We start from the raw sequence: 121,896 nt of genomic DNA, 5'->3' as shown, positions 1-121,896 counted from the left end.
CTGTTGCTGTCAAAACAGGTCCTGGTGACTGACTGCGCTCTTAAACCCAAAGGCAAGGTCGCAGTGGGAAAGTCTGGCTGCTTCTATTTGCAGCACTCGGCAAGGGGCAGAACGTTAAAGGTTCCGGCCTCAGGTTTTCTCCTGGAGGACCCCAGGAGCCCGCTGTCACTTACTGCCAGCTGGCTGCCACTGCTTTGCTGTCCTGTGCATGGACACCACAAAGGCAGAGTACGTCCCCGGGCTCGGAACTTGGGCCCCAAGCAGCCCCCAGCTGGTGATCTGGGTAAAAGGAAAGCAGAAGTAAGTTGCTCAGTTGTGTCCGACTCTTTGCAACCCCATGGACTGCAGCCCACTAGGCTCCTCTGTCCATGGGATTTCCCAGGCAAGAATACTGGAGTGGGTTGCCATTTCCTTCTCTGGGGGAACTTCCCACTCCAGGGACCCAGCCCGCGTCTCCTGCATTTCAAGCAGATTCTTTACTATCTGAGCCACCAGGGAAGTCCAGGTAAAAGGAGGAAATTCCCAATGAAAGAACCAGTATTTCTTTCCTTGTAGTAAAGCAACCCACCTAAAGCCCTAACTAAAAAAAACAATGACAAACCTTTCTACCATAAGATAAACCAGAGACACGGAGCATAGTCAAATCCATGACTTGGTGGAAAGATCACCCCACGCCTCCCTGTAACCTGGCCTGCATCCCCAGAAAGAACCATCACGTGGTTACGTGCATCTCCAGTTAATACTGTTTGGTCTTGCTTGTTAAGTGAAAATCTCTTTAATTTATGGGATTCCCCCACCTCCATTCCTTTCTTCCCCTCACAATTTATCTGTTGAAGAACCTGAGCCTCTTGACCTGTTTCTCACAGTGCAGTTCAACTGTTGCCCATCTTCCGTACATCCTACAAATCGGCAGCCAGGCCCAGAGCCTGGCTCAGGCTGAAGAACTCACGGGGCTGCAGCTCTCCAGAGGGACAGAGGATGTAGTTGTCTCTCTGTGACCTTAGCAGCTGAGCGCCGAAGAACTGATGCTTTCGAACTATGAGAAGACTATTGGAGACTGTTGGAGAAGACTCTTGAGAGTCCCTTGGACAGCAAGGAGATCCAACCAGTCCATCCTAAAGATCAGTCCTGAATATTCATTGGAAGGACTGATACTGAAGCTGAATCTCCAGTACTTCAGTCACCTGATGCAAAGAACTGACTCACTGGAAGAGACCCTGATGCTGGGAAAGATTGAAGGCAGGAGGAGAAGAGGACCACAGAGGATGAGACGGTTGGATGACATCACTGACTCAATGGACATGAGTTTGAGTAAACTCTGGGAGTTGGTGATGGACAGGGAGGCCTGGTGTGCTGCAGTCCATGGGGACGCAAAGTCAGACACGACTGAGCGACTGAACTGAACTGAGCAGCTGAAGATGCTGAACGCTTGTATCTGTTCACTTATGCAAAATGGCATTCTTCTGTTATTCCTTCAGCATTAATTAGCTTGCTTACATTCATGGGTACTGCTCTCCAGCATCTGTCCATTTAGGAAAGGCAGGAGAGATTCAGCTTGTTTTACTTACAAGCTTTCAAAAGTGTTCATTATCATCCTCCAAAGGGGATCAATTCTATATGAAAATTACTTAGAATTATGAATTCATGGATTTCAACACAGTCAGTGGGTTGGAAGTTGATTGTAATCTAAAGTGTTCCCTTCTATCTATTTGGCTGCACCAGGTCTTGGCTGTGACATGCAGGGCCTTTTTTAGGTGTGGCACAGGAACGCTTAGTTGCAGCACATGGGATCTAACTCTCTGACCAAGGATGGAACCTGGGCCCCTTGTGTTGGGAGCACAGTCTCAGCCAGTGAACCACCAGGGAAGTCCCCCAAGCATTGCCTTCTTGACCAGTGAAAGCCTCGTCAGCTCCTGAGCCCGTGCGCCATGACCCTAGCGTCTTTGATCACTTCTTTCCTCTTTGATGAGACAAGATATCCCTGGCTCATCTTGTCCATTTCCTGTACCAGACCTAGAATCAGCCATGTCTCCCAAGAATGGCTTGTTTCTTTAGTGAGGAAAGGTACTGAAAGACCATAATCCAGGTGATAGGGGTCCTCAATGTTTATGGGTTGCTCATGGTTTCATGCTTATGTATATTTTCCCCACTATCTGAAAGTACAGTGGTCCTATGAAACCCTTTGAAAGTCAAAATGGCATTAAGGGAAGAAGCAATTACCTTAGGGGATGTTTTGGAAACAGATGCACAGAATAAACTGAGATAAAGCACAGACACTCAGAGACACAGTTCACAGCTATGGCAGCTGCGTGGTGAGACGCCAAGTGTGGTTTCTGGGAAGGAGCTTGGTGGGGGGGCCTCTCTCACTCCTCAGGTGCGCTGCCTCTGTGTGCGCTGCCGCAAAACCAGCACTGAACGCTATTTTCACTCTGCCTTTTTTCACAGAAGCAAAAATTCTCTTCGGATTTCTGTTACTGAAAATGGGTGTTAATGTAGGTCTTTCACAAAAGCAAAATGGTGTAAGGTAAATTTTGGAAAACCCGTGCATGTTCAGTCACTTCAGTTGTGTCCAACTCTGTGACCCCATGGGCTGTAGCCCGCCAGCCTCTTCCGTTCATGGAGATTCTCCAGGAAGGAATCCTGGAGTGGGTTGCCACGCCCTCCTCCAGGGGATCTTGCCGACCCAGGGACCGAACCCAGGTCTCCTGCACTGCAGGGATTCTTTACCACTGAGACAAATGGGGAAGCCCCTGGAGTGTGCGTACACATCATATATACACATTATATACTTATTCACACATATATAACATCAACATGGATCAATACATGTTACAACTTGGTGGCCTGATAGAAAAGCCCGCCGCCCACTGTTAGGATGCCCATTTCTCAGAGGCTCTGAGGATAGGGGTGGGCAGGGGACAGGTGCTGCCAGCCTCACCTGCTTTTCATGTTGCTCCGGCCGCCACTGTGAGAAGCTGCCTCTACATTAATGGCTTGTAAAGTGGGCCCAGGAGACAGCAGAGCAGGACTGAATCCATGGCAAAAGTCTTCCCTCCCTTCGGGGACAGGCTGGCTGAGTCAGCATTACTCACTGCAGGTGCTGGTAACTGGAGCCTGTCTTGGATGCCAGGGGCAAGGGAAGGGCAGGCTCACAACCCAGGCCAGGCCACGGGCGTGTGGGCCCCTGCAGGCCTTACCTGCCCCGCCCTGAGGCCTGGTCACTCCCAGCGGGCACTCCCACCAAGAGGGGGGCCCCGGCTCCTGATGGGGGAGGCACTGCTCCTGCACCTGGGCCGCCACCGCCCCCACCCCGCAGCCCAGGTTTCTGAAGGTCCATACTGGCCACCTGATCAAAGGACCCATTTTGTTACTACAGAAATCTCCCAGTTTCTCCCAAGGCCTTTTTAAACTTCATCACAGATGATTAGTGAAAATGCAAAGTATCATACGTGTCTTCTTGCCTGTCAACTACATAAACATTTTTGTACAATGAGAAATACTGATTTGTTTTGACATTCCATGTTAAACTATCATCATGTTCAGTTGCATTATGTGTAATATAGACCTAATCCATCTGACCATGTGTTCTGGGGAGTGTCCTTTAGTCAACAGTTCTAATTTAGTATATATGTAAAAGAGAAACATGGTTATCAAGTGTCCAGCCTGAGTCCTGTTTGACTTCCTGGAGTTTGAGGAAAACCGCAGCCTGTTCTCTGTTGGGGCGGGGGGCGGGGGGCACAGGTGAGCTGTATGAACTGAGCCTCGATCTGCGCCAGCCTCTGGCTCCAGCATCTCCCCTTCCTCTAATCTCTGGTGTCCTAAGAACTTCATACTCTTCGAAGGAGGCTGCCATTCACAATAAGAAAAAGACTTTTTTTTTAAACAGTTCACATTTATTATTGATAATAATAAAAAAATCTTTTAAAGACTATCAGTATTGTATTACCAAGAGTGAGGTAATATGTTTACAAAACATTTACAGAATTGGATACGTAAATAATGAAATTAGGAAAGAAGGTGAATTAAGACACTAGTAACAGAGGGGAAACCAGAAGGACCGTCAGTGCTGGAAAAAGGTGGAATGACAGCAGCATCTGAAAACAGGGAGCAGGGCCCTGAAGTCGGGATGGGACCAACCCCGTGACCCCGGCTCCCGCCCCCGGCCCCCTGAGGACCCTGGAAGGAGTGTGCGGGGATGTGCTCTGACTCTTAAAGATGCAGTCAACTCTGGGGGTAAAACAGTGCCACTTCTGAGTCAACTGAGAAAGAACTGGTCTTCAGTCTGGGGGAGGGGGTGGCTGCAATTCAAACAGTCCTACAAACATCCCTGGGCTGAGGTGGACTGTCGAGTGAAGCGTGTTCTTGGCAGCTGTCAGCAAAATCGCCATCTGAGACACAGAGACAGAGAGAGAGAGAGAGAAAGAGAGAAGGGACCATCTTCAGGCCCTTAGAATCCGGAAACAGGAAGCACTGACAGGAAGCGGCGTGGATCCACTAACTAGCCCTCCTGTGCTTTCTGGAAAGAAGCCTCTAGGTGCCAAGGGGCGGCCCTGGGAGAGGCGGGAGAGCCTCAGCACGCAGCACCCACGGAGCCGAGGACGGCGGAGCCCGGCTCCGCCCCTCCCGGCCCTCCTGACCCCGCCCCTCGGGCACACCCTGGTCCACACCCTCCACCTAGCGCACCCACCTAATGCCTCCAGGGCAGATTCACACAATGCAACTCGGGATTTCTGAGGCCATCTCACGCTGAAGATGGCGCCTGGCTCCTGGCCCAGATTCTTAAAAAGCACAGCCTCTGCCACACACACTACCACGTGACACGCCTTCATTCATCGTGGAGACTGACCCAAAACAACAACTGGACAGACTCTCAGAAAACCTGCTTTTCCCATAAAAAGCTGAGAAAATGATGGGCCAATGAAAAGGTAGACCAGGCTTGGTGATCGGAATCAAAGAGAAAAAATTAAATGCAAACCAACTTCATACTCTGATCTGCTTTGAGGACATCGAATCCTTTGCTACTTGAACTAAGCTTCTACTCACCCCATCCCCCACTGCCACACACCCACCCCCAGACACACATGCTTGCGTGCACACACAACTTCCTTTCACAAAGAAGCTGGGCTCCCCAGGCGGTCCTGACACAGCCACGTGGGGAGAACGCTGGTCAGCTACAGTGAACGTGGGACAGTTTCAAAGTGGCGAGTGGGCCCCACTGTCCCTGAAACACCAGGCTGTGAGCGGCCCAGGGAGGCGAGTGGAGAAGGAGCTCAGAAGTAACCCATGCAGGGAGGAGAACGGCACCCCAGGAGAAGAGGGAGGGGACGCCCTCGGCCCACAATCACGGACAGAGGGTCTGCTCTCAAAGTACCAAAAGGTTTGAAAGGAGGAGAGGGAAAATAATGTTTAATGATGGCGGTGTTCTTCCTGGCATCATGGGGGGTCCCCGAGAGCCCTCAGCACCCACTTTACAACAGCGGGTCTGTTTGGCCCCAGAGCTGGGTCGGGACACCCACAGGCTCCCTCTGAGTCCTTCCGGTCAGGCAGCGACTACTCAGAGGAACAGGAACCTGGAGGCGGTCACTGTCCTCAGAGCGCGGCGCCCACGGCAGGAGGCGGCGGGGGCCAGCTGCGGGCGGGGGACCGGCTGGCAGCTTCTGATCCACGGAGGAAGGCAGGTCACCGCGGACAGGCGGTGGAGGGACTTCATCCGCTGAGGGACAGTGAGGAGGTGGCGGGGATCGGTTTTTTGCATCCGCGATTGAGACAGAGCCAGCCCCTTAACCGGCACACAAACCGCTTTCCTCTGGAGAGAGCCCTTGTGCTGACTGGGTTTCGCGCGCACTGTGTACAGAATCTATGGCTATTCAGTGAGAGTTACAGCTACCTGTCGAGAGAGCTTCGGGGTCAGTGACTACGTTTACCACCTGCAGAGCTATCTGCTACCTAGAGGGCCAGAGTTCACACAGCCTGGCCGCTGGGCGGCGGGCGGGCGGCGGTCCGAGGTGGTGGCCCGGCCCCTCCACGCAGCGGGCACTACCTGGAGATCATGGAGCTGGAGTGGGACTGGCTGGACGAGGTGGTGGCGGCACTGAGCTGCGAGAACCCGCTGTGGCTGGACTCCAGGCTGGTCATGGAGCCTCTGCAAGCAGCAGGGGAGGGGAGGCGTGAGGACCCACGGTGGCCGCCCACTGCCTCCCGGCTGGACCCTGCCCCCTCGCTCCCCGCGGTGCCCCACCCCCTCGAGTGACGTCACGAGCTGCCCCGGCCCCGAACCCGGCCTCCCTGTACCTGAAGTCCTCGGAGCCGATCACCTCGGTGTAGTACATCACTTTGCATTTGTGGGAGGAGACCTGCAGGGAGGCCAGCACGTCATCCACGCGGGGCAGGCTGGTGGCGGCGCAGGCCGGCGTGCTGTGGAATTTCCACTGCAGGATGTAGAAGCCCGGCCACCGAGTCACGTGGGAGCCCTGGAGTGAGTCAGGGGGCACAGCTGAGGACCACCTGCTTCCCGGGAGCCCCCGCAACGGGGACAGATGCCGAGGGGACCACATCTCTGTCCACTCAGATCCAACATCGATTACCAACCCTCTCGATGGGGGAGGGGCCTGCTACCCTGGTTCATGATCCGGGCCAGTCCAACGCTGCCTCCAGGGGTGGGCCTTGCAGCCAGGCCCCTGCCAGGAGCTGGGGGGCACTGGGAGGGACCCCAAGAGGCTGTTGATCCCCAGGTCTTCACCTGCGGAGGAAGCAGGCGCCCCCCCAGGGTGGTCCTCTGCTTACCCTTGAGGGGGTAGGGTCTAAAAAACTTTCCTAGACCAGCCAACACTCTGACGTGCTTCCCGTGACCTTACCAGCATATCGTGGGTTAAAAGGATGTCAGTCTAAAGTAGAATGACAATCTGTGAAAACTGCTTTCTCCCCTAATTTTGGAACTAAAGACTGTATGATTCAACTTCAAATGTTCATTATCTTTAAAACTGAATACTGTCTCTCAGTGCTTCTAAGACCACGAAAACACTGACAGGCTTATCCCTGAAAAGTGTGAAGGCAGCAAAATCACGCGTCTAATACAAAGGCCAGAAGCTCCTGAGAACTACCATTCTGAGCTCAGGCACTCGGAATAACTAGCCAACGTTTTAAATGAACTGATGGAACACTGCAAAGAAATGAGAATGCTCGGTAATGACAGTTAACACTTCTCTCTGTCCTTGTTTATCTCACTTCTATTCGGAGTGATTTTCTTGAAGGAGACCAATGCCGCTGGGTCAAAGGTCATCTTAGCAGCCGCCTGAATCACAGCTCTGCAAGTGCACTGCCTGCCCTGTCCTTCCTTCACTTGCTTCTGTGGAAACACCTCCAGAAATAGTTCATGGCTTTAGACACAAGTCCTGGATTCTGCTGAGCTCTGCGTTCTGAGAGTCACTCGGCTTCCTGAATCACCCTGACTGTAACTGAGAGGACGCACTGAACCACCTGGCCACCGCCCTAAGACTTCCTTCTCCAGACAGAAAAGCCAGACTGTGGGCAGGCGCAGGGCACCCTACCTGCACGCTCTCCCCTTCTTTGCAGATCAGCGGCGACTCCACCATGCTGTAGTCCCGGCCCAGCTGCCAGACTCTGTCTATCAGCTGCACGTTGTTCCCTCCTGGGGAAGTGATGCTGTGCGCCCCCAGGGAGTCCTTCTTGGGGGGCTGCGGCGACCGCTTGGAGTGATAGATGTTAAAGACGATGTCCCCTTTGCACACGTCAAAATCCCACGTGATCACCGAAGAGGCGTCCACGATCTGAATGAGAATCTGGAAGGAGAGGTTGGCTGCATCAGCCCGCCACGGTGAACCTGAGCCTCTGCGCTGACGTCGTGGCAGCACGTCCCCGCCGCCCCCCAGCTCTCTTCTCAGCTGGGGGAGGGGGGTCACAGCCGCGGGCCACCTCAGCCAGACTCTGCACTCAACCAAGCTCCGTGCTCTCTCAGCTCCACCTGCAGCCTGAGCGTCCCCACAGACGAGTTTTAGACGCCATTCTAAGCTACCGGGTCCTGGCTGTAAGAAAGGCCTTAATACAAAACAGAAATAACACTCGACACCACAGAAGTGGTTCCGAGGGTTGCTCTGGCTGAAGGGCACCGGGAACGTCCCAGAGTAAAGAGGTCAGGAGGGACGGGAAGGAAGCACCCTCTCGGGGAGGAGGGAGGCAAGCACAGGCTGAGGGGCCTTTGCCCGCGGCCGCAGAGCTGGGTGCGAAGAGGAAGCCATGTGGCCTGGGTGGGGAAGGCCCTGGGTGTCGAGTGCCAATCTAAAAGCTGAATTTCATGCAGTGCTCATACAGCTTCTCAGCAGGGAATGATCAAAGTTATAGTTTCCAAAGATTACTGTGAGAATTAAAACCAGCTGTAGAAAGTTATGTATTCACTAAAAAATCTCAGCAGAAGCCAGGCCCCGCACCCCACCCACCCTGGAAGCCACTGGCTGAGCGCTGCGGGCCGTGTGTCGGCTTCTCTGCCCGCAGTCCCTGGCCCCGCCGCCGCCACTCCTCACTGCCTTGGCCCTGGAGCTACACAGACTCCCTGAGGGGCAGGTCCCACACGCACACGAGCCCCGTCCCACAGCGGGTTCTGACACCACGGGCTCCACGGGCCGAGATCCTGGGGACGCCAGCCCCTCTGCGGACCGGCCCCTCACGCCTGCGTTCACTGCAGGGACGAGGCACTCAGTCCTCGTTTCACAAGACCCCTGTCCTCGATGTGTGCCCTACTGAACCCCCAAAGCAGAGCCGAAGTTTTCAGTGTTCTGACGGAGAAACCCTCTCACAGATAACCCTGTGACCCACAAGAACACATCGCACACGGAGCTCCCTATCTGGGACGATGAGACCATGACCTAAGGGAAGATGAGAACTCGGCCTCCTTCAGCCTACTGGCCTCCAAGTAAGAAATTAATACAAGTAATCCTTGAGACGCAGCTGTCTCCCCCCAAAGAGGCTGTGAGTAAGGCACCTCAAGCCTGTCTCTGCTCATTCAAACCACAGCATCGTGTCCGCTCACCCCAGGAGGCGCGGGCAGCGGTGAGGGAGACACTCCCACCAGGAGGATGAAGAAGCAGTGCAAGGTCAGCCTGGCCAGCATCAGCCCGGCTGGCAGCTCCATTCCAGGGCTCAATCCCATGACTCTGAGCCACAAACCTCGGCCCAGAGCCCAGGACGGGCTGAGCCCACTCAGGGCACTCAGCCCACTTAGTGCAGAGACGCTCATGACACCAGAGCGCACACGTGTGTAAAAACAGGCACACTCTTGCTCACGCAGCACCACGGGACAGCAGGGAGAGAAAATACACGCGCGCGTTTCTCCTCACTCCACCAGACTACAAAGACAGGCAAACTTCTTAAAAAATAATGAATAATCAAACCCAGCCAAGAAAAAACAGAAAATGCAATTGGTCCTGCTGACTGGAAACATTAAATTGAGGAGTTACAAACCTCCCCCCAGGGCGAGACCTGCGAGGTGCGCCCGTATCAAGGGTCTCGAGTGAAGCGGACGTGGAGACGCCTGCCTACTCTCCTCCTGGGGCCCTGACCAAAGGCAGCCGAGGTCTGCTCTGCAAGAGCCTGCTCACCAACATCGACAGCCGCCTTAACTGCAGACCAAGTGTCAACATGAACCTAAAGACCAAGTCGGGAAAAAGCATCTGATTCTCCTAAACGACCCCCTACTGGGAGACCCACAGAAGAACCCGGTCGGGAGGGGAGACGCGGGCCCCGTGGCTTCGGCCTGGCGCCTACCTCGTGCGGGGCCCCTTTGAAAACGCTGGCGGACTGGTAGATGGTCTCGGTCCAGAGCTTGAGGTCTTCGTTCTCCAGCTCCTCCGCGGTCCTGTACAGGGCCTTGGGCACCAGGCCCCCCTCCGGCACCTCACACTGGAAACGTAAACACGGCCATTGAGAGCAGTGCCCACGGAGGCCGATCCCGAGAGCCACAGGCCGACCCGACATGCACGACTCCGTGGAGCCGCTTAGGAAATGGGAAACACTGGCCGTGTCGTAAAATACCCTGCACTACTTAGGCAAAATAATTGAGAAAAACCACTTAAACACATGTGTCTCGCTTTAAGTAAATGAGAACAAGCTGAAGCTGATTTGCCACAACATTCACAGTAGTACGTGTGTGGGACAGCATCCAGTTACTGAAGCTGGTTTGTTTAAGAATCGCCGGGTATTTATATTGTGCTGCAAAGGAAAAACGTTATGTGAAGAGTTTTATTCTCTACAGCTACAGGCATTATTTCTATCATATGCAAGTATAGGCAAAATATATAATTAAGGGAGAAAGTTTAGTGTCTACCCCAGGTCAAATGATCAGTCCACAACACCAGCCAAAAAACCAATAAAGAGCGGCAACTTTTGAATTTGCTTGAAACAGGCTGAATTAAAATTTGCACATTCATGAATGTCCTAATTGACCTGGATATAATGACTTAACCCTCGAGTTCTTAAAATCCAAGTGCTTCCTGTGTTATCTGCCCTGGGAGGTGACCACACAGGGAATAAGCGTGGCCGGCTCCAGCGGGCAGGGCAGCAGGACATGGGGAGGCTGCTGCAGTGACAGCAAGCCGGACAGAGCAGACAGGGGCGAGCGCTGCCTCTCGACGCCACCCCGACAGTGGCACAGGAGAGCCGAGCCAAAGCCTTGGCCGAAACCTCTCAGCCTGAGCGGGGAGACCTCTGCTCTTAACGGGGGGAGACCTCTGCTCTTAACGGGGGGAGATCTCTGCTCTTAATGGGGGAGACCTCTGCTCTTAACGGGGGGAGATCTCTGCTCTTATGGGGGGAGACCTTTGCTCTTAACAGGGGGAGATCTCTGCTCTTAACGGGGGGAGACCTCTGCTCTTACGGAGGGAGACCTCTGCTCTTAACGGGGGGAGATCTCTGCTCTTAATGGGGGAGACCTCTGCTCTTAACGGGGGGAGATCTCTGCTCTTAATGGGGGAGACCTCTGCTCTTAACGGGGGGAGATCTCTGCTCTTATGGGGGGAGACCTCTGCTCTTAACAAGGGGAGATCTCTGCTCTTACGGGGGGAGATCTCTGCTCTTACGGGGGTAGACCTCTGCTCTTACGGGAGGAGATCTCTACTCAACGGGGGGAGATCTCTGTTCTTACGGGGGGAGATCTCTGCTCTTAACAGGGGGAGACCTCTGCTCTAACGGGGGGAGACCTCTACTCTTATGGGGGGAAATCTCTGCTTTTACTGGGGGAGACCTCTGCTCTTAATGGTGGGAGATCTCTGCTCTTACTGGGGGAGACCTCTGCTCTTAATGGGGGGAGATCTCTGCTCTTACTGGGGGAGACCTCTGCTCTTACGGGGGGGAGACCTCTGCTCTTACAGGGGAGACCTCTGTTCTTACCAGGGGGAGACCTCTGCTCTTAAATGGCACAGGGGAGTGGAGTCTCCGCCCACTCCAGCCCCGCTGCTCTCACCGCAGGTGGAAGGAGCAACCTCACGGAGTCGAGCTCCGATACACTGTGTCTGTGTGTCTCCACACATGTGACCCCAAGCTTTAACGTCAGGGGTGCTGGGTGGGTGGGTGGGGGTCCCCTGGCTCACTAGCTCCCAGAACTGCACTGTGGGTCCATCTGCGATTCCTCGGAGAGGGACTGAAGGCCTGAGAACTGAGTTCAGCTCTAAACTCCTCTAAGAATCCCCCAAGATTGCCCCAAGTTCCCATTAGCAGCTGAACACGTGAGCCTGCCAGGGTGGCTGCACCTCCACTTCGCACAGGCTCATTTACTGTGAAGGGAGTGGACTCCCTGCTGGCGTCATCTGCCGCGTCAGCAAGGCAACTGGACTGCTCCAGGCTTCTGTTTCCGGGGCCACACGGTCTTCAAGGAGCTAAGCTTCTCTGACTCATCACACGCCCCACTCATCACAGTACAGGGGCAGAAGTGGGGCCATCTGCCTGCTAACCCAGCCACGCAGTGTGCTTCAAATCCTGCATTACATAAAAGAGGACGAGCTCCCTTAATTACCCCTTTTGAGATGTGTTCCTGACATTGTCAACGGGGCAACCTCTTTGGAGAATCAATCTGATTTTTTTAACGTTTTAAAGACATGCACAGCTGCTCTAAAACAGTTATAGAATCTAATTCACGCAAAGCTGAGCGCATAAAGGAAGCTGCAATCACACTGATTCTAAAACAAGCTCTCATTAGTATTTAACAATGAAGAATGTGTATGTTGTCAAAAATTACCTAAATGGCTCTGTTTAGTTTAACCCAGGATCAGACAGATGCCAGCGAAAACTCCCAAAGTGAAAGACAAATAATCCACAGAAAAAGTTCTGAAAATCATTTGTGTCAACCACACCCAACTTCCCTGCTCTCATGAGTAGTCAGACATGTTACCTGCCTACGTACATACCATGCACTCTCCACTCAGGAAATCCGGAATGATCTCTTTGTCGATGTAATCCAGCAGGCCTCCAGGCCCCTGGTAGTCATTTCCTGCATAAATGAGGAATTTCCTTCTGGTGTTGTCGTCAATGAATGGACTAACCTATAAATAATTAGAAAAGACCACACAGTTATACTTGCTCTGCTGGCTGCACTTCAAGGGTGAAAATTACACGCCGATATTGGGGGAGTGGGGGGGATTCAAGTTTGATACACTCCTTCTGTAAAGTCTGAAGTGTATGACATGAGGACATGCGAGAAAACTTTCTTCCCTTAAATAATCTGAGACACTCTGATCTCTCCACACTCGTCTTGTTTCTTGTTAACTAGTTACTCGACTTGGAGTCACAGACACACACAGGGACATGAACACAAGTATGCACGCCTTCCGGGCAATGACCCGCTACGGAGACTCACCAGCGTCCAGAGCACGGGGAACACCCGGGGGGCGCGCAGGATCAGCAGGCGGCCCAGCGTCTCGGGGTAGTTGGCCTCCACCACCTCTATGATGCGCAGCAGCGCCTTCACGCCTGGCCTCCACAGGTGCCGCATGTTCAGCCCCTCCAGGTCCACCAGGCAGGTCCAGGAGCTGCAGGCAAGACGAGCTCCGTTCAGCGCGTGCACACTCGGCAAACCACGGCCCAGAGTGACTGGCTTTCCTTTTCTATGTTCTATACGGTTACTAGTGTCCATTTCCAAAAATACACTGGGTTTTAAAAATTACAGGGTAATGAACTCTACTGCTATCTGCCTGTATTAAGACATGGGCTGTGTGCAGTAGGGCCAATCCCCAAAATACCAAAGCCACCAAGGGCTAAGGGACCCGGATCAAAGGTGCGGCCGTCCATCAAGGGAGGCCACCTGCTGCCCTGGGCCTTCTGGGCCCCCTCTGCTGACCCAGCGGGGCGTGTGTACGGCGTTTAAATACACGTGTGACTGGATGGCAGCACCGTGGTCTTTGACAAACGTCAGTGAGTCAGGCATTGCGGCAGGGGCCAGGAACACAGGAGTGAACGAAGCCCTCAGAGGCCCCGCCCTCCTGGGACTTACGTGCTGGTCAACCATCCAGACCCTTCCCAGGGCCCACCTCTGAACCACTGCACATCTTAAAACAGTCCACCATAACTGCAAGTTTGGTTTAAGAGCAGAGAATCATTTTTTTCTGTCCCACCTCCTCAGCATCCCCCCCCAAAAAGAGCAAAAACCAAGCACTTGCGACCCCAGACTCCCAAGGACCATAAAACCACCACAAGCCAATGCAGGCAGACGGGAAGGATAGCAAGGCCTGCGGTAGGAACACCAAAGCCCAGCAGCCGCCCCTCGCAGCTGACTACAGCACCCGCCCCACCTCCTAGGGCATCATGGAAAACAGTAACTACTTAGACTTGGTCCTAAAAACCAAAGCCGATTCTGGCTTTTTAAAAATCAACTAGAAATACGCGACTCCTATTCTCAACAAGCTGGAGGGGGAACGGGCTCACACAGCTACCTGATAGGCCGGCCAAAGACCTTTGTGTTCTCTTCACACCGTCGCAGCCCTTCTTCATTGATGGAAAGAACCTGTGTACAAGAGCCAGAGACGTTCCCCATCAGTCTAAGGGGCAGACGCGGCTGCATCCGGCTGCGTGGGCGATGGCAGCACCGTCTGCCTCAGGGAGGCGTGCAGGCCAAACGCCGTCTACGGCCTGACACAGCTGTATGCACAAAACGTGTCACGGAAGCAGCAGCTTGCTCTAAGGCATGAGTGCTGTCCTCTGAGGTCCAGGGGACAGCTCCCCGAGATGACAGGGGTGACCCGGCAGGCGGGGAGGGCGCAACCTGCTGACCCACATCCAGAGCGAGCACGTCTGGAAGAGTCAGAGGTGAGTGTTGGCTGAGTGGCTACACTGTGAGGCCTCACGCACCAGCTAAGAGAAAGGGCAGTGTGACAACCGACCTCAAGTCTAGCTCAAGGGACCCCTTCGAGCTGGAGTAACAAGCCCTTCCCCAACAGACGCAGTCTGCCCAGAGACCTGTGTGCACGCGTGTGGAAGCGCCCACGGAAGCACACGCACAGTGGTGGGCACCACAGATGAGGCAACAAGATGCCCACAGTGGGTAATTCAGGATGGTGCTTCTCCGTGTGCCTTTTAAGCCTTCTGCTCGCTTGTTTCTACTTTAAGGTTAATGTTCTTCTCTTCGTGACTGCCCACGCTGTGCAGACTGCCCGGGATGGGTGGGGAGGCAGGGAAGGAGGCACTTACAGCCCTGACAAAGGGCGCTCAGACCCAGGACCACGCTGCGCTGGTGCAGAGAGCACCGCCGAGAGGTCTGACCTGAGGGGGCCCCGGAGCAGAGCAAGGGTGGGGTGGCGGGACCCGAATCGGCCTGGGGTGGGGGACGGCGCCCAGCCCGCGCCCCCGCGGCACCTTGCGCAGCTGTGCCCGTGCTTCCCCACCATGGAAAACATTTTCTTAACTTTGGGGCTCTCTTCTGAAGTTTGTCAAATTTATGAATAGATCCTCCTTGCTAATTATGAAAGCGATACATGCTGCAGCGACAGGAACGCGGTCCTCTCCCACCCCCGCCGACAGAGAAGGAAGTGAAGCCAGCGGGCAACACTCACATATCTCAGTAGGGCCTCCTCGCCGAGGGCTCTCACCAGACCTTTGGTGTCCATCTGCCCCAGCCGGAGCACGTAGAGGGGCCGGCCATCTGCAGGGGAAGGACAGGCGCCATCAGCCCTGCTCCTGACCCGAACTGGGGGACGGGCGCCCTGCATGCCAATGGGGCCCCAGGCACTCTCCTGCTCTGGGAAGCAGCAGCTGGCTTTGGCGGTGCCTACAGGAGGCCCACCCGGTCTTCTCCCACCAGAATTGTAAAAGGAGAAAAGAAACGCCAACGGATGGAGCAGATCACTAGCAGGACCCCAGAGATGCCCCGCCCAGGGCGAGGGGAGCCCTGCAGAGCTCGGCCTCTGGCTCTGCCCCCGTGCATGGACCACCTCCACTGCAGGGCTCGGGGCAGTAACCACCCCGCCTGCCACCAGAGCTGAGCCAGGAAGCCTGTCCTGCCAGGTGTCGTGTGCAGAGCCGTCTCATCGATGGCCCCACACCGGATCATTCATTCAGGGATGCTGCTATCGGTTTATATTTTGTTCACTCCCCAGGGAGAGCTGAAAATTCTCCTGTTGTGATGCACAAAATCTGGCTACACGTTGTTACAGATACTGGGTTACGTCACTGCAAAGTACCTTTACTAGCACTCTGCTCCTGAAAAAACTTTGCCTTCAAAGTTTTTTAAAATAAGTCAAATAAACTCCACCTGATTAAGGAACGAAGGGGAGCAAGCTGCCGGGCGGAGGGAGCGAGTGGCCAGGAAGCAGTGGCCTCGGACCCTCCCTCTCTACTCGGAGGGGTACCCCCAAGGCTGCGGCGATAAAACAGGCGCCCACTCGTTCCGGCGGGGAGGGGGAGGGACAGCACACCCAAGGGCCCTGCTGGTCTCAGCGCGGGCCCCGGTGCCGGGCCCCTGGCTACCTTTGTCGTGGTGGTGCCAACCGCCCGCGTAGTAGTCCTGCAGGACCTGGGGCGGGTGCCAGGTGTCGAGGATGTAGTCCACCTGGTGCTGCTTGCGCCAGGTCAGAGACTGACACATGGTCTCTCTGGCCTTGTCAATGTTGAAGTCCCGGGCGCGTAAGAACCGAAGAATGTGCTCATCTTTCGGGATCTGTTGAGAGAAGGAGATGTTTCTAAGCAATGTGAAAAGCTGCTAAGGGGAAAAAGCAAGTTACCAAGGGAATAAGACTCCAAAAAGTCTCACTTCTTACTGACAGCGAGTTGCATTATTACACTATTTAAAATTAGTCACTACCAGAAACACCTTCCTTAATGCTTATCTGCATTATTAGTCTGAATAATCTTTACACTATCCCCATTTTAGTTTCAGCAAAGGAGAGTGAAGGCATAAGTAATTTCTTAAACACCAGCTGCTTTGGATTCACTGAGCTAAGCTACCAGCTTCTATGATCTGTGCACTTTCCAATATATGTATTACACGCAAACAGAAATGCAAACTACAGAGCAGAATTGTTGGTTCCGATAGTGGTGCTCGTGTCCTGACATACCGGAACCTTCTCCAGGTTCCACTCCTGGCAGCTGACAAGTTTGACAGGATTCCCTGAGTCAAACAGAAGGCCAAGACCGTGTCTGGGTCTCCCGTGCACCGGCTGTCCTCGTCCCCGGCCACGTGGCCATGCTGCTGGTGCACAGATGGGGGGGCGTGCAATTGGCACCCCTGACTGCCCCCTCCTGGGAAAATAAGGCACTGAGATGGCACGGTCTCCTCTCAGAAAGGACTACCATTACCTGGGAGTGGCTGGGAACGTCAAAGCCCGACCCCGGCAGTCACCAGACGCTAAGGTACCCAGCAAGTTACCGAACTTGTGTGTGTGCGCAACAGGGGTGATAAAAGTAGCGCCAGCTCATAGGGCTGCTGGGAGGAGTTAGTAAAGATCTCAAGCCAGAGCCTAAGGCATGGTCAGTGCTCAACAGTGGCAGCTCTGACCACAGGGGGCGTGCTCTTGTGAACAGATACAACGGTCCTTGGATATTGGACGCTGATGACCAAGACCGACAGAATGAGAGAGAGGCCAGTGCAGGAAGCCAGGAACCACCCAGACACACGGATGTGCCTCTGTCCCACACTGGTCCCCCGTGAGGCCACAAAAAATTTAATTCCTTATGAGGCTACTTACACCAAAAACTTCGAAATCAAAACCCAGGTAATTTTAAAGGTTTTTTTTTTTTTTTTTGATGTGGACCTTTTTTTTTAAGTATTGAATTTGTAACAATACTGTTTCTGTTTTATATTTTGGTTTTTTGGCCACAAGGCACCTGAGATCTCAGCTCCATGACCAGTGATGAACCTGCACCAGAAGGTGAAGTCTTAAACTGGACTACCAGGGAAGTCCCAAACCCCAAACAGTTCTAATCTCTGAATAACACTGTGAACTACTTCCAAACCTCCTGAAAAGTAAAATGAATGAATATTTGGAATACAACACTGCTTTGTAACTTGATACGTAATTGTTTTTCAGACCATTCTCTGTAACATCTATAAATACACAGCTAATTATACACAGCAGGGCATCCTAACTTGCTACAAAGGACTCAGATGCCACACATGGAGTCACAGATCCAGTGACTTTTTGACTGGAGGGATATTCCCACCTACGGCCATCAGGCACATTGACTGTGAGTCACTCGGAACAGGACCAGGCATCCGAGGTTGAACAGCGAGCGGCGCCCCTGCACATGTGCGTGGATGCACGCGTGCACAGATGCACACTCGGGCAGATGCTCACTTTGCCCTTGTGGGTCTCCTGAAGCCACTGGCGAAGCCGGATCAGGCAGCTCTCCTGCAGTGGGGTCAGGTCGCCCAGGTATCTCTTGATGTAGTCTGCGTCTAATTTGTCTGCAATATAAATCATGGGACATTCTTAACAGTAAGAACACTGGGGCGTGAAGGCTTCCACACTGCCCCACTCGGGGACGCTCCCATGTGCTCCTGGAGTCTGAGAGATAAATGAGCCACGGGGGACGGTGGACTCTAACCAGCCACCCAAGGGACCCCCAACGACTGTCTTTAAACCCAGTCACTGCAGAGTCACACGGAAACGTGCGCATTCCATGACACACCCAACTGCCACCAGGTCACCTCTATTTGCCAAGTATCAACTCTATTCATGGTATCACGGCTGTTATCAATATTTAATAATATTTAATTCAGAGGGCAAAGCTGAGCCACAGAGAAGGCAGGAAAAAAAAAATGCCAATGATTCAACAGAACTTCTGAGGGAAGAATTTTCTTGTACTGTCTTACTTTAAAATGAGCATGACACTGAGCAATTAAAAAGGGGGTGTGTGTGTGTGCGCGTGTGTGTAAGACACACAAGAAAGGCGTGGAGCCTGTCACCTACAGCTGTGTCTCTCTGTGAAAGTCACTTGGTTCCTCTGAGCCTTAGTTATTAACTCAGTTATAAAACAAAGACAAAAGCATTTCTTACCTAAAAGGGACTATTATTAAATGAGCAAACACTCACAAAATGCTCAGAACAGTGCCTGGCATCTACGAAGCCAAAAATGGGTATGCTGACGATATAACTGTGTTAACCCCTTCCTGCCCATTTAAAAAAAAACTCTGTTTCTTCATTCTAAGAAAAAAATAAAATGAATGTGTTACGGAAGCCAGAGGCAAGGGGACAATAACAAGATCCATTTTCTGTTCGTGTCACAGCTACGTGTCCCAGGAGGCAAGGGTTCCAGCTCAGCCTGCAGTCTTGCCCTCAGAACGAGGCCCCTCACAGCCTCACCGTCCGGGGTCCCTGCAGTGGGCTCGGGTGCCCCGCTCGGGGCGCTGAGGGGCTCGCTGCTCAGCCCCTCCTTGAGCGCGGGGTCGGGCACGACGGCGGTCAGTGACGCTGCTGGTTTCTTGCAGGACAAGGACGTCTCCAAAGAGGGGGCGGCGGCAGGTGGGGTCCAGCGGGGCACAAACGTGATGCCTTCTTCCTCTAACTGACGGAGGTAGTACTCAATGATTTCCTTGCCCTTGGGAGCAGAGCCAGTTTTAGGGTTAGTACTGTCACACTGAGCTGTGAAGTCACTCACTCCTCATGGGTTTGAAAACCATGATGAAAACTGAGTGACGACAGAACAAACAGGGAAAAGAAAGGCCAAATGCTCTTGTGGGTTTTTCCCCATAATTTTACTTCCTCTTCTCTAGAGGTCTAGGAGATCATGTCTCAGATGGCATTTTTTATGTGACCAGTTACACGCACTGCCTGACCTCCTTGTACACAGGAAGTGCTCTGTGTCTCAGTCCAGATGCCTCCAGCAGCACTGAGAACAGTCTTGGGAAGCACCCCCTAAGCCCATATGATACATCTGACACCAAAATGCCACGCTGATGAGAAGCAGCAGGAAAACAAGAAGGAAGCCTCTTCCATGGAACATGTACCTCACATCCCAAAGCCTGGGACCCAAGAGGCCTCCCCCAACGTGCCTCTTCAGGACAGCAGGGCCTCCCTCGGTGGGCCGGACCCCGGTCCCCACCCGTCCCCACAGTTCCCAGCAGGGAGCGCCACGGCCGGCGGCTGCACGCTTACCCCTAACCTCCACCAGCGGCCAGTGTGGTCTGTGGCCCCGACCCTCCCCTTTCACTCGCCAGGACCCCTGACTAACCCACCCCCAGGCTCCTGAAGGGACCTCCAGCTTGGACCATCTCAAGAGACTCCTGCCCACCCCTCTCCATAAAACCCCAAGGAACACTCACTTTTTTAATGTTGCTGGTATATTGTTTCATTGCAATTTTTTCTACTGTACTTTCAAAACCAAAGAAAGATTTAATATCTAAACTTGCTGACTGTTCAAAACAGGTCCAGTCTTCATTTTCAGGGTGAACCTGCAGGTAAAAGAGAAAGTATTTTCATTAATTATACTGACAACTGAGAATATTATTTGCTCCTCAGTTCACTGGTACCAAGGGAGAAAAAACACCTATTTTACTAACAATGTTATTATCACGAAAACAGCAGACGGAAAATTTAGAGAGGTTCAGAATTATGAAAAGGCTCAAATAATATTTCTAAAATATTCTAAAAATGACTATTAAAAGGAAAGCTTTCTTTTCATGCTTGGTAGTGTCATTCATTTATTCATTCATCCACCATATTTATCGAGTAGTGTTCTCTATCACGAACAAAACCAATACCCCTGCCCTGCGAAGGTTACAGTCTAACAGAAGAAGACCGACAGTTGGCCATAAACATAATAGGTAAGAAGTTATGTCAATGCTGGAAGATAAGCGCCATGGAGAAAAGCAAAGTTGGTAGCAAGGTTAAAAGGACTGGAGGGCAGTTTACAGAATTAAATAGGATGCTCAGGGCTGGCTTCATGGAGAAGAGGAGATCTGAACGAAGCCCACAGGAGGTATGGATGGGCGTCGAGCAGAGGTCTGGGGGCAGAGGGAGCAGAGACCAGAGGCCCTTTGGGAAGCACGCCGACGTGATCAGAGACCATGAGGTGGCGGGCAGACCCACACACGAGGCAGGGCAGACACAGAGGAGAAGAGCAAGAGAAAACGCAGGGCCTTGTGAGTCACTGTGAGGCTAATGGGCTTTTCCTCTGAGTGAACTGCAGACACTGCAGAGCTCTGGGCCCTGAGAAAGTGTGACGCGATCTGACACACTTTAAACGGATCACTCTGGATTCCGTGTCAAGGATACATTATAGGAAGGTGAGGGGGGAAGCGAGAGACCTACTGAGTTATTCCAATACTCTGGTCAGAGAAGTTCCTGCCCTGGGTGGTGAGCAGGGAAGATGGGAGGGAGATAAACGCACTCAGATCCAATCTCAGAGGGACACACATTTCAAAAGTGTTAGCATGGGCCAGAAACGACATGGTGTACTCATATTAAAGAGCAAACCAGGGCATCGCTTGGCCACCTTAACTGCCACAACAACGCAGTCCATTCCGTAGGACACACCAGCTGCCACCCTGCTGATCCCACGCATCAGAAACCAGTGGCTTTGTGTGACACAGAACTGCCCTCACAAAGACACGCACTGCCTAAGCGAGGGCCGATGGCTCTCAGAAGGCCGCACCCCCACCTCCTCCTCCTCCCGGGCGCAGCTACTCACGCTGTAGCAGCAGTGCTCGTTAATGATGACCCGATTAGAAAACGTTTCGTTATGGGCCTCAATGTGCAAAGTACGTTCCCGAGAGTTCAGTGAGTTTTTCTGGATAAAATAAACATAATCAACTCCTGCAATCTTCAAAATAGAAACAGAAAGAAAAAAGGGTTAATGAATAATAACACCCAAGTGCAACAGAAGCAATAAGCACAAATTCATTTTGGCTTTGGGGGGATTGCCTTTTAAGGTGTTCTTTCCAGTTACCTTTTTCAGCAGTCGAGGAGCATCTATATCCAGTTTGCAGCGCCTTTCTATAACGTGAATAGCCCCATCTTCACTCCTGAATTCATTCACAGTGTCACTGTCCACAAACATTGGAATCAAAGGACAGGTAGGGAATCTCCTTTCATAGGCCTGTGAACACAAGTTAGAAAAAAAAGAAACTGAACAAAGATACAGCCTGGCAGTCTGGCATTGATGGTCTCCCTGGAATAAAGGCATCTCTTCATACACACCAACAGTTATATCACAGCTACTTTCATCTTTACACCTTAAACTTTCATTATTTGAAAAAAGAAAAAGACATTCTGTGTGCACAGATTGGAAGACTGAACATAGTAAAGATGTCAGTTCTCCCCATATGGATATAGAGGTTTAACATAATTCCTTTAAAATCTCAGCAAGATTTTCTTTCACAGCTTATGGACAAGAGTACTTTAAAACTTAACACGGAACGGCGAAAAAACGAAAATAGCTAAAGCATTTCTGAAAAAGAAGACGATGCTGGGAAGCACCCTACCCCTCTCCGTATGAACACTCACGCTGCGCTCACAGGAATTCAGACTGTACGCAGGGGTGGCAGGAAAGACACAGAGCTCGGTGGGCAGAGCGGGGAGCCACAGACTGACCCCCACAGAGGTGCCCCCACTGGTGTTCCCCTGACAGAGCTGCTAAAGCAATTCAACGGAAGAAGGATGGCCTTTTCACAAATACTACTGGAGAAATTACACATCCATAGGGGAAAAAAAAGGAACCTGATGAACCCCATGCTTTTAAAAACTATCTCAAAATGGATTATGAACTTAAATATGTTTGTAAGGTATTTTTAAAAATTTATTTTTTGACTGCACCATGCAGCTTGTAGGATCTGAGTTCCAGGACTGGGGATCAAACGTGAAACGTGGGCCCTCGGTAGGGAAAGCACAGAGTCCTAACCACTGGACCACCAGGGAAGTCCCTGTAACATTCCTGAAACGGCAAAATGATAGAAATGGAGAACAGATTAGTGGTTGCCAGCGGGCGAGAGGGGAGTAGGTATGACTCTAATAGGGTAACAGGAGGGGAATCCTTGGAAGATGCTCTGTCTCTTGACTGTGTTGTGTTGATATCCTGGATGTGATGCTGACATATTTGATGTGACAGTCTCTTTGGATGTAACTACTGGCAGGGTGGGGGGGGGAGGGGGGCGGAATGGGTAAAGAGCATGTGGAATTGCTCCATAATATTTCTTGGGAATAATATGCTATTAATATCCTATAAGTCTATCATTATTTCAAAATACAAAAAAAAGAAAGAAGATCTGCTATATAATTTGTCCAAACTTTTAGAAAATGCACATAGGCACCAGATTTAGTTTGCTCCGTAGCCCTCTGTGAAGACTACTGATCTAAAGATACTGTTGAATTCACACTAGAACTGAAGCTGTCCAATGGCTCACAGGCGTGTATGGGCAGGAAACCACAGGACGGGGGATGACAAGTTTCTGTCTGTGAGAAGAAACCTGAAAAATGAAGCCCAGGGCTCGCCTCTCAGTTCTGCTCCCCATAAGTTAGGAAAGGCACTGTCAGGGGACTGACAGATGCCACTCGCCTCTCAGGCTGCAGGAGAAACAACAAGGGGAACTGAGACATCCCATCTTAAAACTAATGACAACCAGGCACAGATCTGAGGAAGAAATTTATGGTGCTGAAAAGATTAATCTAAGTGTGGAAGTGGCACACGCTGCTCTGACTCTACCTCTAAAACGGTGGGAGCAGTTTCAGAGCATTATCATGCTAAAAAGTCAGTCTTCCTGGAGAAGTTCCACAAGCAGTCAAAAGAGACCCCATGAAACACCAGAGCGACGGAGAAGCCCCTTCACTCAGGATGCTCATGACCATCTCATTCCAAGTGACTCGGTTTTCTGCATGTATCTCATCTTCTCTCCATCACATTATAAAGTTTCCCCAGCCTGAAACACATATGCCGCACTCCTGCTGTCCGCGTTATTTACAAGGCACCAAGCCAGGCAACATGCGAGGGAGGGGAAGAGGAAGCAGACAGTTCAGGAAATGGAGTCAGGGAAACACACAAGTGTCCTATGAATAGGCAAGTGCTCTAAGGGCTCAAGGAGAAAAGAATAAACAGCTTGGAGGGATGGAGGCCTCGGAAGGCTCCAAGGGAGAAGAGGCATGAACGCTGGGCCTCAGCGTGGAAAGGTCTGTGCACAGTCAACGATGAGCGGAGAGCATTTTCAGGAAAGAGAACCCAGGAGTGCGACTCTGAGGAAGCCTTGGGGTGAGCAGGGGCCCACGGCCAGCACGGGAGGGAATTGGTGACCTGCGACACTGTGACCTGCTCGGCACCGACCACGTGGCCAGGCCCCCAGGGTGGGTGCACGTGTGTGTGCGCGATGGCGGACCAGGACCAACAGAAGGGCCTGCCTTCCTGGAGCTGCCCTCCTCGAGGGAAAGGAGGGGATGCCACCATGTGACCGGATGGTCTGGAAGGGAGGCAGGACTCATGTGGTGACCAACTGTAGTTGCTTTTTAAATGTTTTTACTTTGGGACTTGAAAATACATTCTTCATACTTAGCTACTCCCCTTCATTCGAATATATTCTGAAACCCGTAACTTCATGCCTTTTATAATAAACAACATTTAAGAAGTTTATTCAACTGCTGAGATCATACCTCAGATAATTCAGGCCTCAATGAGGCCCTAAAATTTGTTAGTACTAGGTACTGCACACACAAACAATTCTAGAAAAAAAAATTGCTGAGTATCCTTTGTTCTACACACTGACACTGTCTAAATTTTCCTACATTAAAAACAAAATGGCTTTGTACATTCCAGCACTATGACATGTCAAGAAACTGAGACTACAAGGGCTTCAAAAACAAACAATTCTTAAGTTACATAAAGGGTAGAGTAAGTCCTTAGCAAGAAACAACCTATACTTGGCTCTCTACCACTTAAGTACCTATTATATCATTTGCAAAATACCCACAACATCCTTTAAATTCCTGAAATAGAGTGGTCAGCATAATGCATTACCCACACAGGCTAGCCCTGAATTTAAAACAGAAAAAACTTTCCATTCCCTGTAAATCTATCCCTCCACATAGACTCGTATTTGCAGAGACATTCATTTTCACCTCAGTATGCCCCAACCAGATGGTATCTGAGGTACCCAGGCTAAAGAGCCACTAACACAGGAGTTGACGTGTTCCCCCTCCAAAGCTCTGTCCGTGTGGAAAGTGCTTAGTAAGCATCTAGCCTCCTCCCTCCACTGGGCTACAGGGCAGAGACCAAGTCCTACTCCTCTTTGATTATCAAGAAGAAGGACCTTACTCAATGTCTGACACAGAGTCACTGTTCAATAAACATTTTTTGAAATACGGAAGAAGAGCTTCCTAAATAAATCAATGAGCCCAGCTTTTTGTTTCTGTGCTCACTTACCCTGGCTTATCTTTAGGAGATATGTGAAGCTACTGAATTTTGTGTACTGTTAGCACAGAAAACTCTAACTTTCTAGAAGATTAAGGGAAAGGAAGACTGAAAGAAGTTGACAAAACTTTATAATCTCTGAAATTGCTTATGATATCAGCAGTATTCTTGCCTGGGAAATCCCATGGTCAGAGCAGCCTAGCAGACTATGGTCCATGGGGTCGCAAAGAGTAGGACACTACTTAGTGATTAAACCACCACCACCACCACCCTACTTTTCAGCACAAACTATAACCTATAAAGTTTCTGAAGCCTCTGAAAATTAGAAGCATTCTAATTCTATTAAAATATTTTATTAAAAGCATTTACATTCTAGCTGTATCTGGAAGGGCCTAGAAGATATGACACCTCAGCTGCAATAAGCAAACTTAGCATCCAGTTCCTATTTTCCAAATACCACTACTCCCTACTAAAAAGGAAGCTGTGCTCCTTGGAGAAAAGGCTGATTACCAGACTGGAGCAAATAAAGGTCAAGGTGAGTCTGAAGCATTTCTTACCAGAAATCAAGAAAGTGCTCAATGACTGATGGGAAACCAGCCTGAATGAGTTCCCCTCGTCAATCCCTCGATAACTGGGGCACCAGAAAGAAAAAAGGTGATAAAGAATTATAAACCATACAGAAATATTCAAGAAAAATGGGCTGGGAAGGAAATTTAACAGAAAAAGATCATCTAATAATCACAGAAGGAATGACAGAATTAGAAAAACCAAATTCTGCAACCATCAGTTTATAACAACTGATTCAAGCAAGGATCATCAAGGGATGCTACAGAAAGCGGGTTGCTGGAAGACACCACAGCCTCAAATTATGATCCTGCTGGTTATGAGTGACAAAGGCACAAAAGAACCGCTATCATGGAAAGATCTAGTAGACATCACCTTCACCAAATGACTGTCTGGGAACAACTTGACAATCTGATGGATGCAATGGAAGCACACACAAGCATGAGTCCTCATGATGCAAATGGCGAACTACAGCTAATCAAGAGGAACAACTAGACAAACCCAACTTACGGAATATTCTGCAAAACAACCAGCCCAGACCTTTAAAAAAGAAACTCTGTCAGATTTCCCTGGTGGGTCAGAGGTTAAGACTCCGCCTTCCAATGTAGGGGGCGTGGATTCAATCTCTGGTCAGGGAACCAACATCCCATACGCCATGGGAGTGGCCAAAAATTAAAAAAAGAGAAACTGTCAATGTCTTGAACAAAGAAAGCAGGGAAGTGTCTAGAATTAAGGCAACTGAAGAGACAGGGTTATGGAAGGCAGTGCTGCCCTGGCTCCTGGACTGGAATAAACACAGCTCCAGAGAAGAGTTAGGACACGTGGCCGTGCATTACACATCAGGTAGTGTTCTACCAGCGTCAGACTGCTCAGCTGGGATCATGACAGTTACACGGGAGAACATCTACTCTCCTATTAGGGTACTTAGGGCGAAAGTGTTGATATACACAGCTTACTTTCAAGTGGTTCTACGGAAAAGAAAATGGTATATGTGTGCGAAAAAAACCAACAGGTTAGGTTAGGTGAAATGTGTACAGGTGCTCACTACACTTTATCAACTTTTTTAATAGAAATTTTTCAAAATAGAAAGTTGGGAAAAATATTAACAGGGAAAATTCACATGAAAACCTACAGTGCCTCTGCACATAACTGATTAAATACAACACTGTCACAGTTCACACGTGAAACTGTATACGAGGTTAGGTGTGCCCGCAGCCCCAGTCCAAGGCAGAGGTCAGGAGTACAGTCCGGGGGGCCCTCCTCATGGGGCCTCCTCCCCCGGCGGTTTGCTGTCGCTCAGAGGTGAGACACAGGCCCAGGGAACTCAAGCTTCTGGTTTTTAAATCCCGATTTTACGAAGTGACCCTATTTTTAAAACCCTGTTTGGGCCAAAGAGCCCACACTTGCAGGCCTTCAATTTTATTTCTGCAGGAGGAAATCTCCAGAAGTGAGGAAGAACCCCACGTTTCAACCATCACCAGGTTCCAATCACTGTATCAGAAAGAAAAGCCAAGGGAACGTTCAAATGCCTTTTTTTGGGGCCTACTATCTGCAGTATTATCAAGTCATTTCCTAATCACACTCAATATTTATCTAATACAAAAACCAAGAAAGGTTGAAGGAAAGTAACTCTTCCAGAAGTAATTGCTTCAGAGGGAGAGGCATGCTCTTTGATGTTTCCTCTTAAAAGGAAAAATTACTTTTGGAAGAAAAATAACCACTGTAGTCATTTGCTGGCTCTCTCTAACACAGCGGTCATTTGGACGGTAAAAGCAGCCCTACAGCCTTTTCCACTCGCCTCTGAGAGGAGGGCTGCTTCTCAGTGACAGCTCCCTCCTACCTTCCGACACTCACCCCTCCTCTTTCAAAAGGGATTTCTGAGCCTGCAATTTGGGAGCTTGGCAACAGTACTTTCAGTTTTTAACCAACCTTTGAATGCAATTATGACATACTAAAAGCTATTACTGTGTTAAAGAAAACCATATTTCAGTGAAGACATTTCAACCTGTGAATTAATAAGCTTAACATTGTGTTCTGCCAGGAAAACTCATCTGAAAGAAATTCCATTTAAAGAACCCACCTTTAAATTGAACTCTGTTCATACCCAATTTAGCCAAAAAACTAAGCCAGCTGCTTTCCATGGAGAAAGCTGGCTATCCTACGGCACCAGACATGACCTTCATAAAGAGGTCGGGTTTACACTGGAAGAATCAGTGAGTGAAAAAGCGAACTGTCGCTTTAGACTCTCTTAGAAACTGAAGTCATGAAGTGACCCGTTAGTTGCTCAGCTGTGTCCGACTCGAGGCAGCCCTGTGGACTGCAGCACTCCAGGCTCCTCTGTCCCTGGGATTTTCTGAGTGAGAATACCAGAAGTGGGCTGCCATTTCCTTCTCCAGGGGACATTCTCGACCCAGGGATCGAACCCAGGTTGCTGGTGCTCAAAAAAATATACAACCCATCAAGAAAATGGAGCCAAGTCCCTCAGAGTTATATTTCTATTAATTCTGCCTCTGAAATTACACATATGTAGAGAGGGCCTGTATATGCAGCCTACGCCAAGGTTCTAGAGAACACACAAGTGGGAGACATGGGAACATGCAACTGTCACAAGGCGGCAGGGGGCCCCCCAGGAGAGGCGAGCAACAGGGAGTGGGCTGAAGGACAACGCCCTGCCTGGCTGGCTCCAGAGGCTTCTCAGGGGCAGTATGTCTGCAGGGGGTCTTGAAGGGAGGGCAGCTTTAGAGAAGTAACCAACAGAGAAAGGAACATTCCGGGTTGGGGGGAACAGGAGTAGAACCAAAAGTCAGCCAAGCTGGATGAGTCAGTGGCTGCAACTCAAACGCAAGATGACCATCTAAGCCAACTGCAGATATGAAAAGTGACGATGGCCCAGGGAACCCAGGGGCCCTGTGCAGTCACAATTCAGCCCTGGTGGGCCCTCGCGTCCACCTCGGAACGGAGGTTCCATATCAGATGCTATTTGTGAATGACTGCTCATACTTAACAAGACAGTAACGAAACCAAAATCTGTGGATATCTGTGCCCTTTGAAGGAAAAGTTATAATTCAGTTAGTCATAACATATACTTCATTCATCCAATTACTTACTGACAACCCAATCAGATTAGCTATCTTCAAAGCAGTACAAGATTAGCAAATGAACCATGGTAAAATGGCACACACAACTATATTAGGTAAATTCTGTATTCATCCCAAAGTCACTTCCCTCAATTCCCAGTCTTCAGATGGACCAATATATCAAGTCATAACAAGAGGATTGAAAACTGCTAGTAAGACAAACAAGAAAATATAATGAATATACTAAAACTAAAAACATACATATAAAAATTTAATGTGCCCCAAGCCATTTCCCTCTAAGATAAAACATATCTGAAGCTTAAATTAAGAATTTCATCTTATACAATCTCAGATTCCACGATCCCAATAACACACTTTTTACAGAGGTAGTATTTAGTCTGAAAGACTTCAGGTCAACTCGTGGTGCCATAGGTCTAAGGAAAGGGCATTTAAGTGACATATGCAACCCAACAAAGGAGGTTGATTTCTTTGCTAGAGCCTTCTCACTGAAATGCGATTGTGTGACGACTGCGGAAGGCACAATTATGGCTGAAAGAACAGATGGTGACAGCACAGCTCACACACAGAATGCACCAAAACGCTCGCAACTACAAATATTTTAGACAATTTTTTTTTTAAACCAGGAACACATCCTTTTCTCCCAACACCTACCCTCACAGTTAGCACACAATGATTTAACCAGCTCTGTTTACTTTTGATAAAGTGGCCATTTCATCGTGTATTACTCTACACAACAGAGGGGGACGGGCAGGCCCTGGAAGAAATGCTGAGGGATTTTGCATCAACACATCACAGTTCCTTTTACTCACATCTACTCCTTTGCTCCAAGAGTTCTAAACATGAAATGTTTTTGTTAAAGGATAAGAACTTTTGTTAACAGACAGAACTACTGATTTTCAAATAAAACTCAAAGGACAATCAGGATGCTTGACTAGCTGCATCCTGTGCATGTTAATTTAGATCAGAAAGCTATGGCCCATACTTGTGCAAACTGCTTCCTGTTTCTGAAAGATCTCAAGACTGACCTTTCAGACAACAGCCTGGGGCTTCCATACTTCCAGTGGATTTATTATCTTGAAGACAATCATGCGTGACATTTCTGACTGGTCATCTGGAGTCATCTGTCCTTAAAGCACTATTACTTGGTGCAGAATGCCAGAGGTTCCCAAATTTTGGTTCATGGCACCGTTGGAATCTCAACAACTTTTTCACGGTGCCCCAAGGCTAAAGGAAATATCACTTACTAGATTATGGGGTCCAAACAATTTAAAAAGCATTTGGGTCTTAATAACTATTTGAAAAATAGTCACTTGTTAAGTTGAAGGAGAAAATGTTTTTGTTTCAGTCCTAAATAGCCAGAATGATCTGAGGACGTGTGTGTGATCCTCTTAGACTCATGCTGCCGCTGCTCTGAGTTCGGGCGGCACACTGACTTCTAGCACAGTAACCACCACGAAACCCCAGCCACATAAAGATGCAACACCATCGAGGAAATGCAGTGTGGTCCCGAAACTGCGAACTACCCTGAACTAAGAGTTTGCAGTGTTTATGAAATGTGGACTATCACAGTGCTTCCTCAAAAACTGAAACTGTCCTATAGGCCACGGGTGCTCTGGGGTGCCTCTGAACACACTTTGGGAACTGTGGCTCCAAGGGCTCTAAACTTTATTCATTCATTCACAAATTCCTCTGCCTATAAATACATTATTCAAAATACAAACCGGGGCTTCCCTGGTGGTCCAGTGGTTAAAAAAAAATCACCTTGCAATGCAAGGGGACAAGGGTTCGCTCCCTGATCAGGAAACTAAGATCCCATATGTGGCAGAGCAACTAAGCCCACGCGCCACGACTACCGCGCCTGTGCATCACAATGAGCGCCTGAACACCACGACTACCGCGCCTGTGCGCCACAACGAGCGCCTGAACACCACGACTACCGCGCCTGTGCATCACAATGAGCGCCTGAACGCCACGACTACCGCGCCTGAACGCCACGACTACCGCGCCTGTGCGCCACAATGAGCGCCCAGGTGCACAGCTAAGACCCAAGGTAGCAAATCAATCAGTAATTATATTTTTAAAATGAAAACAAATGAGCTTCAATCCAACTGATTATCCTCTACCATCAAACTTTCTATCAAATATAAAAGGTCCAATGTTCAGGTTAAGTTTCCAACTTCTGTAAAGGCCTTGAAAAATCTAAGAGGGGTGAGCAAACTTTTCGCATAAGTGAAGGGCCAAACAGTAAATATTTTCAGCTTCTGGGCCAGACAGGTCTCTGTGACAAACATTCAACTCTGCCTTTTGAGGACAGAAGCAGCCACAGACAACATGTGAACAAACTGAATAGAGCTAGGTTCCAATAAAACTGTATTTATAGAGACGGAAATTTCATACACTTTTCACATGCCATGAAATAGTCTTGAATTTTTCCCAACTGCTAAAAAACATAAAGACCTATTTTAGCTGGTGTACAAAAACAGACACTGGGAAAACTGATTCTGGGAAAGACTGAAGGTGGGAGGAGAAGAGGACGACAGAGAATGAGATGGTTGGATGACATCACTGACTTGATGGACATGACTTTGAGTCAGCTCCGGGAGTTGGTGATGGACAGGGAAGCCTGGCGTGCTGCAGTCCATGGGGTCGCAAAGAATTGGACAGGACTGAGCAACTGAACTGAACAAAAACAGACAGCAGGCTGTCGTGTGCCTACTCCTGATCTAAGTGATTAACTGTAACGGGTTCCATTTAATTATTTTGCCCCAAAACTCAGGAGTTATTTTAAATGCCAACCAGTCAAAACCATGAAGGATAAAAATTTGAAATAGAACAAAGGATCATAAGGCCAATGGACTATCACTTGTACTTAACTGCTCTCTGTTACACAACAGGGTCTCAACTTCTAAGTTATGCACTTCTAACTTATGCACACAAATCTGACTACATACTCAACTCAAGAAACTCAAGAAAGAAGTGGGAAGGAGAGGAGAACATGAATGTGAATAAGGAGGGTAACTCTCACCATTCCACTCAATGAACAGATGGCTCTAGAGCCACCTCTTCACCTCTTCTATAATCTACAGACACCAACCACATGTGGCTATTTAAATTTAATTAAAAATTAAACATTAAAATTCAGCCCCTCAGTCTCACTAGCCACATTTGAAGTTCAAGAAATTGCTCTGATCTTGGCTGACTCACAATGCTAACTTAACTATGGTGATGGTCTCACAGGTTTCACACATGTCAAAACTCATCCAATTATATATCTTTAAAAGATAAAGTTTATTATTTGTCATTTACATCTCAATAAAGTGGGGAAAAGCAATAAAAACATAAATACATATAGTTTTAATTGGCAGGCCAACTCTGGGAAGCATTTCTAATAGTGACCAGTATTTCCTGATAAAGAAGCTTGATTTGCCGTCATCAGCACAGCAGGAAAACTCCAGGTTAAGTGAAAAGGAAAGCAGCACCAAGGCATTATTAATAACTGCCAAAAACAGAAAGCAACCAAGATGTCCTACGAAAGGTGAATGGATAAACAGTCTGTGCGTGGTACATCCACACAATGGAGCCTTATTCAGCAATAAAGAGAAATGAAGTATCGAGCCACAAAAAGAGGTGGGAGAAATTTAAATGATTACAGCTTTGAAAGAAGCTTATGTGAAAAGGCTGCAGACCGAGTGATCCCAACTATCTGATAACTGGAAAAGGCAACACTACCGAGAGAATAAAAAGACCAGGGGCTGCCAAGTGTTGGGGAGAGAAGGTAGGGATGAAGAGTGGGGCACAGAGGAGTTTTAGGGCAGAGAAACCACTCAGAGGACACTGTCCTGATGGACACGGGACAATACACATTTGTCAAAACCCAAAGGCCTGTACAACACACAGTGAATCCTAGCAGAGACGATGGATTTTAGTTAATAACAACATATAAACACTGGCTACCAACGAAAGAAACACACCACACAAGATGTTAGGACAGGGGAAGCTGCAGAGGAGTCTATAGAAATTCCATACTACCTGCTCAATTTTCCGTAATGTAAACCTAAAACTGCTCTAAAAAGTATAACCTATTAAATATGAAAGAAAGGGAGTCATGTAACACCTTGGTCAAAGGTAAAAGCCTATTAACTACCTGAGCTATTGGAAAAATTTTTTAAAGTTCTTCTAAGAAGAACCTAGAGAAATTCATAACATCCTTTATTCGACATTCTCTCCAGCGATAGGCACTGCACAGCAGGCAGCCGGGACGCAGGAGGGAAAGACCAGGGCCGTCCCGCCGAGGGCTCTCATGAAGGGGGCAGAAAGGCAGGAGCAGCCCCCAGCACCACTGCCTAGGGGGAGCCTTCACAGCCGCACGGCAAGTGGGTTCACAAAGGTTAATGCACGTACTAGGCAGACTCTTCCTACGAAGTGAGCTTCTCCCAACTTTAAAATGAGGAAAGAGAGGTTGAGAGAAGTCAAGTTCCGGAATCTGAACCCAGAGCAGCGGCATGTCTCAGGGGACAGGCCCTGGGAGAGAAGACCCAGCTCAAGACCCAGAGAGCGCCTTGGGAAGCTTACTCAGCACTGCTGAGTAATTCATCTTCTTCATCTTCAATTTCATCTTAGTTTCTTCATTTTTGATGTGCAGAATTGTAGAAGATTAAGAAAAAGAAAATGGAAGAGTGTTTGGCAGCCCTGACACAGAGTAAGTACAATACTCAAAAAAAAAAGGAAAAGGTGTCTGATCACTAAGCAAAGACACTGCCACCCACAGTCCAGGAACTGATTTAGCTTGGCACAGAAAGAGGAAGAGAATCTAATGTGAATGGCTCTAAAAAAATCACTCTCAAAATCCTTGCTCACCAGGCTAAAACGACAATTTTACCGTCCATGGCCCTAGAAACACAAGATGTAAATAACATGAGACTTGGCTGGAAACCATTTTAAGTTTATAACTAGCCCACTTTAAAAAAAAAAGGAACCAGGTGTGAATAGTATCACAGAGGTCTCTTTCCTTCTATAAAGAAAAAGAAAGAGTCAACAGAAATAAAGACAGAAACGACACCATTTCAACTTGGGGATTGAGAGTAAAATAGTCCCTCTGTAGTAGGAAGAAAATACAAGAAATATATTGATTTAGCTATATAACTCATTAATTCTACACTTAACTCAGTTGCTAGAAGCAGATATGGCCCAGAAGATTTAACATGACCAAAGCTGGAAAGAGAACTTTCATAAGATAAGTGGGGGGAGAGGGACTGCTGAGGAAACAAGATGTTCCCTGATAGGTTTTGGTTACAGGGAACCCTGAATCAGGCTTAACGATAATGGTAGTAACATGTTCCACAGAATGAAGAAACACAATACATTTGGACGGGAAAGAACCTGCGTCAGGAAACCAATGGCTCAGCTCCCATCTTGGCCTGAATAAATGTAAACATTAGACTATTCCCACAGCCCTGGAGAGTCACCTACTGTCTCAAGGACAAAGCCCTCTCCGGGTAACCTTGTACAACTGTCTACCCAAGTGCACCAGCACGCACAGCCTCAAACCGTTTTAAACTCACGGCTCCTAGCAACTTCCGAGCCACTCCCTCCCCCACCCCCGCCACCCAACTGCCAGGTACTGGACTCAGCCAGCCCGCAGCGTCCTTCCCCTCCTCGCCTCCAGCACCGTCACTTCGGGACACAGACACCAACCAGGGAGCCAGGAGGCAGTCGACGGAGAGCCTGGGCTCATGTATCAGCAGGCCCTGATTTGAATCTCAGTGGTACCACCTACAAGCACCAGCCTTCTGTTACAGAAAAGAGGCAGAATGGCTGCAAGTCACCAAAGATGGAGCCCGAGGGGGAAGCTTGCTGCCTGGCTGGGAACCGGGTCAGCACAGATCAGGCAGGAGGGAGGAGGCGGCTGGGGGAGGAGGACTGGGGAGGAACCTCAAAGCAAAGAAAGCAAACTGGCTCTGTCCAAAATCAGAAAAGCCCAGGGTCCGTGGCTGTCCTGCTGACAAGCGAGATCCGGGTCTGTGTGGAGGCGAGCCAAGCTGCAGGTAGTCTGGGCGTGTGTGCGGCCACGCAGAACCATGGCACCTGCACCACTGACAGCGCGCGAGGCAGTCAGGGCAAACTGCTTGCCAGCTCACTTGGCAAGCACTTTAAATCTCAGTTTCCTCATTTGTACAGTGGGATAAGAGAAGCGCCTACCTCTAAAGTTGTAAGTCCCAGTTGTAAGTCCTGGGGATGTAATATCCAGCAGGGTGATTATACTTAATGACACTGCATTGTACATCTGAAAGTTGCTAAGAGAGCTTAAAAGTTATCATCACAAGGGAAAAAAATGTGTAACTGTGAGGTGATGGATGTCAACTTTTATGGTAATCATTTCACAACGTACAGAAAGTATTATACTGCACACCTTAAACAAACACTAAGGGTTTCCCATGTGGCGCTAGTGGTAAAGAACCCACCTGTCAATGCAAAAGACATAAGAGACACGAGTTCGATCCTTGGGTCGGGAAGATATCCTGGAGAAGGAAATGGCAACCCACTCCAGTATTCATGATTGGGCAATCCCACGGACAGAGGAGCCTGGCGGGCTACAGTCCATAGGATCGCAAAGAGTCAGACATGACCAAAGTGACTTAACACACACAATGTTATATGTCAATGACAGCTCAACAAAGGGGGCAGAGTGGGGAGAAGAGCCTACTGCGCAAAGTAAGGGGGAGCCATGAGTGAGACAGCAGCACACTGCACCCCATACAACCTCATCTTTAATCCTGGATCTCTTAGATGTTCTTTAAGTGTTTCTTAAACGGTGGTTCAGCTCTGGGACCCCCAGGGGGCCTAGAAACCAAATCTCCCCAACGGGCTGTACCCTGGGTTCAGCTGCCCACGGGGTGCCAAAAGCCCCGTGCAGAGGCCTGCTCTACCACTCCCCTCCAGGAGATAAGAAGACCCCTGAAGACAGAACTTGTTTGGAAATCGCTTACTGTCCCTCTATGGCTCCAACCCTACTTTGCCTCTGGTTATACAACTAACAATCTCCAATGAAACAGACTTAAAAGTTTTAAGCTTTAAGTTCAAAACATGATACAGTTGTATTTGAGGACTTCACAATCGAAAATTTCCATCGTGAGAAAGAACCATGACCACGAGAATCACAGACTTTACAGAAGGACACCCCCCCCCCCCCATTCTCCTGCAGGCTGATGAAGCAATGTCAGTTTCCACGGCGCTAGGTCAGACCGGGAAGCTGAGGATACTGCCATCCCAAGTTTCCACTCTTAGCCTCACCAGTCAACACTCAGTGAAAACAACTGTCGAAGAGCCATCACTCAGGACCTACTGTGTGGAAGGGCTGCTCACTACCACTGACAATGGCCGAGCCAACAAGCCACTCAACTGAATGTTTATCCCCCTCTCCAACCTCTGGTTGGTTTCAACCCTGGTTGCGTGTCAAACAAAACCCAATTTAAGGAGCTGATGGATCTGGAATTCATGAAGTATAGCCAAACCTCTAACTCAAAATGGCTTGAGTAATCCCTTTTAAAAGACAGATGTTTCCTTGGACCTTTATTGTTGACCAGTTATTTTTCATTATAATGTTACTTAAATATGTACAAACTAGGCAAAAACTCATACCATTATAAAACTCAAACTAACACAATATACATTTAACGAGAAGGATGACAGTTTGTTGAAGACGGAGTCCTCCTCCAACATGAATACGGGACTGAGCAGAAGGGCACATCTGCTTTCAAGCCCGGCAGGCCCTCACCCAAGGGCGCTGTTTGGGGAGTCACCACTCCTACCACTTCTCTCTATTTAAGTCTTTATTTGTACAGCCCCTGTCTGCAAAGGAACTTAGCTGATACTTGGCTCAAACACATTATTTACATATTAATTCCACCTCTATTCTTTTTGTATTTGCTTTCAACCATTAAAACAGTACTGTTAGGCAAACAACAGTGAAAAAAAAAATGGGCACAAGACCTCAAGAGACCTAATTTTCTTCAAAGACACAGATAGTCGACAGGCACATAAAAAGATGTTCAACATTGCTAATTATTAGAGAAATGCAAATCAGAACCACAACGACATCACCTCACACCAGTCAGAATTGGCCTTCATTAAAAAGTCTACAAATAACAAATGCTGGAGAGGGTATGGAGAAAAGGGAACCTTCCTGCACTGTTGGTAGGAATGTAAGCTGGTGCAAAAACAATGGAAAACAGGATGCAAGTTCCTTAAGAAACAAGAGTTGCCATATGATCCAGCAAGCCCACTCTTGGGCATGTATCTGGAGAAAACTATAATTTGAAAAGATATGTGCACTTCTAATGTTCATGGCAGCAACCTAAATGTCCATTAACAGATGAATGGATGAAGAAGATAATGGTATATCGAAATAAAAAGCACAACATTAACCAATCCCAGTTAGAAAATTAAAGGATACTAGTCAGAAAACACAGAGAAACACACATCTTTAAGTAGATCTTTATACTTAAGATATCTGTCACTGTCAATAAATCTTGAAGGACAAATGTTTCACAGGCCACAATTACTCGAGCCTTAGGCAAACAAGAATGTCTGGAGTGTTAAAAAGGGTTTCTCTTAAGTTATTTTAATTTAAAAGTCAAGTGACTGATCCAAGATCCAACAGAATCCAAAACATGCCAGGATTTTCCAAAACTATTCCTAATCCATAAAACTTTCTAATAGACAGCAAACTGAGTATATGTGACAATAAAAATAGCAGTTTTGCATATTCTTCTTCAAATGAAGCTGGATTTGGCAGAGCGCTGTTTCACTTTTCCAGAGTGTAAAAAATGAGTCCGTGGACTTCAGAAGAGCATTTGGTGTTCCAGGGACTTGCAGCTGTCAGCTTTTATAGATGCCATGTGTTTGCCCACATAAAAGAATGTAATGAGCTATGGAAATATTATCCGGCCTCATGAACCAGAATAAAAGCGCCGTCGTCAGTAGGCTGATAGCAAGAGTCGGTTTAATCCATCAGGAAAATATCTATCAAACACTGTTTATTAAACGCCTGTTATACAAGTTGAGCCTCATGGACCTTGAAGTGCTTATTTCTGTTTTCTCCACCACATCCCTTCCTTTATGGTGGGAGCCCCCCCACAGCGCATCGCCCCAGCGCATCATTCTACACCTGCTCTCAGATGCTGTTCTTTCTTTGTTATGAACTAACGGCAAAGGCAACCGTGAGATGTAAACTAAAGCTGTATCTTGAACAGGTGGAATAAAATACAATGGTTGAATTCAAAGACAAAAAAAAAGTCTAGAGAGATGTGCACTTATTTTTGGTTGATATAATAGTCAACTAGACTTTAAACAGTAAACACAACAGCCAAGAAGTGGAAACAGCTTAACTGTCCACCGATGAAAGAATGGATAAACAAACTGTAGTGTGTATACACACACACACATAAGATTATTCCACTTTAAAAAGGAAAAAAAACTTTGACATGTTACAACATGAACGAGCTGTGAGGACAATATGCTAAGTGAAATAAGCAAGTCACAGAAGGATAAATATTATGTAATTTCTAAGAGGTACCTAGAATAGTCAAATCTATAGAGACAGAAAGTAGAGAAGGGTGGGGATGGGAAGTCAGGTCTAATGGGGACAGAGTCTCCACTTGGGAAGAGGACAGTGTTCTGCAGATGAATGGTGGAGATGGTCACACAACCTGTGAATGTCCGTGAAAGTGAAAGCCACTCAGTCGTGTCCGACTCTTTGTGACCCCGTGAACTACAAAGTCCATGGAATTCTCCAGGCCAGAATACTAGAGTGGGTTGCCTTTCCGTTCTCCAGGGGATCTTCCCAACCCAGGGATCAAACCCAGGTCTCCCGCACTGCAGGCGGATTCTTCACCAGCTGAGTCACAAAGGGAAGCCCAAGAATACTGGAGTGGGTAGCCTATCCCTTCTCCAGTGGATCTTCCTGACACAGGAATCGAAGTGGGGTCTCCTGCATTGCGAGCGGATTCTTTACCAACTGAGCTATCAGGGAAGTCAGATTGTACACTTTGAAATAGTTAAAATGGTAAACCTTTTGTATATTTTACCATGTGAAAAAAAGAGTATAAATCTTTTTTTATACTCCACCTGAAAATTAGCAAATAAAGCCACACAAATAGTTCAGTTAAGACAAGCATATGCTTGTCAACATAGCTTTGGTATCACTAACTAAACGCACAAAGAACATTCTGGAGAAGCACATAAAGCAAACAGCCTCCTTTTAGTACACGCTAAATCCTTCTAAAGAAAGTATAATTTACAAAGAGTCTCTATTATATAACCTGTTAAAAGAATCTATCCTTTTGAAGATTTTCAAGTAAGAAAAAGTTATAACTGAAAGCAATTTTCTTTCTTCCTACTCCATTTGGTACAAATCAAATTAAGGACATCTGAACCAGTGGTCCTCCAACCTGCGCAGGCATCAGAACCAGGGCTTCTGAAACCCGACTGCTGGGCCTGCCCCGGAAATCCTGACGCAGCCAAGAATGAGAATTTCAAACCGTCACAATGTGCATCCCAAACCAACTCTGCGTTAAATGAAATAAAGATAGGATGTGTTTGGGGACGAGCTTTCTAAATATTAATAGCATAAATACTGCAATACAACTGTCTCTTAAATTAATTTACTTCTTAAAATATATACCTTGCAGCTTTTAGTTCTGAACTTGGTTTTTAAGACATATTTAGGCACTAAGCTAGGAAAAGAAACACATTTTATGATTAGAATTACCTAATGTTACAGAGTAACTTATTCATTAAGAAAAAGGGTCATGTAATCATCAACCGCTCAGGTTTAAACCTGTAGAGATGGCAAAAAGAAAATTAGAATACCATTCTATCAGAGTCAAGAATTTTTTAATGAATTTTACGTTCTGTAGGAGAACCACAGAAAGGAAGTTTTTTGATCACAAAGAGTCAGACATGACTTAGTGGCTGAACAAATTCATCACTATGGGAAAAAAGCCACTCAAACTCTAAGTAATACATAAACCAGGACACGTTTTTCAGACAACTATAGTAATTATAAGCTTCAGTTCACTGAACATAAACTCTCTTTTACTCAAAAACCAATCTGCATCAGATTCCTTCAAAACACAGTATAAGTAGTAAATTCAACCAAAAGAGTATGTTCCAATGTGACCTTCTGTTAAAATTTTCACTGCCAAAGGCAGAAATAATGGCAGAAGCGAGAGTGTGCATCTCAGGACTCGCTTATTCTTCAGACAAATCCATTTCTGAGGCTTCTCTGTAGGCTCGGGAGAAAAAGCACAACGTTCTGGTTCCCACCCTGAAGATGCTTGTGTGAAAGGAGAGGTGACAAGCTGCAGGGACCAGCCAGGTGACAGGTGGACAACAGGGCACAGGGCGGGAACTCCTCCGAGAACTGATCTGACCGGTGAGGGAAGGATGGAGAAAGGCCCTCCAGCACGAAGCCAGCAACAGACGCACACTTGGGGAACGGCCAGTGACCCCAGAGATGTGACCGGGGAACACGTGGGGGCCTCACCTGTGGAGACAAGGCTAAGAGGCGGCTTAGAAGCCAGGACGGAGCTAAGGATCTGAATTCATCTTGAAGGTGGGGAGCAGCCACTTGAGAATTTTAAAGCAATGCGGTCAGACATCCAACTGGGAGACTCCGTGGCAGCAACCCTGGAAAAAAGTGAGTGGGGCAGACAGGGCTGGGATGCAGAGCCCAGAGGACGTGAACGAAGCTGTGACAGAGGCCGGGCCCACACCGTCAGAGGCGCCAATTCAGACCCAAGTCAACAGACACCCTCGACGGGCAAGGGTCCGGCCATCACGGGGGCTGGAGGGGTGGGCGCTTTCAGGGGTGCCCGGGCTCCGGGTCTGAGAGTCGGCACATGGCGTGGCACTCCTCAGCAGCAGCAGTGCAGACGAAAGGCAGAGCTTTTCAGAGGAGTTTTCTTGTTTTTAGCGTGTGTGCGTGTGTTCTGCTGGGTGTACTCTCTGTGTGGGCATGAGGAAGGGTAGGTACTGTTCAGACCTACTAAGTCTGCCTTGGAGTGGCCAGGTTGGGCTCTCCAAGCACGGAGCTGGCTAGACGCCTGGAAGCGCCTGTGTGTAGGTTAAAGGTGAGCCCAGAGAGCTTTGGTTTATAAACTGACAGTTGAAGCCACGGGTTTAGATGAGGCTGGCCAGGAAGGGATGTTGGGTGAGAGAGCTGGATTTTCATAATACAGCATTAACCACAAGTTAAAACTGTGATGTTCAGAAAACACAAAACTAGCTGAATACCTAGGAGGGCTTGAAATAGCGAAACAAGTTATCATTAGAGGGAGAGCCCATCTGTACCTAAGGCAGCAAGGAGGTGAGCGGAGTAAGAAAAAAAGCAAGGGTGACCAGAGGGAGGGCCAGAGACCCAGGAGGAAGAGAACCACCGCCAGTCATCGAGTCAAACACGCGAGACATTTAGGAACCAGACGCTTATCAAGCCCTCAGACTCGCACTATGCGTGCACAGTGCACTAGGAATATTCTAGTGCAAATTGTGTAGGAGTGAGCTATGAAATACACATGGCAGATTTCTGAATGGAAAAAGGATTCAGCACACATCATGATATATACAGCAATTATCTTACAGGGTGATAATTACATAAATCTACATACAAAGACTTTTCTTTAAAACAACAAAACAAGGCCAGTACTCTCAAGATCAACTGTACCTTTCAAGGGAATTGTTAATGCAATACATGCCTTCTGTTGCAACATGTTAAATTATCCCACTAGAAGTATATAAAACTGTTTTCACTCATACAGATTAAAAATCAAGAAAGATCAATGATCACACCTGCCTATCAAAAATTCTCTCTTCAGCGAATCTCTCTGGGTGCTTTCCAAACCAGACTGACATCCCCATCCAGGGCTGTAAAGCAAAAACCACGAACAAAGGACAGGCCAGGGTGCCTGGGACCCCTCCTTGCACCTCGGTGGTCCCCAAGTGCTTACCACAGACATTACATAGGGAGCCTCTTAGTCAGATCTGCCAATAAATTAACTCCCTTCAACTGCTCTCTGCAGACAGTAGGATCAATGAAGTGGGTTTGGGAAGACCCAGTTTAATTTGAGAAAAAATGCTTTGCATCCTATTTGCGACTCAAAATTACAAAGGATAATCACTGGCTTCAATATCTATCAGCAGTATCAGCAAATGTTTAGACAAAGCTGCTAAAAAGTAGCTGAACTGACTGACTTGAGGTCTGTGACTCCTCCCGTGCCAACTGGCTGTAATGAACAATTAAATCAGCAAAATGTTAAGGTAATTGAAAAGGACAAATGACCCAGTTTCTGAAACAAAGCGATGACACAAAAGGAAACAGAGGGAGAGGAGGATGTGAGGGAACAGAGGAGGCTGAAGAAACATAATAACTGAACACTAAGGTTCATCTGAAGGAGGATCCAAACAAGGTTAAAAAAAAAACCAACACTGTGTTAGCAGAGAAAGTCTAAACATGGATTTGGCACTGGGTGATGTCAAGGAATTATTAGTACTCTTCTCGGGTGCCACCTTTTGAAAAGAAAAAGGTCCTGGGACTTCCCTGGTGGTCCAGTGTAGGGGACGTGGGTTCAATCCCTGAATGGGGAACCAAGATCCCACAGCGCACCACAACTAGAGAGAAGCCCAAGCGCCACAATGAGAGACTTGATGCAGCTAAATATTATTTTTAGTCTTTACAGTGCAAGCTATGTTTCAGGACGAATTAACAAGATGCCTGAAATCTGCTTTTTATATACACCAGCAGGAGGAAAGCGGAAAGAATAAATGAAACAAACTGGCAAAATGTTGATGCTTTCGGAGCTACGCCATGGGCAAGCAGGTATTTATCAAACCTTCTTTTCTACTTCTGCATACTTGAAGTTTCTATAATACAAGGTTTACCCTTTTCTTTCTTAACAAAAACAGGTAAATCAAGAAGGCAAGGAGCTGAATCAGATCCTGCTTTATTTCTTCTTGAAATATCCCCTACTGAACCACAGCTGTCTTAACCCTAGCACATTAAAAGAAAATCAGGAGGCATAATGTGTTGGGAGAGTGGGTTTAGGAGAAGAGAAAAAGCCTGGTTCTGTACAAAATAGTGTGTGATGGAAGCACACTATGGTTGCTGATTGTCAAAGCTAAGTAAATTTGACCACATTCCAGGTTTTAGTAAATGGAACAGAATTTACACTACGACATTCAAAAACTTGATAAATGAAAGAGTACAATCTCCCTCACTATTAATAAACTGACCAGGACCCTTAATCCATCAACAGAGAAACTGGTCTGTTTCTCCCCACTCCGAGACTGAACAGAATTTTTTAAGCTGGTGACCCCCAAATGCAGACTGCTTATTCCTTCGAGTAAAAGTAAATTCTATTGCATACTAGGCTGACTGAAGATGTAACAATACCTCCATTAATGAAAAAGATGTATTTCAACAACACACCTAATTGTCAGAAACTTGGAAAGCATAAAAAGGCTCAGGGATAAAATCTAGGATGAGAGGCAGAGAATGTGCTTCGAAAAGAAAAACAAAAGATGGAATGAAAGTATTTCATAACTAAAGTAAAGGTACAAACCAAATATGCACGGGACTCAGATCAGTAGAAGAAAACAAAATCAGGAAAGAGGGGATGGGGGCGCCGGGTATCTTTGGGCAAGGAGGAGGGGTGGATGGGCACAAGAAGGGGGCTTCAGGGGGCAGCCACCTGCCTCGGAGCAAGAGGACAAAGCCAGATGGGCTCCAGCAGGAAGAGGAACAGCCTGGAAACGGCTGCACGGGGGTGGGCTCTACCGCTCAGATTTCCGCACACCTTGCCCTCACCCCAGAAAGAGCGGACTGGACTGCATTTGGTGTACAGCCCTCCTTAGACAGCGCTGCGATACACAAGCACTCCCCACGGTCCCCCACGTCTCCCCAAGTGTCCTGATGCATAAACTGAATGGATGCAGTAAAGTTTACATATAAATACAAAGGTCTATTTTAAAGAGACACACACTCATAGTTCACACGTCAACAAACGACTCTGCTGATTCATTTCACCTTGCATTTGGGCGTGGGACAGGGGCTTTCAGAAAGGGAAGGGGGAGGCCATGGATGTTTCCACGCCCTGCCTCTCCCACTGGCAGGTCTCCAGACCTCCCAACAGTCTACACAAGTGACCAGCTAGCCACGAGGTTACAGAGCGAGTCTGTGGCAGAGCCCAACCCTGCAGCCAGCATCACAGCATATCTTCTCCTTTCATCCCCTAGTCTCGGCGGGAAGACATGAAACAGCTGAGGAGAGAGGAAAGGAAGGGACAAACCAGAGAACAAATCAAACCAAAGGAAAGCGAGAGAATGAGAGGAACAGAAGCAAACGCTGCTGTGGGAGCCACTCCATCAGCAAGTGCACGCTCAAAAAGAGGGCTTTTTGGTTACTCAACCTGTAAAAGCATACTGCTTAAACTACCACAAAATTTGTCAAATGGGTTCTGCATAATTTATGAAGGTGTTTAAAAAAAACACAAAAGCCAACTTCATCACAAAAGGGCTTTGCTCTTCCAGGAGGCATTGGTTAACTGAAGGCTCACAGCATGCTACTTCTCTTCCATGGGGAAAACATAGCCCTTGTCTGAAGACAGATCACAGATCTGAACTTCAACCATCAGACCTACCTCCCAAGTCCTCACACGGAAAGCTCAAGTGAACAAACGGACACCAGCCGATCAAACATGTCTGAGTGCCCACGTGCGCCTGGTGCCAACACCCGAGGGAACAAGGGAAAAACCAGAGTCTCTGCCCTTGAGGAACATACACAATAGTTACAGAGCAATACTCGGGCACCTTGGAGAACAAAAGAAACTACCTACCTACCCCTGACTGCACCGTGAAGGAGGAGTGAGAGGAGAGGGAGAGAAACACGAAGGGCTTTTCAGCTGCCATCAGGGAAAGGGGTGGGCCAGTTAAGATCAAGATTAGATGGGGTGAATATCTAAGGCAAGGAAGGAAGTGTTGAAAGGAAGCGGGTGGGGGGCCGGAAAAGACACAGTGGCAAACAGGGACAGCACAGAATAGATGGAAACATTCAGGCTGGGAAGTCACGCTGGTATAATTATGAAATAAGCTTCAACAGGGAAAGTAGGATATGAAGGGCCTTGGAGAAAATGCAAAGCAGTTTAGAACAGATGTGACTGATATAAGAGCAATCACTTCACGAGAGGGCTGACAGGGGGAAACTGTGTCTGGCAAGAGGACGCAGGACGGCCCAAAGAGATGAATGCGTGAGTGAAAAAAGGACAACTCTGGCAGTCCCTCCGAAGGCTGGACCGAAGGCGGTGCTCAGGAGAGGAAGGCACAGAGCTGTGACTCGAGGGCACCATCTAAAAGATGCGTCGGCTAGGGATCCAGATGAGCAATGGGGTCTGGGAGCGCACGACAGGATGGACAGGACAGCGAACTCGAGGAGTGGACGTGAGCAGATCTGTCAGGTGACAGGAAGCCCACGGATAAACAGGGCTTGGGACTTCCCTGGTGGTCCAGTAGCTGAGATTCTGCGCTCCCAACGGAGGAGGCCTGGGGTTTGATCCCTGGTCAAGGAATGGGATCCCACATGCTGCAACTAAGAGTTCACAATGCCACAACTAAAGATCCTGCATGCTGCAAGGAAGACCCAGGGCAGCCAAAGAAAGAAAGAAATAAAACGGGGCTGCACAAGATTAGCAGCGGGCCCTCTGCCACCACGTGCTCCAGCAGTCCAGGGGCAGCTGTCCCGGCGAGAAAAGCATCAGAGACCGGGTCCTTGCCTCCCTGCCGCCGTGACCACAGAGGCATGGCTCCCGGTTCCTCCTCTCCCTCAGTCTTGCCTGCACCCTGACCCCCACTTTACACCCCACACTGAACACTGCTCCAAGGACTCACTCTCCTCTGTATCATTTGTGAAACACCATGAATACCAGAAGGAAGGAAGCTGGACCTGAAAATGTTTACGCTCTGAGATCAGTGTTTTATCTTAGAACTTTACAAATGAAACACTCAAATCCAAACATCTCAGAACCACACCTGCCACCCAAGTCCATTCTCGGCGGTCACCTCACTAGGCCGGGGAGACCACAGATATACCGGAGGGCACAAGCAACTGGAATGCCCTTCACGGATTAAGGTTGGGCAAAGCAGCCCTGAGAAACATTTCTGGTTGAGCCTGGAAAGGTCACTCTTCAAGGACAAGAACCCTCCACAAACATTCCAGGATACACATTCTAATAAAAAGAACACCAAACTCTACCCCAACTACCTGTGCAAGCTCTCTCTTCCCAGAGCCTCAGACTCCTCACCCTCAAAGGGGACTCAGCCAGGGGGCTTCTCAACTCACCAAAGCGTCAACCATTGTTTCTGGGCTTACATCTGACAATAGAATGCCCCTCGGATGCCACAAATGCCTGCTGAAACACTTTCACTTCAGTTTTGTGTTTACCATTAACACTCGAGACGAATTTTTAATTCTACGAAGTATACTGACCCCAAAACAAATGGTAGATTGTCATTAAATCAATCAAAATAACTAACTTACTTGATACCTACCATGTACCTACTACTGGCAAGGCACTTCCCACCTCCTATTCTGGCAATTCTAAATTACAGCAAAACTCTTGGTTAAGACAAACAGAGGCTTTAAGTGGACGGAACGGCATTTCCTTCCACGGTCGTCACAGGACCCTGTAAATCAGGACTTGGATCCACCTGTGAATACCACAAACTGACCACCTGACGAACACTCCTATCACTGTCACTTCTGTGACTACTGAAGCACAGTCACTTTTGGAGGGTCTCAAAAATATTTCTGTTCAAATTATAGTTCTGTTCTTGCATTAACTGAATGCCTCTGCTCACTCTGAATAAACTGAAAAGAATATTTTAGAGTAACTCTTTTGTACTTCTGTTTTTACTCAATAAGAGAAAAATAAAGCAAGGAAAATACTGAGGATTTTATGTCGTACAATTACAGTGAGAAAAGCTTAAGGAACACCACAAAAATCACTAGACTTTACATTCTAGTTTCTACCTAACTCTGGAAGGAAAAGGGTAATATATTTCATTTTCAGGTTAAAAAATAATTTCCTCCAAGTCAAAAAATTTTACTACTGCTTAAAACAGAAGTGAGTGAAAGTCCAGTTAATTTTAAAAGATTGAGGGGTGGCTGAGAAGTTTAATTTCAAATTCTTCTGTAAATCCCTGCATAAATGTGACAAGGCAAACTATAGCATTTTGAAAACCGTAAAGAAAGGAAAATAAGGAAGCTGAACATTAGGCAAGCAAAATACCTCTTTATTATCAAGTGTTTGCCTAAGAGACCAGCTTTTGCCTCATATGATCAGGGTTGCAGCAACATTTAAAAATCGTCCTTAACAAAACAGAAAACATAAGGCACCAGTCCCACACCTGTCCCCTCCACCCTGGGGCATCTCCCAGGCTCACTGTCCTCCACTGCCCCACACTAATCTCCTAGCACCACCAGCCCCTGCCAACCAGGAAGGGACAGGGAACCAAGCCCCACAGGAATCCACAGACCAGCCAGCATCCTGGGACCGGAGTGGGCGGCGGGGAGGACCAGATCAAGTATCTCTAGCATCTGAACTAGGAAATGCGAAAAGAACTGTTCACTTAGAAACTGAAAGAAGGCAACAAGAAATGCCACAAAGTCAAACTGGGGCCAGAGTTCTGACCAGCTGAAAAAGCATGTGAGCTGAAACCACAGGAGAGGGGAAGGTAGGAGAGTGTGAAGCAGCCAGTGGTGAAGGCAGAGTCCCGGGGTGAAGGGTGAAGTTCCGGGGACAACCGCTGCTGGGAACAACCCCCCCTCCTCAAGCCAGGTTCCTGGAGCTCAGCCCGTGCAAGCTCACATTCCTGGATTTCTGCACGATCCCATCACACACAGTGTGTGTTCCAACAATATCACCTCCCCTCAGGCCACAGTGGATCTCTGCTCTTTATGACCAAAGGACCGACCCAGCAAACAGGAAGCAAGCCTTCCCGGTAAGCCATGAACATAAAACAGTGAACAGTCCTAGAACTGAAGGAAAATACAGAAGTAAAAATTACCCCCCCCAACACACAAATCTCACACCTGACAGAGAAGGGGCACCAGGGAACCTTCTGAGGTAAAGGAGGGAATGGTTCTGCATCTTGACAGAGATCCATGTCACTCTCTGTCAACACTGATCAAACTGTAAACCTAACGTGATCATTTCACTGTCTGTAAATTACACCTCAATTTAAGAAACAGGTGCCCTAAATCTAAATTGTTCCCTTGAGAAGGACTTGAGTTTTATTTTCCAAAACTAAATTGATCTGGATAAATCTCACAAATGATGTTGAGCAGCCAGCCAGATGCAAAAACACTTGAGTTTTTGTACACAGAACAGACACAGAAATTCATCTCCAGTCAGAGTCAAAACAGGGGCTGACTACACGGGACCAGGAGGAGCTGAGGGTCTCTCATTGGGCTGAAAGGTTCTGGTTCAGACTGGCACTTTCATCAGGGTGTATTTCATGACCAAGGCATCCTCCAGTCATATATCACACCTTAACGGTAACACAAAAGAGACAGGGAAGGGAAAGGATTTGTTGCTGTTCAGCTGCTAAGTCATGTCTGACTCTTAGCGAAAAGAATTGTTCACTTAGAAACTGAAAGAACGCAGTAAGAAACGCCATAAAGTCAAACTGGATCCAGAGTTCTGACCAGCTGAAAAAGGACATGAGCTGAAGCCAAGGGAAAGAATACCTTACAGTAATCTAAAAGAGATTGGAAAAAGTTTGTCTGGGGTGGTTTTTCTTTGGCCTCTAATGAAATGATTATTTCGAGCCAATCTCTTTAGGTTAAAAACAAAGAAAATTAAGACTTTTAATTACCCCATTTGTAGAATTCTAATATGACTCAAGAATCTAATATTAGCGGAGGAAGCTCATTTCAGCACAGTCCTTAGAATCCTGTAAATTAAGGTCCATCCTTCAGTGCTCAGCTTCATATACTGAATTCACCCTCAATCTAAATGAGCAGCAGAAGAAAAATACCACTCTTCACATCCCTTTTCCACTTAAACAAAAAAAGAGCAAAATCCAGAGGAAGAATTATTTAGTCACAATCCCACTTCTGTATTTTCAAAAGGAGAATTGACTGAAATTCACACATAACCCTGAGATAAATTTTTTTAAAAAAATGCAGATTTTGATTTTCAGAGACTTATAGTTTAAAAACAATTTCACAAACTTGTTAAAGTTCATAAGCATAAAAACAGAATATGTAAAAGCGGAGCAACAGATAGTCAAATTTGGACACCTAAGAAGATAAGAAGCCAGAGTAAACTGAAAAGTACTTACAGCCATAATTAGTTCAAAGGGGTGTTTATACACCCTCACTGGTGACTGGTATTTTTGCACCATGATTGCAATAAAACAGCAATCCTTTCACACCTGCAAAACACAAACATTTGTGATAAATAACCATGATATGGGAAAAATTTGCATTTACACAACATACTACAGTCTAAAGAACCTCAATAGGTCACAATTCCATGCACACACAAGTCAAAAGATGATGCTTAATTATACAAGGGCAAGGGAAGACAGGAAGGCAGGAAGAAAAGGTGAATAAAGTCCAAGTGGAGACAGGGAAGGAGCGCTGGTCTGAGGGCTGGAGGACTCAATTACCTTACCAGGCTCACCGCTTCTCCCGGGGCTGCCCTGGGTCCTTTCCAGCAAGTGAAATGCCATGATTCAATTATTCTAATAACCCATACAATTAGTTCTTGAATCATTTTCTCTTCAACTTCCATGAGAAGCCAAAAAAAAATGGTAACACTTCAAGATATTAAGCCCAGGACACACAAAAATACAAGTGGAAAAAAAAAAAATACTACTGTTTCTTAAATTATGGGATACTCCTCAAAAGCTATTTTCAAAGGAAACTTGTCAATCTCCATTTTCTAACTGCACAGGCTACAACAACTTCAGGGACCAGTCTTCAAATGGCAGACACTCTTAAGCCCTCTGGCTAGAGGCTCCATTGACTTTTTCAGCCTCAAAGAGCTGTAATACCAGGACGCAATCAACTAAGTGTTCAAGCCCACTTCATCCGTCAAGAATCCTTCTGCCAGGGGCACATTCAGAGGCTGGCCTCAGCCTAAACTGGATTTTTCTGAAAAACACACTTTTATTTGGAGCCCTCTATAGGGACTTCACTTCCCTATTTAAAAGGGAGGAAGAAAAATAAATCCAAAGAGCCTACCTGTCCTGCTGAGGATAATCATTAAGAAAGTTATTTTATGCTGAGTACAATGAGAGAATATTCAAAAGTACAAAACGGAATATCCTCAAGGAGCCCAAAGTTTAGCTGTAACAAAAGAAAAAATTACAAAGGTATATTTTATTTCATAAGATTCCTACCCATATTAATTACATTTAAACAGATCTGAAACTTCCTCTGGTATGTTTCGCATACCTCTCAGAAAGACCAGGTTCTGGCAGCAAACAGCTATATCTGGCAGTGTGAAAAACTATGCTAGAGTAACTCGGGGCGACCTCAAGCAAGTCATTTGACTTTGCCGGGACTCAGATCCAACACTGTAAGACTTCCAGCTCTAAAATCAGGAGACTCAGAGTCAAAACTCCTGAATCCACCACAATCAACTGGAATGCCGTCATTAATCTTGATTCTGGGACTGGTAGGTCCTGGTGCGCTGGGATCGAGCTCTGTTTAGTTTTGCCAACCTGATAATGCTGGTGCACAGCAGGAATTCGACAACCTTTTAAATTTTTAACTAGAAAAATTTAATTTTAGGATATCTCCCACAGAAGGAGAGGATACTTACTGGGTATGTAAAGGGGTTGTAGGGATGGGGAGACAATGTTTAAAAAAATAAAAAAGAGGAATGCGCGGTTAAGACTCCGTAACACCTCTTCGGGATTCCACTGCCTGGCAGAACCCGAAGCGACTACGCTCAAGAACCTGGTAATTCCCGAGCTTCTGAACTCCTGCCAGTTCCCAGCTTCGGATGCTCTGGTCCAAACGAACGTCCTACGTGGGAATCTGGAGTTACAACGGCCAAGCGGCACCGTGGACCAGGGCAGCCCTCTATTGCATGACATCGGTGCTTTAAAATTAGCCAATGGCCGGACTCAACGAGTACACCCCAAGCAGGCTGGAGGGGCGGCCCGGCCCTCAGCTCCATCTGGCGGGGCGGGGGGGGGGAGAGGGGGGTCCCGGCGCGGCGGTTTCTCGGGCCCCCAATCCCTGGGAGAGCCAGGGAGATGCACCAGGGGGGCCGGCTGGGAACCCAAACTCCGTTTCCCCCAGGAAAGGGAGGGTCTCCGGGGTGGGAAGATCGGGGGTGATGGGGGCGGGGAGGGGGCGACCCAATACGGTAGGAGCCTCACGTGGCGGGGGGAGACGGGGCAAGAGGAAGGCCCACTCCCGACCCGGGCCGCGGAGCTGAGGCGAGCCGAGCGGAGCCGAGGGGCCGGGGAAGGGTGGGCTAGGCGGAGAGGCGGCCGCGAGAGCCCTGCGCAGCCCGCAGGGGCCGGGCCGGGGGGCGCGCTCGGAGCCCGCCGCGGAGACGCGCGCCTACCTCTCGTCAGAAAAGCCGGGCCGGGGACGCGGGGCGGCCGAGGGCGCTCATGACGGCGGCTCCGTGGCGCCGTCGCCGTTCCACTGCCGGCCGGCAGCAGCTCCGCCGCCGGTTCCGGGGAGTGGGCCGGAGAGGCAGCGGGGGCGGGAGCGGGAGGGGCCCGGCGAGGTTCGAGTGGTTGTTACGGGTGACGGGGAGGGCGGGGCCAGGAGGCCGGAAGGGGAGCGCGTGCGCGAAGGCGGCCGAGGGGGGAGGCGGGCGCGAGGACGGTTGCTAGGGAGGGGGGAAGGGCTGACAACGAGACTCAGCCGAACTGCGCAGGCGCCGACTCCGGGCCGGGCGGACGTGGGCGGAGCTCGGAGCCGGCGTCCGCCCAGAAGAGCTGCGGGCCACAGGCGCCTGGCCCCGCCCAGGGTTGCGTCAGGGGGCGTGTCTCGGGTAGGGGGCGGGGCCCGCGAGTAGCCCAGCGGAGGTGGCCGAGACAAAAAAAAAAAAAAGCCGGCGATGAGCCGGCACCCGGGGGAGTTCCGCTGACTTGAAACTGGGAAGTCTGCGAGGCATCAGAACAGCTGGGGCCTTCCGGCTTTGCCGGCGCCCATGGCCCTGGCTAGGCCTCCTACCCGGAGGCCCTGCCCTTGGTCTGAGCGGCGCTGGAGGCTCTCCGAGCTTCCTCGTTTTTTGTTGACTTCTGCAGCGCCCGGACCACATTCTCGCCGAGTAATGCAGATGAGGCAAACACCGGGGCTGGGGAGGGGCTGGGTTGGACCAGGCAGCATCTTGTCAACATGTCCAGGCTGTGCGATGGAACTAAGCCAAGTGGATCTGGCGTTTCAGCGAGAGCTCCAACTTCGAAGCACAAGTGTGATACACACTGAGACCTCCGGGGGTTCTTAAGAAGAGCTAGTGACTGGAGAGGGCCAGCACGCAAGTCCACCCACACAACAAGGCTGGTTTTAGAGCCAACATACAGTTTCTCCATCAATGTCACTGTTGTTCCCTTCCCATTAGTCACCCTGGGTGGCTGTGCATTTGACGCTTCCAGGGCAGAGCACATTTTTGGAACTGTTTTAGAATTCCCTTCCCTGGGCCAGTTTACCAGTCACACAAGAAAATCATTCATTACTTGATCACACCTTGTTTTTCAACTCAAACCATCATTTTCCAACATGATCACCTACCCTGCTTACTAGACTCATCTAGGAACTGGCTTTTGCCTGTTTGTAAAAATCACATCCACCTTCAAAAGGTGCTGGGAGAAAGAGACAACCCAGTAAACAATAGCACTTATGAAATGGTCTCACCCCAGAATTGACGTCATCTGATAAGGCTCTAGATGCAACCACCAATTTACAGGAAATAGAGAACAGAGCAACATGTTAAATGATACCAAGGGGGAAATTATCAGCCAAGCATTCATCATGGGGAATGCTGCAGGACAAATATATTGTTTATCAAAGTACAATGGAAAAAAATAGGATAAAGGCCACACTATAGATCAAAAGAGACTGAGGAATTTACTAAGCCATACACTTATAATTTGTGTGCTTTGTATGTATGTTATACTTCAATGAAAATTTTTTTCACACATAAAATTACTTTCTTGAAAAATCCAAATTGTAGAAATCCTCACGTGAACTTCCCTGGTGGCCCAGTGGTTAACAATCCACCTGCTAAAGTAGGGGACACAGGTTCAATCCCTGGTCAGGCAAGATCCCACAGGCCTGACCTAGATCACATGCCCGTTCCTGAACCAGTCTTTTGATCCAGAGGGCTCAGTGTCCAGTTCTGGGTCACACAATCCCAACACCAAAACCAGGGATAAGTCTCCAGTGAAACCTTGTGCACATATAGTGACAGAATGCAGTTTAAAAAAAAAAAAGGTATATGAACAGTATCCTTAAGCAGTATTATCAAGATACATGAACAGATTCCCAAGATGAAGAGACTTGGGAAGGGAGTAACACTCCTCTAGATGCATAAGGTATGGTGTGTTTGATTGTTTTAAAATCAGTTCCATTGGGCAGATATCCAAAATCTATAAGAAACAGCACTGAACACCATGCTGCAGAGTTGAGCAGAAAGATCCAGTCCTTTTAACACACGTGCATGGAGTGTGTTCTTATTATGTGTCAGACGCTGGGTGAGGCGTAAAGGTGAGCCCTGGAAAAGTATATCGGGATCAGGTTTGGCTGCCAGTGACCAAAAGTCCAAAGGAAAAGTGCCTTGACAAGATAGAAGTCTGTGTCCCTGGCACATGAATCAAGTCCAGGAAAGTCCAGGGTGGGAATGACACCTCCCTAATCACTGTCAACTGCCGACTCCCCCAAGACCACCTGAATATGGATGCAGGTGGCCTCTGGTCTCATCATCAGGGACATAGGTTCCGTCTGTCTTGCTGCTTTCCCATCGCCATTATGTATCCTCTACCCGAGGTAAGCAGAAGGAGAGGATGAAGACCAAACATTCTTCCTTGAAAGATGCTTCCTTGGAAGTAGGCTGTGTGTATGCAGTAGTGTGTGTGTGCGTGCAGTAGTGTGTGTGTGTATGTGTGTGTGTGTGTGTGTGTGTGTGTGTGTGTGACAAGCAGAACAAAGGACAGGCCTGGCGCAGCAGCAGTGCCCCAGCAAAGACCATTCTGCTGCTCCTGTCTTCCGGTGCACACGGGCTCTCTTCCTCAGACAGACTCTCTAAGGTCATATTATGAGAGTCTCTGAAACACCTTGACTGAGTCCCTGGCTTGAGGAGCGTCTGTGTCCCTCTTACTTGGTGGATGGAAGCCCTGATGGGTCCTTTGTATAGGCCATTTATCAGGTGCCTTTGGAATGGAGACAGAGGATGGCCGAGCTCTGGCATCCACAGCAAGACACTCTGGTTCCTTTGGGTAGCTCAGCTGAGTCCCCACTAGGAGCCTGAGTCTGAAACTCCCATTCCTGGTGGTCACCTCTGGCTGACAACAGGATGTGGCATCCACAACCTGGACACAGACCCTTTGGCCTTTTACATCTTCCCCAAGAGGACTAACCTGAGCTGGGGGCACGGTTACTGGTCCCTCTGACCACATCTTCTCCATCCATCTTAGCACTATATCAAGAGTCATCTCAAGGAAAGATCAGGAAGTTGCTGACACCTAAAAGGATTGGGGGTATGGATTAAAGGAAGGGTCATTGCGGAAAGGACACTGGGAGGCAAGTGATCGTCTTGGCTAACATTTCAGCCTGCGGAGCCCAACCTCTTGCCTGCAACAGTGAGATAAACAGGAGGTGAGTCTGAACGACTCCTTTGAACGTTACTAAATCTCAAGGTCAGCGAGATATTTAGGCTGTGCTGAGAGCACTTAGGCTTCCCTGGTGGTTCAGTGGTAAAGAATCCTCCTGCCAAGGCAGGAGATGCAGGTTTGATCCCTGGGTCGGGAAGGTTCCCTGAAGGAGGACATGGCAACCCACTCAGTATTCTTGCCTGGGAAATCCGTGGACAAAGGAGTCTGGTGGGTTACAGTACATGGGGTCGCAAAAGAGCTGGACACGACTTAGTGACTAAGCCACAACAAGAGCACTGGGTTCTGATTCTCTGGTGGCCCTGCCCACCTTGGCATATGCCCTTTCCACTTTGGCCAGATCCTGGGACATGTCAGGTCTCCCCCACTTCTGGAAGAGATCACTTTCTCATTTGGCAGTAAAAGGGTAAAAAGCAACCTTGCAACGCCTGACAGTTTCTCCTGACGTGGGCCATCTGGCAAAGTTTCCGGCCTGGAAAAGTACAAAAAATATAGGTTACCCTACAGGCATAGTTTCTTCATTGAGCACTGGCAGCCATCCCATGGTTTTGAGCTAATATCATTGCATCATTCCCAACCTGGGAAAACTTCAAGCCAAAAAGACGGATCTGCAAAAGCTATCATCCGGTCTTACATATTTCTAAAATATTTCATTTCAATCTGGAAAGGCAAAGCTCTCCATATCTTAATTGGCTTCTCCCTCCTCCAAGTCTTCCCTCTTCCAAGACACTCTCCATGCTACTGGCAAATTTCTTTTTCAAACACACACACACACACACACACACACACACACAGACTCTCATTTGCTCAAAATCTAACACTGGCAACAGAGATAGATTTCATCTTCAAAGCCTGCCATCTGAAATCTTCTGTAAATCTTTCTTTTGTTCAGAATGATTTTACTTTCATCTCCCCTTTATCTGCTTACTTATTCATTCCTTTAACTCAGCAAACATTTATGCAACCCCGTAATTTATTCAGACACCATATTTAGCACAGGAGTGTGGGAAGATCCTTTCTATAAAAACAGATTTTCCTTCAAGGGGCTCAGCCTACTGCATGGGACTGACAAGTAAACGTGACAAGACAGCCTGTTAAGTAAGCTCTGTTCAGCTCAGTTCAGTCGCTCATTTGTGTCCAACTCTTTTCGACCCCATGCACTGCAGTATGCCAGCCTTCCCTGTCCATCACCAAGCCCTGGAGCTTATGCAAACTCGCAAACTCGTGTCCATCGAGTAAGCCCTGTAACCCCTCCCTAAAGCTTTTCCTTTTGCCTCTTCTCCTCTGTGTCTGAGCACCTGGCACTTTCATTATAAGGCACTGATGGAACTTCCCTGGTGGTCCAGTGGTTAAGACTTTACACTTCCAATTCAGAGGTCTCGGGTTTCATCCTTGGTGGGGGAACAAAGATCCAATATGCTGTGCGTGGCAGCCAGTGCGGGGGGGGGGGGGGGGGGGGGCGCGGGGGGATGGGGAAGGAAAAAGGCGCTTGTGAAAGAACTGGGTCTGCTTCTCCCCTCCACTTATAAGTTGCTTGGTTCTGGGGATCACATCCACTTATGTTCTTCTGCCTCTGCACTTTCCATTTTCCAGAACCCTATTAAATACTGGTTGGGTTGAAGTGATGAGTCTTAAATTAAGCCTTTATTCTGAGAGTGTTAAACATGTCTCTCCAGCCGCTACGCTGAGCTGATGCATCCTTGGGAGCGATGCTCTCAACCCCTCCCCCTGTTGTGCTGTCCCCTGTGTCACCAAGGGAGGACATGGAGCTTAGAGAAGCAGCCTAGCTTAAGAGAATTGCTTAGCTGTGTGCCCTGGAAAACCTAGTGCTCATCCGATGAGATTTAGGACAAGAAAGGATGACCTGAGGCCTTTTAGCTTCCGGCTCAGAGGAATAAAAATAGGCACCCCAATCAGACTTCTTTTGGGTTTGTTTCTTTTAAAAAATATTGTCCTTGCTTCTCCTACCCGGGTGCAGCTGTGTGGTGCTTTCATAGACCAGATGGGGACTTAGATTAGCAAGTCAGCAACTTGCCCCCGGCTTCTCCACTTTGGGTCAGCTGGGGTGGAGTGGGGTCACCTCGCAGAAAGGTGTGCTAACAAGGGACAGACCAAAGGCCACAGAACAAAGTGGGACCCGGTGAGAATACGATGAAGAGCACCCAAATCCGATTAGTAAATCATTTTCCCCAGGGCTAAATAGGGAAGAGAGTATTTCCACCTTCAGTTCTGTGGGTGGAGACTGGACCGCACAGGGAAGAGACAGGCGCTGTCAGGACCCACTGTCAGAACTCCCCACTTCCTCCTTGAGGTGGATGATACACAGGGCCACTTCAGACCCCCAAATCTCCTGTCTCCCGACAGCTTCTTGTCTGTGGTGTGTGCTTGCCTGCTAAGTCGCTTCAGTCATGTCCAACTCTTTTTGACTCTATGGACTGTGGCCCGTCAGGCTCCTCTGTCCATGGGATTCTCCAGCAAGAATACTGGAGTGGATTACCATGCCTTGCTCCAGGGAATCTTTGAGACCCACTAGTGGAACCGGGGCCTCATATGTCTCCTGCATTGGCAGGCAGGTTCTTTACCACTAGCACCACCTGTCTGTGGGGGGAGTGTTTATTCGGCGGTATATCCCACAGCCAGGTATCTTACAGCTTTGCCTCCAGGTTATTCCGTGACCTCCTGCTGAGAATCACCCTTCTGCTCATTTCACACTGGCAGAAAATCCATCTCCCATCACTTCCCACCGTGGCAGATTCTCTGTGCCATCTCAGTAGCCCAAAACAACTTAACTTTTCTTTTCTAAAGGGGAAAAAGAAACACTTTTTTTTTTAATTGGAAGTTGATGCAATTTGGTGTCAGAAAACTACATCTCACAGGGTTGCTAAGCCTGGATAAGAAAATGTTTGTGAAAACATTTTGGAAATGGTTAGGCTGTTTGCAAATGCTGCCCACAGCCAGGCATCCTTCACAGCTCTGCCTCTGGAATATTCTCTAGGCACAGATTATTGTTTTCCTACCTACAACTGTAGTTGCTTACCAGCATCATCCTATATTATTTAGAGAAGTCCCTCCCCAGGCTTCCCTGATGGCTCAGGCAGTAAAGAATCTGCCTGCAATGCAGGAGACCTGGGTTTGACCCTTGGATCAGGAAGATCCCTTGGAGAAGGGAATGGCTACCCACTCCAGTATTCCTACTTGGGAAATTCCATGGACAGAGGAGCCTGGTGAGCTACAGTCCATGGGGTCACAAAGAATCAGACCTGACTAAGTGACTAACACTTTTTAACACACTTCTCCATCTTCAGTTTCCCCCAAATAGAAAAATAATATGAAGAGTATTGTTCAAAAGAACAGTCCTCTCTTGAATGGCCATAAACACAAACATGCTGAAAAATGCAGGGGTCTTTCTTGGGAAACCACTTGCTAAAATTACCTCGGACTTGAAGAGATCGGGGGATGCATGCAGAGATGATCATCTTGCTTGGCTGGACGCAACAGTCCCTGCCGCCCTCCAGACTCATAGAGCTCACTGGACCAAATGCCAAAGTGTGAATGCATCACTGATGCTAACAGGGACATGCCTGCCAGCCCTGTTCCTGCTGTTACCTCTGACAGGCACTGTGCTCCTGCCAAGGCATGACCCTTGGCTGCCTCCGGGACACCAGCTGGCCTTCTGCTGCTCCCCAGAAAGGTGCAACCACCCCGATGCAAAACCAGGAGTCTGCTTGCCCTCATTCTGTACTCCCGAGGGACACAAGCGACACCTCTGAACTTCACACAGCAGGTTCACCACATGGACTCAGGAAGCACCTGGCACTGGTGTGTTGGTTTTCTGGGGCTGTCATAACAAACTGCCACAGAGTGGGGGGCTTAAAACAATAGAAAGTTATTTTCTCCCAGATCTGGAGGCCAGAAGTTCTGGAGGAAAATCAAGGTCCAGCTAGAGTTGTGTCCCTCCTGAGGCTCCAGGGGCAGCTGAGTCCTACCTCTTCCAGCCTCTCAGGGACCCAGGCATTCCATAACTTAGGGCTGCATCTGTGTCTTCCCGTCTCTGCATCTGCCTTTCCCCTGTATTTCTCTGAATGTCAAGCCTGTCTCTCCTTTTTCTCTGAGGACTCTAGTCATTGGATTTAAGTGTTGAAAGTGTTAGTTGCTCAGTCATGTCCGACTCTCTGCGACTCTATGGACTGTAGCCCTCCAGGCTCCTCTGTCCATAGAATTCTCCAGGTAAGAATTCTGGAGTGGGTTGCCATACCCTCCTCCAGGGGATCTTCTCAACTCAGGGATCAAACCTGGGTCTCCCACAGGCAGATTCTTTATCGTCTGGGTTACTAGGGCCCCACAAAATCCACGACGATTGCCTCTCCCCTCCAGACCTTCTAGTGCATCTGCCAAGACCCTTTCTCCAAATCCGGGCATCTCCCAGCTACCTGGGGTCGAGACTTGGATACATCTTTCGGGGGCACCCCCATTCCACCCTCTGCAGTTGGCTGGAACAGAAGTCTCCTTGGAGGGATGGGGGCACTTACTGCTCGCTCCCCGTCCACCATCATTTCGGCCCAAAGGTGAGAAGAAGGTGTTTGCAACCCACAGAGTGGGGGGCAGTGCACCAGGACCCCAAGGGCACGTGCTCTTGCCTGATCCCCAACAGCTGTGGCCTCTAAGGAAAGTGAGGCCAAAGGAAGGACAAGGTAGAACTACTGTCCAGTTTAGGGCCCAGGCTCTGATAGAGTCAGAGAACAAAGACCCTGCTGTCCTTGGGCCTCCAGGGCAGCCTCTATGTGGGCTGGGCCTTGCTCAGAGGCTCACCATGTTCATCTTCAAAGGAGCTTGCTTCCTGGGACCTGTTTGGCAACACAAAGGACTTTTCTGCAGACCAGCCTCTGGACAGTTCAGGGGAGCCTCCTAGGAACCCCTGTGATGCTGGCGACCTAGGCTTATTCCACACCCAGGGGAATGGAAGTAATAGAAGGGTTGTTGGATTCATCTCTACAGAGAATTCGGATCTTTGGATCCAGGGGGCGGTACCTCTTACCTGCTATGGTAATTAAATATGGTGCTGTATTTAATTTAGTTATTGTTTAATAACAGCTTCCTTTGTTGTGCTAGGCACTTTATATGCAACATCACATCCTCATAAGACCCCATTTTGCAGGTAGGAACACCAAGGCACACACATGGTAAGTAACTTCCAGGGCAGACTGTGACCCTAACACTGACTCCAAAACTCACAGAAGTATTTCCCTTGCATTAACTTCTCTCTGCTTCAGCCCCAGTTCTGTGTTTTTGCTCTTTCTTCCAGCTCACCAGGATCAAAACCTGAATGCCCAGGTGTCTTAGTGAAAAGCCCATCACCCCTAAGCATGTAGGCATGTGGATGCCCAGGTATAGTCCGACTGGCCATGTGGGAGCACGTGATGGACAGAGGCACCTGTGTATCCCAGGACATTCTGCTGCGCCCATGAACCAGGAATGTATCTGGCCTTAAGGTATTTCCATATGGCCTCTGTAGCAGTCAAATAGGCTTGACTCATAAATTCTTTAAATAGCCAGTGGGAGTAACCTGTATGACTTTTTAATGTTCCATTTATTCTTCCATCCGCTCATTGTTCTGAGATTTATAATCATCGACCTCCCAAGTGCCTAGAACATGACATAATGGAGGCAAAAAAAAAAAAAAAACTTGGTAAAGTTCAATGCTGAATGAAATTAAAGATACTCTTAACTTGGTGAAAAAAATGGAAAGTTTTTTTCCCTGTCTTTTTCTTTACAACTACTTATTTTCATGCATCGAGCAGCAAAGACTTTGAGGTCAATTTGGGTCTCGATACAAAGCAAAGCTTATTCTCTGATAGGAGACATTGAGCCCTCTGTCTTAATTTCTGTGTCGCTTGCATTAAGCAGTTTAGCTACTGTACAGCAGCCTGAAAGGAACCGATGACGTCTCTGCAGCTGGTTCAGACTTGCTGTAAGCAGTGCTGAGAGAGTTACAGACGCAGGAAAACCTGAGGTAACCACAGGTGGCTCCTCATATCCCCACCCTCAGATTTTCAATGCTGGAATCCAAGTCATCTTCAGGACCATTTCACTCATCTTGGCCAGGCCCTTAAATGTTTAAGAAGTCTGACATGAATGGATTAAGAAGATCACATCTTCTTAATCCATTCATTGTGTGTGTGTGTATATATATATATATATATATATATAAATTACTCCATAAAATAAAATATTATTCAACCATATAAAAGAATGAGATAATGCCATTTGCAGCCACATGGATGGACCTAGAGATTATCTTATTAAGTGAAGTAAGTCAGACAGAGAAAGACAAATATCATATGATATCACTCATATGTAAATTCTAAAATAATGGCACAAATGAACTTATCTACAAAATAGAAACAGACTCATAGACATAGAGAACAGGCTTGTGGTCACCAAGGGGGTGGGAAAGGGATAGATTGGAAGTTTGGGGTTAACAGATGAAAACTATTATATATAGAATGGATAAACAATAAAGTCCTACTATACAGCACAGGGAACTACATTCAATACCCTGTGATTAAATCATAATGGAAAATAATATGAAAAAGAACATACACACACACACACACACACACACACACACACACACACACACACACATATATAACTGAATCACTTTGCTACTTCGCAGAGATTACACAACATTGTAAATCACCTGTACTTCCAATAAAATAAATTTTAAAAATTTTAGATGTTTAGGAACTCTACATCAAATAACTTCTGATAAAAGCTTAGGACTCTTCATGGTTACAGACAAAACTTAATTTTGAGTCATGACACTTTAAGAAAAGAACTTTATTAGCAAAGTAAGGAGTCCCAGTCAGTGGTCTGGCTGGTGTGACCCAAGTGATAGACACACCTAAGGAAATTCAGGCCCCATGATGACTGGCTGGGACCTGTTCAGTTCTTGATGTCCCTAGAAAAAAAAACAATACCCTGAAGCAGAAAGAGAAGAAGGCTTTTGTTCCTGCTTAGGCCATGGTTGCACAGAAAGCTTTCGTAAATAGAGGAGACCCACCAACATAGCTCCTGCCAAATTCCTCAGCCGTGGTTCTAACCACAACAAGGGTAATTTATTTCGTTTATTTGTTTATTTAATACTTGGCTGCGCCGGGTCTTCTCTGCTGCTCGAGGGCTTTCTCTAGTGGCAGAGAGTGGGGGTTGTGGTCTGCAGGCTCCCACTGCACGGCTCCTCTTGCTGTGGGCACGGGCTCTGGGGCTCAGGCTCAGTAGTCATGGTGCATGGGTTTAGTTGCCTGCAACATGTGGGACTCTTCCGGACTAGGAATCGAATCTGTGTCCCCTGCATTGGCAGGCAGATTCTTAACCCCTGGATCACTAGGGAAGTCCAAGTGTAATTTAAAAATTTTAAATATCAATGTGATTTTTAAAAAATAAATAAAATAGTATATGCTACAGCAGACTGTCTCCCCAGCACCCGCTGACCACGTCTTCCTTTGCAAAGCCAGGTTCTGTTCAGGCACGCACTATCCTCCATGTGCAGGGGACTTCAGGGGAAGCTGGCTTTTGCCCCAGCTCCAGCAGGTAGACCCGGCGAGTCTAAGGCAGTCCTTCTGCCAGGGACTGGGTTAGGGGTGGGCTTGTAACCCAGTTCTGACCAATGAGCCCCCAAGGAAGTCTGTCAGGGGTTTTGGGAAGGGCTTCTGCATTCTGAAAAGGAGACACTGAAACAAAATGGGCCCATTTCTGTGTCTGGACACTTCTGTGTCTGGACACTGCTGTGTCCACTCTGATTCCTGGGACTGTGACAGCTGTGCTGTGCTCTGGAGGGTAAGCAGCCTTTGATGAGGCAGAGAGGGTGGGGCAGAGTGGCAGGCTGCAGAGAGGAGAGATGGAGGGAACAGAGCAGGTCATTGGTAAACGTACCTCTTGCCTGGGGCTCCCTGTCTGTTAGACTTCACGTGTACTTGTCAATGTCTGCACTGTGCAATCCAGCTTGAGGAAGGGTTTTCTGTTCCTTGCAGCTAAAAGTAACTTGAGTCCATGATCATTTTAGAAATATGTTTAAATGCAAAAACGCATAAAGAAGAAAATAAAAATCCCCAATCATCCCATCATCCGATAAGAACCGCAATTTCTGTTTTGTCGCTTTCCCATCATTTGTTGGGGGTGCTAATTGTGATGTATAGCTACAAAAGGCACACACTTGCTTTTTGTCAAAAATTCAAACTGCACAGTTGTTGAATACAGCAATAGCTGCTGTAACCCCAGCCCCTCAGTGATGGACTCTTGGCAGTTTTTTGTCTATTATGGACATTTCCCCCATTATGTCAGTGTTTTCTAATGTAAGTGCTGTTCCAGAAGAATGAATTGCCCACCTAACCTTTTGAGCACATACGCAGGTAAACTGCAGAGTGACTCAGACTTGCAGAACATCTGGGCTCTGAGAGTGGGAAGCAAAGCAGAGTAAAATGAACAGGAAAGAACCTCCCTTCTCCTCCTTTGTGCAAGCAGCGCTGGTCTGGGCAAACGGAAAAAAATGGAGAGATCTGGAGCCTTGAGCACAAAGGATCTGGATTCAAATTCCTGATTCACTGTTGAAGGCTTTGTGGCCTTACGCAAGTTGCTTAACCATTCTGAGCCTATTTCCTCAGCTGTAAAGTGGGCATAATAATGTCTATCAGGTGGGCTTCCCTGGTGGCTCAGTGGTAAAGAATCCACCTGCAATGTATTAGATGCAGGTTTGATCCCCGGGTCAGGAAGATCCCTTGAGAAAGAAATGGCAACCTGCTCCAGTATTCTTGCCTGGGAAATCCCATGGACAGAGAAGCCTGGTGGGCTATAGTCCATGGGGTCACAAAATAGTTGGACGTGACTAAGCGACTAAACAACAATGCCTAACAGTTGTAAGGGTTGAAAATAATGTACATGATACAGACACAGTAAATGGTAGTCATTATTCGAAATATTTGCCAACTTTCCATATCTCTTTCTAGACTCTTTTACTACATCAGAACATTTCTTCCCACTCCCTACCACTCTCCCCACTCCCATCTCACCATCCCCTTACCCCTCTACCCTCCCATCCCATCTTAGCTCCATCTGTATTAGCCAGGGGGTTAACTGGGTACAACAGTATCCACTCTAGTTTGTTCAAGCCAAAGGGGGTTTCTGAAGTGCTGGAGAGTGCACGGAATTGTTGGGGGGACCAGAGCTGCAGGCACCAGGCAGGCTTCCAGGAACAACAGACTCCCCGAGTCACCCTGGCTCAGCGAGAGAGCTGCCACCTCTCCAGGATTAGGAAGCTGCCAACTCAGCTCGGTCTCCAGAACCAGGCTCTCTCTGCCACAATCCATGCCAGCAAAATGAGGCACTGCTTCCCGTCTCCGTCTCCACGCGTCAGTTCTGAGTCAACCTCTCCTGCAGGAGCATGTGATTAGTTGAATCTAAATCGTCCATTTGAACCCCAGAAGGTTTCACATTTCTGCGTTGGAAAGGAGATACCTGCAGTCTGGCGATCTGATTACGATCAGAGTGCTCAAAACCTGGGGGGCAGCTGAGATTCTGGGCAGGGAGCAGGCCAAGGACGCATGCTCGGAAGTTCTATGCTTCTGTCCTTGTCCGTCAGAGATAGCATTGGGAGATGCTCCGGTTATTAATACATCCCCCTGCCTGAGCTCAAATGTGAGAGGCAAAGCCGCGTGATTCAACAGTCCCTAGGGGCACAAGTTTAATGGATGCTTCACGTTGCCCTTTTACGAAGATGCTTAGGATGTGGGGTTCAGAACATGTTCCCCCATAATACAGCCCCTTAGTATAGTAAATATTTTAATTTGAAGGCATTTGAGAAAATGGCAGAAACAGGAAGTTCACACTGATCTTCCCCTACTTCTCCCCAAGACAGGTCAAAACACACTTATGGAAGTGGTACCCTCTCTATATACCCAGAGGAAAGGAGCATCCTTCTCTACAAAGATAAATGGATGTCAGAAGAATCCAAACAGGACTTGCCAAGTTTCCACCACTCACTTTATACTCTTTGACCTGTCATATTGCTTCATAGGAGCTTCCCACATGGCTCAGATAGTAAAGAACCCTCCTGCCAATGCAGCAGACATGGGTTCGATCCCTGGGTCAGGAAGATCCCCTAGAAAAGGAAAAGGCAACTCACCCCAGTATTTTTCCCTGGGAAATCCCATGGACAGAGGAACCTGGTGGGATACACATGGGGTCGCAGAGAGTTGGACTCAACTTAGTGACTAAACAATAATGACAAATTCCTACACAGATGTCACCCCACCAAACCTAGCAAAAACAAAATACTCAGGTTTAACTGTTTTTTTGGGTCTTCATTTCCATATGAAGTCCCTCATGTTACATAAAATTTGCATTACATATAATATCTGTATGCTTTTCTATATGTTAATCCATCTTTGTCAGTTTAATTTTCAGGCCCAGCAAGGAACTCGACGAGAGTCAAAGAAAATATTTTCTTTCCCTATGTTTGTCACCTCTAATCTCCAATTCATAAAATCTCAGACAGTATAACAAATGAGCTGGAATTGTATCCAGTGCGATAAAGGAAAACATTATGAGTAAGGGCAAATGCAGCCTGAGGCTCAGAGCAGTATGTAAAAGTCCCCACAATCTTAGTCCTGAAATTTTTCCTGCTTTTTTTTTTTTTTTTGGCTGCATGTCTATGTCATGTCCAACACTTTTTGACCCGCCATGAGTGAACTGTAGCCCACCAGGCTCCTCCGTCCATGGGATTTCCCAGGCAAGAATACTAGAGTGGGTTGCCATCTTCTACTCCAGGGGATCTTCTTGACCCAGGAATTAAACCTGAGTCTCTCTTGCATCTCCTACATTGAAGGCGGATTCTTTACCACTGAGCCACCAGGGAAACTGTGGCATGTGGGATCTAACCCTGACCCACGTGACCAGGAATCAGACCCTCGGCACCTGCATTGGAAGTGCGGAGTCTTAACCACTGGGCCACCACTGAAGTCCTGTTCCTGCTGTTTTAAGCTACTGCCTTTTCTGTGGAAAACCAGATCAGAACATATCTGTGCTGGCTCTGATTTTTCTAATAATCCCAGCCTTTGCTCCTGGAGCAAGGGGAGCTGGTGGGTGTGAGCACAGGCTGGCTTATGTAATTCAGGGATTACACACATGATTGGAGTATGAACTGCTGGAGAGTAAGAACCCTTCGAGGCAAGCCAGACCATAGCCCTCGTCTTATAAACGAAGACGTCATTCATTGTCTGCAATTGTAGATGCTATTTTGCATTCACTCATCATAAACAATTTCGACTATTGACTCTTTATCTGACAGGCAGATAAAAGACATGCTGCCTTTTGTCCTGCCAGAGAGCCGTTATCCTCCACAACAACACAATCTGCATTTCCAGGGGATTGTTGTTATTTAGTCTCTAAGTTGTGTCCAATTCTTTTGTGACCCCATGGACTGTAGGCCATGAGGATCCTCTCTCCATAGGATTTCCCAGCCAAGAATACTGGAGTGGGTTGTCATTTCCTCCTCCAGGAGATCTTCCAGACCTAGGGACGGAAACTGTGTCTCCTGCATTGGCAGTCAGAGTCGCTGAGCCACCAAGGAAGCCCCTCCAAGGGAATACCAGCTCCTTTATGAGGTTTTCCTCCAGTTAATGACATGATTTGAAACTCTTACTTTTAGCTCCTGAAAGAAGCAGGTATTTGTTCCAGGGTAGGACAGAAGACTTGAAATCACTCATAACCTCTAAGGAAAGGCAACTTACTGATCTTCTGGACTATTTGTCTTCCCCATCACTACATTCAGAGGTAGCTCTTGGGACCCTGCCTATAAAGCCAGCAAAGCCAGAGCTGCTGTCCTCTTGTTGAAGATGGTGGGATGGTTACTGGAAGGTACTAGTTATTTCTTTCTTGTTCTAACCCCCCTGGGATTACACTGCCAGTCAAAGCCTGTGCTCCCTGCATAATAAGATAGGAATGCTGTGCAGAGGCGATGCTAATGGCAGCTAAATATAGACAGCAGCTTCTAGGTGCTTGAATGCCTGCACGCACATTAGAACAATTACGGGAAGGAGGCTTCGGGGCTGCCTAATTATAACCTTGACTTTAGGAAAGCACGAACTTCTTCTCTGGCTTAGGCCAGGGCTCTCCTGCTGTTCAGTGGCATTCATTCCTGGACCTTGGCTGAGAATGCTCTGTCCTTTGTTATCTTTGGACTTGGTGGTGCCGGGGGTGGTATTACATAACAGGAAAGTGTCCATTGTCACTCGGAATGTGTGAGGCTCAAAGGACAGTCCTATATGGGTGGAGATTAATAGGCCTCATTAATGAGTCACATTCCTTGTCTTCTCCATCCCTTGTAATTAGGGCGTCAGACATCCCTGCTGGCCTGAGACAGTCTAAGTTGATGCCTACTGACTCAAGGGAATTATCAGTAACATCCCTTTTCACTCTCAGAAGTGACCTGGTTGGGTGATACATTTTTAATTTAATTTAATTTTTTAATTGAAGTATAGTTGATGTACAATGCTGTGTTAGTTTCAGGTGCAGAGCAAAGTGATTCAGTTGCACACATACATATATATTCTTTCTCAGGTTCTTTTCCATTATAGGTTATTATAAGGTATAACCTGTGCTATGCAATAGGTCCTTGTTCATCTATGGGTGATAGGTTTTAAGATCACTGATTTGTAAAATCTCAAGGAGAAGAAGGGGACAATACCTCTTTGTAGGTGTGGATTCCCCCTCACCACTCCCCTCTGCCTCCTGCCACCCGAAAGCTAGCCTGGGTAAGGGGGCTTTATTTTATTTTATTTTTTTAGTGTTTGTTTATTTGGCTGCACCAGGTCCTAGCTGAGGCATGGGGGATCTTCAGTTGTGATGAGCAAGTTCTTAGGCATAGCATGTAGGATCTAGTTCCCTGATCAGGGATCGAACCCAGCCCCCCTGCACTGGGAACGTGTAGTCTTAGCCACTGTACCACCAGCGAAGTCCCTAAGAAGACTGTAGATTGAAGAATGAACAGGGAGAAGCAGCACTTTCAAACCCTTCTAAAGAACTGTCTCCTGTTCCCATCCTCAATGGCCCTAAGCAACCACACCCCCGAAGCTTCTGGGGTGATCAAAATAAGCCAGGGGGAACTGTTGACCTAGGCAATATGGTCACACTGGGAAAACCAAATGGTGCCTGCCATCCAGCTGACCTTGGAACTGATTAAGATGAAACAGTTGCCTTGCTGTTGGCCTCCGAGCCTTGGGCCTTTAGGTTCAAGAGAACGTCAGAACCAGGCTTATGCAGGGGGTGTTGGCCATATCTGGGGATGGTCTTGTTTGTAGAGTCTTCTTCCCATGCTGGGTCATTGTAAGGCCCATTGTAAAAAGCCAGACCATTCTCTTAAAAAAAAATTAATCAATTAATTTGCCCATGTGAGGTCTTAGTTGCAGCACTTGGGATCTTTGATCTTCGTCATGGCGTGTGGGATCCAGTTCCCCAGCTAGGGATTGAACCCAAGCTGTCTGCGTTGGGACCGTGGAGTCGTGGCCACTGGACCAGGGAAATCCCTCATTCCCTTTTCTATATAGATTCTCACTGAGAGTGATGAGAATGAAGGGGGAAGGACTGAATGATAGCCTTAAGGGATTTTCAAAGATCTGACACCCCAAATTAAACCATTTCCCCCCCAACTCCACTGGTATAAAGGACTTTCTTGTCCTCAGCCCTTCTGCATGTTTCTTCCTGCAGGAGATGGCCAGGGCCAATAGGGGACTGCATTTTCTTGGGCAATCTGTTGGTGACAGGCCAACTCCACGGGGAAAATTCTCATCCAGGGCTTGATCTTGAAGTTGCTCCCTAATTCATCATCTCTGTCTAAAAGCTGTAGAGTACATCGATCACCATTAGGCTGTCGAAACATTCATTCGGCCAATGAGAATAGCTTATTAGGGCTTTAAAATTACCAATCTTTTGCAAACATGTTGGTTGGGTTGCTGTATGCACCCAAAAAGTGCCTTCACATACAGATTATTTCAGTAGCATTTACTGAAGAGAATGAAGACTGGAGACTATCCAGTAGGTGGTACTCAACAGACCCAGAGATAAACAATTATGGCAGATGAAAGGATGCTCAAGATTTAATTTTTTTTAAAGATGGGGTGTTGGGGGCTTCTCTGGTAGCTCAGCTGGTAAAGAATTCGCCTGCAATGCAGGAGACTCTGGTTTGATTCCTGGGTCAGGAATATGCCCTGGAGAAGGAAGAGGCTACCCACTCCAGCATTCTTGGGCTTCCCTGGTGGCTCAGACAGTAAAGAATCTACCTGCAGTGAGGGAGACCTGAGTTCGATCCCTGGGTTGGGAAGATCCCCTGGAGGAGGGCCTGGCAACCCACTCCAGTATTCTTGCCTGGAGAATCCCCATGGACAAAGGAGCTTGGCAGGCTACAGTCCATGGGGTCGCAAAGAGTCGGACATGACTGAGGGAGACTTGAATCACGGTCCAAAAACTCCTCCTACCTGCCAATCACGATGGTGTGATCACTCACCTAGAGCCAGACATCCTGGAACATGAAGTCAAGTGGGCCTTAGAAAGCATCACTATGAACAAAGCTAGTGGAGGTGAAGGAATTCCAGTTGAGCTATTTCAAATCCTAAAAAATGATGCTGTGAAAGTGTTGCACTCAATATGCCAGCAAATTTGGAAAACTCAGCAGTGGCCACAGGATTGGAAAAGGTCAGTTTTCATTCCAATCCCCAAGAAAGGCAATGCCAAAGAATGCTCAAACTACCGCACAATTGCACTCATCTCATACACTAGTAAAGTAATGCTCAAAATGCTCCAACCCAGGCTTCAACAGTACGTGAACCGTGAACTTCCAGATGTTCAAGCTGGTTTTGGAAAAGGCAGAGGAACCAGAGATCAAATTGCCAACATTTGCTGGATCATCGAAAAAGCAAGAGAGTTCCAGAAAAACATCTATTTCTGCTTTATTGACTATGACAAAGCCTTTGACTGTGGAATAAACTGTGGAAAATTCTTCAAGAGATGGGAATACCAGACCATCTGACCTGCTTCTTGAGAAAACTGTATGCCGGTCAGGAAGCAACAGTTAGAACTGGACATGGAACAACAGGCTAGTTCCAAGTAGGAAAAGGAGTACATCAAGGCTGTATATTGTCACCGTGCCTATTTAACTTATATGCAGAGTGTATCATGAGAAACGCTGGGCTGGATGAAGCACAAGCTGGAATCAAGATTGCCAGGAGAAATATCAATAACCTCAGATATGCAGATGACACCACCCTTATGGCAGAACGTGAAGAAGAACTAAAGAGCCTCTTGATGAAAGTGAAAGAGGAGAGTAAAAAAGTTGGCTTAAAGCTCAACATTCAGAAAACAAAGATCATGGCATCCGGTCCCATCACTTTTTGGCAAATAGATGGAGAAACAGTGGAAATGGTGGCAGACTTTTTTGGGGGGGCTCGAAAATCACTGCAGGTGGTGATTGCAGCCATGAAATTAAAAGACGCTTACACCTTGGAAGGAAAGTTATGACCAACCTAGACAGTATATTAAAAAGCAGAGACATTACTTTGCCAACAAAGGTCTGTCTAGTCAAGGCTATGGTTTTTCCAGTAGTCATGTATGGATGTGAGAGTTGGACTAGAAAGAAAGCTGAGTGCCGAAGAATTGATGATTTTGAACTGTGGTATTAGAGTAGACTCTTGAGAGTCCCTTGGACTGCAAGGAGATCCAACCAATCCATCCTAAAGGAAATCGGTCCTGACTATTCATTGGAAGGACTGATGTTGAAGCTGAAACTCCAATACTCTGGCCACCTGATTCAAAGAGCTGACTCATTTGAAAAGATCCTGATGCTGGGAAAGATTGAAGGCAGGAAGAGAAGGGGATGACAGAGGATGAGATGGTTGGATGGCATCACCGACTCAATGGACATGAGTTTGAGTATACTATGGGAGTTGATGATGGACAGGGAGGCCTGGCGTGCTGCAGTCCATGGGATCGCAAAGAGTCAGAAATGACTGAGCGACTGAACTGAACTGAACCTGCCAATCAGCCCCGATCACACCCACAGCGTTCAATGCAATGGGATGAGGAATTCTTTAGTCGGCTACCGGGTGTTCTGCCAGGCAGCTCCTCAGAGGAATGGAAGGAATTTGCAGAAAAGTCTGTGAAATTATTCAAGCATGCTGTTACTGATAAAAATGTCCTTTCATTATAAAAAAAAAGTCCTTTCAAATCCCAAGTCAAACTCCTTGACTTTTAAGCAAATTTATGCCTGTGCTGGGCTTCCCAGGTAGCACTAGTTTTAAAGAACTCACTTGCCAATACAGGAGACATAAGAAACTTGGATTTGATCCCTGGGTCAGGAAGATCCCCAGGAGGGCATGGCAACCCACTCCAGCGTTCTTACCTGGAGAATCCCAAGGACAAATGATGCTGGGGGGGCTACAGTCCAAAGGGTCACAAAGCGTCGAACACAACTGAAGTGACTTGGCACGCACAGCATACCTGCCTGTGCTAGTTCTCAGATTCTTAAAGCACAATATGGAAACGATGATAAAAATATGATATTTTAGTTTTGTTGTGTCCCAAGAGCCCAGAGCTGAAAACATGGCCCATGGTGCTGCCTGAGAGTTCGTCGTCCCAGGAGCACATACCTCTCTAGGATTTTGATTCTCTCCCATCAGAAAGGTCTCTCTCCATCTCTGCTCTGAAATCCCAGCTCATCCCTCAGATGCAAAGGTCAGAATTCATTCCTCCTTCCTCTGGGTTCTGATCTGGTTTTGCTCACACTATTTTTGAAGCTCTCATAAGATTTCGCTGGCACACGGATCTCTCACACAAACTTCCCCCAGCAGCCAGAGCCCAAAACAGCCATGTGAATTTCTGTAGTATTTCAAAATGTGTAAGAGTCCAAGCTTTTCAGTACTTTCTTTTCATTTTCCTTGCCACACAATGAACTAACTTCAAAACCAGCCTTGATAAAGAGGATTTTCAATATAAGTGTTCTTGCTTGATTTGGCCAAGTACTCTTAAGAGTCTTGGAAAACATCTCCTACAATCACTCCTTGTACTGACTTTGTTCCTTTCCACTTAGCAGACAGTGGGTTGTAAAAGCAAGGGAACATGCAGCTTTGGCTGCAGTAACTCAGCAGGGTAAGACTTCCCTGATGGTCCAGTGGTTCAGAATCAGCCTGCCAATTCAGGGGACACAGGTTCGATCCCTGGTCCGGGAAGATCCCACATGCTGCAGAGCAACTAAGCCTGTGTGCCCCAACTACTGAGCCTGTTCTCTAGAGCCTGGGAGCCACAACTACTGAAGCCCAAGCAGCTATAGCCCGGGCTCCGCAATAACAGAAGCCGCTAATGAGAAGCCCATGCACCGTAACTAGAAAGTAACCCTCGCTCTCTGCAGCTAGAGAAAGCCTGAGCAGCAATGAAGATCCAGCCCAGCCAAATATAAAGAAATAAACTTTAAAAATTACAACTCACAAGGTAGTCAGAGCAAAATGTCCCTTTTCTTGGAGGTGGGTAACATTAGGAAAGGGCTTTGGCCACCCCAAGTAAAGGCCCCAAGATCCTCTCCTACCCTAGTACCCACCCCCCAGCCAAGAGCAAGGATCTGTCTGATCCCTAAAGGGCCTGAAACAAATGGAGTAGCTGGTGAAAACACCTGAACCCAACTAAGCTGCCACCAGCAAACCCAAAGGACAAGCAGAAGCTGCAGATGTGCTCAGACTGATCGCTCCCGGTGTAAAAACCCCACATCTGTGTTTACCAGTTCATTTGAAACTGGTAGAGGGTCAAACCCAGACAGGAGCTGCCAGGGGGCAGTTTTCTGGAGTGAATGATTAAATTAAGTGGCTGAAAGTCTTCTCAATATTCTGTAATAAGTGGGAAAAGATTTTTAAAAGAATAGACACATGTATACATATAATCGAATCTCCTTGCCGTACACCTGAAACTAACACAACATTGTACATCAACTATAACCCGATATAAAAAAAATTTTTTTTAATTTGAAATGGCAAAATAAAATAAGTGGCTATGGAGTAGGAAATGGCAACCCACTCCAGTATTCTTGCCTGGAAATTCCCATGGACAGAGGAACCTGGTGGGCTGCAGTCCCTGGGGTTGCAAAGAGTTGGACACAACTGAGTATGCACATACAAAACAGACTCACAGACATAGAGAACAGACTTGGGATTGCCAAGGAGAAGAGGGAAAGAGGAGGGCTGGACTGGGAGTTTGGGGTTAGTAGATGCAAACTATTACATTTAGCATGGATAAACAAGGTCCAACTTTATAGCACAGGGAACTATATTCAATATCCTGTAATAAACCATGACTGAAAAGAATATGAAAAAGAATATATACATGTACATATAACTGAATCACTTAGCTATGCAGAAATTAACACAATATTGTAAATCAATTATACTTCAATAAAATTAAAAAACAAAAGAAAAAAAATAAAATAAGTGGCTAAAGATAAAATAAGAGCATAGCTCTGCACCTGGGGACCGAGAGGACCCACGTTCCCGTGGTTCACAGCCAGAGATGTTCTGGGTTCATCATCTCTTGTTTCAAGTTTGTGCCTGACCCCTGAATCATGGAGGGGTTGGAAGGAGGGACTCCTAGGATCCCTAGGATATTGTCTTTTATCACAAATATCCAGGTGGTCACACAAATTGTTGTTGCTGTTCACTTGCTAAATCGTGTCCGACTCTTTGCAACCCCATGGACTGCAGCACCCCAGGCTGCCCTGTCTTTCACTATCTTCCAGAGTTTGCTCAAATTCATATCCATTAAGTTGGTGATGCCATCCAACTACCTAATCCTCTGTCGCCCCCTTCTCCTCTTGCCCTCAATCTTTCCCAGCATCAGGGTCTTTTCCAATGAATCAGCTCTTCGCATCAGGTGTCCAAAGTATTGGAGTTTCAGCTTCAGCATCAGTCCATCCAATGAATATGACTCTTCATATTCATAGGGTTGAGTTCCTCTAGGATTGACTGGTTTGATCTCCTTGCAGTCCAAGGGACTCTCAAGAGTCTTCTCCAGCACCACAATTCAAAAGCATCAATTCTTCAGCACTCAGCCTGCTTTATGGTCCAATTCTCACATCCATACATGACTACTGGAAAGACCATAGTACAAATAGCATTGTAAAAAAAGATGTCACTTGGGTGGAGGTGGCATGCTGGCCCTTGCATCTCCTTTCCACCCGGGACGACCTTTGCTGATCTTGTTTGCACCTACGTTTAGCATCTGGAGTCTCTCTCCTGAGACCAGAAGGCATGTGCCTGGGAGAATGTTAGGCCTCTGAGTAGGGTAAGAGGTTGTATTTATTATAGCAGAATTGGGAGCAACTATGGCAGAAGGTGGGAACACTAAGAACTTGTATCTCCTGTTTTAACTCCATGGGAAGCACTAGACCTTAAGGATCCTTATTTGTGAATTGTTGTTTGCCCCAAAGGCAGTGATAACCTCAAACTGGCAGTATTTCAGGGGTGGGTGAGTAGAGAGACAAACTTGTCTGGGTTGGCATTTCTTAACTTGTTCTTTATCAAGTTTGTGACTGCAGATGTGTTTTGGGGTTCATTCACCCTGTGACCTAGAAAGTACACAGGAGAGGAAAGCTGGCAAGGAGGGCAAAGGGGTGACTTGGAAGAAACCTGAGTTGACTTCACACGCTCTGTCGTCGTGTGGGCAGAGGTAGCGCTGCCCCTCACAGACCCCTGAAAGTAACCAGGCAAGCCTCAGGGAAAAGAATGTTAAGGTGCCGTGGGTAAGTTACCAATACTCCATCCCCAAAACATAATTTGGTTGTTTCACATATTTTCAAAATTCCATAATAAAGCATCCTTTTACTTCAAATTTTCAACCTTAAAGTTCAATCAAAACTTCAAGCAGAAAAGCTGTTTTTCTGGATAAGAAGATTGCTCAGCACGCCTGGAAGGAACAGAGAAATCTCCAGGGGCAGTGATCTGCTTAAGGCTTAACTGCTTTTTGTTTTTTCCTTCTAAGTTTATAATATTTTCTTCTTTTTTTAAATTGAAGTAGGCTTCCCTGGTGGCTCAGATGGTAGAGAGTCTGCTTGCTATACGGGAGACTAGAGTTCGATCCCTGGGTTGGGAAGTTCCCCTGGAGAAGGGAATGGCAACCCACTCTAGTATTCTTGCCCAGAGATCTCCATGCCCCCAGGACGACAGAGGAGCTTGACGGAGTTACAGTCTATGGGGTCGCAAAGAGTCGGACACACGATTGAGCAACTAACACTTTAGCTTTATAGGTGATTTACAGTGTTTCAGGTGTATAGCAAGGTGATCCAATTACACACACACACGGACACACACTTTTGTGCTTTTTGATTCTTCCTTTCAAATGTTGAAGGCTCAGGTACACTATTACCAGCCAAGACTGTCCTGGCAGGTAGACTGACCACACCTTGGAAAGACGCCATCCATATAGACAACTGAGATTTAACTCTTCCCATCTCAGAATCAGTATCTGTACTCCCAGGAAAATTTATGAAGATAATAGATAAGGAAACTAACATTCTTAACTTTGTATTGTATGCCTGTGGATGGCAGAAGGAGGGCCCCCAAAGACATCTACTTCTAAAACCAGAACCCGTGAATTTGTTAGGTCATATGGCAAAGGGGAATAAAAGTTGCAGATGAAATTAAGGGTGCTAATCAGATGACTTTAAAAAAAGGAGATTAGCCTGGATTATCCAGATGCTGCTGCTGCTAAGTCGCTTCAGTCGTGTCTGACTCTGTGCGACCCCATAGACGGCAGCCCACCAGGCTGCCCCATCCCTGGAATTCTCCAGGCAAGAACATGGGAGTGGGTTGCCAGATGACCCAGTGTAATCACAAGGGGTCTGCCTTCAGCTCGATTTCAGCTCAATGACACCCCAGTCACACTTCTGACTTCTAGGACTGTAAAACAATACATTTGAGTTACTTTAGGCAGCTATAAGTTTATGGTAACTTGTCATAGAAGCCACAGGAAATGAACACAGTGCCCCTCCTCTTAGGTTTTTTCTTTGCATATGTATTTTCAACCCCCCCCCAAACAGACCCTACTGTACATAATATTTTGAATGAAGATTTTCCGACAATCTTTTATTGAATGACAGCATCCAAATGGAGAATCACAGATACGCAGCGTGCAGCTGACAATCACAAAGAGAAGACACCTATGTGACCACAGCTCCAGTCAAGAACTCTTAACACGATAGCCCCCCCAGAAGCCCCCTTGTCCTGTTCCCTCCCCAAATGTGGCACTTCTGGGCTTCTACACATGGCCTAGTTTTCCTGTTCATGAACTTTCTAAATGAAACCACATAGTATGTACACAATGCTCTCTCTCTCTCTCTTTTTTTAATGCTCTCTTTTTTATTATGGTCTAACTTACACATGGGGTGTCCCAGGTGGCTCAGTGATAAAGAATCCACCTGCCAAATAGCAGACACAGGTTTGATCTCTGGGCCAGAAAGATCTCCTGGAGAAGGAAATGGCAACCCTCTCCAGTTTTCCTGCCTGGGAAATCCCATGGGCGGAAGAGCCTGGCAGGCTACAGTCCATGGGGTCACAGTAGAGTTGGACACGACTTGGTGACTAAGTGAACAACAAACTTACACATAGTGAAAAGCACAAATTTTAGGTCTGCTTTCACATGTGTAGACACTCAACAGCCCTGCGGATCAAGATAAAGAACGCTTGGCATTCCCCGAACTCCCTTTCCTCTGCCCGGTGTGTATGCCTGTGTGTGTGGTCAGTTGCTCAGCTGTGTCCAACTGTTTTTGACTCCACAGACTGGAGCCCACCAGGCTCCTCTGTCCACGGCATTTCCTAGACAAGAATACTGGAGTGAGGTGCCACTTCCTACTCCAAGGGCCCAGTGCATGTACCCCTCCCCCAAATTACCACTTTTCTGACCTCTATCACCGTAGAATTATTAATGTTTTTGCCTGATTTAGGGCTCTGTGGCTGTAAATGGGGGCTTCCCTGATAGCTCAGTTGGTACAGAATCCGCCTGCAGTGCAGGAGACCTCAGTTTGATTCCTGCGTCAGGAAGATCTGCTGGAGAAGGGATAGGCTACCCACTCTAGAGCTGTAAATGGCACCATGCAGTATGCTAAAACCTGTTTTCTTCCTCGCTCATCAAAATATCATAAGTAACTTTCTGCCGTACAGTTGGACCATAATTAGTTTAATCCATTTTCCCCTTTTGTCAATGGTTGCTTCCAGTTTGGGGATAATTTTAAGAATTAACCATTAAAGATGCATCAGATTTCTTTTACTCAAGGAAGTAGGTGGACCAGGGACGAAAATTCATGCACACACTATGTTCTAGCTGGATCTTCACAAGTTGTGATCACTGGACCCACTACTTTAACAGATCCTTGTAAGACCCAGACTTTCTGGAGGACACTGAAGACTGTCCCTGCTGAAACAATTGTTTTCTTTCTTTTTTTTTTCCTTGCTACTCCATGAGGCATGCAGGATCCTAGTTCTCTGACCACGGTTTGAATCTGTGTTCCCTGCAGTGGAAGCACTGGACGCCAGGGACGTCCCTGAAACAATTGCTTTTTTTAGTTCCCCAATACAGCCACTTCCTCTCCCTGCAACCCAGCAACCAAAAAGGTATTTCCTCTCGGAGTTCAGTCAACTGTCTAATTCCTCCAGCCGACAAGCCACTGTTCAGAACCTCATGTTCTAGACAGGAACACTTCCCTGTATTCCTTGGAAGATAAAGAACGTTCCTCAGCGAAAACTGAGTAAACAAGTCCATACCTCTATTCCGGGTAGCATGGCAAAAGTTAAAACCGAAGCAGCTGGCCTGAAGATGGTTCCAGCTATTACATTGTTTGCACAGAAACGGCGGAATCGAGAAACACAGGGGAGCCCAGAGTATTCCAAGGAAAATGTTTGCAGGCTGACAAACTATGACGCCACTTTCCAAAAATGTGCATATTAGGATATTGGCATTTTCTGCGTTTAGCTAACGTGGTGGATAAGAGCCTGCTCAACTGGAGTGCAACTGGGGACTCTGATGGCTGGAAATGTGTAGGTATTAAGCACTTACGGATTATTTCGGTTCTTTTAGAATATATGGAACAGTATAGGCTTCCAATGGCACGAAAAGCAAATGATACAGAAGGGAGACAGAACGTAGACTTTCAGGGATTTTCCTGGTAATCCTGTGTTTAACACTCCACACATACACTGAAGAGAGTACAGGTTCGATCCCTGGTCGAGGAACTAAGATCCCACATGACATGCAGCCAAACAGATAAGTAAATAAATAGATTTAAAATAAGATACTTGGAGAAGGAAATGGCAACCCACTCCAGTATTCTTGCCTGGAAAAGTCCATGGACAGAGGAGCCTGGCGGGCTGAAGTCCATGGGATTACATGACTGAACATGTGTGCACGAGGGTGGAGGGAGATGGGCTGGTAGCAATAAAGTGGTAGAACTAAAAAAAAAAAATAAAATAAAATACTGTTATTATCTTTACATTTGGTTGGCTTAAAACCAAACAAACGAGACTCTCTTCACTTCAAATGGTTGTGAGAGTTGCACACGACTCACATTCAAGCTCCAAGTTCACCAGCTGCGAGAGTTTCCCTGTGTCCCAGGCCCTGTCTCTACAAGCAGAGAAAAGAACCATCCAGTTTCAGAGACCTGTTCCAAGGAGGAAATGAAATGCAGGTGCTACAACAAGCCCAGCAACAGGTGTGGGTCATTTGTTGTTGTTTAGTCACTAAGTCATGTCTGACTCTTCGAGACCCCATGGACTGTAGCCTGCCAGGCTCCTCTGTCCGTGGGATTTCCCAGGCAGGGATACTGGAGTGGGCTGCCATTTCCTTCTCCAGGGTATCTTCCCGACCCAGGGGTCGAACACCCTGTCTCCTGGGTCTCCTGCATTGCAGGTGGATTCTTTACCGCTGAGCCAGTGGGGAAGCCCTAACTGGTCCTTAGGTGGAAGTTGTCTTCGGTTTGTAGCTTTTGGTACCTTCCCCTGTGGGTCTATAGTGCAGTTGGTTGAATAAATAAGATTCCTTATTTCTGCTCCAGAATCTGAAGTCATTAAAACCCCACACAGAGCAGCTGTTTCCCCCTGCTTGGTAAACAATCCCCTGATGGTAAATGCACGCTTAAGGGAACAAATGAACCCTGTAGGTGACGCACGAGCCGCTGACCTTTCCCAGAGTGAAACTGTTACCAAGCAAGGACTCACAGGTGAGTCAGCTGCTGGGAGATGAGGGCATAGCATGGGGACACTCAGAACAGAGGCCCCGAGCCTGACCCCACCTGCCTCTAGAGCAGATCTGAGTCATTTCAATTTCCTCTTACTTGGGAAGAGGGAAGTAGAGGGTGATTTCCTTGATTTGTACCAAAATTAGAAAAGAAAAAGGTTGGTGAAGGGATCCAGAATAAGACTTTTGTCACTGCTTTATTTTCTGAATTCTCCCTTATATGCCTAAGCAGAACTTCCCCCAAAGAATTCAATAGTCACAAAACCCCTCCCCAGGCTCTGATCACAACTTGGGAAGACTGACTCCTCTTTCTGAAGAAGAGACGTCCACACCCAAATGAGAATTTCCTGAAAGTTAAGTTGCTTCAGTGGCTTCCGACTCTTTGCAACCCTGTGGACTGTAGCCCTCCAGGCTCCTCTGTCCATGGGATTTTTCAGTCAAGAATACTGGAGTGGGTTGCCTTTTCCTTCTCCAGGGGATCTTTCTGACCTAGGGATCAAACCCACATCTTAAACCCACATGTCTCCTGCTTTGGCAGATGGGTTCTTTACCACTAGTATTACCCGAAAAGCCCCAAAACTACCATAGCTCTGGTCTGTTCTCTTAAAGGCCCATTTATCTATCTGAAAAAGTCCTTTGTTTTCCCACCATTGTCCTTCCCCTCCCCTGCTCCTTCCTTTTTAGATGGTTTGTTGTTGTTGTTCAGTCTCTAAGCTGTGTTCACCTCTTTATGACCCCATGGACTGCAGCATGCCAGGCTACCCTGTCCTTCACTATCTCCTGGAGTTTGCTCAAACTCATATCCTTTGAATTGGTAATTCAACCATCCCATCCTCTGGTTTACAAGCCCCCAATTCTAACTACCTCCTTGAGTCACATTTTTCATGAACTCCTGCATACCTGGGTGAATTTTAAAAATCTGTCTTTTCTCCCAATAAATTGTCTTTAATTTGCAGGACCCCAAGCAATAAACTTAAGAGGGTGGAAGAACCATTTTTCATCCCCGACACTGGAGTTCATGTCTTTACTGTTACCTGTTAAACACAATCACTCAATAACCCTTGTTAGATACGGTTAAGAGAACTGATTCCAGACTATCATGGTGGGTATGAGACCATGGCAAGGGGATTTTACAGTGGGGGAGGGAGACTAGGCTCAGTTAGGAATACAGTGTGGTCTAGTGGGAGTGTATGGAATATTACTAAGAGCAAAAGCTGTGTCAGGAGCAAGGGGGGTTCTGGCTGAACTGAACTAACAGGTTCCTTACTGAAGGCAAGCAGGTGGGGGTGGGGTCAGACATCACCTGGGGGTTGGTGAAGGGTCGAGAATCTGATCACGTGTCAGGATTGGGGGGGGGGGTGGCGGTTCTGGTTAAAGTGACTCAGCAAGACTTTTGTTAAAACTAGAGTTTACAGGGAGGTGCAGACACCGGCCTAAGGGGATGGTGTGGGGCTTGAGGAAAGTTTAGTCAAATGAAGAATCTTTGTCAAAACTTACCCTCGGGGGCTTCCCAGGTGGTCCAGTGGTTAAGACTTCATGTTTCTGATGCAGGGGACATGGGTTTGATCCCTGGTCGGGGAACTGGATCCCACAGACCACAACTGAGAGCCCACATGCCGTAATTAAGACCTGGTGCAAAGGAATACTTTTTTAAGAAGTGAAATCCATTGTTTTAAAAAAATTACCCTCATTTAGTCCTTTAAAAAAAAAATTTATTCATCTAGCTGGGTCATGTTTCTGTTGCAGCACGTGGGATCTTTCGTTGCAGCCAGCAGGCTTCTCTCTAATTGTGGCGTGTGGGCTTAGTTGCCCTGCAGCATGTGAGAGCTTAGCTTCCAGGCCAGGGATAGAACTCATGTTCCCTGCATTGGGAGGCAGATTCTTAACTACTAAACCACCAGGGAAGTCCCCTCATTTAGTCCTTTTGAGGTTTAATTGGAAAGTTCACTAATAAAAAGATAATATCTAATGAAAAGAAAAAAGTAGATATTATATCATGAAAAGAGGATGGTAAGCCTAATTTATTACAGGCCTAGTAGGTCCCAAGTGCTTTGCAGATGTCACCTCCTTGAGCCTCTCATGTTACAAGGAGGGCATGGATTCAGTGAGGGCTGGCGACTGCCCAGGACCCCGGGCTAGTGTCCACCTGTCACTCACAAATGCGGGCTGCACACTCAGGCACTGTGCCAGGCACTGGGTATAGAGGGGCGAACAAGATAGTCACCACCACCCTGGAACAGACTGGATGGCTGAGAGAAGACCCCTTCTAAGAGTAAAACACAGAAAAATGATGCCTTCGGGGAGAGCTCACGGGGTCCCCACCTTGGCTTAGAGGAGAGGGGAGGGGACACTGGTGGGCCTGGCGCTGAGAGCAGAATCACAAGGAGCACCGGGTGGAGGAAGGTGGAGGGACAGGGACACCGGGGGCTGGGACAGCGAGAGCAGAGGCCACGTGCAGGACGAAGCTATGGTGGTTCTGTGGTCCAAAGGCAGTGCCACCCGGCTCCGAAGTCCACGCGACCCCACTGAGGCCTCCGTGCACCTGTAACCCCGATAGAACTGAGCCTTTTGGCTGCCTGGCGTCAAGTTTAGGCGCTCAGTCGTGTTGGACTCTTTGCAGCCCCATGGACTGCAGCATGCCAGGCTTCCCTGTCCTTCACCATCTCCTGGAGTTTGCTCAGACTCCTGTCCATTGACTCAGTGATGCCATCCTCAACTAGGACAATACCAGCACTGAACCAGGATACTTTCATTTTGCTCCTAGAACAAAAACATAACCAGATGGGCCTTCTTGATCAAGTCAGGTGTTTAACCAAAACAAGTATGATGCCCAGGCCAAAAAGACAAAAAGAGGGACTATTTTTTTTTTTTTAATTTGGTCTGAACCAGACTTCAGACAGAGGCTTTTAGCCTGATATAAGTCATACCCTCCTTCTGGGGGGAGATTAGCATTCCTGATGAAATTCACAAGGAGCTATCTGGGAAGCCAGTTATCTACCCACGGACCTGACTGTCTGGACCTTTAGCTGGTGATTCTTATTGTATTTAGCCTGATGGTGATATTTTCTTAGAAAATATACCTACCTAAAAATGAGCTTCTTTTTTAAAAAAAATTGAAGCATAGGACTTCCCTGGTGGTCCAGTGGTTAAGAATCCTTCTGCCAATGCAGGGGACACAGGTTCCCAGATCCCTGGCCTGGAAAGATTCTGCATGCCCTGGGGCAACTATGCCCATGTACCACAACTGCTGAGCCTGCCCACCCTAGAACCCATGCTCCACAGCAAGAGAAGCCTGCGCCCCAAACTAGAGAGTAGCCCCCGCTCGCCACAATTAGAGAAAGCCCTTGCACAGCAGTGAAGACCCAGTTCAGTTCAGCCACTCAGTCGTGTCCGACTCTTTGCGACCCCATGGCCTGCAGCACGCCAGGCCTCCCTGTCCATCACCAACTCCCGGAGTTTACCCAAACTCATGTCCATTGAGTTGGTGATGCCATCCAACCATCTCATCCTCTGTGGCCCCCTTCTCCTCCCGCCTTCAATCTTTCCCAGCATCAGGGTCTTTTCAAAAGAGTCGGCTCTTTGCATCAGGTGGTCAAAGTATCGGAGTTTCAGCTACACCATCAGTCCTTCCAGTGAACACTCAGGGCTGATCTCTTTAGGAAATGAAGACCCAGTGCATCCAAAAATAAACTAATTTAAAAACTAAAAAGATAGAAAAAAATAAAATTGAGAAATAGTTGATTTACAATTGTAAGTTGTATTAATCACTGCTGTAGAGCAAAAGTGATTTAGTTATATTTACATTCTTTTTAAAATATTTGTTTTCCTTATGGTTTATCACAGGATATTGAATATAATTCTCTGTGCTATACAGTAGAATCTTATTTATCCGTTCTATATATAAAAGCTTACATCTGCGAACCTCAGCCTCCCACTCCATCCTCCCCTCAACCTGCTTCCCCTTGGCAACCACCAGTCTGTTCTCTAAGTCCATGATTCTGTTTCTTTTTTTAAAACTAATGATTGACTCGGGTTTTCCTTGCTGCACTGCCTGCGGGCCTGCTCTAGCTGTGGTTAGCGGGGGCTACTCTTTGTGGCAAAGCACCAGCTTCTCACTGTGGTGGCTTCTCTTGTTGCAGAGTATGGGCTCTAGGTGCGGGGTCTCCCAGTAGTTGCAACTCACGGGCTTAGTTGCCCCATGGCATCTTCCCAGACCAGGGATTGAACCCACGTCCCCTGCATTGGCAGGCGAATTCTTAACCACTGGGCCACCTGGGAAACGCTGTTTCTTGTTTCATAGATATGTTCATTTGTGTCATGTTTTAGATTCCACATATAACTGATATCATATGGTATTTGTCTTTCTCTTTCTGACTTACTTCACTTAGTATAATAACCTCTGCTGCTGCTGCTAAGTCACTTCAGTCGTGTCCGACCCTGTGCGACCCCATAGACAGCAGCTCACCAGCCTTCCCCATCCCTGGGATTCTCAAGGCAAGAACACTGAAGTGGGTTGCCATTTCCTTCTCCAATGTCTGAAAGTGAAAATTGAAAGTGAAGACGCTCAGTCGTGTCTGACTCATAGTGACCCCATGGACTGTAGCCCACCAGGCTCCTCCATCTGTGGGATTTTCCAGGCAAGAGTATTGGAGTGGGGTGCCATTGCCTTCTCCAATAATAGTTGCAACCGCCTATAAGATTGTAATAAAACTTTAACAGATACTTATAACTAAATTGTTTTAAGTCTTCTTTCACTCATCTAAAAAAAAAAAAAAAATTAGGGACTTTCCCGGTGGTCCCGTGGCTAAGACTCTGTGCTTCCAATGCAGGGGGCCCGGATTTGAAGATCCCTGATCAGGGAGCTAGATCCCATGTTTCTTGACTGAAGATCCTGCATGCTGCAACTAAGACCCGGCACAGGCAAACAATAAATAAAATAAATAAGTACTTAAAAATTAGAATGCATAGATTACTTAATGTGGTTGACCTGCTTGTGTCAAGTTATGCTACGAGGCTACTGTAAACGTAGGAAGAATCAGCAAGAGGTTCAAAGGAAGCTCAGCCAAAGAAATAGCGAGACAACTGTGGGGGAACATTAAAAACTGAGAGAGATTTTGTACATGCGCAGTAGTGTAACCTCTGAATGGTGAAAACAGAGATGATATAAGATGCTTGTGTTGGGAGGAAGGGCAGAAGGAAGCAGAGGGGAGGCTGTGAGAGCCCAGCCTGAATCCACCAGGAAGAAAGGCAACAGGCCAGGATGAAGAAGGTGAGTCAAAAAGAGCAGCATAGCTGTTATTCAGAAACAGGGAGAGAAAGGACTTCCCTGGTGGTCCAGTGGTTAGGACTCAGCACTCCCAATACAGGGGGCCTGGGTTCAAACCCTGGTCAGGGAACTAGATCCAGGTGCTGCAACTAAGACCCAGAGCAGCCAAGTAAATAAACACATATTTAAAAAATAATAAGGTAATTTTTGTAATATGCTAAGTACTGAATAAATATTTTTTAAAAAATAGGAAGAAACAGGTAGACGAGGGAATTCCCTGGTAGTCCAGTGGTTAGGACTCCACGCTTTCACTGCAAAGGGTGTGAGTTCCATCCCTGGTGGGAGAACCAAGATGCCAGAAGCCACGAGATGTGGTGAAAAAAAAAAAAAGAAACAGGGAGATAAGTGAACTTGGAAGGAGCTAAGCCAAGTAGAGAGGGCTGGGGGAAGCAGGCAACTGCTGTTCAGTGTCAGCATTTCCATCCTATGAATTTTTAAACCAGTGCTTTATTGAGCACTTTAGGGGGAAAAAAAAACAAACTAAAAACAAACACTCAGCAGTGTTGATATAAATCTAACATGACCAGAGGAAGTGAGGCCTTTATTTCATTTTGACTTCTTAATATCCTCTTTTTCTTCCTCTCTATTAACTTACAAAGAGGTAATTAACTCTCAAGTAATTGGGAACAAAGACAGCACACTAGTGAAGGGGATTTTTGGAAGCTTTGCCCATAGCTCATTACAGTAATTCGTCAGGACAGAAAGTGACAACCAGATAAAGCTTGCAAGTGGCCACAAATGTTGGCAATTTGACTCGGGGGGACAGCCGCACAGGTGGAATTCTAAGGGAATTCTGTCCCGTAAGCAGGTGGCTTCCGTAGCTGCTGATGGGAGTCAGTTATGAGAAGCCCACATCCTGGATGAACCTCGAGCCTGTTACACAGAGTGAAGCGAGTCGGAAAGAGGAGAACATTGCACATTAACACATATATGAGGAATCTAGAAAACTGGTATTAAATGGTATTCTATTTTCAGGGAAAGAACGGAGTCAGATAAAGAAGACAGACTTGTGGACACACTGGGGGGAAAGAGGTGGGACAAAGGGAGAAAGGAGCATCGATATACATACACTACCATGTGTAAAATAGATAGCTGGTGAGAAGTTGCTATGCAACACAGGGAGTCCAGCCTGCTGCTCTGCAATGACCTAGAGGTGGGGGGAGGAGAGGAGCGGAGGATGCTCAAGAGGGAGGCGATACCCGTATGGGTGCCTGCATGCTAAGCCGCTTTAGTCGTGTCCGTGTTCGACTCTTTGCGACTCTGTAGGCTGTAGCCTGCTAGGCTCCCCTGTCCATGGGATTCTCCAGGCAAGAATACTGGAATGGGTTACCATGCTCTCCTGCAGGGGATCTTCCCAACCTAGGGATCAAACTCGTGTCTCTCACGTCTCCTGTATCAGCAGGCAATTTCTTTACCTCTTTTGCCAACTGGCAATTATGGCTGATTTGCGTTGTTATAGGGAAGAAATCAACACAATATTATAAAGCAATTTTCCTCTAATTAAAAGATAAATTTTAAAAGATGTCACATCTTGGTTTTGTTAACAAGGAATTTGTTGTTGAAAGAAAACAGGAGTCCTATTTTAACTCCATACAGTAATCTCAATGTCCGACAGCCAGTGGCTGCCGTCCTAAAGCAGCGTTGTGTAACCATCACCCAACTGCACAGCTGACAGGCAGAAGGGACACGTGAGCTTCCAATGACTTACTCAGCTCCACTTGAATTAAACTTGCAATAAAGACCTCCTTTTCTGCTGTAGCTGCAAAACTGATCGGGAAAAAAATCAGAATGACTAACTGTTTTCAATGCATTCATTATGTGTATCCACGAACAACCACAACCGGGCTGTACACGCGTAATGATCATAAAGGGATGTGCTTTTTCTAGTTTTCTGGATGGTCAAGTGAAAGTGTGTGTGAAAACTTCAGTCCCTCAGTCATGTATGACTCTTAGCAACCTCAAGGACTGTAGCCTGCCAGGCTTCTCCGTCCTTTGAATTCTCCAGGCAAGAATACTGGAGTGGGTACCCATTCCCTTCTCCAAGGGCAATCTTCCAACCCGGGGATCAAACCCAGGTCTCTGGCATTGCAGGTAAATTCTTTACCATTTGAGCCACTTTAATTGAATGATTTAAATGACACACTTCTACACTTTGTTCAAGAGACAAGTACATGGTTCCTATGGGGTGGAAACAGGCAAGAAAACAATCACAAAGCACTCAAGATTAGGTGGAAGCATGCCCAAGTGACCAGGGACCAGGATTCTTGCTGATGAGACGGGCAGGCATTCAGGTAGCCTCTGACTTCATCTACAAGGTGAAGGGCAACGGGTGCTCATTTGTGAAGAAGGTCATTTGTCCCAGGAACTTTACTTATCACATCTAAACATTTTTCCATGTCACTCATCTCAGGACACCAAAGTTAAAGTTCAACAGAGCCAAGAGTGAAAGTCTCCTCCAGCTGCCAAGGTAAAGATAACTCTCCCTGATCTGGGATCAGCTTAACAGGCAAATCTGTTAGTACAAGAACAGGAAATACGTGTAAAGTTAACTACTTTATTGGGTTCAGGGGAGTGGGAAAGGTCCCTAAAAGATGAGAAGAGAACATGTGAGTTGCTGATACTCATCAGAGTAAAAGTCAAAGTCTCACAATTTCCTGCAAGATCCTGCAAGTCCTGGTTCCCCAGTTCCCTGCAGTCCTGCTCATAAACCCTTCTTGCCCACCGTCCATTGTACTTGGGGGCTTTGGCTGCTCCCACACTGGCTGTTCCCTCTGCCTGGCATGTTCTTCCAGGATGTCCCATGACCCACTCACTTCTTTTCGGATTTTGTTAACGATCAAAGATTCAGGCCCTTCCTGAATACCCTAATTAAAATTGCAGGAACTTCCCTAGTGGTCTTGTGGTTAAGACTCCTTCCTTCCACTGCAGGGGGCATGCATTCAGTCCTGGCCAGGGAACTAAGATCCAACAGGCTGAGCAGTGCAGGGATGGGTGGGGAATGAACAAAAAACAATAAGTGAAATCGCAAACCTCACCCTGGACTCCTTCCTAGCCCAGAACTCTCCCTATCTCCCACTCCCCCTTCACAATCATGTGACCCCAGGACTCTAAGGATTTCACTGTCTCCCCTGCACTAGAATGTCAGCTCCCCGAAGATGAGTTACCTCTGTCTTGCTTTCTGTCCTGGCCTCACTCAGCTAGCAGTGAGTGTTCCACATTTGTTCAATCCATCAGAAAACTGTCACCAGGTTCATAAACCAGAGAACATGTAGTACTCTACTTAAAATTACACTTTCAGAGTTGTAACTTTTTTTCCCCAGATCAACAGCATTTTTCCAGCAGACAGTAATCAGCCATCTGAGCCACACCGACTCTGTACAAACTTCTTTTGGTCTTGATTTGTACCTTTCAATGTCAAATATGAGCAATGTTCTGGCCAGAGATACTTCTAAACCCTTAACACCCTGTCTGGGACTTCAAATTCTGGTATGTGTTGCACTGGATTCCTCATCAAAGAAAATCTTTCATGCTGAGTAGAACCACCTGTTGTCATTGGGAGTGACTCTGGCCAAAAAGCTTCATTGCAATGTGCTCTGATCCCTAAGCGCCAAGTATTCAACTGGCCCGTGACATGACAAATGCTTCTCGGGGACTCTGTGCAGCTGGTTCACCTGGGCAGATTTCTAAGAAAGAGGCCAACCATGCAGGGTAGTCTTCTGCATAACTTTCTGGTAAAATAAAATCTTGATTAAATTCCAAAAAAAGAAAAAAACCCACCAACCCCAAAAATAAAGTAAATAAATAAACAAAACAAAGGAACTCCCACAGAATCCAAAAAAACTCTACCAAATTACAAAAGAGAGCACAGTCTGGTGTATGATTCCACCCTCTAGTGGACGAAGAAAGAAGCTCAAAATCTTGACTTGATAGAACTACTCTTGAGCTCATTTTTTATTGTTTTCTACTATAGTCCTTTTGGGTCCCAGGGCCATCTTTAGCATAAGAAAAATGACTTCTTAGGGACCACATGTTTAATCATGCACTTCTACTATTATTCAATCCTTGGGTCAGGAAGATCCCTTGGAGAAGGAAAAAGGCAATTCACTCCAGTATTCTGGTCTGGGAAATCCCATGGACAGAGGAGCCTGGTGGGCTACGTCCATGGGGTCGCAAAAGAGACATGACTTAATGACCAAACAACAACTATTAAAGTAGCATCTTTTTTGAAAGACTGGAGTCCTGCCTGCTTCAACCCTCTTACATAATCCAGAGGAACAAACATCATAAATGGTGAGGCTCATCCATAGGACGCAGCAACCTATTATATACACACACATGTATTCTTTGGGAAAAATAAGTGCGCTGTCACCATGCCTCGACCAGCGGAGGCCAACCCCACAAAGGGGCTGGAACGGAGTGATCAGGAGACAGCTGGGGGACATTCCAGGAGCCACATGCAGTGCCATCAGCTACACAAAGTATTCTCACGAGTCTCCTCCCGGGGGTTGGAAGGTTCCCTCCACCACCCACTCAGGTGCCCAGCACACTCGTCGTGTAGGAGAACTAATGAAGACTGATGCCGTGGGAATCCCTCGGCAGTCCAGTGGTTAGGACTCGGCACTTTTGATCTTGGGTGGCCTCAGCCTGCAGCGGCTTGAAACAGGGTTTTTCAATTCCCAGCCAGAGACTGAAGTCAGGCCACAGAAATGAGAGCACTGAATCCTAGCCACCAGGCCACCAAGAGGGCTTCTGTGGTGACTCAGATGGTAAAGATTCACCTGCAGTGCAGGAGACCGGGGTTCAATCCCTGGGTCAGGAAGATCCCCTGGAGAAGGGAATGGCTACCCACTCCAATATTCTTCTCTGGAGAATTTCATGGAGAGGAGCCTGGCGGGCTACAGTCCATAGGATCACAAAGAGTCGCACAACTGAGTGACTAACAGACAGACAGACAGACAGACACACACACCCCACAAGGAACCAGTGGCCAGTGACAAGGCCCTGGCCTGTATGGCTTTGCCGAAATAAATTCCCACAAATAAAGTAATGAAACTGTAAAGTGTTTATTAGGAGGAAAAAGAGTACATGCGGATAGCCACACTGGCAGACTCAGAGAGAGTCGCACACTTGCGGTAGTTTGAATCACTTTTACGCGGCATCTCTTCCAGGTTCCCTTTGGCCAACCATCGTGCTTCACTGGGTCTGTGTTTGGCATATCTCAGGGTCCTCTCATGTGCCTGCAGCTCTCAACCAAGACGGATTCTAGCAAAGAGGCCCACGGGTAGGTTGGCATCACTTACTGTGCAGAAGCGCCCTTCTCCCTTTTTGACCTCTAAGGAGCCTTTCTGAGCATGTGTAGTCAGGGAGGTCTCCTTGACTTCAAGAATGAGGAATGTGCGGTCTTTTATCTCTTATCTGGGGCAGGGCCCAGCCTCCTCTTCTGCTGTCACGGAGCTTCTGTCCACAGGGAACACATTCCAGCCGCTCACCCTGGGGCCTGTCTCCTGTCTCACTCTCACTGCCAGGATTCAGATTCGATCCCTGGTCAGGGAGCTAAGATCCTGCAAGCCACACAACACGGTTAAAAAGGAAAAGAAAAAATTCAGACTGTTGTTTTGAGGTGCAGTCATAGACAAAGGCCAAAGGGTCAGTGTTAAGAACCCACATCCAGGGGCTTCCCTGGTGGCACCATGGTAAAAAAATCCACCTGCCAATATGAGACACAGTTTCCATCCCTGGTCTGGGAAGATCCCACCTGCCACGGATCAACTAAGCCCATGTGCCACAACTATTGGGCCTGTGCTCTGGAGCCTTCGAATCACAATTACTCAGCCCAAGTGCTGCAGCTTCTGAAGCCCAAGTGCCCAGAGCCCGTGCTCTGCAGTGAGAAGCCCATGCACTGGAACAAAGAGGAGCCCCCACTCGCTACTAGAGAAAAGCCTGCGCAGCAACAAAGAGCCAGTATAGTAAAGAATAGATACAAATAAATAAAACTGTATATTAAAAAAGACCCCACATCCAGGTAGCATCTCAGCAGATGGAAAGAGGACAGGACACAAAGACATCTTTGTTTAATGTTCAGTATTCTAGAGACTGTTCCACTGGAGGACCCTCTGTCCTGTCTCCCTGGGAATAATGCAGAATGATCTGGACAGTTACATGTCACTAGTCGTTCCCGGGAACTCTAGTCCCCTTCAGGTTTCTAGCATTGGGTTTCATGCAAACCTTTCCCCTAAACCATAACTTCCCCCAAGGCCGGGGTGTGTGTATGACTCTATGGAGGGCTCCCTTTCACTCTGAGATCCAGGACCTGAGAGCTGGAAGGTCCTGGGGGTGTCCCATGGTGGCACCCTCTGCTTTCTGGGCTACGAAAGTGTTAGCTGCTCAGTCCTGTCCAACTCTTGACAACCTCATGGCCTGTTCCGCCAGGCTCCTCTGTCCATGGGATTCTCCAAGCAAGAATACTGGAGTGGGTAGCCATTCCCTTCTCCAGGGATTTTCGTGACCCAGGGGTTGAACCTGGGTCTCCTGCCTTGCAGGCAGATTCTATACCGTCTGAGGTACCTGCAGTCCACAGAATTTATAGGAAACCTCTGGAACCAGGCCAGCTCAAGGCCTCACAGAGCTGTCTTGATTTCCCTAGAGCGTCTCCTACTTTATCTAGTTTCTTTTTTCCACACATTCATTTTCTTTTTTATTATTTATTCTTTAAAAATTTTGTTCTAAATATGTTTAAGTTTTTAAAACTGTTTAAAGTTTTAAATTTCTAGTAGGAAAACATTATCTGATGAACACCCTAATGGCAAACCACTGTAAGAATGTTTCAGTTGCATTTGGGGCAGAGGAGTAGAAATTATCTTCAAAGTACCTCAGCTTTCTTCATAAGAAGATCAGAGATACGCTGGTTTGTATTATTATGACATCCATTAAGTGATCTAAGTTGCTTTTCCCTCATTAGGGCTTTATTTGTCAGAAGGGCATGATGCCTAGAGAAAACAAACAAACAAAAAGGCCCCAAAAGATAAACTTAAAAGAAGGGCTTTATGCTTGACCTCCAAATTTGGCTGACAATTTACCGATGAGATTCATAACCTTTGGGTTGCTTTCGACATCTTTGCCGGGTTCTGGGCCACATCCTGGAAGGTCACAGTAACTTCTGGATCCTGCATGGCTGCAAGCAAATATCTGGATCACTAAAAATTCCATTGAGCCCAGGCATTCCTGCTATTCTAGGCACACTCCCTCCCATCCCAGGCATTTCTCCAGGAAAATTACCAGGCGCCCCCATCAGGAAAGCCACCAGGGAAAGAGCCACACTGAGCTCCTGATTGTCATCTGGCTTCTCCCTCCCTCTGGGCTCTCTCGTGTTCTTCCCCATCAGTTCTCATTTTCAGATTTTTTGCTTCTAGCCATCCTACTAGATATGAATGGAATCTCATCGTGGTTTTGATGTGTATTCCCTGATGACTAAAGACGCTGACCATCTTTTTTTTTTTTAAAACTATCCATTTGCTTATTTTTGGCTGCGCTGGATCTTTGTTGTGTCACACAGCTTTCTCTAGTTGCAGCAAGCAGGGGCTACTCTTCCTTGCAGTGCACAGGCTTCTCATTGTGGCGGCTTCTCTTGTTGTGGAGCACGGGCCCCTGAGTGCTGGGGCTTCCTTAGTTGTGGCATAAGTGCTCTGGAGTGTAGGCTCAGTAGTCGTGGCACACAGGTTTAGTTGCTCTGAGGCACATGGGATCTTCCTGGACCAGGGATTGAACCCATGTCTCCGGCACTGGCAGATGGATTCCCAACCACTGGACCACCAGGGAAGTCCCAACGTTAACCATCTTTTCATGTGATTATCAGCTATTTGAATGTCTTCTTTGGAGATAAGTTTTGAATTATTTGTCCATTTTTTAATGGTTGGTATTTTTTTTTTTTTTGCCTTTGTTGTTGGGTTTTAAAAAGTTTTAACTACTGGATTTCTGAAAAATATTGCATCTAAAAACAGAGGTTTACTAATAAATGAAGGCTGGGACCTGCTGCAGCCCTTTTATGTCACATACAGAGAAACAGAGGCCCATGAGGTTAAACCACATGGTAAGTAGCAAAACAGTCTGTCTGACGGCTTGCCTCACCTCCTCCCACGTCACTCGGCACCTGCAGCGGGCAGCAGGCAGGTGCGGGCTCTGTGAGGAACTACACGAACAAAAACAAACCCTGTCCTTCAAGCCTTGCGGGAAGGTGAGGCTGGAGGAGCTGGGAGTTGAGGGGGCATGGTGAGAAGTTCTCTGTACTTGAGGAAGGGAGAGAGTGATGGCAAACAAGGCTAGATTCTGAAGGATTTGAATGCCAAGAAGTTGGGGGTTTTAGCCTGGAGACCTCAAGTCACAAATTCAAGCACCCTCCTGGGACCGCAGGTGCTATAAATGTGAACAATCGGGGTTAAACAGTAGGGAGTGGAGGGGGCCCGTGGCTGACCGGAGTGCCCGCCCTGCCTAAAGGCAGATTCCAAGATTGCTGGTTACAGCAAATTCGGAGTGACGTCAGTTTGGGGGGTTCCAGGTAGGTTTAGGGAGGAGACGCAGTGTCCTGAGGCCGATGGTCAGGGAAGAGGCTCCTGTGTTGTTGAACCTGCCCAGCTGTGGACACAGAGAGGGCCAATGGCTTCCTGGCTGGCCAAACTTGGGAGAGTAATTCACCTTCTCTGCAGCTTGGCTCTTTCTCCCTGGAAAACAGGAGTGATATTGTACCTATCCCCTGCCTCCGGATGCGGCTCCATTCCGGAAACCTAGCTGGCCTCCTGCTTCCCTTGCTCTAGGGACCTCCCCTCCAAGTTAGGGCGCGCCTCTCCAACATCTCGCGGCTGCGGCCCCTTTAAGGCGGCCATGGAGGACCCAGTTTCAGAGCTAAGGAGATCTTCTAGCTGCCGTCTCTGTGGTAAGCCGTCCCTTACGGCCGGAAGTGCGTGTTCAGACCTACTTTTCACTCTAGATTGGGAAGGCAGGGACGCCACGTGTTCTGTGGTGTCAGAGGAGCTGTGCTCGCTCGCTCCCACCCGCTGGCCGAACCCCAAACCCGCAGAATGACGCTGGTTCGCGGCGCCAGTTCCCGCCCTGGGGCGCTGACGAAGCTCCCGGCAAGCGGACTTCAGGAATCACTCCCAGCATAGAAATTGGGCCTTGGACGGGAGAGGCCAAAAGCAGGCAGCAGGATCGGGGTGAGGGGCTGCAGTAGGAGGCGCTGCACCCCTTAGAAAAGTCTTGGATCCCGGGCTGGAAAGCCAGCATGAGTCTTGGGGGTGGGGTGGGGTGTAAACATCCACGAAACTTATCCCTAGAGCACATGGTGTTCATCTCTTTCCCCAGGGCTTTATCAGAAGATGAACGCTCTCTGGCCCCCGGCGATTGGATGAAGGCATTGCAATCTTTGCTACTCCTCTGCGGTGAGCCTAGAGCATATTCGGAGTGACGTCAGTTTGGGGGAATCCAGGTAGGTTAAGGGTGGAGACGCAGGGTCCTGAGGCCGATGGTCTGGGGAGAGGCTCCTGTGTTGTTGAACCTGCCCAGTTGTGGGTGCAACGTTGTACCAGGCAGCCCGACCCTGACCTAAAGTAAATTCCTAGGAGAACTTTTTCCTGGGTTTTGAATTTGCAGTAACAGGTGTGAGCATTCTAACAGCAGTTTGATGATCATGTATGATACTGCAAACAGAACGTTCGCTGAAAGAAGAAAACCTATAAACAGTGTTCATGTATATTTGTTTTATTCAATATTTTATGATACTTTGACCAGGTACCATGCTAAGTGTTAGGGACACAGAGATGTTACAGACCTTGTTCTCAGGAAACTACACCCTAGTTGCGGAGATAACCCTAAAGAGAGTGTAATTCAAGTTGACATTAATGCTCTGAAGGAAAGTACAGCCTTACAAGAATGTGTGTCTCAAAGAACCTGATGGAGACTGGAAGGCTTTCCTGAGGATGAGACCCTTGAGTGGGCTCTGAAGGATGCATAGGAGTTTGGTGGGAAGGCAGGTGGCCGCATGTACAAAGGTCCAGTGGCCTAGCTAGTATGGCTAGTGGAGGAACTGAGAAAAAGGCCACTGTAGCCTAGAACGTAAAGTGGAAAATGGTGTGAAAAGGTGGGGGAGGGACAGGCTACACAGCGCTTGTGGCTCATGTGAGGATTTGGGGCTTTGTCCTGAGAATATTAGGAGGTCAGTGTGGGTTTTAAACAAGATGATGTGCTCAGTTCAGTTCAGTCGCTCAGTCGTGTCCAACTCTTTGCAACCCCATGAACCGCAGCATGCCAGGCCTCCCTGTCCATCACCAACTCCCGGAGTCCACCCAAACCCATGTCCACTGAGTCGGTGATGCCATTCAACCATCTTATCCTCTGTCGTCCCCTTCTCCTCCTGCCCTTAATCTTTCCCAGCATCAGGGTCTTTTCCCATGAGTCAGTTCTTCGCATCAGGTGGCCAAAGTGTTGGAGTTTCAGCTTCAACAAAGATGATGTGCTAAAAGCTGTAATTTCAAAAGAGCCCTGTGTACAGAGCGGCAGTCAGAACTCTCTGTGATGCTGGAAACGGTCTATATCTGTACTGTCCAGTAGGGCGGCCGTGATCCTGGAGTGACATTTTGTTTTATTTTTCTTTTTTGGCTGCACAGGGTCTTTGTTGTGGCACCTGGGCTTAGCTGGTCCATGGCATGTGGGACTCTTCTTGGACCAAGGATGGAGCCTGTGTCTGCTGCATTGGCAGGTGGATTCTTAACCACTGGACCGCCAGGGAAGTCCCTGAAATTTTAATTTAAACATAAATGGCCATGTGTACCTAGTGGCTGCTGCGTGGGACAGTGCAGGTCTAAGATGTTACTGGAAGGGCAGTGCCACCCTTACTGGAATCGTGACACCCGAGCCCTTTCACTTCCTGGACAGAGGCCAAGACGAGTTCCACTTGGAGAGAATCCTCTTGTTGGTCTTTCCTGGGGATCTCACACAGTAACTACCAGTGGAACTGCTTTTCATCTTTATTTTCTTGGTGTGGTTCAGCCTACTCCGTGAAGCATCATTCCTCCTCCTGTCTTTGCCTGTTTTGCTGTCAGCACACTGATGGAGAAGCGATCCTTCATCACATTGAAGTACCTACAGCAGTCAAAGCGTTACGCCTCTGCTTTGGAGGAATGTCAAGAAAAGCGTGGTCCCTGGTGTTCTGGGGTTTGGGGTGCAGAGAGGTAGACAGCAGAAAGTGCTGGACCCCAAGAATTCGAGTTTTCAGTGGGACCTGGCAGGATGTAACCCTGTGAGGAAGTGAAGGCCGTTTCCAGCTGATGAAATGTGACAGAAGGTGGGAAGTGTGAAAGTGAGAGGGTTGGGGAGCTCAAGAGTTGGGGCCAAACTGGGGGTCTACACAGTGAGAGAGAACGGGAGGAGAATGTAGGGATAGATGGGCTGGTATTGAGTTGTGGGGGGCTTTGTCAGAGGGTGGTTTACTGTGCCTGCTATGGGCAAGCTTCTGAGGGCCCCACGTGGCGGTGGGTGGATGCCCGAGTGTGCTTGGGGTGGTGGTGGGGGTTGTTAGGGAGTCACTGGGATGGAGCCTGTAGACTTGGAAGGAGGGGGGCCACTGGGTCACTGCAGGGTGGGCACCAGCCACATCGTGTTCTGGGGGAAGGTAGATTTTAGCTTTTGAAGGGTTTTTTATTGTGTTAAAACAGTTTTAAATTCCATGAATATTCAGACTTGCTGAAGTTGAACGAAGAACTGATGTACTGTACTTTCTTTGCAGGTGAGTTCACTGGAAGAGGCGTGTGCTTGCTGAGTGAAAACCTGCTGAGTTTGTTTCTGCCTGGTTCTCTGTGCCTGAAATACAGTAGTTGTGTTTTAGGACTTTCTGAGTTTGTCTGATTTCATTCTTATCTACATAATTTTTGAATGCTGACCTGCTTAAGATCCTGTTTTGTATGAATATAAATGAAAGGAGTCAGACCCCAAGGAGACATGTCACACCTTCTGCGCTCAGTGAACACCTGCTGAGGGTGTGCCCTTGGCCTCCAGGGGGCACCGTGGGCAGCTCAGTTTCCTACCAAAGAGTAACTCAAGGTCACACGCCCTCCTGGCTGCTGGTGCCCTGGACCTGTGACTTAGGCCCTGAGCACCCCACTCTCACCCATGCTTCTCAGCAGGCGAGGAACCCCCACCTCTAGCTCACACCCAGGGCGCATACACATCGCAGGGTCTGGGGGCTTTGTGTTACAGAGCTTGCGGGCTCTGCTGGCACTGGATGGGGCCATACTTCCCCGCAGAGAATTCTCCTGAGTCCCAGTATCTTCGAATGTTTCTCCCTCTGTTGATGTGGAGAAGGAAAACCAGCCTGTGTTTTGAGCTGTGATGGTGGTAGTGCCATCCTCAGACTGTCAGGCCATCCTTCTGTTGTGGTTGTAAGTTTTTTTGCTGTTTAGAAAGGTCCCCGGTCCAGGCCAAGCTGTAATCTCTGGCTTGCTGTCAGTGGTTGTACACCTGACTCCAGGCCCAGGCAAACATTTGTGATAGATTGTTACATGAGTTCTGTAGAGTTAACTTGGCATTCAAGGCCCTCCAGAGCCTGCTCCACCGGCCTTGTCAAGCTTACCCCCTGTGTCACCACTCTGTCCCCACATGGCTTGCAGAAGTCACGATCCAGAGGAGGAGACAAGCCCAGGAGTGCTTGGCGGGTTGCCTGATGCTTAGCTGGGTGATTTCCGCCCATCTCTTCCAGTGTGGTGGTCCAGAGAGGCCCAGGAGAACCTCGCAAAGCCCTGTCACATATCTGAGTGGCCCTGTCTGTCCTCACTGAGGTCAGGGGGCTCGAGCAGTCCCAGGGTTCAGCAGACAAAGGCTGCTTTCCAAACCCACCCAGCCGAGCCCTTCCCCTTGGGGTCCTGGGGTCCCAGAGTTGGAATGCTGCAGTGTCGTGGGCAGTGTGCACCTCTGTACCTGAACCCCCAGCACACCTCCTTTGCGGGGAGGAGAGCCTCCTGCCCTGGCTTTGACGGCTGTGCCTTGGCCTGCTGCCCTGTCTCCGCTTCCTCACAGCAGGGGAGTACGTGGGACAGGCCAGGTTTTCTGTGGCTGATCTCATCTCACCCCACGACAGTCATATGAAGCGGGGACCCTGATTGTCATCTCCATTGTACAGATGAGAGAACTGAGGCCTTGAGGTTAGGGATGCAGAACTGCCAGAGGCAGACCCTGAACCCAGGTTGGATGCTGTTAACACTACACACCCAAACCCCACTCCAGAGACTTAACTCCAAGCAGGGCTGCTGAGTTTAGCAAATCAAAACAGGCTGCCCAAGTTAAGTTTGAATTTCAGATAAATGAAATTTTTTTTTCTTTTTTTAGTATATCCTAAATATTGCATGGGATATACTAAGACTTAAAAAAAATTCTGTTGTTGGTTTGGAATTCGGATTTCACAAGGTATTCTGTATTTTATCTGGCAACCCCAACCAAGGCAAAATCCTCTGCACAGCCCTGTGAGAGGAAGTGGGCGTGGGGCTGGGAAGGTACTACCAGTGTCAACACGATGTACAGAGCAAGGGCCAGGAAGTTCTGAGTCCTCAGGAGTGGAAACCTCTTGGAAAACAGGCCTTTCAGTCCCCAGGGCCATTCGCAAAGTCTCCCTAAGCGAAGATGGGGCAGAGTGTGGCCTGCAGTTCCTGAAGAATTGCTCGCACATGCAGGGAAGGTGGCCTGGGGGGTGGGGGGGGGGCGAGGTGGGGCAGAGGCGCCCAGGTGTGTTGGATTACAGTTTGTGGTGCCTTATGGTCCACCGCGTCGTGTGGGCTTCACGGAGTCAGTCTGGGGCTCTGCAGCCATGGCAGCTGGCAGGACATACCGAGGAGCTGGGGCCAGAGCAGAGTCCCATGGTGGCCCTGAGGACCCTTGACAGTACTGGAGGTAACGCAAGCCACACAAGAAATTTTAGATTGGTGATAGCCATGTTAAAAAAGTGAAACATGAAATTACCTGTAATAGTTTATTTAACCTCATTATGTCAACAATGGGCTTCCCAGTTGGCGCTAGTGGTAAAGAACCCGCCTGCCAATGCAGGAGACATAAGAGACTTGGGTTCGATCCCTGGGTCAGGAAGACCCCCTGGAGGAGGGCATGGCACCCCACTTCAGTTATTCTTGCCTGGGGAATGGTATAGGAATGGTGTCTCCTCTGTCTATGGGGTTGCAAAGAGTTGGACACAATTTAAGCTACTTGGCATGCATGCACACGCATGTGCCAAAAATAGTTTCAATGTGCAATCATACAAAAATTATTAGACATTTTGCTTTTTTAAAAAATTGGATCTTCAGAACCCAGTGTGTATTTTACACTCATGGCTCGTCTAGGTTTACCCCAGCCCCATTCTGAGTCTCAGTGGTCACGTGTGGCTGCCGCCACAGAAGGGGCACATCTGAGACCTGCAGGCGAGTCAAGCCTTTGCCCTGATTCTCAGATGTCCAGGGAGGGAGGGAGGGAGATCACACTGTGGAGGCTGGCTTTCCTGTCTTTGGTGTCATCTGATCTTCAGCACGACCTCAGGGCCTAGGTGTTACTGTGCTGCTCTTTTAGAGGCTCAGGCTTGCCCGAGGTCACTGGACAAATGCTAGTGGGCATCCCCAAATGCCTGACTGCCCCCACAGTCTGCGGGGATCTGGGATGTCTTCAAGGTCATTCCAGGGGCAGGACTCCCAACCAGCCATTCCTCTCCCCTTCCATCCTCTGGCTGGTCAGCTCACTCGGTTCTGGCTGCCAGGAAAGCTGGCCAGTTCCAGTCAAGGCCAGCCCTGCCCTCCCAGTCAGCCTCCCCAGGTTGCTCTCCAGGATGGAACGCGAGCTTGGCTGAAAACCTATCTGGAGTCTCAAAGGAGATCGGCTCCATCCTGCTTTTTGTGAAAGGAGCCGCTGGGGACTGAGGCCCCCAAGTGCCCGATCTAAGCCCTTGCCAGAGAGGTAGGGGCAGCCCCACAGCCCACCCACCTCGTGCTTACAAGTTCCTGGAGACAGCTGGTGCATCACTATTACACCTATTCATTGGGAGGGGGGTTCAGGATGGGGAACACATGTAAATCCATGGCTGATTCATGTCAATGTATGCCAAAAACCACTACAATGTTGTAAAGTAATTAGCCTCTAACTAATAAAAATAAATGGAAAAAAAAAAAAAGAAAAAAAAGAGTGAGTTACAACCTCAGGGGGGGAAAAAAAAAACCCTACTCATTTCGCCGGGCACTTGAAGGGCCCCTCTGATTGCTGTGATTCTGCGGGGCGGCCCCAACCAATTTCCTAAGGATGATAGATTTCTTCTTATTTGCTGCTTTCATGCTGTGGTTACTTCTGTGTCCAGGAGCAAAACACTTTCAAGAGGCCGTCTCCTGGGACTAACCTCCAGGGGAGGGGGCTTTGGAAGGGGAGGTGTCCTCGGCCCCCTCTGCATGGCGGTAGGGGTGACTGGCCCCCGAGGCACAATGCCAGGCCTGGGGAGAGGAGCGGAGGGATGGGCAGGCTAGGGCAGGGGATGAGGCTGGGAGGGGGCGAGGAGGGGTTGGGAGAGGAGGGTGAGCTGCTAGCTCGTAGCTCCTGCTTGGATGTCCTCTGGTCAGTGGTTCTCAACTTTGATTGCACTTCTGAATCACCTGGAGCTTTAAAGATCCCTATGCAGATTTCCCTGGTGGTTCAGTGGTTAAGACTCCGTGCTGCCAACGCCGGGGACCCAGGTTCGATCCCTGGCCAGGGAGCTAAGATTCCCACGTGCCACACAAGGGGGCCAACGTAAATAAATAAAATATTAAAAAAATAAATAAGAGACTTCTCTGTACTTCCCTGATGGTCCAGTGGTTAAGACTCCATGCTCTCAAAGCCAGGGACCTAATTTCTACCCTAGACAGAGGTCCTTCTAGCTAAAGCTATGGTTTTTCCAGCAGTCATGTATGGATGTGAGAGTTGGACTATAAAGTCCAACTATAAAGTTGGACTAAAAGCCGAGTGCCAAAGAATTGATGCTTTTGAACTGTGGTGTTGGAGAAGACTCTTGAGAGTCCCTTGGACTGCAAAGAGATCCAACTTGTCCATCCTAAAGGAAATCAGTACTGAATAGTCATTGGAAGGACTGATGCTAAAGCTGAAACTCCAATACTTTGGCCACCTCTTTCAAAGAACTGATCATTGGAAAAGACCCTGATGCTGGGAAAGATTGAAGGCGGGAGAAGAGGACGACAGAGGATGAGATGGCTGGATGGCATCACTGACTCGATGGACATGAGTTTGAGTAAACTCTGGGAGTTGGTGACGGACAGGGAGGCCTGGCGTGCTACAGTCCATGGAGTCGCAAATAGTTGGACACAACTGAACAACTGAACTGAACTGATGCTGTAACCAAGACTTGGTGCTGCCAAATAAGTAAACAATAAGTATTCTGCCTCCAGGCACCACTGACAAGAGATACAGATTTTGAAGGGTCTGGGGTGTGGCCTGGGATCCGGATCTTTCGACATTGCATGGGTCATTCTAACGCCCTGGTTTGAGGCGCTCTCTGTCCTGCAGGTGTGAACAGACCGAGATAATCCCCTGTCTAGAAAAATTGCCCGAAACTTGCAAATGGGCCAGGAGACCCTGGGCGGGCCAGGTGCAGCCCATCCCCAGGGGTTACCCGTACCTTTATCTTTCTTTTGAAGAGGCTGTCCTACAGCTCAGATGGGGAAGAAATTGGGCTGTGGAAAATGGAAACAGTTCTTGTCCACAACGGTGCAAATGGATCTCATCCCACACAGATAGGATTGGCTTCTTTCATCTGGAAAAGACGACCTCAAACATTACCTTTTATTGCCCCATCGACCTGTTCTGCATCTGTTAGCAAATTTGGTCGAGCGTTCCAGATTGCCTGTCTACATGGCTGCTTTTCAGATTTTCCTTTCAGCTGGTCTTAACATCTTATCAGCTCCCTCATTAATTAATGAGCTGGAAACAATGACTTACACATGTCCATTTTATGTGTGAAAGTGCTGTGTTCAACTTTTGAAAATTATAATTTAGCCCCTCTCAGGGGGACTGGGGTGCACCTTCCTGCTCCCTCAGCCTTCATGGGCCTCCTGCTGTGTCCACCGCCTGGTGCTGGCCAATCCTCCCCGTCTCCCCAACTAGACTCAGATGTAGTCACAGAGAGTCGTTTATAGTTGTTGTTGTTTAGTCACTAAGTCACATTCAGCTCTTTTGCAACCCCATGGTCTGTAGCCCGCAAGGCTACTCTGTCCATGGGATTTCCCAAGCAAGAATACTGGAGTGGGTTGCCGTTTCCTTCTCCAGGGAATCTTCCCGACCCAGGAATTGAACCTGTGTCTCCTGCATCAGCAAGCAGATTCTTTACCGCTTTTGGCCAGGACCTGCAGTATGTGGGATCCTTGTTCCCCAACCAGGGCTTGAACCTGCCCTCCCTGCATTGGAAGAGTAGAGTTGTAACCACTGGACCCCCAGGGAAGTCCCCATAGGAGTTGTAAATAATTTTTAAATGTCTCCCCCATGGAATTAGATCCCCTTTCCATTCTTGATACTGTTTTTTTACCTTTATTCTTGGCTGAAGTTTTTCAAAGAAAAAGTTTTATTGATGCTCTCAGTATTCTATTTCATGAGTTTTTGCATTTGCCTTTGTTATTTCTTTTATCTCACTTTTTTTTTCATTTATTTTTATTAGTTGGAGGCTAATTACTTTACAATATTGTAGTGGTTTTTGTCATACATTGACATGAATCAGCCATGGATTTACATGTATTCCCCATCCCGATCCCCCCTCCCACCTCCCTCTCTACCCGATCCCTCTGGGTCTTCCCAGTGCACCAGGCCTGAGCACTTGTCTCATGCATCCCACCTGGGCTGGTGATCTGTTTCACCCTAGATAATATACATGTTTCGATGCTGTTCTCTCGAAACATCCCACCCTCGCCTTCTCCCACAGAGTCCAAAAGTCTGTTCTGTACAGCTGTGTCTCTTTTTCTGTTTTGCATATAGGGTTATCATTACCATCTTTCTAAATTCCATATATATGTGTTAGTATACTGTAATGGTCTTTATCTTTCTGGCTTACTTCACGCTGTATAATGGGCTCCTGTTTCATCCATCTCATTAGATATCTAACTTTCTTAAGTTTTACTCTGCTGTCTTTTTTTCCCTGGCTCTTTGAATTGCCTGCTTGACTTATACTTTGAATTGCCTGCTTGACTTATACTTTTCACCTTTCTTATTTTTAGGGATTTCCGGCGCCCTTTAAGTACTGTGTTAGCGGCATCTCCTGTATCTCGATGCCCTGTTGGACACCTCCTACACGCTGCTTCAGACCTTCATGGCCCTTCTCCAGCGGCTGCCAGCACTTCTGCCAGCACCAGCCCCCAGAACGGGCATCCAGGTTTGAGAACGCCGGAGCTGCACACTCCTTAAATCACAGCCGTGGAGATCACAGGACCGCTTCTACAGCATCTTATTGTCAGTACAAGTCACGGGGACAGCCAGATTCAAGAGAAAGGGGAATAGACCCGACTTCTTGTCAGAGAGTGACAAGGAATTTTCTATTCTTTTCCATCCACCATCACAATGACTATATGGCCTATTTAGTCTATCTATATAAAGTTCAAAACAGACAAGATGAATCTAGGAATAGATATGTGAATAGTGGTTGTTTCTGGGGGCTGGGGCTGGGGCTCGACTGAAAAAGAGTACAAGGGAGATTTCTCGGGCGCCGGCAAGACTACAGTGATTGGGGGGTGTCAGTAGCATGGATGTATATGTATTTGTCAAAACTCATCAAACTGGACACTTAAGAGCTGTGGGTTTTAGTGTATAAAATTATACCTTAATGAAGAAACAGGCAACAACAAATACTACAGAGTTGTCTTAGTCTTAATTCTGCTCCCCACTCTACACAACACATACATATTCACACCAGAGCCAGAGATAAAGGCTTGGGAAGTAATCTTCCCAAGCTTATTTGGGAAGTAATCTTATTTGGGAAGTAATACTTATTTGGGAAGTAATCCCAGTGGGCAAGAGTGAGGGATGTGGAGAACAGGTGAGGAGGAAAAACCAGTTCCAGATGCATCATCAGTTTTATCACTGCTGGTGGTGACTGGTGTCTGGTTTGACCAGGACCTTCTCAGGAGCCTTATGAAATGCATCTCAGAACTGTCTGCCCAGAAGGACAGACAGGAAGCACTATTTCACTGGCTCCTGTCCCCCATGGATCCAAGTTGACTTCTTGACATTAACTCCCTGGTACTTCTGGGTTGTTAGGAAGTACCAAGGAGTTACTTGTACTCAGGTGTGACAACCAGCTCCAAGATGGCCCCAGTGACTCTTGCGCCTGTATTCACAGCTCTGGGTGGTGCCAATGTGTTCTAGCACTGTGGACACAGCACCACATATCTGCCATCAGTCTGGTGCACCTCCCAAATCCTGGAAGACAGCACAGCAGTGCTGCGGGAGGTTCCTCCTTATCAGGTAGCTTCCATGAACCTCTTTTTTTTTTTAAATTATTTTTATTAGTTGGAGGCTAATTACTTTACAATATTGTAGTGGTTTTTGCCATACATTGACATGAATCAGCCATGGATTTACATGTGTTCCCCATCCTGAACCCCCCTCCCACCTCCCTCCCCATCCCATCCCTCTGGGTCATCCCTTCCATGAACCTCTGATGAGCCAGCCTCCTGCTCTCTTGAGTTCAGATGCTTCCAGATGATGGAGTATCTGCTGAGACCAGTGGATCTGATACGATCCATCATCTGCACATTATCACATCTCCTTCGCCTCCGGGAGTTGGGAGTGGAAATTTATTGATACAGAAGGGAACTTTCTGGGGGGAGGTAATACCACTATATGGATGTAATCACTCCATATAGTGATAGAGGTTTGGTTAAACAATGTACAAATTTGTCAAGACATAGTGAGTGTGCACTTCAGATCTGGGCATTTCATTGTGTGTAAATTTTATCTCAAAAGTAAAAAAATAAAAAAAAAATTTTTAAAGTAAAAAAATATAAAGAAATAGGTCTAGCTAATGATACGTAGGACTGATGCTGAAGCTGAAACTCCAGTACATTGGCCACCTCATGCGAAGAGTTGACTGCTTGGAAAAGACCCTGATGCTGGGAGGGATTGGGGACAGGAGGAGAAGGGGACGACAGAGGATGAGATGGCTGGATGGCATCACCGACTCGACGGACATGAGTTTGAGTAAACTCCGGGGGTTGGTGATGGACAGGGAGGCCTGGCGTCCTGGGATTCATGGGGTGTAAGAGTCGGACACGACTGGGTGACTGAACTGAACTGAACTGAATGATACGTACGCTGAGTTCTTCAGGGGAAGTGTACAGATGACAGCAATTTACAATGAATCAAGAGTTAAGATGCATGGGCTGCCTCGGGCCAGTCACTGAGCCTTTCTGTTCCAGGCTCAGTCTTTCCATGTGCACCCAGGGCCGAGTTAGGCCCACCTTGAAGGTAGGGTTAAATGGAATCTAGTTTATAAAACAGCTTGTGCCTGGTACAAATGCATTCTTGATAAGTAGTTCTTATTCCTCTATGTAGGTAGGTAAAGATACTTGCCCAGAAATACTTGATTTTGGCCTGGAACACCATTCAGGACAATGACTGTAGGGATTTGAACTGAGAAGACGTCTCATCAAGTACCGTATTTCTAATGTAGTTATTCAGAGATCATCTATGTCCACCGTTTCTCAGCTTCTTTGATTCTCAGTGGAACTTGAAAAGAGAACCTACCCCATCTCACCATGGGTTACAACATGTCGGTGTCACCGAATTCTTCACCATGTTTGGTCTCTTGTCTTTCTTTCAGAACAGCAACCGCAGGACGAGTAGCATGCGCATGTTTTATAAACTCTTCCTCCCTCCTGTCGATTTCTTGGCAAGTGTCTGATTCCATTATGATATGGAGAATCAACTTCGGGCCGCAGGAGCCTCATTGAGGTTGCTGTGATGCTGGGGCATCTATTCATCATCCTCTCCCATGCTGCTTCCAGCCTTGTCACTCAGCACAAAAAATACTTAATGGATCCTGGCTCCCTTGAGGCCTCAGATTTCACCACCGGGAGACTCTGGAGTGGGTCTGCTGCTTGCTGCTTCGGTGAAAAGGAAAAAAAAAAAAACTGGTAGAGGGGTAATCGTAAAGTTTTATTCTCCCGTCTCCTTCTTCTCACTTGTAAGGGCTTGCAGACATACATGACTTATTTATATTCTGACTCTGAAAGAAGCTTGCACTGTGAATGCCTGCTGGGTAATTGAAATGACAGTCTTCAGAATTTTTCTACTTCCTGTCAGCGTGTGTTCAGTTATCGACAGTGGTAGTCCTGAAGGATATACTGCTCTTGCGAGCACTTGCGGAGCCTTCCCAAGGGTTTTTAGCAGCCGTTTTGACTTTATTTACAGTGGCTGTCTCTTCCGGTGACTTCATACACGGTGATGTGCTGGGTGGTACCGGGTGGTGCTCGGGAAGAGCCCTTCTGGGTAGAGAATGATGAAACATTGTAATAGGAAAGAATCTTTGTATTCTGAGCTCATCACTAAAGGGATGTTGCCTATAAGCTTAAATTACACATAATGGCCCATCTTTGGGAACCCTGCCTCCCGGGTAATGAGCTCTAAGGTAAAATACCTTTGTTTAGGGGCTTCCCGACTGGTGCTGCTGGTAAAGAACCGCCTGCCAATGCAAGAGACACAGGAGATGTGGGTTCAATCCTTGGGTCAGGAAGATCCCCTGGAGGAGGGCACGGTAACCTACTCCAGTATTCTTGCCTAGAGAATGCCATGGACAGAGGAGCCTGGCGGGCTACAAAGAGTGGGGTCGCAAAGAGTCGGACACGGCTGAAGCAACTTAGCACGCATGCACGCACCTTTGTTTAGCTCATAGGCAACATTCTGACCAGGCCCACCTGTCAATGACTGCAGGGAGGAGGAAATGCACACCTCCCCCCCAGAGCTGACTAGACGTGTTTGACTTCACTCTCTCCCCTTTCAGTATAAAAGAAGCCTGAATTCTGACTCAGCAAGGTTCTTTGTGATGCAAGTGCACTATCTTCTTGGTCTGACAGCTTTCCGAATAAAGTCACTATTCTTTGCCCCAACAACTCATCTCTGGATTTATTGGTCTGTCGTGTGGCAAGCAGTATGAACTTGGACTCGGTAATAACATCTTTCGGCATACTTTTCTTCATGGCTTTCCCATTTTTTTTCCTTTATGGTACCTCTAATAATTTGCCCAGGACGGAAGTCAGTGTAGCAGAGAGCTGAGCACGCAGTCAGACAACCCTGACTGCAAATCCTGGGTCTGCAGCTGTGGTCGGTGAAATCTTTGCTTCTAATTCTTTACTCCCTCCCAGTATCAGAATGAGAAATTGTTGCCCTTTGGGCATGTGGCTTTGCAGCCCATCCTGCTAGAGTGAGCAGGGTACACGGGACGTGGGAGTCTGGTCCAACTGAGGGCTTTAGGGTGTGGTGTGTTTGGTTTACATGTCCTCCATCTCTCTGAGAAGAAGACTCAGGGAGTCTGGTCCCAGGAGGAGGCAAGCGGAGCCAAGCCAGAGCCATCCTGCAGCCTGGAGATAATCCCAGCCGACTCAGGAGTTAGAAAAATAAATATTGGCGGGGGTGACTCACTTTCCTTTACAGGACCAGAGAGTAAATAGTCTGGACTTTGTAGGCCGTTGGTCTCTGATGCAACTCTTCAACCCCACCATTATGATATGGGAGCAGCTGCAGACAGTACATAAACAAATAAGTGATGTTGGATCTAATAGAATTTATTTATTTGTTTGGCCACACTGGGTCTTAGTCGCGACTTGCAGAATCTTCAGTCTTAGTTGTGGCGTGTGGGATCTCGTTCCTTGACCAGGGATCGGAACCTGGGCCCTCTGCATTGGGAGCTCAGAGTCTTAGCCACTGGACCACCAGGGAAGTCCCAGGACATCGAAAGTTAAATTTCACATGATTCTTGTCACAATGGATTCCGCTTTTGAGGTTTTTTTTTTTTTAACTCTTTAAAAATGTAAAGACCATTCTTAGCTGTGGGCCACAGAAAAACAGATGGTGGGCTAGGTCTGGTCCACTGGCCATGGTTTGATTTCCCCCTAAGCCTCAACTTTTTCATCTTAAGATGGAGGGAACAATAAAATATTTCCTTCTGGGGAAATGAAATGATGTATAGGGGTGGCTTTGATGGTAGGTATTTAATCTATGATGGTTAATCATTATTCATTATGAGCAGTCGCTATGGGTTTACTCTAGAGTCCTGTCATTCTAGCAGATGGTGAGAGAAGTGCTCTATGCTTCAACCCAAACCAAGAGAGGGAGCGATTCCCTTGCAAGCAAATCTTCACCAAGTGGGGCTCCGAGGGGACAGCTCTGAATTGGGGGTCCCCACAAGGAGAGGCCGCGGGCAGCTCTCTCCCAGTCAGGCTGCTGTGAATCTACAATCTTCTCGACTCCTTTCTCAAGACAGGCTGGGGCACAGAGGAGGCATGCCCAGGGGAGCTCGGTCTGCATCCTCTAGAGTTCTGTGTGTAAAACATATAGAAGCAGATGTCTGCTTCCACCTGGAGCGTTCTGAGGGCAGGAATGTGGCTGGAGCAGCTGGTGAAGGCTGGGCAAGTGGGGACTGTGATGAGATGGCCCAGGAAGAAAGGATAGAGGACCCACTGACCTGTGTCTTCACAGGGCTTAGAAGGAACTGTAGAGGTTCTCATTGACTCCTGTGGTTCCGGGTCAATGACAGTGATGGGAGAAGAGGCGGGAGTCAGGGATTGTCCAGGCTGCCCTCAAGTGGACCACTGAGGGAGAGCGTGAGGAGACATGTAGACATTCTTTTCAGCAGAGGATGCAGATGATGTCCAGAGTGAGTCTGAACAGCACCCGAGGAAACTCGGCAGGGCGGGGGGGGGGGGGGGGGGGGGGGATGTTGGTCTCCATGGAGACCACCTTGAGAGCAGAAGCTGCCTGGGGCAGATGGACCAGACAAAGACATAGTCGATGGGCGGTGAGTCCCTTCCACTCCTGTCTCAAAGGCTTGGCTGAGTTGGGCAGGAGCCTGGGACCCTCGAGAGATCTGAGCTCGATGTGAGGTAGTGATTTAAAGCCAGAAGGATTTGTAATAACTGAAAGTGATGGGGAAACAGCGGGATCTGCCTGGGCTCTCAGTAGGAGACAGAAAGCAGAATTTGACAAAGTGCAGCTGACGGCATTGATTAGAGAAAATATAAAACCGTTTTATGTTTATATCCCCGAGTCTGAGATGCTCAATAAACCAGCTACACAATTGATTCCAATCCTCATATTTTCTCTCTACCCCAGCTCCTCTACCCCGGGGGAAATGTTACAAGCCAATTTCACCTTTTTGACAAAGGAAGAAGAAAGGAGAGCTCTGTTGGATGGCTATCTGCAAGGATACACTGAGGCGTAGTGTACACCTTTTATCACTGGAACCCCCCTGAGTGAGGTGTAACCTCAGCTCCCTTTCCACTCTGAAGATTTGACTTCAGGTTATGTGTGATCCATGTGGCTTGTAAAACCATGCGTGCCTGAATATTAAGTTGATTCAGTTGTGTCTGACTCTGTGCAACCCTATGGACTGTAGCCTGCCAGGCTCCTCTGTCCTTGGGATTCTCCAGGCAAGAATACTAGAGTGAGTTGCCATGCCCTCCTCCAGGGGATCTTCCTGACCCAGGGATCAAACCTGAGTCTCTTGCATCTCTTACATTGGGAGGCGGGTTCTTTACCACTAACACCAATTGGGAAGTCCATAAAACCATGGAAATACAGCTAAAAGAGAGAATTTACGCTTATGAGCTCAAAGAAACCAAATGTTTGCTTCCTTTCTGGGTCTTTTCCCTACTTTTCTGCTTAAAATTTCCCAGTTTGAGCTTTATCTTCTCTACCAGCATGGTTTAAAGACCTAGAACTTGAGGTACAAGCCTTAACTAATGGAGATCTGAGTCTCCCCTAGCCTACTTAAAGTGCAAATTAAGTCACAAAAAATAAAGGCATATTATTTGTATGTCTTAATATGGAGACATATTCTTTATGTATTAATATATGTCTTAAGATCTTAACATATGTCTTTATATTATTTAAATGTCTTAAGAATTTTTTGACTTGAATTTATAGCCATCACACCTAGAAAGCTTTCTCAACTTTGAGAATCTAAAAGTATACACCCAGGGGCTTGGGGAAGAATGGATATGTGTGTGTGCATGGCTGAATCCCTACCTGAAACCATCAAACATTGTTAATTGGCTATACTCCAATACAAAATAAAAAGTTTATTAAGAAAACAATGGAGAAGGAAATGGCAACCCACTCCAGTATTCTTGCCTGGAAAAGTCCATGGACAGAGGAGTCTGGCGGGCTGCAGTCCGTGGGGTTACATGACTGAGCATGTGTGCCAGAGGGTGGAGTGAGATGGGTTGGTAGCAATAAAGTGGTAGAACTTAAAAAAATAAAGAAAACAAAAATATCCACCCAGAATTTTCTTCTAGTGTTTCAATGCTTTCATTTTTTACATTTTTAGCTCTGATCCAAATTGGATTAATTTGTGTGTTAGGAGGGAGATGAGAGGCATGGTTTTAAAACAAATATGTGGGGACTTCCCTGACAGTCCAGCGGTTAGGGCTCCATACTCTCATTGCTGAGGGCCTGGGGTTCAATCCCAGGTCGGGGAACTCAGATCCCACTAGCTTCATGGTATAACCAAAAAAAATAATAATAATAAAGCATTTCTTTTTTAAAAAAAATTTAAAATAAAGTAAATGTGCTGTCCCCTGAATCACGTAATGCCTCAGTGACCAACTTCCCACCTCCGTCTCACACCTTACAGGCAACGTTCAGGTGGGTGATGCCCCCCCGTGAGCCGGGGCAGGACTGAGCAGGGGGCTGGAGGCTCAGGAGCGCAGATGGGACACAGACACGGGGGAAGGCCGTTCTCAGAGAGCCAGTGGAGGCGGCTGGAGGGCGGCGTTTTCCAAGGAAAGCAGCAGAAAGAGCAGAGCAGGTGGTAAGAACTGAACTCGGTGGCTCTGCTTGAGCTAGGAAGTGGGAACAGGAAGCAGGACCCTACCGACAACAGAGCGGTTGGAGGGTGAAGCGGAGAACGGAGAAATTTAACGTAGTAGCAGTTTGGCTAAATATCGCACAGAAGGACAGTCCCAACAGCTAGAATTTCCTCTGCTGCAACCGGGATCTAGTCAGCTTTAGGGGATAACTGGTTGCAGAAGCAAGAGGATCAGTTTGGAGTGTCAGTCCTAGCCTAGCCTAGGGACCTTGAACAGGTTAATTACCCTCCCTCAAAAGCGTCTACTTCCTCCTTTGTACACTAGAAACAATTCCTGTCTTGGGGGCTGTTCTAAGGATTAGTTGAGAACATTTGTAAAGCTTGCAGCACAGTGCCTTGTTCCCTGGGAGAGCTTATATGTTTATTAATTTTTCCTTCCCCCTGCCCCACTTTCTTTTGATTCCAGAAGAGGGAAGCAGTGGCTGAGGAGGCAAAGATATACACATTTCCCCAGGTGAAAAGGGTTTAAAGGCTTTCCAGATTGCTTCTCGGCCTTTTGGGTAAGATCAAGTATAAAGCCCTTCCAAGTGGTTGTTTTTAGGTTTGGAGATGGTGGTGAGAATGGCAGGGGTGGGTGCTTTGGGCTGTGAAGAAGAACTTCTTTAATGCCCAGCCTGGAAGGGAGCAGAACCCTAACCACACACCTGTACCTCCTTTCCTAGGTTCCACATGTCTATAGCTGGTATTTATTGTCTGCAGATTCCAACTGGCCTGGGACTAGAGGAAAGAAACATGGGGGTCTGAAACTGCTGCCAGTACTGTGGGGGCTTCAGGAACCAACTTGGCACCAGTTGGTTGGAGAAATATAATTCCCATGTGAGACCCATCTCCTAACTCTAAAATAGAAACACACCAGCAAAGCTGACCTATAAAGGAGGGAGGAGGCTTACTGGAGCATCTTCTTAGCTCTCAAGTGTTACCCAGTGGTAAAGTGTGGATCTGAGTCATCACCAGCAGCAGATGTCAATTTCCAGAGGGGTCAATTTCCACAAGTCTTGAAGTCATCTTGTAGCTAGGAGAATACAAATCACCTCTTCTTCCATGTTACTTTGTGATTACTGCTTGAAAGAGACAGAGACAAAGAGAGAAACGGACAGATGGGTGTGTGGGGACCAGAGAGACAGAGAGAGATAGACAGTATGCATGAAGGAAGGAATCTCAATAAAAGAATCCCAAGTCCAGTTTTTGTCTCTCTAGAAGTTCTCATTTTTCAAGCTGCCACGGGGATGTCGGTGGTCATGTGCAAACTCAATTCTCCATAATCTTGCAGCGCTGTGGCCCAGTGACAGCCTGAGTCTGGGGACACGTCACCCATTTGTTCTTCTGACCCTGCCACACACCATCCATCAGTCATGGCTGCTGGGAGCAGTGTTTCCATGCTCCCCAGATGTGCGGTTGTTATGCCTGATGTCCGAATCCCCGAGCGGGAAGAGAGAAGGCTTCTGAGACAATGCAACTCGCAGGAAGGGAAGTTTATTACTGACTCGAGTCAGGACAATGTGAGGCGAGCAGCAGTAACACAACTTAGATTAGGAGTAGGCCTTCCTACTATCAGGTAGCTTTCGCTTAACAATGACCACTGTTTGCCAATTAGGACCAATTAGCTTTCACCCATGTTTGCCAATTAGGAAATTAGGAACGGGGTGGAAACCCCCAGGAAAGTCCCGCCCACGCGAAAGTATTGACCAATGAAATTGTTTTGCAAACGTGTAACCAATCCGCTTCTCACTCTATAAATTTGTGTAACAGCTTGGGCTCGGGGCTCTCTGACCCGCACCACTGCGTTGGTTGCGGCAGGGAGTCCTGACTCGAGTCAGTAATAAACTTCCCTTCCTGCGAGTTGCATTGTCTTGGAAGCCTTCTCTCTTCCCGCTCGGGGATTCGGACATTGGGCATAACACGGTCTCTCTCCATCTGCTGGAGATGGCCTCTGCAGACCGGAGGCAGTAGGACTGGCCCCAGCTGGGCCCCTTTGCCTCCTCCATCCCTTTGCCTTGGGCAGTTCTTCGAGGTCCTTGCAGCTCAGACCATCCTGAGGCTGACTGACTTAGAATGACTTCCCTGCAACACCCATTAAATTGTTCTGGAAATCGCCTTCATTCTGTGCTTCAAGGGTTCCAAGGAAGAGGAGCTTTGTTTTTTTTTTTTTTTGGAAGAGGAGCTTTCTAAGCAGAGGGGTCAGGCTGGCCTGGCAGTTATGTTGGTGATGGGGGGTGAAATATGGAGCAGCCTTGGAGATGAGGGGGCCCGCGGTGCCCGAAGAGGAAGTGGGCTCGCGGGAGTGTCAGTGGGCAAAGGACACTGGGGACCCTCAGCTCCTTGCCCGCCCCCTCACTCGCCACCCCCTGCTTCCTGCCAAACCTCGTTGGTCCCCCACCAGGTCCGCACGCTGGCTCCATGACAGCTTGTGCTGGGGTCACGTGGTGGGATGGGAGGGGGGGGTTATCAGTCCAAAACACGCCAGCCGCCGGCGTGTTTTATGGGATTCCGAAAGCGTGGTGAGTGGAAGAAAAATCTTCCCCTAAGCTTCTCTTAGAAGAAAGAGGGGGGAAAAAATGAGGAATGGGAGAGATGAAAAGACTTTTTTCTTGCCCAGATTGGAGCCACACTTCAGATGAAAATAAGGCATCTTGAAGGTGGTGATAAGATAGGAGAGAAAATTGCTCTGGAAACATTTAAGGCGGTGCCTTCCTCTTATCTCCGGTGCCCCTGCCCGGGGAAGACGGTGTTTTCAGCTGATTGAAAAGAACCCAGTAGGTGGAACAAAAGCTGGTCTCTGAGAACATTAGCCCATTGTTTAAAGTGTTTAATTTCAAGCCTTCAACACTTTCTTTTTTTTTTTTTTAAACAAATCCGCCAGGCAACTGTAGGGAGAAAACAAGAGGAGCCTGCCAATTAGTGCCGCCTTGCTTGCTTGTCCAACTGCTCCACCTTTTGTTAAAGCCATAAATGCATTTTTCCAAGCCACTTGGCTTCTTGGATGCTGTATATTTAATCTGCCTGGAACATTCCACAGATAGGGCGCTTTTCAACAGCATTTCATTAGAGCCTGTGTGACTGCCCTGTGACGGCGCATACCCATCCCCTCCCAGACAGTGCAGTGCTCAGCTTAACAGGCAGGCTTCCTGGCTGGCTTTGGTCAGAGAAAACGTGTCACCTGTGGTTATGGGTTGACTTGTGTCCCCTCCAGATTCACGTGTTGATGTTCTAACCCCCATGACCTCAGCACATAATTTGAAAGTAGGGTTGTTGCAGATACAATTAGTTAAAGTGAAGTGAAAGTCACTCAGTCGTGTCCGACTCTTTGCGACCCCACAGACTATACAGTCCATGGAATTCTCCAGTCCAGAACACTGGAGTGGGTAGCCTTTCCCTTCTCCAGGGGATCTTCGAAACCCAGGGATCGAACCCAGGTCTCCCGCATGGCAGGTGGATTCTTTACCAGCCGAGCCACCAGGGAAACCCAAGAATACTGGAGCGGGTAGCCTATCCCTTCTACAGGGGACCCTCCTGACCCAGGAATCAAACCAGGGTCTCATGCATTGCAGGTGGATAATCAGTTAAGATGAGGCCATTAGGGTGGGCCCTAATTTAATATGACCGGCGTCCTTATAAAAGGGGGAATTTGGTCACAGAGACACACACAGAGGAAAGATGACCGTCCAAAAGCCAAGGAGCAGACTTCCCTGGTGGTGCAGTGGATAAGAATCTACCTGCCAATGCAGGGAACACGGGTTCAATCCGTGGTCCGGGAAGACTCCACGTGCGGTGGAGCAAGGAAGCTTGTACCCCACAACTACTGAGCCAGCGCTCCGGAGCCTGTGCTCCAAGCACAGCAACAAGCAGGAGCCCCCGCTTGCTGGAGCTAGAGAAAGTCTAGAGTGTGGCAATGAACACCCAGGGCAGCCATAAATAAATAAACAAGTACAAACATGAAAAAAAAATGTCAAGAGCATGGCTTTAAAAACAAAACAAAGAGTCAAGGAGAGGAGCCTGAAACACATTCTCCCACCAGGCTCAGAAGGAACCAATGCTGCTGACACCTTGATTTCAGACTTCTGACCTCCAGAACCGGGCAAGAGTAAACCTCCATTGCTTAAGTCACCAGTGTGCGGCACTTTGTTATAGCAGACACGAGGAGCTCAGACATCGTAGAAAAAGCCCCTCCATGGTCCAGAGGGTGCAGGAGGCTGCCTCAGTTTTGCCATGTGGCTGAGCACGGACCTGGTTTAGGGGATGGCATCAGCTTTATTCAGTCCTGTTTCTCAGGCCTCTCCTCATTCGCCCTCACCCACGTGACTCACACCTGGGACCACCAGTCCAGGAAGACACTGAGGCCCGGTCCTACTCTTTCAGCAGCCCCTCCTGTGGACCATCAGGTCCTGCTGTGACTCCCCCCGCCCCCAGAGCTGCCGCAGGTCTCAAGCATCCTCGCCTAGATGGCACATCCCTGACCTTCAGGCTGTCATCTTCCCCAAGGCTCTTGGGCCCACGTGGGTAAAACATTTCCTTAACATTCTAAGAGGTGGACCACCTGACCCAGGAAGCCTGGCTTTCTAGGATGTGTTTTTTTCACCGAGGACAGTTTTCTGGACACTTGTCCTTTAGAGGCCTGCTGGAACCAGTCGGGTACTGAGAACATCTTCTGAGCCCCTTCTGACCATGAGAAACAGGCTAAGGGGGTGGATGCTAGAGCAGGCTCGATGCAGCTGGTGCCTGACCACCTGCACCTGCCAGGAGCAGGGACGAGGGGGGAGGGGTGACTGAACTGGGGACCCTCATGGGGCTGGGACAACTCTGTAGCCTCTTTTTTTTGGCCTTATTGTGTGCCATGTGGGATGTTAGTTCCCCAACCAGGGATTGAACCCGTGCCCCCTGCAGTGGAACTGTGGAGTCTTAACCACTGGACCACCAAGGAAGTCCCTCTGTAGCCTTTTAAAGATGGGAAATGATGGAGCCACTTGTGGGAAGTGATTTCCAGAGTGAACAAGGCCAGACGTGACCACTGTTTTGAGGTGGGAGCCAGAAAACTAAGTGGAGAGGCCAAAGCGAAAAGGAGTCCCCCTAAAACCCCATTCTTCTGCTGAGTTTATGATTCTAATGCTCGTTCCCCTAAATATTGGGGAGAATTGAGGAAAAGGGGGGAGGGAAACCAAGCCCGACCTCGAGGGTCCTCCTGGGTGCGGGTTCCTCCTGGTCACAAAACCTTTCTGTGTCCCCCGTTTCTTGTTTGTATGAAAAAGGCTTCAGCCTCCTCAACCTTCCCTGGGTTCAAAGGGCAGATTCGAACAGTTACTAATTGGGGAAGGGAGTGGATGCAGAAATAAAGCAGGAGAGGCCAAGAAAAAATAATGCAGCAGGAAAGCAGGGTCCTTCACAATATACTCCAAGTTCCTTGACAGGAGCTGAGCCCCCCTCCCAGGTGGAGGATGGCAAATTCAGGCTGAGCATAATCGCGTGGACCCCAGACTGGTTGGAGCTGGAAGGCTGATGATGTTGATTCCTGGAGCATCACCCTCTTGCCTCTCCACCAACAAATCAGAGGAGGGTCACGGACCTGCCACCCACCTCCCAGATTTTGCCTATAAAACCTCTTCCCTGAAAGCCAGGGGGTAGTTAGGGCTTTCTGAGCACTAGCTGAGCCAGCCCCCGCAGTAAACATTTCTCTGCTCCAAGTGCCGACATTTCAGTTTGTTTGGCCTCACTGTGTGTCAGGCACAGTGGACAGCATGGGGCTTAGGTGAGGGCTGGAGTGGAGGACGTGAGTGGAGACCTGTTCTCCACTCCAAGGTAAAGAGGGAACCTGGATAACGAGTGCTACATCTCTGAGGGTTACTGGGGGCTCAAATGTGTCTTCCCCCTCCATTCATGTCCTAACTCGTGGTACCTGTGAATGTGACCTTACTAGGAAATAGTCATTGCAGATGTAATCAAGTTAAAATGAAGATAAACTTTAAAAATTTGTTTTTATTTTAGCCGTGTGATACAGCTTGCAGGATGTCAGTTCCCTAACCAGGGATCGAACCCGGGTCACAGCAGTGAAAACGTCAAGTCCTAGCCACTGTACCATCAGGGAACCCCCGAGATGAAGATATACTTGATTAAGGTAGATTGTTGTTGTTGTTGTTCAGTCATGTCCAACTCTTTGTGACCCCGTGGACTGCAGCATGCCAGGCTTCCCTATCCTTCACTATCTCCCGGAATTTGCTCAGACTCAAGTCCGTTGAATCGGTGATGCCATCCAACCGTCTCTTCCTCTGTGGCCTCCTTCTCCTGTTGCCTCCAATCTTTCCCAGCACCAGGGTCTTTTCCAATGAGAAGGGTCTTCGTATCAGGTGGCCAAAGTATTGGAGCTTCAGCATCATTCCTTCCAATGAGTATTCAGGGTTGATTTCCTTTGGTACTAACTGGTTTGACCTCCTTGCCGTCCAAGAGAGTTGGACCATAAAGAAGGCTGAGCACTGAAGAACTGATGCTTCCAAACTGTGGTGGTGGAGAGGACTCTTGAGAGCCCCTTGGACAGCAAAGAGATTAAATCAGTCAACCCTAAAGGAAATCAATCCTGAATAGTCCTTGGAAAGACTGATGCTGAAGCTCAAGCTCCAATACTTTGGCCACTGATGTGAAGCGCTGACTCAGTGGAAAAGACCCTGATGCCGAGATTGAGGGCGAGATGAAAAGGGGACGACAGAGGATGAGATGGTTGGATGGTATCACCCACTCAATGGACATGAGTTTGAGCAAACTCCAGGAGATGGTGAAAGGCAGGGGAGCCTGGCGTGCTGCAGTCCATGGGGTCACAAGAGTTGGACACGTCTGAGCAACTGAACAACCATTCTAGAATACTCCTGGCTACCAGGTGTGGCTCAGCTGGTAAAGAATCCGCCTGCAGTGTGGGAGACCTGGATTTGATCCCTGGGTTGGGAAGATCTCCTGGGGAAGGGAAAGGCTACCCACCCCAGTATTCTGGCCTGGAGAAGTCCATGGACTGTATAGTCAGTCCATGGGATCACAAAGAGTCGGACACAACTGAGTGGCTTTCATGTCACCGGGTCTGGGGAGCCACTAGATGGCAGTAAAGACCGAGTTTGGACCCAGTCTAACCGAGAAGGGGTGGAAGGGAGGACGGAACTCAGAGGAGCCCAGAAAGGAGGGAGCTTGAGTCACCTGTGTTGGTGAGGGACCCGGGAAGGAGAACCAAAGGCCCAACGTGTGGGGAGTGTAGGCTGGGAGCCCCATGGGTAGACCCACAGAAGCCTCCTATTTGGAAGGATGTCCCTTGGGGAGTCCGTCTGGCCTCTCAGTTTTGAAGAAGGCTGCTTTCCAGAGCCCCAGACCTTCCTAAGGGGCTTCCAGGACCAGAGGTTGATGGTCAGATGGGGCCCACCTGCGTGTCAGGCCAGGGAGACCCAGGAAGATGGGGGGGACATCTGAGCAGAGCAGAGGTTGGGAGAAACCTGGTGTTACCACCTGTCAGCTGGTGACCCAGCCAGCTCACCAAACCTCTCCTCACCGGGGAACTGGGGTCTGGATGGTTTCTACCTCGTCTGCTTATATGAGATGGTGCCAGGCACTCCGTCTGGCCCAGAGAACACGCCACTGTCAGCAACACCAACTCTGTCATCCTTGTTGTTCTTAATGGTATAGGGTGACCTCAGAAAGGTGGGATGGGGAAGAAAAGACAAAACCAAACCAAACTTGACTCTTCCACCTGCATGGACAGTCTGGACATGGAAGCCCAGCTTTGAATGGCATCACGGTCCACCCAGCCTTGTCTTAGACATCTTCCCAGGGTGACCCCTTCCTATGGGTCGCTCAGGGCATCCGCACAGATATACCTAAACTCCTTGCCGACCATCAGGAGCCACCCCACGTGCCAGGTTCCTGTTGGGTGGGGCCTCTATCTGCCATTATCTGTGATGGTCAAGGGTGATACAGGAGTTGTGTCCTGGAGGAGGGGCCTGCAAGGGAAAACCAAGGGAGCAAGCCCCAAAGTGGACATCAGTCTCAGGGCCAGGCTCACAGTGGGAGCCTCACCTGGAGTCTATTGAGAAAGGATTGAGGTGGGGTGGAAGATCTAAGAGGCCACATGTGAGAAGGTTCAAGGGCCACTGGCAGGGGAGAAACTCCAGAGAGTGGTGCCTGCCAGCCTTCAGGTCCTTCTGCTGCTGGTTTGGTGAATGAGGGGAGAGTGCAGACTGGAGCACCTACACCAGGCTTGTGGGAATAGTTGTTTGGTTTTATGGAGGGAAGTGGGGGATGCTTATGGGTTGAGCAGGGGCCTGTGTGTCCCTCCCATGAGTCCCTCTGTGCAGAGTGTTCGCTGTCCGTAAACAGAGAGAAAAAGTATCAGTAAGTGAAGGTCTCCTCCTGACTTTGAGCACTGTATTCTTTATTCACGTCACATACATCACACAGGATCCTTCCGGATCTGTTAGTTCCTCCAGATCTTTGGGAACCTCTGGAGGATCATCATTTGTCAGTGAGTCTGGCCACATTGTGTCTCCCTGAAATCACAGCCATCCTGCAAGATGCTTCATGGGCTCTTTGGACCTGGTGTTGACAGTGATGAAAAGGCACCAGGGAAGTTTAATGAAGATGTTTTTAGTTATTAAAAATTAAATGTAACAGTGATAGCTAACATCTGTGGAGGGTGTGTGATGAACTAAACATTTTGTGTGCATTGATGTTGCTGTTGTTTAGTTGCTGAGTCGTGTACGACTCTTTTGTGAACTCATGGACTGTTGCTCCCTGGGTTCCTCTGTCCATGGAATTCTCCAAGCAAGAATACTGGAGTGGGTAGCCATTTCCTTCTCCAGGGGAATCTTGCCCATCCAGGGATTGAACCCGGGTCTCCTGCATTGCAGGCGAATTCTTTCCCAACTGAGAAACTGGGGAAGCATTGGTCCCCAAAAATGTTCTCCGTCTCCTGGAATCTGTGAATATATTAGTTTCATGGTGTGCAGTAAGGGGTTAATCTTGCCCAGAGAGAGGCTCCAGAGAGGTCAGCTCTGAGCCCTTGAAAGGTCCTGCCCGGTCAGAGTATTTCATTTACCTGGGCTCCTTGGCCAGCCAGGTAGTCCTTGCTAATGATGTGATTTGGTGGTGGGGGGCAGGGCTTGGAGAGCTTGGGCCACGTGATATCCGCTTGACTTTTGGAGGGGTTTCAGACTAAAGTCAACCATGTGTCTTCATGACTGAAACCCATTGAAGGCTCCGGCACCAAGGCGCTGGGGAGCATCCCTGGTTGGGAATATTTCATCCGTGTTTTTGCACATTGTTGCCAGGAGAATCAGGAGCTGGTCACACGACTCCCCTGAAAGAGAACACCTGGAAACTTATGTCTGGTCTCCGTGGGCGCTGCCCTGGGTACCTCTTCCCACCGCTGATTTTAATCTGTGTCCTTTTTCTGCAATAAACCATAAGTATGAGAATAATAGAGTTTTTCCCCTGCATTCTATGAGTCTTTCTAGTGAATTATCAAAACTGAAGAAGGTCTTGGGGGTTTCCAAACTTTGGACAAGGCAAAAGAGATTTTGCAGGTCTAATTAAAGTGAGAAATCTTAAAATAGGGAGATTATTTGGGATGCTTGGCAAGGGGTGGGGAGGTCTAATCTCATGAACCTTTTAAAAAGTGGAGACGTTTTTCCAGCTGAAGTCAGAAGAGGAAGCAGAGAGATTTGGAGTGTGGTGGTCCCTCCACCTGCCCTTGGTAGTGGGAGCCCATGGAAGGCATCAGACAAAAGGCCAGCATCACTTGGGAGCAAAGACTCCAGCTGACAGCCAGCAAGCAAGGGGGAACCTGGGTCCTACAACTTCACAGAACCGATCTTGGCAATTACCCGAATGACCTTGGAGACAGAATCTTCTCAGCACTTGCTGATTACAGCCCAGTCTGGCTTCCACCTTGATTTTGCCCTTGTAAAACCTAGAGCCGAGAAACCAGCAGACCAACTGGACTTCTACCCTGTGAGCTAATTAATTTGTGTTGTTGTAAGCGGCTAAATTTGTGGCAATTGGTTACAGCTGCACCAGGAAATTGATGCATTCACCCTTCGTGTGTTCTTTCCATTTCTGTTTTCCAGACCAAATTGCCTGATCTCTGGCCCCCTTGCAGCAGTGCGTCCCATCCTGGGTGTCTCCAGGGTCCGTTGTTCTCAGCCCTGCCTCCAAGGTTGAGGCCTGTGTGCTGAAGTTCAAAAGCGCGTCTGAAATTTTCAGTATGAAACGGGGTCTTGGAATCTTGGAGGATGAGGCAGGGAAGATGTGTTTGGCTCAACAAAAGCTATTTTGAATTTCAACACAAAGATTCCAAATCTAGAAACCTTCTCCAGCACACAGACTGCATGGAAAATTAAAGTTGCTTAAATATAATTATCTAGCTTTATGCTGAGTTACAGAAACCAGACACAAAAGAGTCCATTCTCTGTGATTCCACTTGGGTAACATTCTAGAATAGGCAAAACTAATCTATGTGACAGAAATCAGAATAGTGTTAGTCTTTGGGGTGTGAGTAGGAGGGTAGGGGTTGACTGAGGAAGGACAGGAGGGAACTTTCTGGGGTGACACAAGTGTTCTAAATTTTGATAGGAGTGTGGGATGCATTGGGATACATATTTTTCAAAAATCCTCCGATTGTGTACTTCAGTTATGATCATTTCAACATATGTAAATTATACTTTGATTGGAAATTAGAAATAAAATTAAAATAACTGCTTAGAAAAATAATTGAGTAATGCAAATAAGCCTTTATCATTTGGAGGAAAGGAGCTACAGTTTTGCAGATAAAACAGACTTCTTTCTAGAACTTTGTGCGTGTGACCCCTACCTCATTTTTAAATTTTATTTTAAAAGACATTAAAAATTGTGTTGGTCTCCTTTGCTGCATGGACTTCAAACTTTGCAACCCCATGAACTGTAGCCCACCAGGCTTCTCTGTCCATGGGATTCTCCAGGCAAGAATACTGGAGTGGGTTGCCATTTCCTACCCCAGGAAATCTTCCCGACCCAGGGATCGAACCCAGGTCTCCTGCATTTCAGGGATATTCTTCTCTGTCTGAGCCACTGGGGAAGTTGCATGGAATGGAATAAATCTCATTTTAGTTTACTTATTTTAAAACATTTGTTTATTTTTGGTGGTGCTGGGTCTTCATTGCTTTGCACGTGTTTTCTCTCATTGCGGTGCGAGGGCTTCTCATTGAGGCGGCTTCTCTCGTTGCTGGGCATGGACTCTAGGTGACGTTGTGGCGTGTGGGCTCAGTCACCCAGCAACACGTGGGATCCTCCCAGACCAGGAATAGAACCAGTGTCCCTTGCATTGCTAGGCAGATTCTTAACCACTGAACCACCAACGGAGCCCTAAATCTCCTTTTAGATTTTATCAATCTAAAACACCCTTCAACAAGCAAACTTGGCTCTGAAGTTCAGTGGTGGTGGGCAGACACTGGTCTGTTTCTGCTGTTCTCCATCCACGTGGGTTCTAATTGTATAGGAAGGTCATCAGTGTGTGACAGGCTGGGAAAGGACGGGGACTCTGGTGTTGGGTTTAGTCTGCCCGAAGTAGGGACTGGAGCACAGGGCCTGGAGGTGCCCGTCAGATGGGCTCCAGGCCCATCCTCAGCCCCACCTGCATTTGCATCTAGGAGAGGCTGTGAGTGTCCTAACTGAGCGAGCTGAGAAAACGTTCCCTTGGGCACTGAGGTGTGACTGTTCTATTCTGCATCCCCTAGACTTGGTCTGGCCTTGAG

At 47.9% G+C, this 121,896-nt stretch overlaps 1 protein-coding gene, 1 long non-coding RNA gene and 3 other non-coding genes across 5 annotated transcripts; 4 read left to right on the top strand and 1 right to left on the bottom strand.

Moving 5' to 3' along the window:
• Positions 1-3,871: 3,871 nt before the first annotated feature.
• On the bottom strand, positions 3,872-51,278 carry SEC14L1 (SEC14 like lipid binding 1). Its single transcript, XM_065908631.1, has 17 exons — positions 51,122-51,278; positions 48,876-48,968; positions 21,379-21,528; positions 21,121-21,252; positions 19,754-19,882; positions 18,795-19,029; positions 17,787-17,896; positions 15,961-16,150; positions 15,048-15,136; positions 13,932-14,002; positions 12,860-13,031; positions 12,411-12,545; positions 9,778-9,912; positions 7,548-7,799; positions 6,292-6,470; positions 6,041-6,142; positions 3,872-4,388 (listed from the first exon to the last, which is right to left on the bottom strand). Exons 2-17 carry the CDS (start codon positions 48,936-48,938, stop codon positions 4,373-4,375), a joined length of 2,160 nt encoding a protein of 719 aa, XP_065764703.1. The 5' UTR covers positions 48,939-48,968; positions 51,122-51,278; the 3' UTR covers positions 3,872-4,372.
• A 32,746-nt stretch (positions 51,279-84,024) lies between these two features.
• Positions 84,025-84,097, top strand: TRNAG-CCC (transfer RNA glycine (anticodon CCC)). The gene has a single exon. It is a non-coding gene; the product is annotated as a tRNA-Gly (tRNA).
• Positions 84,098-92,978: 8,881 nt separating this feature from the next.
• LOC136149347 (uncharacterized) lies at positions 92,979-95,901 on the top strand. Its single transcript, XR_010659664.1, has 4 exons — positions 92,979-93,233; positions 93,382-93,505; positions 94,683-95,359; positions 95,801-95,901. It is a non-coding gene; the product is annotated as an uncharacterized lncRNA (long non-coding RNA).
• On the top strand, positions 93,542-93,728 carry LOC136150439 (small Cajal body-specific RNA 16). The gene has a single exon (XR_010659863.1). It is a non-coding gene; the product is annotated as a small Cajal body-specific RNA 16 (non-coding RNA).
• Positions 95,902-99,712: 3,811 nt separating the features above from the next.
• On the top strand, positions 99,713-99,785 carry TRNAG-GCC (transfer RNA glycine (anticodon GCC)). Its single transcript has one exon. It is a non-coding gene; the product is annotated as a tRNA-Gly (tRNA).
• Positions 99,786-121,896: the final 22,111 nt, after the last annotated feature.

Source organism: Muntiacus reevesi, chromosome 18 (assembly GCF_963930625.1).
Source record: "Muntiacus reevesi chromosome 18, mMunRee1.1, whole genome shotgun sequence".
NCBI classification, from domain to species: Eukaryota; Metazoa; Chordata; class Mammalia; order Artiodactyla; family Cervidae; genus Muntiacus; species Muntiacus reevesi.
The sequence above is the reverse complement of the archived record's forward strand: the minus strand, read 5'-3'. Positions and strand labels throughout refer to the sequence as shown.

Coding starts and splice junctions, on each gene's coding strand:
- SEC14L1 (XM_065908631.1), bottom strand. CDS start 48,938: ATGGTGCAAAAATACCAGTCACCAGTGAGGGTGTATAAACACCCCTTT. Junction 19,030..19,753: donor ATACCAGCAACATTAAAAAA/GTGAGTGTTCCT, acceptor TCTGCTCCCAAG/GGCAAGGAAATCATTGAGTA. Junction 9,913..12,410: donor TCCTGAGTGGAGAGTGCATG/GTATGTACGTAG, acceptor TTACGTTTCCAG/TGTGAGGTGCCGGAGGGGGG.